Source organism: Gadus morhua, chromosome 16, assembly GCF_902167405.1.
Source record: "Gadus morhua chromosome 16, gadMor3.0, whole genome shotgun sequence".
Lineage (NCBI taxonomy): Eukaryota > Metazoa > Chordata > Actinopteri > Gadiformes > Gadidae > Gadus > Gadus morhua.
Genome location: NC_044063.1, coordinates 29,590,125 through 29,706,917, shown reverse-complemented (window position 1 = coordinate 29,706,917; position 116,793 = coordinate 29,590,125). Strand labels below are relative to the sequence as shown.

Genomic DNA, 116,793 nt, shown 5'->3' with positions numbered 1-116,793 from the left:
TCTATAACCGGTTCATCATGCTGTCTTTAATTCATGCCTACTCTCTCCCCACCATTTGATGTCTTTGGGGTCCTGTTGTTTTCAAAAGGTCAGCAAAGGGCAGCCTACTGTCCCACTGAAGGACTTGGATATAGCAACGTAGAGAATACGCTGCCACCTGTTATTTCAACAGCTCGGGGACGTCGTAGATTCGTCACACACTGCCTTACCTCCACCAAAAAGGCCTGCACACAGCTAGTACCCCCACACCCCCTTACCTCCACCCAAACGGCCTGCAAACACCCCCACCCGCACATTCAGACATACACATCAGGCACACACACACACACACACACACATAGAGGCAAACACTGCTATGCAGCGAGCAGTGTCGGGGGCAGTCTCGGACCCCTACTGTCTTACAATCGTGAAACCCCACTGGTAAAGCCCCCCCCCCCCCTCCCTGTTTTGGTTGGTCCACCCCCTCCCTGTAGGGGGGTGCTGGGCTGAAGGGGAGGCCTGTATCCTGGGGAGACATCTATTACAGGCCTGGGGGTCATGCTGAGAGCCGGGGGGAGAGGTCAAAGTCCCTCTTCAAGATAAAAAAGTGAGCCTTTCAAACACCCATGACAAAGATCAAAACCGGCCACAGAGGAGTCGTGGGTGATAGTTCCTGTTGAGGGGAGATAGTTCCTGGGCATCTCTGAAGTGGCTTTTCTGTGTGTTTGCTTGTTGATTGTAGTATTCTATTGAATTCAGCCTCTGCTTCCTGTTCTCCTGCCCTGAGCGGAAGACCTATAGGATGAGGGCCACGGTGGAGCAGAGGACCAGGCCAGACCCCAGTCCGCATCCCACTCTGCTCCACTCTTTTGATTCAGGGTGGCACAGCCACCAGCCAGTACAATAAGCCCCGCCTCTCTGTCCACCAGCCTATAGAGCTGTCCAATGAGGTCACACCTTAAGGAAGGACAAATATTTGATTACTTTCTGTGCTGCCATTCAAAATAGTATGGTTCTTTACCATCTAACCATACAGTTGTAGTCTTTCGTGTTGCCCTTTGCATCATGGTTGGTGATACGTTATCAATGGGTTTATAACAATGGAGAATCTGTAGGCTATTCATAAAGTTGTACTTCTCTGCGGTAACAAAGGGGTTTGTGAGAGTGTTATAGCTCAACATGCGTTTGTTATTTTTACATAATGTCACTAACAGGTCCACACTTATTTCCGAGGAGACTTCACCCTGGGACCAGAACCTAAATATTATTCACCCAGTGCTTTTGTAAACCAACCCCCTAAAAAAAGGAGGTCAAACATGAAGTGTATTGTATGGCTGAGGCTGCCGAGCAGCAGTCTATGTGGATTCAGATTCTCTACGCTAAAGGCAGCCAAAGTGCCAGCCTAGCTCTGTGTGGAAAAACCCTCCAGCACTCTGGAGAAAACACAACCTTCAACAGCTACTTTTGTTTAATTGTTGTTAGACATTCATATATATATATATATATTTAATAAAAAATCCCTTCTAACGATACCCAGCCTTGTTTTGCACCCTTTTGTCCAACACCGCAGCGTGTGTGACGAGCCAGACATCAGTACTCACCGACGTTTGAGCTATTGCATCCTCCTCCCTGTAGGCCTGTCCCTACACAATAACCAGTCAGGCCCCTTTGTTCCACAGAGACCTGGGGGTCCCAGGATAAGGCGGTCCCCCTGACCACCAGACCCAGATCACTGGGGGCCGCAGCCTGACCGGGGGTCGTCTCACATCATCTAGAGCAAAGCACCAGCCTGTTGTAGTGCAGGAAGAGCAAAAGACAACAAACCATGGCTTATTAGAGTAGAGTAAACACATCTTTGTTGCTCACTTGTTGCTTTGTCTTCATGTTACTGGCCTTCCTGTTTACAATTCTAACATAACGAGCCCCTCAGGGCATTCGATCTGATTCAGGGTTCAGTGTGTTTCTGTTTTTAATGTTGTCCTCATCGGTCTGCATGTGGATTGTCCATGTATTAACTGTAAAATGACCTGTAAAGTGTTTTTGGTACAGACCTGGTTTGTTTTCTAATGCGATTTATTAATAAAGTATACATGAAACTGGTGTGTGTGTATGTATGTGTTTGAACAAGGAATAAGTTCTCATCTAGTGCATCCCATTCCTCTTCCTGCAGCTCAATAGCGCCATCCACTGGATAACTCTTCAGTGGTCCCTGGGCAAAGGAACCCGTGCTCTGTGCTCCGGCCTACACCTAGTAGCCACACAGGGTCGGTGAGCAGGACACCCACAGAGCTACGTCACGGCCATGCTGACAAGACGCAGCCAGACAAGGAGACTATACCTTCATTTGGGTTCCTGTCCTCCTACACCTCCTCCTCTCCTTAAACCGGCTCCTGCTGCCTGTCATTGTCAGTAGGGGTTCGCTCCCGCTGTCTCTCCTGAGCACAAAAGGGCTTTATTGTCGTAATTAGCAGTAAAACAAAGCGTAAAGTAAAGTAAAACAACATTTGAGTCAATGCTTCTTTCTCCCTTCTCATTTCTCTTTTATTGTGACAGAGTCAATAAAACCAAAGTGTGCCCTTCTTTTTCAGGGCTGGTATCCACTATTCCTCAGAGAGAAAGTGATTCATCGACACACCATCCATTCTACGTCCCTGGGCGTATAGCCGTTCTTCAAGGCATCAAACATCAACACTGCAGATTTTCACTAGACAAGCCAAGTAGCTTTGTGTCTTTATGAAGAGGAAGTGGTTTCCTGTAACACCATGTAATACGGGAAGATCATAAATTTCCTTTGCCGTTGGAGCAGAACGAAAATAAAAAGATAGACTGCTGTTCTGTGATCTTCATCTTCAACGGCTCAATATTGTCCGCATCCTGTTCGCTTCTTTTTCATTGCCCATAAGTTATTTATTGCTGTCAGGATGTAAAAACCAATTTCAACAACATATTAAAAAGTGCATATCACTGAAAATCGTACAATATGCCTTTAATTTCAAAACTACATTCAATTATTTTTGTAATACACAAGTTGTGATGCGTACACAGGCACACACATTTCAGCAGCCTTTACTAAGAAGGAGGCCAGTCCCAGGTACTTGGTTCCAAGGAATTACACTCCTCCACACTATTAAACCCAATGTGTATCAATAACAAACATCAGCCAGCACCACAACATCAAGCTACTTTGCACTATTTTATCTTAGGTTATAGAGCTGTCAGTTAAACACGTTATTAACGGCGTTAAAGCAAACCAATTTTAACGGCGTTAAAAAAATTATCGCGCGATTAACGCAATTATTTTATTTAAAAAAAATATATATATATATATATATTTTTTTTTCTTTGGCTCAAAACAAAGAAGCAGTAGCCTGACTGCTATGTTCAAATGACATTTTCTCAAAGCAGTCGTTTAATTGCACTATAGGCTCTTTTTAGTATATTTTTTTCTATACTGTGAAAACACATGTTCAAGTTGAATGATAATAATAATAATAATAATTCTGCCATAGTATTAAGTTAAGCGGGGGGGGGGGGGGGGGGCATACAAGTATTTTGGCCATTCGTAGTTTTGATCAGCAGAGAAATAATTTGTCCGCAAAGACGGTGACGTCGCTTAGCAACGGAAGACGCTGGGGTTGACAAGTCACCTACCCATGCAAGTGAACGGAGCGTTCCGTAGCTTTGAGAAGACCTGTGTAATAAAGGCCTTTAATATTTCTGTTTATGGCATAGATTTCTCCTCAGATTAGGCCAATAAACCAATGATAAAATAAAAATAAAAACGCTCGATCAAAGGCCCGGCCCGAGGATAGTGGTGGGAAATATCGAACAGACACCTACTTAGGCCTACTTAGGCCTACAGACATCTACTTAGCAGGAGTCTGTAGGCCTATATCAGGAGTTAATGCACGCCCTGCAGCCAATCAGACCGTGATTGGCTGTGTCACGTTAAAATTGTACCGGGGGCGAAAATTGTACCGGCCTACGTCATCGTTTGTTTACATCCTGACAACCTGCCCGGCAACAGACGACGCGATGCAAAAAACATGTTTCCAAACGACAAAATAACATAATACAGATAGCGGATCGCTATCTGTATTATGATAAATAGCGATAACACTTGTTTTTACTTTATATTTGTATTGTATTTAATTGTTTAATCGAAACAATAAAAAAATTTGCCCGCGATACGGGCGATCGCGTCAAATGACGCGTCAAATCACGTAGGAAGGTTCTTGAACATTCTAGACTATGAAACCTGCTTAAAACACTCAGTTTACTAGCTAAATTTGATTAAACAATTCAATACAATACAAATATAAAGTAAAAACAAGTGTTATCTAGCGATCCGTTATCTGTATTATGTTTCAAGAACCCTCCTACGTCATTTGACGCGATCGCCCGTTTCGCGGGCAAATTTTTTTATTGTTTCGATTAAACAATTAAATACAATACAAATATAAAGTAAAAACAAGTGTTATCGCTATCTATCATAATACAGATAGCGATCCGCTATCTGTATTATGTTATTTCGTCGTTTGGAAACATGTTTTCTGCATCGCGTCGTCTGTTGCCGGGCAGGTTGTCAGGTTGTCAGGATGTAAACAAACGATGACGTAGGCCGGTACAATTTTCACCCCCGGTAGTCAAAGTCAAAGTCAAAGTGTGTTTATTGTTGCATGTACCAAATTGCTTCAGCACAGCAAAATTCTTACGACTTGGCAAGCATCATTCATCTACGCAGTAGACGTCATACATATAACAAAAATAACATAAAACTCTACAACACTATGACAATAGACCATATAAAATGTAACATTAACATACAACAATTTAAAAAAGAACATATATCTCTGTAGCACTATGACATTATAACAATATAACATATAACATTAACATTCCACAATTAGAGTACAGTAGAAGGGCTAGCAGCAGTTTAAGTGTGAATAGAGAATAAGTTACAAAGAAATGCTAAGGATAAGTTAAAAGTTTTTAAAATTGTGCAAATATATCTATGAAGTGAATTGTATGAGTGGGGGAGCAGGGAGTAGGTGGAGGTGGCAACTGTTCAGAGGTTCAGTGTTTCTGATTCAGAAGCCTTACAGCCAGGGGGAAAAAGCTATTTGTGAGTCTGGTAGTCCATGTTCGGATGCTCCGGTAGCGTCTACCAGACGGCAGCAATGAGAACAGTCCATAGCCTGGGTGGTTGTTGTCCTTTAGAATCTTTTTTGCTTTCCTCAGGCATCTATTGTTGTAGATGCCTTGCACGGAGGGGAGATGGCTGCCGGTGATACGCTCCGCTGTCTTCACCACCCTCTGCAGGGCCTTGCGGTCGGCAGCGGAGCAGCTACCATACCAGGCAGTGATGCAGCCTGAGAGGATGCTCTCAATGGTGCATCTGTAAAAGTTTGTTAAAGTTTTTGAAGACATGCCAAACTTCTTGAGTCTCCTCAAGAAGTATAGCCGCTTCTGTGCAGTTTTGACTGCTGAGCCTGCCTGCATGGACCAGGTTAGGTCATCCTTGATGTACACACCGAGGAATTTGAAGTTGGAGACTCTCTCCACTTCAGCTCCCTCGATGTGTATGGGGTCCTGACCCCCCCTCTGCAGCTTCCTGAAATCCACGATAATTTCCTTGGTTTTGCAGATGTTGAGAGACAGGTTGTTGTCTTGGCACCATTCTGCCAAGACCCTTACCTCATCTCTATAGGCGGTCTCATCGTTGTTAGAGATGAGACCCAGGATGGTAGTGTCGTCTGCAAACTTCAGGATGATGTTGGAACTGTGTGTTGCCACACAGTCATGCGTGTACAGGGAGTACAGGAGGGGACTGAGTACGCAGCCCTGGGGGGCCCCGGTACTCAGGGTAAGTGAGGAGGAGGTGTGGTTGCCCATTCTCACCACCTGGGGTCTGCTCGTCAGGAAGTCCAGGATCCAGTTGCACAGGGGTGTTTTAAGACCCAGGCCCCTGAGCTTCGGGACGAGCTTGGCAGGCACAATAGTGTTGAATGCTGAGCTGTAGTCCACAAACAGCATCCTCACATATGTGTTGCTCTTTTCCAGGTGGGAGAGGGTGGCGTGTGTAGCTAGGGCAATGGCATCGTCTGTTGATCGGTTTGGACGGTATGCAAACTGAAAGGGGTCCAGGGTGTTGGGAAGGGTAGAGCAGATGTGGGTTCTGACCAGCCGCTCAAAGCACTTCATAATTGTGGAGGTCAGTGCTACAGGGCGGTAGTCATTCAAGCAGGTTACTGATGTTTTCTTTGGTATGGGGATGATGGTGGCCTGCTTGAAGCAGGTGGGGACTTCAGACAGATGCAGTGATAAGTTGAATATGGAGGTGAATACCTCCGCAAGCTGGTCAGCGCACCCCCTGAGGACGCGGCCTGGGACTCCATCGGGCCCCGATGACTTCCGGGGGTTCACCCTTTGGAGCTCTCGCCTCACGTCAGCCACGGTCAGGGACAGAGTGTAGTCGTCCTGGTCCTCGGCCAGTCTTGCTGAAGGAAGGGGGTTGGTTGCCTCAAACCTTCCGTAAAAGGTGTTGAGGTCGTCAGGGAGAGAGGCGAGTAGAATTCAGGTACAATTTTAACGTGACACCTGCAGACCGTGGTATAAACAATATTATTCACGAGTTATAATCAACCCCTACACATCAATATTAATGATAACAATCACTCACAGGGATTCATTAATAAAACGACATGGGAAATAAATGACACATATGCACATTTTCAGATATAAGCAGAGATTGTCCGAACACATTGATAAGTTACATGATATGGCACAAATCCCAACAAACAGAAACACTATACGTTTGGAACAAACGATTGATTGCATTTATATAGCGTTTTTCTGGCCACATTTAGGGCATTTAGCAGACGGTTTTATCCAAAGTGACTTACAATAAGTAGGCCTACATTTGTCAGAAGATAGAGAAACGAGAATATATCGCTCTCAGTAGCCTACAGTAAGGATGTTCATAGCACCCCTGAGGTGCTGCTTTCCCCAGTTTCCCTTTCCCCACAGTAACGGGTTCTGTCAGGTCATCTGTTAAAGGTTGGATAGGTGATTTGCTTTTTTGGCCATTTTTGCAAAATTACTTGAAATCCTTATCATAACCCGCTTACAGCCACGGAGTTAGAAGTACTGACATGAAAATTAAACAAGTCAATCATCTGTGGAACGGGCAGGGCTCGAAAAACTCCAGCCAATCATTTCCATTGCCACCGAGTTGCATTGGACAGTAAGTACGTCAATCAAACGGTCGTACTGCACTCCCCCTCCCCCGCGCCCCGCGCGCGACCCCTTCGTGCAGTACTCGTGACCCAGAGCTCGTGACCCAGAGCAAGCTCCTGTTTGTTGTTATCCTGCGGTAGCTACTGGAACTAGTTAATCTACATTTGGACCTAGCAGTAGAAGACAATTTCCATGGCAGACAAGACGCCACCATCCCCACCACCACCACCACCACCACCAGCAAAGAGAAGGAAAACTCTTTTTCAGAGAGTAATTGATAATAAAAACGCTGAAAGAGAAAAACTGAAATCAAGAATAATCCTAGGCGCTGCTTTCGAACGTTGGCGGCAACTGAAGGACGAAAAGGGTCTAAAAACCGATGCTTGTGTGGCGGTTGACCTAGTTTCAAAGTTTATACCGTTTATACTCGGTAATACCGGTGTGGAGACGAGTGTATTACTCGGTGTGAAAATGTCCACACCGCGGCAACCCTAGTGAAAACCAGGACTTCCAATACAATTATATGAAACAAACATAAATTTTCTAAAAATAGTAATGATTTATGTGACCGTTTAATGTTTATAACATCTGGTCCAACCATAGCAGCGAGAACGCATTCTCAGCAGGGGGTGCTGGGAAAAAAAAAAACTCAGCCTGCACTAGACTCGCAACTCGTTACATTGATAAAAAAAAGATGTATAGCAGCGCAGCTCAATTACACCAGTGCATGCGCGCACGGTTGAAAATCGATCGTTCACATCCAGCTGCTCACAGAACAAGTTTAGCGCACCACCGCTACCCTCACACTCATATAATCTTTTTTCAGCACTAGGTCATATGAGCATTAAATAAATGCTGCGTCTCAAAATGCCTTGGACAGCAGCGAGGATGACTCGCTTTGCCACGGGCCGAAACAGTTCGGAGCGACCACAGCCAGAGAGAACACAGCGGGGCAGAGGAGTGTCAGGAATAGTCTTTGGTGTACACATCAGTACGGCCTATTTGCACTACTGTTTAGTGGCAATGCAGTGTTTTATTCGATGCCTTTTTATTTTCGTATATTATTTCAATGAATACAATTTATTTATTCATAAAAAACGGATCTGGTCTTCAAATCTTTTTTCCAAATATAGGTCGTCTTACAATGGGGTTTGTGTTCATATTCGGACCAATCATGTTCGCGCTTACATGACGTTAAGCATTTCCTGGTGCATAATGTGACGCTTCAGAACCTAAAATCCCGTTTCTCCCCGTTGACACGACAACACATAACCGGCGTTTTCAGAAATCTCCACTTTGGCCGGAGTTTTTAGAAATGATCGTTTTCTGTGATAAGACAGGGCCTCGGACAGGGGGTGTTGCAGCACCCCCAGCACTCCTACTTCCCGCGGTACTGGGTGCAACTTACAGCTGAATGTAGTGCCATGTTGTTAAACGAAAACCTACGCTAGCCTGGCTCGCTCTCGCGCATCTCTGTTCGCGCTCGTGCATGATTGCGCGTCCAGGTACTTGGAATGGGTGGAGTCAGAGTCAAGCGTTGAAGGAGATACACAACCATTTGAGTTGTGTATTTTCAAAATCTGCTGGCGTTTCGCAAATCACCTACCCAACCTTTAAATGATTTAGGTAAGTCAAGTATAGGCAGCACTCGAGTTGAGGGGGGATGGCATCCCCCTTTGGGATTAAAAGGATCAAAATCATCCCCCTGCTGAAACAGCCATCCCCCCTTCCTATCCCCTGTTGTTTTATCCATCAATGTGGAAATATTACCGCTATAGCGGTTCCCTTTTTCAATTCGGCGCATTTCCGCAACGTTACTTTTCCCAGGGTCAGATTTGTCAGCGATACTGCAATCTCGGGCAGTATGCTATTGCGCAAGCACGCAGGCGTACTTACGCAATAGTGCCTTCACGAGCTCTCATTCCACACCGTACGAGACAGACGCTGGTAGCGTGAAGCTGTCTCTGCATCTCAGACATCGTTTCCGCAGGCAACTCTGTCCCCTTTTCTCCCTTTCATTCCAAAAAAAGAATAAGATTCAGTTTTTAAAAACATTAAAAGTGATGCATGCCTCCGAATCGTGTGATGCGTCCGATCAGCTGCGTTTCTGGGGATAAAATAAGATTTTATCTTATTTTATCCCCAAAAATATATAATAATAATTATTATTATCACATCGTTGGTCTCCCACCATATGCGCTGTCATCAGCAAAAATTATCTGTCCCTAAAAGTTAAAATCCACCATCCCCCCTGGTTTTATTTTACAACTCGACCACGGAGTATAGGGAAATGTTTTGGTAAGGTCGATATTGATTGAAGCTTACCAGAACAGTCTCCTGGCCATTTCTGTAGTTCTCTAGTTGATCTGGCTGCCTCCTGCTCTTACTGTACGTCCACACCAGGAGCGACGCTCACGAAGTTTCGCTGCGAATTTTTCTGTTCGCTTTGGTCGCTCAAGTCGCTCATGACGTACAATTCAATTATGCAGACGCATTTAAAGGAGCCGTATGCGTTTAGTAGGCCCTACAGACAGCCATATCAAATAGTGAACTCTCCCATACACCTTGGCCATATTGCCGAGACGGTTTTGCTTGTTCGATAAAGTGCTTCGACAACAAGTAGGACAGTGATTCCCCCCAATACAAAAAAAATCCTAAAATGTAGGCTAATTACAACCGAGAACAAAAAACCCTGCGTGCTGTAGTAGTTAAAATATGTTTCACTGATCTGGATCTGCAAATCATGATCTGCACTCATTCGTCGCATTCAAAACAAATAGACATTCACGCACATGGCTAATTTGCATACGCGCACAGGACTGGTTGGCTCCGCAAGGCAAATAATGGAACATATCGATCTATCTAGGCTTTTCTGTCTATCTATCTATCAACGCGTGTCTAGTTTTAATGTGATGTATTGTGTGTATGTCCAGTCAGACTTGTTCTGTGTGGTGTTGTAGGCTACTGTCCTGTGTGGGCCGAACCACCTAAATGGATTCCCGACGATTTGTGTCGTTTGGTATTAATAAAGACTTGACTAGGCTTTCTATCTATCTAGACTAGATATATCCCTTGTCATTTATCCCTCGTCTTGTCGATTAGTTTGTTTATGTGACGATTTCAAAAACTTTTTTGGTTTTGTTTAAAACATGCTACACGCGATTGGTTGGTTAGATTGGTGGCATGGAGAGCAAATTAAAATGATTCCCGCTTAAATACGAACGTTCTAGATGTAGCCTATAAATACTCCCGCTTATCATCACTTGATATCCAAACCACTACGGCGTTTCGATCTCTGAACTGAAAAGGGGTGGGTTCGTACAACACCGGGTGCCCATTTACAGCCGCGATTAATACTTCAGCCGACATTTTGTTCAGTGAGTGAATAAAGGTAGGTAGGAACCAAAGTGCCTGCCGATGTTCCCTGGGATCCACGCAAGCGAAGAGCGTCTACATTCCGATTGGCTGTCAGTGTTTGGCCGCTGAAGCGAATAATAGTCATTTGCATAAAGTTAAAAAGTTTTCAACTTCTTTTTGACGCTCTGGTCGCTCAACTTTGGCCGCTGGTAGCGTTGGTCGCTTTGGTCGCTCTTGCCCATAGAAAGTGAATGACTTCCGGCGATTTGGTCGCTCAATTCGCTTCTGGTGTGGACGGACAGTTAGGAAGAAGACTAGTTGTGGTTTTTAGTACTGCATCTGGACAAGCCTCTGTGGCTCAACGGCACATCGGAATGGAATCTTAACTTGAAATATTTTTCCCCCAAAATGGTATGAGTACGAATCCCGTATTTATTATTAAAAAAACACACATTTTCCATTCATTTTGGCTTAAAATGGTTATACGTGATAAGTTTCCTCCAATTAGACTCCATATATGAATGAGATATGTTCAGGGTATGTTTTTTACATTTTATTGAAAACAAATCAGAGAGGCATTCGCAAGGACAGCTACGTCTTTTCCCGATTTCCAACAGCTGCCGTAGCCACGACAACAAGCGACGCATTCGGCTGATGGTCACCAGTTAACAAGGTCACGAGTTGAACTGAAACACCGGACACCAAAGCAATGTTTCATAACTTACACAACGTTTGGAAATCAAAGAAATGACACACAAAAACACAGGCAGTGCGTTAAACATTACCTAGCTACCATATTGTGGTGACCACTGGTGTGGACGCTCATTCAGATGCACAAGGGATTCTGGGGGTTCATTTATCCTGGGTGTTTGTACCCTTTCGGGGACAGTGTGGTTGCTATGTTGACTGGGGTTAATGGGTTTGGGTAGTTAATTAGTTGTGTGTTGTTACTTGTTCACATGTTGTGTGTGTATCCTTGCCGCCACCGTCACCGAGAAGGTTTGTTTGTTTGGTTCACTGTTTAACATGTTTGATGTTGGTCGTTAATAAAGGCAGTCCATAGTTGTGCCGTGTATGGGGCACGGAACTGCATAATTGGTTGAACCTCGGCTCCCGTCTCGTCCTTCCCGTGCTGCTCGCCACATTGGTGTCAGAAGTGGGATTGGCCTGCGCACGAGGATAGAGGATTGGGATTGACGGTCGAGCCCATGGAAGCCACAACCAATGCCGACGAACCCTGCATTGTGGGACTGCAGCGGCCCACGGACGGAGATACGGCAGCTGTCAACCGCCCCCTGGGGTGAAGCTGCCGAAGTTCTCTGGGGCAATGCAGCTTGAGCCGTACCTTGCCCAGTTCCGGCTTGTTGAGTGGCACAACGGCTGGGTTGCCGGGGAGGCTCGTGGAACTGTCCCCAGAGGACCGACGGGACCTCCGGGTCCTGATCCGGGCGTTGGAGAGGCGTTTCGGGCAGGGGCCGACTGTGAACCACAGCCGGGAGCTGCTAACCAGCCACCGCCGCCGGGAGGAGGAATGATTGGCGGCCTACGCAGCGGACATTCAGTTGTACGCTCGGCGTGGCTGCCCCGACTTCCCTGCTGCGGCTAGGGATGAGCTAGCCCTTCATGCATTCTTTCAGGGACTTTCCCCGCCGCCGCTTTGGCAGTCCGCCTCATCATGCCCCCGACCCTCGATGTGGCCCTCGACGTGGCGGAACGGGCGGAGCCCGGGGGATGTGGTCCCCGACCACACCCAGTCACAGACTGCGCCGCAATTGGACAGCCACCGACCGGCAGTGGCTGAGGCAGCGGCGCTGGCCACCGGAACATTTCGGACAGTGTGATGGGTGTTGGGGTCATCGGGACGTCTGACCCCTAAGGTGGGGGCTGTGTGGCAACCACTGGTGTGGACGCTCATTCAGATGCACAAGGGATTCTGGGGGTTCATTTATCCTGGGGGTTTGGACCCTTTCGGGGACAGTGTAGTTGCTATGTTGAGTGGGGTTAATGGGTTGGGGTAGTTAATTAGTTGTGTGTTGTTACTTGTTAACATGTTGTGTGTGTATCGTTGCCGCCACCATCACCTAGAAGGACATGTTTGTTTGTTTGGTGCACTGTTTAACATGTTTGATGTTGGTTGTTAATAAAGGCGGTCCGTAGTCGTGTGGTGTATGGGGCATGGAACTGCATAATTGGTTGAACCTGGGCAGGGAAGGACGAGAAGGACGAGAGGTGGGAACCTCTCGTCCTTCCCGTGGTGCTCGCCACAATATGCATGGTTCGCATTAGCTGCTAGATGTAATGAAAAGTGTGGTAGAAAATAACCAAATTCTATCACTTCAACTAATTCAGAGAGCATGAGGAATCGAATAGTCCGGAGCAAGCATGACATAAGACTTTATTGTTGAACAAGCAACAACAAGGCAGAGTAGTTTGCAAAGCACTGCTGGATGTATACGATCCCTGCCTTTTTATTCTCACACACCAAGCTATTCCCTATATTGTATGCCCGCCCATAGCATGCATTGATCTCCTTTTATGGTAAGGCCGGTCAGCCATACATTACTTTAATTATGTGGTCAACATCTGTAGCTATTCTAATCTAAACATTAGGTTGACGTCAGTACGCCTTGACCCCAGACTCTGGCGCCGTGTCAAGTCTTTTCTATGAATTCAGAGGTGATTTAGCTGCTCTCCACTATTAATGTATCTATATGATATATAGGCCTGATAATACTCATAGTTAACTTAAAAAGTAATGGTTAATTTCTCCCATAAAAGTAACACTGCAGTGATAGCATCTGTGGTATATTAACGTCTTTTCCACAGTTTTGTCAAAACGGATAGAAGGCCAAGTTGTAGCTCCGAACCGATGGTGACCAAAAAAGCTTGATCAATGTCAACATCTGACACTGATAGGCCTGAGATGACTGTCTGACTGACTTTCGCGCTGAAGTGAAATTATAGTGATCATAATGATTTTCCCCGCAGGACCAGATGGGTCTGGGACATGTTTTCAGTTCCGTGCAAGGAGCCACCATCACACCATGGTAAGTGATAATTGACTTGCCCTCCATTTATTAGTGTCACAATGTAGCCAATGTGTAGCCTATATTATTGTAAGTTATAGTGATATTTTGTAAGCATTTATTTACCAGTGTGAATTTAAGGATTCAGCCTAATCGTACCCCTTTGCATCTCTCCACAGGGATACACAAAGGCTAGGGTTGATGTTTTTGTATCAGAGAAGGGATGACACCTTAGATCTATTTTATGTGGCATTTTCAAAATGGGTTGGCCATGCAGGTTATGTGACGCCTCTTCCGAGACACAGGCTGAGTTACTTGGTTATCTGTTAAATCACAGTCAGTTTTCAAGGGTCAGTCCATTACCATGCATACACCTCTAATGCCTTTGCACATTTCAGTCTGTCAATGCACTGAAAATTCATCTCTCACGATTTCATAGAAAGACAGAGCAAGAGGTTGCATATCAGGAGTGCAAAATGGTAGCATGTCCTTACAAAGGCTGTGGTTATAGGACTAATGTGTACTCTTCATTCAATGCACACAAGAGTAGAGCACATAGACATGAGGTAAATGTACAGTTTGATGATTGCTATACATTGATGACCTAGAAATCGCCAACCCACTAGGTACTTTGTGCAGTTTACTGGGTTTTTGCTGATCTACCAACCAAATGTCGATCTGCTCTAAGTGCGATACAGCTTGCAGTCCTGTGTAAAGTATCTGATGTCGAGAGTTATGGCTATGATCAAGTACTTGGTCCACTAATTAAAGATATTCGTGTATCAGAGAAAGATGGTGTATTCGTAGAGGCTCTTGGGAAATGTATCAAAGGCACCGCTCTTTGTTGCTGCTGATAACCTGGCTGCAAATGCACATGCAGGCTTTTTCAAGTCCTTCAGAGCAGCGAATATAGGTGGTGTGTGGCCACAAAAAATCTGATTCAGTCATGAGGTGGCAGAGGGAACTTTTAATCTGAGAACCATAACTAGCCATGACTTGAATGTCCAGAATGTTTTGTGTGGTGATGGCACACCTGAGTGTGGGGTGAAGGCAGATTGTGTCTTTCGACAAAGCCTGAGACATTTTCACCCCATCACAGGTTTCCCACCTGATATTCTTCACGACCTCCTTGAGGGCATTGTGCCAGTGGAGTTGGCGTTATGCTTGCAGGAGATGATACACCTCAGGTATTTTACACTTGGCTTTTTAAAAACAAAAATACTCACATTTCTGTGCAAAGGCACTGACAAGTCTGACAAACCTGAACCGATACCAAAGACTTTCGTGGCAAAAAAGACTATTGTGGCAATGCACATGAAAATGCTGCTTTGATTCGCCTCTGCCCTTCCTGGTTGGAAGTCTAGTACCAGAAGGTGATTCTGCCTGGGAGGTGTTGATGGATTTGAAAGACATAGTGGAATTGTCCTTGTCGACTACATTCACAGAAGGAACTATTTGCTTCTTACAGAGCAAAATCACTGATCACAGACAGGTGCTCAGTGAGGTCTTTCCACAGTTTACTCTGAAGCCCAAACATCATTACATTGAACACTATCCTGATCAGACGTTTTGGACCACTTGTCAACCTGTGGACAATGCGTATTGAAGGAAAACATTGTTTTTTTTAGCGGGTTTTCCATGATGCTCAAAACTTTAAATATGTTCTTTGGACTCTCCCAAGGAGACATCAGTACATGATGGCCTACCATCTCAGTTCTCCATCCTTTTCTAAACCAAATCAACACACTTCGCTCTTTTCCACTGTATTGGTTTCTGAATTACCCGAAGTTGCCAAGCAGCTTGTTACCGAAAGGACTCACAGCCCTACAGTTGGCAGCACACAACAGATCACAATTGATGGTACTGCTTTCTGCACTAGGTCATATGTTTCAGTTGGCTTTGAAGCAGGACTGCCTCAGTTTTGTAAGATTGCCACAATTATTTTGGTAAACAGTAGGCAGTGTTTCCCCTAGAATTTTTTTTAGGCCCGGTGGTAAGAGCTGATGTGTGATTTGTTATACATTTTTCACGGGATGCTAGAGTATTTGTTGGTTATTTCCATATAAAACAATTGCTTAGCCATCACAAGTTGATAATGATTCAATAAACACGTTATTAACAATAAACTAATTTTATTTACAATACAATTTTTGGTGGTGACATGCTAATGATGATATAACTCAATGCTGTCAGATTGTCCGTTATGATGGGGCATCATCTGCGCACGCGCAACACTGCATTATTATTTTTTTTCATTATTCATTTTTTTTGGCCGGTTGTTGGCCTGGCGGGGGCGCTCGTTGGCCTGGCGGCCCGCCAGGCCTGAACAATGGTAGGGGAAACACTGAGTAGGGCTGGCCCGAATTATTTGAATATTCGAATACTCGTTCGGAAAATTAGTATTCGAAGCTTAAATCAGTATTCGGAGCTTCGTTTTTTTTTTCACGTGCCTGACGTTACCAGAGCGAGGGAGGCAAACTATAAGCGACACCAAGCAGAGAACGAGAGAGGTGGAGGAAGAATAGATATGTTTCCCTTTACTTTACAACACAACATTAGCGGGATCTTGGGAGGAAAAGTAATGCTTAGCGAAATGCTAACCGTAGCTTAGTTATTTGTTTACGTTCGCTGTACAGCGCTGCGCCAATCAATTGTGACTGGCTTGCTGCAGAGCATGAGTGTCTTTGGAATATCCGGTCAATATAATGGATATAATATGGACACATAAGACAATCAATATTCTGTATTTTTTATGGATTTATTGTACAAATTCTGTGAAAAGATGCACGTTCCAGGATGAATTGAAAAGCTCCCCTAACGGCTGAGATGGCAGAGGACAGCTGATTTGGAACGAAACGACAGCTGTTCGCTTCAACGGGGAAAAACTAAGGAACTCCAACTTACTTGGGCCTACTAATTAAAGTTCAAAAGCTATTAAATCTTAAACAAAATATGCAGATACTGTCAAAATCGGTTTGAGTATCGGAGTATTCGAATGTTCGCTCGGAAAAACCGACGAGTATTCGAAGCCTGAAAAATTGTATTCGGGCCAGCCCTAGTAAACATTGAAGTTGTCTTCATTTGCAGGCAGCAGAAGTCTGATTATGTCGAACACTTAAGGGCATATGAGTTATGCCCAGGTAACATCTCTGTGCACACTGTCCATGATTTCAATGACTCATCATGGCCTCTCTCTGCATACAATATTTCAGGAAGATTGTTCTTGACACCAAGAAGATTCATCTCACGTAGAAAGAGATTCACCTAAGCAAGAACAAAGGTACTGCATTTTGCACAAAAATAATACTTGTGTTTTGGTAATTGGGAATTACAAATTAATTTTACTTTTACTTTTTAGATGACACAACCCCCTGGTTGGTTGCTAAGGGTCTATATTAATTCAGACACAGCTCACAAGACCATCCACATTAGAGGAATTTATATAATTTATTCAAGAGAGATTTAACTTTTCTCTTCAATATGAAGACCCTGACTTTGATGGGGAACTCTGCATCTTGACAGCATTGTCAGAGTTGCCCTCAAAGCCTGTGGTCAAGATAATAAGACTGGACAATTTAAATGACTGCCCTCCCCCAGAATTCACTGCCCAGACTCAGTAACGCACCCAGAGACGGCCCAATGAATTCCCATTTCCAAAATGTTCCTATGATGTGGAACACATACTTTAGGCCGGTAACACGGTATATAATACCACACAAACACCCATACAACTCACAAAAGAACAGAAACATGATGTTTTAGAAAAAAGGGCTGAGGTCATTTTTAGTTTCAATGCCTATTTCGGTGATGAGGAGTTGGCAGAATCTGCAGAGGCATTAGTGCACAAGCACCCTTGCCTAAAACAGTGTGGGAGTGATTGTGATTGGTTGACTTTGCAGACCAGCTTATTTTTTAAAATGGGTAACTATTGTCACAAGTTGAGTTGAACTTGGTGTCTAGAGGTAGCAGTTAACTCAGGCAAAAGAAGCCAGTCTAACCCTGATGGAGCGGCATCCCACGCAAACATTAAAAAAAGCGCTGATCTGAGTTGAATTACCTGCCAAACTTCCCCAAAGGAGAAAATGCCACAAGTTCTGAACAGTTCAGACTGCAACTTCTTGAAGAATTTTCAAGGGCCCGAGACAGATCTAGTTTTAGTTGATAGGCTTATGAACACTACCTTTGCACTGCGCAGAAAGCACTCTATTGTGGAGAACCCGTCACATCCTGCAAGTGAAATCCTGGAAAATTGGCCTGCTCTTCGAATGGAGTCACAAGTAATTTGAAGTTATTTACGTATTATATCTGGTGTGCTTAATTGGGGGCCTAGCAGCAAAGCTGGGAATGCCCACTGTGTTTTTGTATGCATTCTACTTCTTTCTATTATTCATTTCTCACTGCACTAGTTAGACAATCGTAAGTTGCACACTAATGGGGGCAATCTTAACCTTCACATTTTCACCAATCATATGACTGATCCCACTGATGGGGGTCAGTCATATGGTTCATCTCACCAAATTTCGTTTTTGCAGCTGAAGAGCTTTAGTGCCATCAAATTTGGCTTTTCACCCATGCACGTATCTTTTGAACTGAGTATCAAATCTTATAAAAACAAGACATTATTGGGATTGTTGACCCCCTATTTTTGCCGTAATGGATTGAAAGTGAAACAAAAGATTCTGTTCTTAAAGAAACAGACTTACCCTCACTAAAGTTACCTGTAGCAGTCATCAAAATCGTACGTGTGCTACGGCCAATAATATTTAGCAATAAAGCCACCTATCAGGAAGTGGTCTAATTTCTTGATTTGATTCAAATCCAAACTTGGCACACCCACCCAGTTGTGAGGAAGCACAATGATTTTTGCGTAATTTGGCCTGTAGGCCTGTAATTTGGCATGCAATGATGCATGCTGAAGCAATAATATGACATCGTGTCCAATTTTTTTTTCATTTTGCATTTTCAGATTTCTGAATTGCTAAGGAACATCTTCAGGACCTATGGTCTCCTTGTATGTAACACTTCCCACCTCATGATAATTTGTACTTTAGTATTATTTAATATATTCATAGGATTAATATCCTGCTAATTGGTCTTCCCATTACCCCACAATCCCTCTTGTCTTTCTAGGAAGACATAGATGTCAACAGCAGACAGAAAATTACTCTGCAGGCCCTTCCCATCTTCCTGCGGGAAGATGCTGCTGGATTTTTTAAGAACAGGAACATACGCATTTAATTCAACTGTGTGTCCTTCTATTTAACCCTCTTTGATACTACCTTGCAACCAAAGAGGAGTGATAACTTAAGAATATCAACTCCATTTCCAGCGTCAATTTTGTTAGTTTTAACAATGGATTCAAAATGATCAAGTTCATTGAACTTATCCAAAATTTAAATAGCGATTACTTCAAATGTTTGTTTGTCAATTTATTATGTTTCAATTCATCAACTTCCTCAAAGAAAATGAGTGTGAATAAGTTGTCTAGTTTAGAGTAGTAAATACTTAAAATGTTTGTTTGTTGAAATTATTTGTTTTGATTGAACATGATCACGTTCTCCTCGCTGTGCTCACTCTGAATCAGTACTTGATCATGCGTGGAATTAAGGATGTTGGTTTTTCCCCAGAGAGAAGACGGTGGTCGAATTAACTAATAAAATCGATATTTTACAAATCATTTTTTAGGATGTCAGAACCAAAACACTAATTGATGATGCAGGCCTAAAACATAATGAGTCCTACACCAATGGTGACCCCAATCTACAGACATTGAAGCTAATTTGATTTACTGATTGCTGTCGGGATGTATAGACATTTAAAAAAAAAGATGACAAAAATGCTTATAAAATAAATTGCTGTGTTCTTTGAAGTGTTTGTGGGTTTCAGTTCTAAATATTAAATGGAGGAGATGTTGTATTCTCCATCTCTTCTCTCCACCTGGTCTCAGCCCGAGGCCCCAGGAAGGACCACTCCGGTACCCACCCCTGGGTCCCCGGCAGAGTGCCCCTCCCACCGGAGCCTTGGGGAGCTCCTGCAGCGATACCAGGGCCTCCTGGGGGGTAAACTGGACCACCTGGCCATCGCCCTTCAGAACACCACCTGTCTCCACCGCTCAACTTCCTCGTCATAAACATGTGTGTAAATGACCTCATCGAGGGTCAGTCAGGAGCGACCACTTCACTCCCCAGGAGAGAAAGAAGAGGAAAATTAATTTAATTGTTGGAGGACTGAAGTGCGTGGAAGTTGTTTGTGTGCACTGTGTTGTTGGACAAAGCTGTTCTCAGGAGGACAGCATTAAGGGTAGATGTTTGGGACATTTCCATAAGAGGAAAATGTGAATAAACATAATCAAACAGCAATCATTTGGGCCAAATGTTTTGCTATAAATAATTACGTTCTGCCTGATTTTAATCAGTATCAGATTTGGCATCCAGCCTCTCCTGCTGTGTGCTGTAACAAATGCAACCCATTCTCATAGAAATACGTGACACTGTCACGTCATATAATCTATTCATTCGTGATCTGGCACACGTCATTTTTTTTTTTTTCCGTTGCGGTTTGCCTCCAGAGCAGCGCACCTGCATTAAATATATCTGTGAATTGCCACAATTTCTCAGAATCAAAAGTGAAAGTAGAAACGGGTGGCCAAAAGCAGTCATATTGTTAGTTATCACAGACAATTTTTCTGTGTTTTGGTTGAAAAATCTTGAAACAAATGAGAAAAAGAAACAATCAATTATCTGTAGGCCTAGGGACATTAGGTACATGAGTTTGACATTTCTGCTTTTTGGCACGAAAAAATTTAAATGACGTGTCCCAGATCACGAATGAATAGATAAATTAAATGACGTGTCAATGTCACGTATTTCCGTGAGACTGGGTTGACAAACAATGATACCAACTTAAGTCCTATAGATCGCAGAAAGAGGTGGGTTGCATGTTTGCAAAGGAATTAAAAACAGATGATTACAGGAACATTATATAAACATTACGTTGTCTATGTGAATCAATTCCTTTGAACCAGGATATATATCTTGGCCGCAATCTGTGTTCTAACTACGGCCGTCCCCTCATTATATATAATGATGCTTACGATGGTACTCCAATGAAGTACACAATAAAAGAAGTGAAGTAACTGCTAATGGAAAATATATATATTACACAGTGGTGGAGCTAGAACATTTTTAGTGGCCAGGTTGAGACCAGAGATTATTTTGGGGTGGCACATAAATCTACATATGGCATATAAGGCTTCTTGAAATTAAAGGAATATTTAAGGCATGTACACGCTGTAACTCTGCATCATAATATTAATTCAGACAGTGGTCTAATTGTCTAATACACTTTTACTCTATCAATTTCTTGCAGTTACCTATTAGCTATTTTTTTTCTTATATCCAAAAACATCATCAGAGACTCAGAGACAGTTTTGTAGTAATTGTTCACTTCTGTCTCATTTTAAATGTCACATTTCTAAAGGCCTCATGTGTATAGATTGAAGACAGATTCTAAGACAGCAAGTGCAGGTCGTCTCAGCTTTTCGGGTCTGTTTAAAAAAAATCCACCAACTTGACCTTCTGATCTAACACAGTAAAAGCAAAAAGTCAAAATGCAGTGCATTTATCAGAAAATAAATTACACAATTGCAAAACATAATTTTTTTTAACTTTTGAATCCCTGCCTCTAATATATACAAAATACATTAACTAGCCATAGGTTCATCCTACAACAGTAGTTAGCAAAGCGATTCACAAAATCACCAAAATCCAGGGCTTTTGCTCGTCTTGACTCTACTCCTTGATTAATGAGTCGAACATCATCCATGGTAGATTTAAGGTAGGTCTTGACCAGTTTGAGTGTGGAAATGCTTCGTTCACAGTCAGCTGTACTCACAGGTATGGCAATGATACCTTTGCAAAACCTGAACAGCTCATGGAATACCTCTTTGAATAGTGATGATCTTTGATCAATCAATCAACCCCCCCCCCCCCCTGCCACCCCCTAGATCCGCCACTGATATTACAGCACTTAAAATAAAGTGTTTGTGTGGAAGAGAGAGAGACTGGGGAGAGAGGGTGTGTGTGAGTGGGTGTGAAAGAGGGAGAGAATGTGAAAAGAGAGGCACATGAATTTTAATCAGATTAGACTGTTGACTTTATATCTGTTAATCTTTGTGTCTGCCTACTTACCACACGTCGTAAAACTAGCATAAAATATATCTTAATTTCAGTGCTACTCGGGATCAGTTTAGATTTGTACCCAAGATGGGCGCCACCAGGGAACACCTTCATAGTTTGCATCAAAACAAAACATGTCAAGTAGTTTGATAAAATGTATGTTTGATTATCTTGTTTGATGTGTTGAGTGAGGGTTGGAGATAGGGATGTCCGATATTGGCTTTTTTGCCGATATCCGATATGCGATATTGTCCAACTCTAAATTTTCGATTCCGATATCAGCCGATACCGATGTCGATATTTGGGTTATTTTTCCTCAAACCTAATTTAGGTAACATTACATATCTCCTGTTGTGGAATTAACCCAACATGCTTAATGTTATTGTGATGCCCCACTGGATGCATTCTTGAATGCAACAAGGCTTTCCAAATGTTAACATTGTCTGTGCAAAATAAGAAAAATACTTCAACTTAATTTAAGGGAAAAGTGCCATGTTTTTTTTTTTTGTTTTTTTTTCAAAAAAAATTCGATACCGATATTGACCGATATTACATTTTTATGCTAATATCGGATCGATAATATCGGTGGGCCGATAATATCGGACATCTCTAGTTGGAGATCTTGTGTGATGAACGTCCAGACCCGTGATTCTCCTTGTGATGCCTCGTGTTATGTGAGCACCGTGTTAACCACTTGGTTGTGGTCTTGAACCCCTAGCTCCTGAAAGATTTATAATGTTTATAAAATTATAAGTTATATTGTATAAAGATTTAGAATTATAACTTGTCTGTGAATATAGTGTTAACTTACAGTGTTATAAATGTAATACATTTTATTTACTAGCAATTAGATGAAACAATGTTGACTAGTTGATGTAGACAACCATTCAATCAGTACACAATGCCTTCTGGTCCAACACAACAACAACACAAAAACTCATCAAACACAAGCTCATCAAACACAAGCTCCATACACCTCCCTCAAATTAGTTTTTACATTCAACAACGGGTTATTTATCGTGTGAATCATATGGAGGACAGGACTGATGCACCACTAACACTAGGTTATTTAAGATGTAAATCCAATGTAGGACAGGATTAATTCAATAACACTGGGTTATTGACTTGTAGGACAGGACTAATGCACTACTAACACTGGGTTATTTAACATGTAGGACAGGACTCATGCACTACTAACACTGGGTTATTTAACATGTAGGACAGGACTAACTCACTAACACTGGGTTATTTAACATGTAGGACAGGACTAATGCACTGTAACACTGGGTTATTTAACATGTAGGACAGGACTAACTCACTAACACTGGGTTTTTTAACATGGTGGGACAGGACTAATGGACTCCTAGCACTGGGTTATTTAATATGTAGGACAGGTCTAACGCACTAACACCGGGTTCAGAGGAATGTTGCAGGGCGGAAAGGAGGCCCGCGTCACGTGACCAGTCAACAGGCTGGAGCCCCGCGGCGTCACATGACCGGACCGTGCGGCTCGGGACGCTTTGACTGACAGTGATGGTCTCGTGGGTTATTGATTCGCTTCCACACGTCGTGGGTTATTGATTCGCTCCCACACGTCGTTGACTTTATCGCGTAAAGTGTGTTCTTTCGCCGAAAAGTGGAAACTATTGCTACTCTTTAAAGATAGGCGGGCAAGGTTGGAGCCGGTAGCCCACATCCTACTGTACTGTTGTAGAGGAGAGACTTTTAAAGATAGATAACAGATAGTTAGACCATCCGCCTATGGGCCGCATTTGAGACGATGGAGCATTTTACGCATTTTTGCCTTTGGTGAGCGCGTTACGCATGGTTACACATGCCCTACAGAGTCCCGTCAGACAGCCAGGGGAACTTGTTCAGCTCTGAAGCGGAGGGTCGTCATGTCGGAGAAGACCCCCCTCCTCCACTACCGTCTCTCCGAGGCCAGCTGCAGCGAGGAACCCGCGGGGGTGCTGCCGGTGCCCCCGTCCCGGGACAGGGGGCAGAGCGCAGCCGGTCCCAGACGGGGGCCGGCGAGCACCAGTCAGCCCAAGAAACTCAACACGTTCTTCGGCGTGGTGGTGCCCACCCTGCTGTCCATGTTCAGCGTGGTGGTCTTCCTCAGGATAGGTAAGTGATGCTGCTGGGATGTGACTTCATCAGTCGCTCATCATCATCATCTCAACATCCTCAAAAGAACAATACATAGTTGTTCTTCGCATTGGAAGTGTTTATTATTTTGGTTGAGCATTAAGAACCAAACTGAGATCAGGCATGTGTTGGTGGAAGCCCTCCTACTGCAGCCTAACCGATGTCTTGATGTGCTTCAACAAACTCAACAAGTCAAGTTAATAGTAGGGACAATTTGTGGTAACCATCAAACTTATGACCAAATGTGTGAGATGTAGCTCCGGATAGAATCACACATACACCCGTGCAGCAGCACACAACATGCCTTGTTTAGCATTCCATTCAGATGTGTGATTGGAAGAGCAGAGCCTGCATGTCTCAGTCGGTAATCAGGTTCGCATGACACCCTTTCCACGGTGCTTCACACTTCATAAAGCTAGTACAGTGTTTAGAGGATTCACAGTAACATCAGATTCATATCCCTCAAACTCACAGAAAACAATTCAGACAAATTAGAACATATTGTTTTGTTGTCGTAAACCGTTAACATCGTTAAGGACTATCCTCTGACTAAACTGTGTGTGCGTGCGTTTGAGAATGTGGTGGTGGTTCAGGAGGAGGGTGAAGGGGGGCTTCTGATCACCCCCGTGCTCGCCCCAGGTCTCGTGAGACTCAGCTGCTGCTTTGGCCCTCACACACGCACAGGCACACACACACACACACACACACACACACACACACACACACACACACACACACACACACACACACACACACACACACACACACACACACACACACACACGCACAAACACACACACATTATTTTACACCGATCAACAGAAATGAAAGTGTGTTTTATAAAGGAAGTACAGTTGTGGGGAATAACAGCTGGTTTCATTGTGGATGTGAAAAATGATTTGCAACCCTCAAACTTCCCCTTTGTGAACGCCTCCTAACTTCTCCGCACCGACACTGTTTGGGCTGAACCACCACTCACATCAGGAGATTAACAAACTCTCTCACATGCAAACAGACCCTATGGAATAACTATATACCATATAATTCTGCAAATTCTGAACAAAGGCTAATGAACAACAGCAATCTTTATCAGTTTGTCTTTAATGGTGGTCCGTAAAACCACCGTGACCGTGTCTGGGCGTGTCTGCCAGTTAGGTCAAAGTCAACTTCTGTATTTTACTATGTTAATTTCCCTCTCTTTCTCTCCCTTTCTTTCTTTCTTTCTTTCTCTCTCTCTCTCTCTCTCTCTCTCTCTCTCTCTCTCTCTCTCTCTCTCTCTCTCTCTCTCTCTCTCTCTCTCTCTCTCTCCCCCTTCCCCTCTGTCCCTCTGTCTGTCTTCCCCTCTCTCTCTCTCTCTCTCTCTCTCTCTCTCTCTCTCTCTCTCTCTCTCTCTCTCTCTCTCTCTCTCTCTCTCTCTCTCTCTCTCTCTCTCTGTCCCACTGTCTGTCTTCCCCTCTCTCTCTCTCTCTCTCTCTCTCTCTCTCTCTCTCTCTCTCTCTCTCTCTGTCCCACTGTCTCCTATCCGTGTTTCTCTCTTCCAGGCTTCATGGTGGGGCAGTGCGGTCTGTACCAGGCCATAGCCATGTATGTGGTGGCCTACTTCATCATCAGCATGACTGTGCTCTCAGTCTGTGCCATCTCTACCAACGGGGCCCTGGACGCCGGGGGGGCTTACTGTATCCTCCAGCTGAGACCCACCTTGTAGAACCACCACCATGCTTAGTACCATGCAGAGATGTTCTGTAAAGGCCTACATTATATAGGATGTATTTGAGCCAACTTGCATGAAAGGAATTATTTCATAGTGACCACTACACAAGAGCCTTGAATGGCTATACTAGAACTGCTCCAGAATAGGACCCGATAGTGGGGGTGTATGTGGGTTCATAAACACAGGGATACCCAATGTGTTGTACATGAAACAGCTGCTGGACTCTAGCACATGTTTTTACTCCAATGGTTGTGAAAAATGAACAACAATAGAAAAAAAACTATTCCAGCACAATTTGATGCATAGAGAAGTATGTCAAGAGATGGTCAATGCAGATGGTATCATTCTTTTTTAAATCAGCCAAATTATATAACACATATATTGTCCCTGGAATCAAAAGGTAATTAATGCAGGTTAAAAGTAGAGCTCATAGAAAAGGTTTTAGGCCTCCACTCTGAGGCGGAGAAAATGGTTGTAAATGTTGTATAGACACCACTGGGTCCACAGGAGCAGGTGTGAGGTGGGTTGTAAAACGTTGTCAAAGCCCACCAGCACACAAAACAATCACTGGAAAAGCGTTTATAGCAGATGGTAGCGATTTAATATAGCATGCATCGCATTTTATATAGAAAATAAGACATCAATGTTCGACCGCACCTGGTCACACCCTAACAGAACAGGGTTTACCTGAAGACGGGTTTTGAGGGTTTTCTAACTATTTAAGGCGCAGAAGTTCCTGATGATGGCAGAATATGAGGGACAGGACATAATGCACATAATAATAATGTGTTTTCTTCACATAAGGAGCATTGTGCAAATGGGGTAATGATCACCATTACATATATCATACAACTTCCTTGTATGACCATTGTTGTTCACAAACAGGTAAGGGATTGTCCGCATCCCAAGAAAAGGGGAACAGTAACTAGCAGTGTAGATATTTTAGCAGGGTTAAATCAAGAAAGAAAGATAAGTGAAGTGACACACACACACAAACATACACATACATTTATATGTTATAAGTTAGGCATCCATACTCCCCACTATCAGCTCTTCACAAACTGCAAAGCATCCTTTTTTCGATATGTTTACCTGTGAAGCTGTTTGTAGCCTTAACCTGACCCAGACATGATAAGTCGAGCCCTTGGCCCGGAGTTCGGGGGCAGCATTGGCCTCATGTTCTTCCTGGGTAACGTGTGTGCCAGTGCCCTCTTCGTGCTGGGGCTGGTGGAGGCCATTGAGTCCACCTTTGGCATGCCTGAAGGTAAGGAGGGCCCACCACCAGGCTGAAGCGGGAGGGGTCCTCAAGGCCATTTGCTAGCTTAGCTCTGAAACTCTCTTGTGTTCTATCAAGCCGCCAATAAGTCACCTACTGCCTCACTTTGTTTAATGACTTGCATAAGGAATATGAATCGATAGATATTGTTTCAAATAATTAAGCCTAATTATGAATCTATAGATATTGTTTCAAATATTTTTGCCTTATTTCAGAGTCATTCTGTTTCCAATAAAAAACGTTATTACAATTATTGCAGAAAAAATCGAACAATGGAGGCATGTGTTTTTTGCAGTGCAGTATCTCTTTCACACACTGTTATCCCCCCCTGTCCACCAGACGGCACCCTGCCCATCTCCCCCCACCAGGTGCTCCCGTCGGGGTACTGGTGGTCCCTGCTGTATGGTACGGCCGTGGCTCTGCTCTGCCTGCTGGTGTGCCTGGTGGGCGCCAACATCTATGCCAGCGCCACCTTCGTCATCTTCCTGGTGGTCATCCTCTCGCTGGGCACCGTGTTCGTCAGCTTCTTCTCCGTCAGGCCGCACAACGTCACGCTTCCCGGCTCCGCCTTCCTGCCCGGCAACACCAGCAGCCCCATGGCTCGTTTCACCGGGTTCAAGCTGGACACGCTGCTCGGAAACCTGGGAGGTGTGTGTGTGTGTGTGTGTGTGTGTGTGTGTGTGTGTGTGTGTGTGTGTGTGTGTGTGTGTGTGTGTGTGTGTGTGTGTGTGTGTGTGTGTGTGTGTGTGTGTGTGTGTGTGTGTGTGTTTAAGGTAATAAGCCTTAGCGTGCTGTATCAAAGAGAGACTTTGTTTTTTTTCTCTATTGGTCCCATTAAATCAAATGCTTGGCTCTTGTTTACAGAAACAGTTGATGCGCCAGATGTTGATTGTTTCACAACACGTGTGTGAAGAAGTATTCTCTTATATTAGCACGAAGCATGAAGTTCCCCCCCCCCCCCAAAACTGGTGTTCCTGGCCATGTTTGACCGCCCTATACTGTCTATGGTTCCATATGCCCTTACATTTTTTGTGTATAATGTGGGTTTTCTTTCTTCCTTCTCTCAGACGGATATGGGGTGGACTACACCACAGGGAGGATGATGAACTTTGCTACTGTCTTCGCTGTCGTGTTTAATGGCTGCACCGGCATTATGACTGGATCCAACATATCAGGTACTGCCAACGGTGTGTGTGTGAATTCGTTTTCGTGAGGCAGTCCCTTAATCATTGATGTGATAAGCCTTTTTGACTCAATGCCTGATCACCAATGTACAACAGCATTTTAGGTTGGAATGAACGGCTTCAGGGAAAATGTAAAGCATGCCAATTGCTTAGCCCACATTCTGGTGATGTCACTCCTGAGTGACTCTTTGCATAATTGTTAGGGAGGGGCAAGGGTGCGTGTGTGGGTGTGTGTGGCGCTTCAGCTTGTGTGTGTGTCTGTTGTGTGTGTTTGTGCGTCTCTGTGACCAGCTTGGATCTGTGGTTGACTTAAGGCCCATTCACACCCTATAGTAAATACGGATAGGAACCCTTTCGTCCGGTCCCGGAGGTGTTTCGTCCGTCAGTGGGACCGTCGCTTCTGAGCTTACGAATCCGGAGTGCTCCGGGAGAAACGGAGCAATACCAACGGAAATCGAGGCGGCAGTAAAGAGTCAGAAGTCAGACCATTCGCGAAAATAGAGAGTAGCATAATATCTAAGATGTATAGATATATTGTATTTAAGGTTTTATACTTGTATTATACACAACCTGGTCTCACAGGAATCCGTGAAATGACTACGGACAAATAACTCGAAATCCGTGGACACATCACGGAAACACGCCGATTTCCGTGATGTGGCCACGGAATTTGCTCCAATGCAAGTTAATGACGCTGATGTTCCGTTGCTCACACACGGATCCCCGTTTCAACGAGCGAGTCGACCACGGGGGATTAACTCAAAACCCGGGGTGGTCTCACTGAAACACTTAAATTGTCCTTGTTGTGTCCACGGAAGTTGCTCCAATGCAAATAAATGACAATGATATTCCGTGGCACACACACAGATTCACGTTTCAATCTGTGTGTGTGCTCCCGTTTCAATCTGTGTGTGTGGCACATTTGACCACAGCGGGGGCTTAACTCAGAATCCGTGGTGGTCTGACGGAATCACTTCAATTGTCCGTGATGTGGCCACGGAATTTGCTCCAATGCAAGTAAATGTTATTCCGTTATTCCGTGGCTCACACACGGATATCGGCGTGTTTCTGTGATTTGGCCACGGATTTCGAGTTAAGAGGTCAGTTAAAAATGGCGCAACATTTTGAGGAGATAATCTGCGGGTTGGTGAGGGGTGTCACATGCCACCGCCGCGTAGGCCTACACTTTATGTGCCGTTTTTTTCGCCGATGTCGGATGAAAATCCGGAAATCGGAAAATAAAAAAAAAATATCGGAAAATAAAATAAAATAAAAATGATGTAAACACACTACGTTACGTAATGTGTTTACATAAATGAACGGGCGAAATTGAAAATAAATAAATAAATCGGGCGTTACGTTATGTGTTTACGTAAATGAACGGGCAAAATCTGAAAATAAAATAAAAATCGGTCGTTACGTAATGTGTTAACGTAAATGAACGTGCATTACGTAATGTGTTTACATACATGAACGGAATAAATTACGGTATAAAATCGGATAAACGCTTCCGGTTTTAGACAGAAGACTTGACACTGGCTGTTGACTTTAAGCTGGAGCTCATGGCTATTCTCTCTGTAAATACACACATCTTTTTTAGAATTCTTAATTCAGAATTCCTTCTGTGTTTACTGCAATCATCTCTATTTAATATTTGATAGGACCCAAACTGATACTCGGTTTGTAAAACTGAAGGGCATTAGAGATTGAGGCTAATAATTATTTAAAATACAGCAACTAAGTAGACAGGAATAGTTAGAACAATTCCTCTAGCTTCTCCTTTCCTGACATATTTATATTAGGTCTAGTTATGTTACATTCTGCTGCCTTAATATCATAAGGTTCGACTGCACTCCAACATATTTATCATATGTTATTTGCACTTTTGCATTCCTACATTCTTACTCTGAACTATCCTTCATTTTATATCTGGCTCTAATTGTCTATAATATTGTCTTACCTTGCTGCTCGACCACCTTATTTGCCCATTTTTAAATACGACAAACTCAAGTCTGCGTTTGAACTTAGCTCTGTGTGTAACTAAAGTAAATAAGTAAAGTCATAATAAAATCAAAACGTTGTAAATGTTTTAACACTTTATTCAGAAGCGCATTATACACTCAACAGATAACCGAACTCGAACCTCAACACACACACACACACACGCACACACGCACACACACACACACACACACACACACACACACACACACACACACACACACACACACACACACACACACACACACACACAGCAATGTCAATGAGTGTCCACCCAGCGACCCAGGAATATGGTGTTGACTTGAAGATCCTCCTCAGCTGTCATGTTATGTCCATGTCTTCCTGAAAATCAAAGGTGACTTCTGGTATTGAAACATCGTCAAAAAACGAGCGATGCACCTACAAAAGACGGAACAAAATGTTACAATTGATGTTGTAATTGTAGAAAAAATTAAGATCAAAGACGATACATTCTCACAGCACAGCAAACTATATAAAGGCCGGTAATTCAGTAGTGGTAGTCTACACGAAACAGGCTGAAAAATGGAAAAACTTAATATTTATTAGGTGGGTGCAGCAATTATTGTCCCTTCAGAGCATCAACTTTATCTATTATTGGCATATAATTAATAATAAGATATATTTCTACCTCATACTGTACTTTACATCTGTTTCTCTCTGTCATATGTTTTGTGAACTGTCCGAGCCCCAGCACCCTATTGACTGGGGGACATTGAACATTTAGAATCTGAGACAGGATAGTAGGCTATAACAGTAATTAATTTACTTTTATCAGTTTTATTGCATTTTTCATCTCTTTTACCCCTTTTAACTGAACTAAGTGTTATGATCTCTTAGTTATAAACAGATTGTATGAACTTAAAAGGCAGATCGAATATTTAAAGATCGATTTTGTCAATTGAATGATATCACACTTCTCAGCCACCGCAGCGGAGATGAACAGCTGATAGGTGCAACTCTAGTTAAAGCGGAACGAGCTCATTATTTTATCACAACTTAACTCTGTTTTGGTCTACAGATGACTGTCAAAAGTCAACATCTTAAAAACGTTTACACTCGCAACACATCTACAAATCTGTAAAATCATTTAATAAGACAGACTATAGGCTACACAACGTTTACAAAAAACATTTGCTTATCTTTCAAAAATGAAACCTAGCTAGCGTTATCCACGTCAGTGTGGATTAAAACAAGAAATGCTTCATGTTGGTGTAACGTTCGGTTATTTGTTTGATGAAAAAATCGAAACTTAATGAAACTAATAGATCGGTAAAGAAATGCAAGTCTCGTGCATTTATAATTGTATTGCTGTTTTGAATAGTCACCTACCATAACCTCCAAGTGCAGCTGAACCGAACGTGTCACATAGCTTCGTGCAGTCCCGTCCCTTTCGCACGTTGGCAATAGAATTTACAACTCGCGCTTGCGCAGTGCAAAACGACATTATTATTTTTTTGCAATTTCCGGTTTGCTGGTGGATGTTTCTGTGGGTGGATGTCTACAGTGGAAGTTCGTGTGGGTGGATGTCTGAAGCGTGTGGGTGGATGTCTGCAGGCCAGACCCCTCTCTCTTTGCGCACGTTCGGAAGGACAGAGTGGGAGGGGGAGGGGTCGCGCTCACAGTCTCCAAGGCAAACACAGACACTTGAGGCGGAAACTGACCATTGTAACGCATATATCGATATCAACGATATTGTCAAATCTTGCAAAATCGTATCTACTGATGCCATGTTTGCGATTGTCGATGCCGGTAATTCGGAGGTATGAATCGGCCTTTAGTGTGATGTATTTGTGTGTGGCGACAGCTTGTAAATGTGGTTTAGTTTAATGTGTGTGTGTGTGTGTGTGTGTGTGTGTGTGTGTGTGTGTGTGTGTGTGTGTGTGTGTGTGTGTGTGTGTGTGTGTGTGTGTGTGTGTGTGTGTGTGTGTGTGTGTGTGTGTGTATGCCCAGGGGACCTGAAGAACCCTAGCTACTCAATCCCTCGTGGGACCATCACCGCCGTCATCTTCACCTTCATCATCTACAACCTGTTGATGGTGATGGCGGCTTGCACCTGTGACCGGTGAGGGACAAGCACACACATGAACAGTCGCACAACTTAAACACACACACACACACACACACACACACACACACACACACACACACACACACACACACACACACACACACACACACACACACACACACGTCAGAGTGTGTCAGGGGGGCCCTCTGCCAGGTCAGCCAGGACTGGCTCCTGATTAGTCATTACCCTCACAGGGCCTTGTCCTGCCTAAGGGCGCACTCACACTAGGCTATCTGTACCGTGTCCAAGTCCGTTTGACATCTGTGCTGTACTCAAGTACGATTGCCCCCCCCCCCCCCCCCCCCTCCGCTGTGCCGCTGGCCTGTGCTCACACTAGGCAATCTCAACTGGGCCTGAGTACGGTTGCCTCTTGTACGTACGTCATCACGTCGTCATACGTCATCACCAAGCGTCTGCTGCTTAGTAGAACAACAATGGAGGACGACACAGCGAACACAATTGACACTTTACTGACTTTGTTGCTTATTTGGAGCCGTTCTACTCAGATACAGCCCTCTCTCACTGAGCGTTTTTTACACTGCCAAATATGCTGTTTTATGCACTCGGTTTTTCTCGGCACGGTCCGCGTGTTTACACTCCCCGAGGTAAATTGCCTGCTTAAGCTAGAACCCCAATTTACCCTCCTGGACCCCGCACACATTGGCGGTTTATTGGGTTTCATTCTGTTCTAAATACGACAGCTCCACGGTTACAGGAGGGGGGCTTGGGTAGAGATGTTGCTGCGCTCTCTCCACAGAGACAACACAGCGCTATGATCATGAGCAGTTCTAACTTGAGGGAAAGTGAAATCTGCGAGCTGCTGATCATGTGAGAAAAGGTGATGCAGTCCTATTAAACAAAGACGTTGAAAGATGGTGCGATCTACGAGAGAGATACACAGGAACTGTCCTTACAAGGCTTTTGTCAGGATAGAAAACAAGTGGTCAGCAAAATAAAGAATATTTTGCTGTTTTTGTACTTAGAAAATAGTTAATCGCGTTTGTAACCTACACTCAGACGTGAACTTATTCTGGCATGTGGGTGTCTTCATTCATAAGAAAAAAACAACATTTGGGATGTTAGTATGCAAAAATTATTCTAAAGAGTTCTAGACTCCATGCGCAGCCCCGCCTTCTTCAGTGAACCAAGAAAGCTCGCGCCGTGACGAACGGGGGATTTTTTATCAAAGAATCAACTTCGCTATCGCACCAACTTCAACCCACTTTTGAACCAGTTGCCACCATGTTTATTGTTTAACTTCGGAGAGCACACCTCTCCGAAGTGTGCTCAGGCCACGGAATTGAACTGTACTTGAGTACGGTTGGCGCGCTCACACTAGCCAAACGATCTAGACTTTAGGGGTGCACTTGGTGTAAAACAGACTTGGGCACGGTACAGATGGCCTAGTGTGAGTGCACCCTAAGACAAGCACTGGCATCAAGGGGTGGACATGAGGCTTGTTGGATACGACACACTTAATTACTTTCACAGGACACAACAAACAGATTTGCAGTTCAGTCCAAAAACACAGTGTGTAAAACAGATACTGTTTTAGGCCGTGTCCACACGGATACGATTTTTCTTGCACGTTTGGGTGAACGTCCAGACGGACCCGGCATTCCCGGTGCCTGCTAACGCACTCTATTGAAACCAGGTCCCAGGGAGAAGGAGATACGCAAACGATGACATTGTTAGATTTCCGTGTAATTTGTTTTTGTTTGATTTGAATTTAATTATTTTTCTAACTTTAAATACAGCCCCTTGGAAAATGTAATTACTACCTTTTCTGCTCTACAAAGTTTAACAACTGCTGTTGTTGTTCTTGGTTTCTCCTCCTTTACTGTATGTTTGTATACAGAGCGCAAGCTTGATGCGCATGCTCCACCATTCTTTTGGTGGAGAAACAGTGTCACATATAGGACTGGAATATATACTCCAATGTTTCTACAGCTAGATGCTTTTGTGCAACGAGTCCATCATTACGGAGAAATTCCTGCAATGCTGAGAAAGATTGTTTTTGTCCATGTGGACAGGGCCTTAAGCTGTGGCGGATTTTGTTTATTATTTTATGAACTTGCTTCACTTGCCTCAATTAGTTTGCACCCAGCGCAAAGCTTTTTTCCCCCGCAGCAAACTCGCGCAACTACACTTGTGCCCTGAGAGGCGTGTCGACGAAAAGCAGAGGCGATCTTACCCGGGGATTCCACCGGACACGTTACGGCAGCGTTACGGCTGCGACTCTGCCCTGGTTGCATTTCCACCGGGCGCGTTACGGCAGCGCAACGTGCGTTGCGAGCCAGCCGTATTCACGCGAGATCACGCGATAATCCTAAACCTAATGTACTCAACTTCCACTCCCAAAACGACTGCAATTAAATGCCACGCTTTGTCCTTCCGGCCATTGCCCTTATAAAAAGGATGATTTGGTACATAAATGACGTTGTGATAGGCTACATGAGCTGAGTATTGTGTTTTATTTTGAAAATTGACCGGATGCTCTATGGCTTTTACTTTTTCACTTCCTGCCCTGCTCGATCTGCTCTGTTGAAATTGACGCGTTTCAGCAACGGCTTGCGGTAAAAATAAAAATGCTACGGAATGATAGCGCTGCGGCACGGCGAGCCGCTCCTGGGACATTGCTAAGACGTTCCGCAGCCGCGCCCGATAGAAATGGTCTCATTGATTAGAGTGGAACCTATCTTCTGCGGTGACCGCGGCCAAGACGTGCCGCAGCCGTAACGCTTCCGGTGGAATCAGGCCTTTACAGATCGATAAAGTAATTGCGCCACTGACTGGCGCAGTTGGTGTTGCTATTTTGACGTGCCTAGGCAGGTCGGAACTGTAACATAAGCTTACACACGTACGCTATACACAGCACAAACATGCAAACAATTAGCCTAATTTAAATATTATCATGTCAAAGATTGTTCATGTGGGAAACTGCGTAGAAATAGCATGTGGATTGTGGATTTTTTTTTTTCATAGTGGGTGCATGAATGAACACTGTAGTAGGCTATGCCATATGTTAAAATAATAATAATAACAATAATAAACTCGAGCAAAGTATATCCCAGCCCTCCAAAACAAAATCTTGTTTGAGGGTAAATGATAACGTTCGTTAAATTATTTGGGAAAGAACAGCTGATACAGCGTTAATAAGTTCTACTTTTAAATCAATGCATCTGCAAACACCGTTCAGCAAACGCATATTTTCTTGACACAGACATCGGGTCCAAGGCCACAACTTTTAGGATTGATGAGTATTTGATCGTGAGAAAACGGGGTGTGCGCAGACAGTACAGTGCAACCCTCTTGTTATATATACACCTCAAAATGAAATGAATTTTTCATGCTCCACAAAACGAAATTCAAGCCATAGCCTTTCAATTGGGATATTTTCTTCGACTACAGAAGGGGTGTGCACAGATAGTACAGGGGCACTCTGTAGTTAAGTATGTGAGTGTACAATAAAAGCAATATTAGCCGGTGACTCTTTGCTGGTTGCCCTGCAAATGCATGGTTGGAGCCACGGATTCGTCCTCCAAGGGCTGCGAATAGTCACGCATGGCTATGTTATGAACGCCGCATACCGGTATTTTCGCCGGTGAGCTCGGCTCACATTAACAACTTTTGTTTCAGTTAATTAAAGGCTCCCTGACGAGTGTTTTCGCTCGTTAAAGTGTGTACTCCATATTTTGGAATTTAAGAGCAGAAGCTCCCCATTACGGTTAAGGCTAGTGGGTAAATAAGAAATAAATTTAATTGTGAAAGAAAAAAACAAAACACTGTTTTAGTTTGAGTTTCTTACGTTGAGCAGTTGCTACCCTTTTGTTGAATTATTACTGTCGGATGTTTTCGCTCAGTAGTAACTATTTCACTCTGGAAAAATACTATTTTGGATAGCTTAATTCCCCCGACATGTTGGGCTCACATGGTTGCCGCACTTGCATGGCTCCACTGCTAGCCCAAGATGGACATGATGAATTCCCCGCATGCCTCGGTGTGGTCCACCTGAGGGAGGGGCTGTCCGACGATCAGTGTATGAATTGCAGTTTCACTCCACATGGGCTGAAAGTGGCAAGACTAGCCGAGGTGGAAGGACCTCAGGTTGAAGGCGAGCTTCCCCCGCCTGAAAGAGAACCAACGGTACGAGTACGCTCCCCACCCAGGGCTGCCCCGCCCAGGAAGAAGGCTAGGAAGGCTGACGGTTATGCTGCCAAAGTAGACAAGCTAGTGTCAGAGTTCGCTGAGATTAAGAGTTTGCTCTTTAACCTTCATACCGTTAGGTTAGCGTCAACCCAGGGGTCAATCCCTGAGGTTGAGGCTCCAACTACACCAGAATCGGACGGAGATGCCCTATCTACGAGGGCTTCCTGTAGCCAGTTCTATGAGGACAGGCAAGGACAGGGCAAGGTAGAGGCTTCTATCCAGGCTTCTGAAGACAGCTCCCAGCATGTAGGGAGTGGGTCTAGGGCAGGCTCAGAAGCTTCCCCGGCCATGGTTAAGCCAGCGGTCCGACTGACACTGGCACGCTTATGGTTGGATGCAGCTCCAGCAGCAATTGCTCCAGCTAGTGCATTCTTCAGGCATGTCCCGCCACAAGATATTATTTCTGTGCCTCCCTGCCAGCCATATATTGAGGAGCTTCACAGATGCTGGCCCGACCGCAGATCTCATCACACCAGTGACAGCAGGGGCTTGGCTTCAATGCAGAATGCCAGCAAGCATGGACTTGACCGAATGCCAGCCGTAGAGCTTACCATTGCCTCCCTCATTGTGGCACCAGAGGAGGTGTTGAGGCCGAATGCTCGCTGTCCCAGGCCACAGTGTCGCATCACTGATGACCTATTAACGAGGTGCTATGACACAGCGGCACGTATGGGCCGTATTGGGAACTCCTTGTCCCATTTGATATTGGCCCTGTCTCAGTCCTTGCAAACATCCAGTGCAGATACTTCAGCACAGAGTCTTAGTGACACGTCTTTGCAGGCGTTTGCCTTCATGACCAGATAGCTTGGTAGGCTGATGTCGTTGCTTACGCTGGCTCACCGCCAGGTATGGCTGGCCCAGTCACCATTATCAGAGCCATGCCGGAGAACCCTCTGCACTCTCCCCGTAGTTCCGGGAGAGCTGTTTGGCCCAGCAGCACAACAGGCCTTGAATCGTGGCATCCAGGCTAACCAGACACGGCAGCAGTTTGCTAGCCTTCGGGGAGCTACATCTCTATCGAGACAGCAGCCTCCACAAGGTTATGGCACCAATCGTCCTCTGCCGCCTGAGGACGTGGGGGCAGGTACTGACGGCTCAGGTCCGGGCACACAGCAAGGTGGGTTTTACTCAGTGTATTTTTCAGTTCCAAAAAAAGAGGGTGGGTTTCACCCTATACTGGACTACTGGACGAGGGCTGAACAGTATTCTGAAAATATTGCCTTTTCAAATGCTAAAGACAGCAGAAGTGCTCCAGGCCGTGGCACGGCAAAGCTGGTTCACATCAATAGGTTTAAAGGATGCTTATTTTCAGAGCCGGATTAACCCAAAGGCAAACTAGGCACGTGCCTAGGGCCTGATGGGCGGGGGGGGGCCCAGACAGAAGTACAAAAAAAAAAAAAAAAAAAAAATTAAATAGCCAATACAAATGTCCTACCTACTATTTATTTCAGTTATAATATATCAATATATATTAATTAACTAAAAAAAGTGACGTTGTTTATCTTAACGTTACGTCACATTAACGCCAATCAGTTAAGTCCGAGGGGAGGTCAGCGGGTCAAGACTAAGCGGAACAATAAAGCTAGACGTTTCTTGAGTAAGCTAACATTCAAGATGCTTTCGGGTGCGGCAAAACGTAAAAAGAAAAAAAATGAAGAGGAACAAAACAAGAAACAGCGGGGGGCTTTACAGAAGTTTCTGTCGGGCAGCCGTCCGACAGCTGTGAACCTGCTCGTGTCAGCAGAGCCAGAGGCCGAGCCAGAGGCCGAGCCAGGCCCGCAGCCAGGCCCGGAGCCAGGCCCGGAGCCAGGCCCGGAGACGCGGCCCGAAGACGCGGCGGAAGACGCTGTGGCGCCGTCAACATCAGCGCCGTCACAGAATGACAAAATGATGGAAGAACAGCAGCCGGCCAGAAAAAGTGAGCCCAATATCATTTTGACGGAGCCTTTAGACCCGGTAAGGGTATTGACCAGCTATCCATCTGATCCTGCAAAGTGGGACCAAATTGACGACAGGATGCGTGAGTACTTTGCACTAAACCATCCCAGTCAAAATATTGGAGATTTCTCTGCATCAAAGAGGAAATATGGAGACATTAACCGAAGCTTAACTAAGGAACATTTCTTTAGAAAAAAGCTAAATGGAGAAACCCTGTCAAGAAAATGGTTAGTGTACTCACCGTCTACTGGTAGTGTATTCTGTTACTGCTGCAAGTTGTTCAGTATAAAAGACAATCAATTTGTCACTGGATTTAATGACTGGAAAAACTGTGCTAATCGCTTGCATGAACATGAGAATTGTATGGATCATCGCACTGCTGTGCTAAGTCTATCATCACTTGGAAATAAAAATGCACGCATAGATTCAAACATAGTACAGCAACAGGAGTCTGAGAGGGCATACTGGCTCAACATTTTGAAACGTATAGTGGCCACTATTCAGTTTCTTTCTTCGCGAGGACTGCCCTTCCGTGGGGACGATGAGTTAGTAGGATCACCCCACAATGGGAACTTTTTGGGATGCTTGGAGTTAGTTAGTCGCTTTGATCCACTACTGTCAGAACATCTAGCCAGATACGGAAACAAGGGCAGGGGAAATACCAGTTACCTGTCCTCTACAGTTTGTGATGAGTTTATTCAGCTGATGGCTGAGAAGGTTCTGCGTGCCATTGTAAAGGAAGTTAAAGATGGCAAGTATTTCTCCATCATTGTGGACTCAACACCTGATGTCACACATGTTGATCAGCTCGCTTTGATAATTCGCTATGTCCTGAAGAAAAGTGGGGAGCCTGTCGAGAGATTTTTGGAGTTCATACCACTACATGGTCATACTGCAGAGCACATGGAGGAAACACTCAAATCTGAGTTAAAAGAACTGGACATTAATTTGATGGACTGTCGTGGGCAGAGCTACGACAATGCAAGTAATATGGCAGGGAAATATTCTGGACTGCAGGCTAGAATAAAAAATATAAATCCTAATGCTGACTTCGTACCATGTTCTGCACATTCTCTTAATTTAGTCGGTGCATGTGCAGCAGAATGTTGCCTAGAAGCAGTTTCATTTTTTGGCTTCATTCAAAATCTTTACAATTTTTTCTCAGCTTCAACTTCGCGGTGGGAGATTTTAACAGCCCACCTCACAAAATGTGGACGAGGTCTGACACTGAAGAGCCTTTCCGGCACAAGGTGGTCTGCGAGAGCTGATGCAACAAAAGCTCTGAGATTTGGCTACAAAGCTATTCAGGATGCTTTGAATGAAATCAAAGTTAACCATGGAACCCCCAGAGCTGCTCAATATGAGGCGAGTCAATTAAGAACAGTGATGGACACCCTTGAAACTGCAGTTATGACGGTACTGTGGGATGCCCTGCTGAGAAGAATCAATTTCACCAGCAAAGCATTGCAGCAGGTACAAATTGATGTATGTACAGTTCCTATTCTGTACAGTTCACTCATAGAGTTCGTAGGACAGGCCAGAAATGATTTCAATGTCTATGAAGCAGAGGCCAAAACTCTCACAGCAACAGAGGGATACAAAGCAGATAGCCAAAGAAGACGATTGAAGAAAATTATGTTCGGTGAGTCTGCAGGTCCAGAGGTGCAGCGCTCAGGCCGTGAAGCATTCCTGATTGACACACATTATGTCATCTGTGACTGCTTGTCACAAGAATTGAAACGACGCAAAGACGCATACAAAAATGTGGAGGAGAAATTTGGTTTCCTCACTAAAACAAAATCAATGGACATTGAACAAATCCGTGCAGCCACAGAAAAACTAAAGAAAATATACCCTCAGGATCTTGAGGAGGACTTTACAGCAGAGTTTTGCCAGTTCATCTCAATGGTGAAAGATGAAGAATCAGTCATGGCCATGTACAAGAAGCTCCTAGAGCTAGGCTTGAGGGATGCTTTCCCTAATGTGGACATTTGCCTTCGCATGTATCTGACATTACCGATTGCAAACTGTTCAGGAGAAAGATCATTTTCTGCGTTGAAACGGGTGAAAACATACCGGAGAGCAACAGTTACAGAAAAAAAACTGAATGCCTTTGCCCTGATGGCAATTGAGAATACATTTACAACCTCCCTGGATTTTGACGACATCATAGAGGACTTTGCCTCATCAAAACTCAGGAGAAAGCATCTGTAAATGTAAGTTTTCCATTTAAAAATCTAAATCTTAATAAGTAAAGTGAAGACATAAATTAAATGTATAATATAGGGCTATACTTTCTACTATAATGAAATGAAATATGAGGAACAAACCAAGTACCGGTATATTCAAATCTCAAACAGCTGTCTTTCAGCTTATATATACATTTTATTATTTCTCCACAAGATCGTGATGATGCTGTGTGTGTTTCTACTGCAATGGAGGCCTGTGGTGCTGGAAGGCTGAAAATTATCCCCCTGAAGATTAACATCTTTACCATTACAGCACACTTTCTCTGACTGCATATTTTATTCGTTTTTGTATATTTGACTACTTATTCGACTATTCAATTTAATCAACACATTTAATTAAGATTTTCTGCATTTTCTGGCATTTAATAGAGCTGTGTAATAACGTATAAATAATAAAAATCAAAAAATAGTGTGATAGACTGTTTAATATACATAACACATGACTTATTTTGGCGTACAAATAACCAACTTGTAACCAAAGACTATGCTATGTAAAATGTGAATTAACTTTTATTAGTAACTTTGGTAAGTGTTAGGGTTAGGTTAGGTTATCGATGGAGGGGGGCCCAAAAAATACAGTCTGCCTAGTGTAGTCCATTTATTTAATCCGGCTCTGCTTATTTTCATGTCCCGATAGCACCACATCACAGGCCATAGCTGCGCTTCGCATTCGAAGGGCGGGCCTACCAGTACAGGGTCCTCCAATTTGTGTTATCACTAGCCCCACGGATCTTCACAAGGTGCAGGTGGCAAGCGCTCGCACCAATGCAAGCCACCGGAATGCAAATCCTCCCTTATCTGGACGATTGGCTTATTTGCGCTCCAACCCGGGAACGGGCAGAGCAGGACACTACAGCCCTCCTAGGCCATGTGGAAAGGTTGGGTCTTACATTCAACTATGGCAAAAGTTGTCTAATTCCCAGCCAACAGGTACTGTTCCTTGGCATAACCCTGGACTCCGTCCAAATGCTGGCCTTCCCTTCTCCGCGGCGGGTAGAGGCCATACTCCAGATTCTCCTGCATTTTCGGGTGGACAGGATGATAAGGTACAGCCTTTTTCTCAGGCTTTTGGGAATGTTGACGTCAGTAACCTCAATAGTGCCACTGGGCCTCCTCCACTTGCGGCCGTTCCAAGTTTGGACCCATGGCCTCCACTTAGATCCGAGGATGCACAGATCCAGGAAAGTCAGGGTGTCCAGTCAATGCCTCCTGGCATTACAACCCTGGAGACGCAGGGCATTTCTTGCCAAAGGTGTCACACTGGGTTCGATCCCCTCACGACGCGAGGTGGTAGTGACCGATGCTTTTCTCTCTGGCTGGGGGGCAGTGTGGCAGCACAGGGCGTTGAGAGGGGTCTGGAGTGTGCAGCACAGGACACGACACATAAATGTGCTCGAGCTCCATGCTTGTTTTCCAACATTAATAAACTCCTCAAACATCTCATCCTCATTCACCCCAGAGAAATGCAACAACTTCCTATAATTTTTCCACTCCAACATATAAATCATCCCCAACCAGCTTGCCACCTCCTCTGCCACAAGCCCTGACTCAGAACCTCCACTTCTTTCATCTCCTGACCACCAGCTTTCCATCTTCTCACCCATAACCACAGCAGACCTCTCCAAAATACCCTCCACCATGAAATCATCCTCCTCCCCCCTCGACCCCATGCCCCATGCCAACTGCCTCACTGACATCAAAACCTAGATGTACCACAACTTCCTGAAACTCAACGTCAATAAATCTGAAATGATCATCTTTGGCCCAAAATCCATCCTCTCCACCTCCCAGAACTTCTCACTTTGCATCGATGGTCACTCTGTCACTCCCTCCCCCCTGGTCAGAAACCTCGGCATCCTCATGGAGCCCACGCTCTCCTTCAAGTGACACATAAACAACATCAGATAAACATCCTTCTTCCACCTTCCATTCTCCACCTATCGATATGGAGTATTGTTGCCACGGTCCAGTGGTGGTGGTGTCATATATATGAAAGAGGGCATTGAAATATACTACAATGATCAATTAAGAGGGCGAAGCCCTGAAGGAAGTGATGCAATAGGTGACTGAGTGAAGGTCATTAACAATAGACCTGGGAAAGAGGGTCTCAAAGGACGCATACGATTATCAACTTTGGGGCTCCAACTTGATAGCAGGCTCACATAGCAGGGTGGCTGTAGGGAGGAGGCATGTGATCAAAGTGTTTTAGTGACTAATGGCTAATGGAAACCTCATGTATCTGATAATAAAACTGATAGCAGCCTCAAGCCCTGGTAGGGGAGTGAAATCCTTTAAATCTCCTGATGTCAAGGTGGCGCAGCAACAAGCAGAGCCCTAAACATGATGAGTTTCCCTCTGCTGGGCGCACACACACACACACACACACACACACACACACACACACACACACACACACACACACACACACACACACACACACACACACACACACACTCATAATAAGATTAATACTGATACTTGTCTTAGTGATACACAGTGTCGGAACGTGAAGGTTTTAAAGTAATGTGATAAAGAAAGGCTTATTTGTGTGTGTGTGTGTGTGTGTGTGTGTGTGTGTGTGTGTGTGTGTGTGTGTGTGTGTGTGTGTGTGTGTGTGTGTGTGTGTGTGTGTGTTGAAGCTCAGCTATTTTGTCTCAACAAAAGGGAACCGATCCGATCAGTAACACAACATGGTTGTAGTTCCCTGTCCTAACTTTCATGGTCCTCTGAGAGGTTCATCACTGCAGAGAGGACCTCTGTTTATCCTCTTATCCCAAAGACCTGGGGCCTCAATTATCAACCGTACTTACGCACAGATTTGTGCGAACGAACATTGCCACGCAAAGTGTGGAATTTACCAAAATGTGCTTATACTTAGGAATGCGTATAAATATAAGCACACCTCTGACCATTCGTACGGACCGAATCTAGTGGTAGAATAGCGATATTACAAGAAAGCAAAGCATTTAAGAGTGTCAACTTATGCATGAAGCAATCAACATCCACATACATCCCTTGTTTCCTTTATTCAGAAAACCTTAAATTGCTCCTTTGTCTAATTTTGAACCGATACATTGGTGTCAAACCCTAAAAAAGGAGTCATTCTTTTATTTGTAATGACTCCTGCATCAAGTTAACCAAAAAGTTACTTTTGGTTTAAATCAACCTCGTTAATGAGCGTTTCCATTTTAGTGTTGGAGAAGCTTATTTTCTTCGCTCTCTTTGCCATTATAGTGGTGAGGGGAAAAACACATTCACATGGTGGATAAAGGGATGCGTCGTGACCTCATCCTCCTCTTCAAACCGCTTATCCGGGGTCGGATTGCGGGGGAATCAGCTCCAGCAGGGGGCCCCAGACTTCCCTTTCCTTACCAAGGAAAGGGAAGTCTGGTTTGTGACCATATATGGTTAATCAGAGGAGTTTCTGAATGCAAATGGTCTGAGCGTGAACGCGCATGGTACTTAAGAACAGGTGGGATTTATCAAGATTCATTACTTACTGATGTGCGTATGATTGCGTTATGCACTTTTGATACTTAAACACATCCTAAATTTCCTTCTTAAGCCTTTTCTACGCACGGTTGATAAATGGCCCCCCTGACCTCTGAGACCCAATCCCATTTCTTATTTTTACCCCACCCCTCTTTATCAAGTGACCCTTTCGACCCTTCATGACTCTGCTGCATCAGTAGTCATTTACGCTGTTGTGTGGGCAATTGGAATCCTTTTGTGGTTGTCAGCAGCAAACCAACTACTTTGATAATCGTTTTATTAAAGCAAGGCAAGGCAACTTTATTTATATAGCACTTTTCATAAATGAGGAAGACTCAAAGTACTTCACATAGAAACATTGTCATACAATAAAATAAAATAAAAGATAAGTAAAAGAAAACATAGGCAAAGTTAAAAAATACATTGCCATGTATTAACAGTCTCTCTGCTATCAGATTGTGTATTAACAGTCTCTCTGCTATCAGATCATGTATTAAAAATAGATAGAAAATAAAGGCAAAGGCATTTTAGAAAGTGCAATGTATTTTAGATTTAGCAGAAAGCTAAAGGAAACATAAGTCTTCAGTCTTGTTTTAAAAGCATTGTTGTATCGTAACTAAAGTAAATTCTGCTTTCCCATGTTTCGTGTTTACTCTGGGGATAATTAACAGATTGGTCTCAGAAGATTTTAGTGGTCTAGAAGGCTTATGTAGTGGAAGCATATCAGTTAAATATTTTGGCCCCAAACCATGTAGGGATTAATAGGTTAGCAATATGATTTTAAATAAATTTTCTGACATACAGGCAGCCAATGTAACGATTTAAGAATTGGTTTAATATGTTCAAATTCTTTGGTCTTTGTTAGAACTCTAGCAGCAGCATTCTGAACAAGCTGTTGTTGCCTTGGGCCCCGTTTACACAAAGGGAAAACGCAGATATTTCTATGCGGTTTGGCCTCTCATTTACACGAAAACCCAGTTTTTATCACAGAAAACTATTATTTCTAAAGATTCCGGCCAAAGTGGAGATATCTGATAACGCAGATTATGTGTTGTGGTGTCAACTGGGAGAAACAGGGTTTTAGGCAAGCGTCACATTATGTGCCAGAAAATGCTTAACGTCATGTGAGCTGCCTTGTTTTGAAAGGAACAGGAAGTCGCTCGTGTTATTCGTTGTTGTTGATTCTGAGGATTCTGATTGGCTTGCATGGCTTTATCCTTCTCCCTACACTGCCGCCCATAGGTTTGACATAGTTATAATGGCGCTCAACAGCGTATTTATGCGGGTTGATGTAAATGACAACTTTTTTGAAAACAATGTTGTGTACACAATGTTTGGGGGGGAAAATACCCTGGTATGTATAAACGTGGCCGTTTTTTTGGGGAGACCTGTAAGGAGACCAGTGCAGTAATCAAGCTTACTAGTGATAAAGGCATGTACAAGCAAGGCATGTGAAGCAGGCAGGGGCGATTCGAAATTAATAATACCTTGACGTTATTTTAATAACTTGCCAAAAAAGTTTAAAACATGACACAATATCTTAAAACAGCACGATAAAAATATGTTATTTAGTCTCAAATTAAGGCACCAGAAGCATCTTGGTTTTAGCATTTCTTTCTTTATTAAGCAATTTTTTAATCAACGTTCTTCATTCAACGCCCCAGCCGTTGTACCACTCAACGAGCCGGAACTCGTTGAGTAGTACATTTTCTTATTCGTATTGCATGCTTATTAAATGTATGCTCTGTTTAAGTTCATCTCCCTCGAAAAGTAGTTCCCTTTAGAACTACGGTGAATAACGTTAGCTCAGCTGACCGTAACTCATTTCTATAGGAACCACACAAGGCTGGATCTGATCACTAGTTTAATAACGTAGTTGCTACATTCGTATCAAGTCAGCTTTAATGACGATCGATCAAACATGCACTCCTTGGTTTATTTTTACAATGGACCTCATGTTTGAAATGTATGTGATAGAAAATGATACAAGCGGCGTATTGATCTACTGTGCTCAGTCAGCAGCAAGTAGAACCGACAATTCAGCGGGCAATATGCCGGATTAATGCACCCCTCCCAGCCAATCAGAATCGAGCATTCTTAAATGAAGTAGAATAAACAAAAATAATTGACAGTTGAACGTTAGGAAGGCCCATGCAAGTGAATGGAGCAGTCTACAGCATTGAGAAGAGCCATGTAATAAGTAAGGGATAATGTATATAACGCCTGTCATTATAAATAAGCCCAGACAGGGCGAACAGGACACCGACGCGCAGCGAACGTGTCTTGCTTCGCCCTGAAGGGGCTTATTTTCGATAATGACCGGCGACGTTCTATACATTATCCCGCTTATTACACGGCTACTTGCCAAAACGCAAAAATAACTTCACATGGTGTGCCTTTTTACAATTTATTTGTTACCAGCATTCGTAGTGTTGATCAGCTGAGAAATTGTCCGCCAAAGACGTTGACGTCGCTTAGCAACCTTGACGAAATCTGGTGGGGACGCGTCCCTAGCGTCCCCGGCGTAATCAACGCCTATGGAAAAAGGGCACAGCTGACCAACACGCACAGCACTCTCACTAATGGTCGCGAACACACTAAGCATAACACAACAATGGAACAACACACAATCACCTCCCCCCCCCCCACAACAACAAACCACAAAGTAACCCAGGGGGCCACATACAGGTCCAAACCCCCATGAGAGTTGAATCCCCCAGAATCACTTGCGGCTCCGGGACCAGCGTCCACACCCGTAGTCGCTACAATATGTACCAGCATTTGAAATCCGTCGCGCAAACACAGTTGGAGCATACAAATTTCAGGGTGGGGTCGGGGGTGCGGTCAGTGGGCCGAAGTAACTAAGGTTTGCCTTGATTTTTTTATTCATTTGAAATTCCTTTAGATAATTTTACTAACCTATAATATATAAATTCGGCTCATAGTCGTAGTCCAGATTTCCGTTTTGTTTGTGGTTGTACGAAAGAATTTTGCGTCTGCAACTCACTTTGGTATCATATTTGAGCGTTTTGGTGCTCTGTCAAATGTTATGAAATTAATTTAGTGGCACACAGAACTGTTTAATAACTTTTTCCAAATAAGTCAAACTGTATTGTCATGTTTATCTTGTTTATAGACAAACATCTAACAAAGTTTGATATATTTTCTCAAAATAAGATTATTTTTCTTATGTGAAAAATGCTTGGCAAGATTGTTCTTATTTTTGGACTACAAAAATTACATATTTTCTAGAAAAACAGCCTTTTGTGCTTTCTTAAAAATCTGTTTTTGCAGTTTGTGTGTTCATGTAAGGACGGACCATCATACTCTGGACTTAGCTCAGTAGGAATGGGCCTTTGGCCCTGACTTTCAGAGATATTCTCTCCTGCTTGGGCTTTCAATTAATTGGTGGTTTTGCTATTGTGACAGACTGCTTTGGGGTTGACCCTGGGAACTTTGGATTGCACCTGGTTGCCTAGTGGTAGTAACAACTGTAGCAAGTCTAGAATGTTGCATGATTGTTTGCAGTGGTGTTTTAGCAAGTGTAGATATTCTAGCAAACTCCACAGATGACTGCCGTTATCTTGATGGGGGACAATATGATCTATGGCTTTTTAAGTATGAGTTCATGCCATCTTTAGACTGAGAGGCAGATAATCCTGACTGCATATCAAAGCTTTCCAGGACTTTTATCTTGGCATCTTATGCAGCAATGTCGGCTTCGAGTTGTGCTTGTTCAATCTTTGAATCGAAGATCACTCTCTGTGCCTCCTACGTGCCAACAGTGCAGCTTGCTCAGCAAGAGCCTTCCTATGTGTAGATGTCACTGAAGATGATTTGGATTTACTGAAATTGGAAATGCTATCATTTGGATTGAACAAGTTTTGCAGATCTAACTCTGGTGGTTGCAATTCACCCTGTTGCTGCTCTGATGCAGCTAGTGGTTCAACAGACTCCTCATTTTCCTCTGCAGGCAACTCCTGTTGATCTAATATACTTTGCGGTGCCATGGATTCCTCCCAATCCATGACCACATCTAGGAATTCTTGAAATGGTTTAATTCTAGGTTTGTAGCATTCAGCTGTGTCTGTTTCCTTTTCCTTCCTTTCGGGGAAAACATTTATCACAGCTTTATGAACATTCTTAAAGACTAAATGTTGTTGCACAGTATTGAGATCCTTTTTTGCGTCATCCTTTTTAGTTCTATAATTTTGCGTGTACACGCTCCTAATTTGCCTTTCTGAACTTTCTCAAGTATTGAATGTGATAATGCATTTCAGCAGATCTATCCATAATAGTGGCCATTATTATAACCTTGAAGGACACAATATACTACGCCTTTAAATACAGCGTGATTCATGCAAACTCCAAGTTCTAACTTTTCAATTAAGCATTACACTGCATCAAACTTTTCTCCCAGACGTTTATCAAGCAGTCGCTTAAAGCATCAACGTTATGCTTGTCACAATAAAAACAATCAAGATTTTGGGTGGATTAACGAGTTACTCACGACCCGACAAAAGTGTTCACCATCAGCAGCCTTCTCCGAAGCCACAGGTATCCTGATAACAATTTTGAATCCGTATGGTTTATCCTCCGATGTCGATAATCCACGACATAATATTTTTTGACTATGTTTCGGCAGCTTCTCCTACCTTCTTTCAAGATGCCGCTCAAGCCAAGGCGAGGGGTTATTAAGACGCACGATCAAGTTAAATTAAACTAAATCTAATTGCAACAAAAATAGGATCTGTTGCCCTTCTAATTATAACAAAATATATTCCTAAGGTGTATGCGTGTTTCAGTGTAAATGTAAACAAAAAGTTTACATTCAAGCTTCTATCTTTATAATTCGTATAGGCATAGACATAGCTTAGTGTGTGTGCGTAGGGAACGACGACTCATTCAACACCAGTGTGTAGAACCCACCTGGGTGATGCGAGGCTGGGAGGCAATCTCAGTGAGGAGAAAACGGTCCGGAGACCAGGGGATGAGGAGGTGGTCATGTTGGCACGGAGCTAGGTCACCGGGGTCAGCCCCCCTCATCTAAGGACGAGGGCCATTTGATCTTTAGTGACCAGGACACCGTTTATCCCCTAAAGACAGAGAGCCAATCCCATTTTTATTTTAACCCCTCACCTCTTTTTCAAGTGGCCCTTGCTTTTCGACTTGCCCTTCGAAGTGAAGTTACAAGCAGTAGTGGTTGGTCCCTTCCCCTATGAAGTGGGACGACCCTTCAAGACCCTGCTATGATCAGTAGTCATCGAGTGTGTAAGACACAGCATTAGCATGCGATGTGACGTCCATTCAGCTACTTCTGATTGTGAAAATGAATGGAGTCCGTTCTCTTCTGATCTGATCTCAGCTCTGCTTTAGGGCCGTGTTGCCCAGCCAGTATGTGACTAGTAAACTCTGAGCTGCATCATGCATTCCACACCCTACTCGCTGAACTGAATCACATGCTTTATACACCCACACACACCCACACACACACACACACACACACTTACACTCTCACCCTCATTCGCACACACACATGCACACAGACATTTATAGAAACATGTGACTCCCTCGTAAATATCAACGTTTCTTCTGGAAACTCAACCGATACGGTCGAGTACATATTTTGGTACGGACTACAATACCCCTAAAGGTGACCAACCTTTTTTCAGAGTCATGTGTTACAACCGGGCCCTTTAATTGCAGAAGGGGAATGGTAGGACCTTACTTTGAAGAAACATAACTGTGGCGGCATATCACTGCCAAATGTCGCCAGCAATAAGGGCTTTGAGAAATAGATTTTTCTATTTAGTTTTTACTATTAGATATAAATACAGATACACAAATACCGCAACACAACAGCGCCAAGACTTCATTAGAAGATCGCTGTCCTATCATCACCAAATAACTACGTTAACAAGCGAGGCAATGCAGTATTTAACATTAATATGTCCTGGTCTGTTGATATTCTATATCCTCAAGTAACACCAATCTTCATGGCTGGCTATGATTCACCGTGATGATCCTAAGTATGAATATGTTTTGATAACCGTCTGAGGTGTTGCGCTGTGCTGGAGCAGCAAAACATGTTAGTGCGCGGGGGCGTCAGTTATAGCATTGCTTTTTTTTGGCAGTGATATGCCGCTGTACAGAAGTTCAAGGACGTATTTCTAACCCAAAGATAACCATTGAGTGTCAAGTCAGGATATATAAAACAAAAACAAACCAATTCAACCGTTTTCCTATCAAAGAATGAGGCTCTCTATATATCATAGACAAATAAATATGTAACTTGTTTTTTGACAACAAGTCAAATAAAATTGCAGCTTGTGTCCAATTTTAAGAAACAAAACTGTTGCTACGGCTTATTTTTTTGTGATGCAGCTTATAGGTTGATTTCGCCACCAAAAATATGTAAATCCCTTGTAACTCATTTACATTAGAGGTTTGCGAGTAAACGATAAGGGGTTGACACTAACGGTTGCCCGCTAGATTGATTTCTAGTTTCTGGATTTTGGGTAGATGTTAATATAAAGGCTATTTATTATAAAGGCAGTTTTTTTAAAAACTGCAGAACAACCTTATGTTCCGCAAAATCACACAAAATATATGTATTTGCAATTGATCAGCGCGCTGACTTCTTTTCTCTCGGACAGCGAGTTAACAGACACGCATCGCTTGAGCGCGAATATAGGCCCGCCTTCTGTCACTCACTCGCAGTGCAGTCTCTGGCAGTGATTCAACGGTGTTAGCTAAAGGTTAGCCAACACAGCTAGCATCACGAATGGAGCGCCTCCACGACCGGTTTAGGTAGAGAAGGAAATTAGAGTAGTGATGGAGGAGTGCGGTTTGGAAGTCCTTTTGATTGAGGTAAATTACCAAGGAAAGGCATATGCAAGAACACGGTTTTGGGTTTCATAACTTTGCACATGCACAGCAATAGCGATCTTTCTCACGAAATTGGACCTGCAAAAACGATATATTATATGTAAGCTGAGCCTCAACTTATTCCGACAGTCCAAACCATATCATTCTGTGACTAAAACTCGCAAATAACAACTTAAGAAGAAACATCCCCTTTTCTTTTATCAGCCAAAAATGAAGTTTTACCTTTGTGCCTTTTGTCCACAAAGTTGATTCTGATCGCATAGAACCACCATGAACAGATAATCCAGTGTCTGGGCCAAATTATGCCACTAAACATGGTGTTTACAATCAATGACTAAAGGTACGGCCACACTGAACGCGTTACGCGCGTTAGAGGCGTTGAAAATCAGCATATTTGCATAGGGAGCCATTGGTTTAGGCGCGTAGATGCGTTACACGCTTGACCCGATGTCACTGGCAGAGAGAGAGACGGAGAACGCTCAGAAGCAGAAAGAACATGGGTGACCAAGTCATCGATTCAGTGTGTGCTGAAACGATGAGGAGGTGGTGAAACTCACCCAGCTGAGAGCGCCTACGGAGGATGTCATGCACTAGAGTTTAGATTCTCTGCCCGAGCACGAGCCCGAGCCGTCCCGTGGGCAGGGTCGGGCCGATATTTCCCACCACCATCTTCGGGCCGGGTCGGGCCGGGCCTTTGATCGAGCGTTTGTGTTTTCTTTTTTAAATCATTGCTTTATTGGCCTAATCTGAGGAGAAATCTATACCATAAACAGAAATATTACACAGGTCCTTACAATTCCGTGGAACGCTCCGTTCACTTACATGGGTAGTAGAATATTGAATATTTCACTTGCACAACAATCTTTCTATTGGCACCAAGATTATAGCCCTTGCAGTTGTGGAGATATACTCTATTTACTTTGGGTACGTTCTTTTCTGAAAGTAACTGTTTTCCCCTGATATCGAAAATGGTATAGAACAGGGGCACCCAATTAGAATTCAAAGAGGTCCAGTGACTCAAATTTCCGCCCAGCAAAGGTCCGGACCATTCAAATGTCTAACTTGTGCTATGATTCAGGGGTATGTGTAGTTATTGTATATGTACACTCACATTATGTCATTTCAGTCTAATGAAATAGCCGCAAGTAACCTAACGTTAACTTACTTAGCATTGGATGAGTTGGCTACCCAAACAGCTTCAGGAATGGTTTTGTAGTGGTGGATTTATTGATTTGTTTCCATCATTCAGTTTGCGTCGGTCAGTTCACCAAGAGGAGTCGTTCGTGAATCGTTCGTTCGTTCAGTCGAGTTTCCGGTAGCGGTGAATTAATTCATTTAATGCACGGTTCTCAGCTCAGTCAGTCAGACTCAGCTCCTCCCTCGTTCGTTCAGTCGAGTTTCTGGTAGTGGTGAATCGAATCATGGAATGCACGGTTCTCTGACTCAGCTCCTCCCTCGTTCTCATTCACAAATGTCAACATTACAACTTGAACCAAACGCAGCGGGATGGGGAGTGTAGTTGATTATTGGTTGTTTAATATATCAGCAAGATAATAGACTTGATTTAGCAATGTTGGTGGGAGTGCCGGGTGTTTAAGGCTCTCATAAACAGAACCCTGTGCAGCCCTAGACTAAATCTAAAATAGCTGCCAAAATTAACACTGCCTTCAAAACGACAGCTGGTAAATTGTGAAAAATGAATTAAACTAATCAGACAACGCGGTTATCTGCTATTGCCCTGTTTACACCTACCCGATTGTGGGCCCCGATGGTGCCCGATGGCTAAATCAGCAGCTATCGTTATAACATCGGCAAATAGCGTGGTTGCATCGGGAAACACCGTTACTCTTCCCGGGAACATCGTTAGACAACGGGAAGAAACGGGAAGAAATGCTCAATGATCGGGCAACATCGGCAAAGAACGAACATGTTTGTTAATTTTGGGTCTATCGGGGTAGAATCGGTTACCAGGTGTTGCTATGGGCTAATCGGCTATAATCGGGAATAGAACGGGAGTATAACGTAAGACATCGCAAATCGTTCGGGAATTTTCCCGGGCACATCGGCTATATTCGTTAATCTTCCGCGCTTTATCGTGTTTTATCATCTTTATATCGGCAAACTCAACACACGAAAGACCCTCGAGAACCCTAGACAAATAACGATTGTGAGTGACCAGATTGTGTTAAGGAAGACCCTCAATCTGCCATAAAAGTAGGACATCCATGATGGATGGATGTCCTACTTTTATAATTACAGGGTACTTCGCCCATTTAGAACCGGCGTTATATTATTATAAAATCGCTATTGTAATATAAATAAATATATAAATAAATATCAGTCTAAACCAGTCTCCCCTTTGCCTTCTCCCGAAATGACGCCAAATGACGCCAAACGCGTCATTTGACGTGTTTGGCGTCATTCGAAATGACGTCAAATGACGCCAAACGCACTTCGGGTGTCTTCCCTGGCATAAATCGTTATGTTATCGTTATAACATCGGGTATGTGTAAATGCTACCCCGATAAATTTACCCGATCATACATTTTTAGCCCGATGTCACCCGAATCACCCCGACTTCCACATCGGTGGTCCATCGGCCATTAGCGGCCATTAGCGGGATGGTGTAAACGGGGCATAAAGACCCTAGGGTGTCTGTGGTATAAAGGCTGGGACGAATTTCAAATTATAAATAAGTAAACGTTGAAGGGATGGGCCGTCGCGATTCCCATTGAAACGAATGGCGCGGTGACTTGTCTTCACAACGAGAGCTGGTGGGTTGTAAAAAATGAATTAAACTGTAATCAGACAACGCCGTTAAATGCTTTATACCCCATAGTAGCTGTGGTATAAAGGCTGGGCCGAATTTCGAATTACAAATATGTACACTTTATGTTGAATGTATAGACCGTTGCGATTCCCATTGAAACGAATGGCGCGGTGACTAGTCTTCACAACGAGAGCTGGTACGTTGTGAAAATGAATTAAACTGTAATCAGACAACGCGGTTATATGCTATAGAGTATCTGTAGTATAAAGGCTGGGACGAATTTCGAATTATAAATATGTACAATGTATCCTTTAAATTCGTCCATGCAACAGATGGCCAATAATAGATAGCCTACGTGTGGGCCGATGAAAAGGTACAACTTTCCTTGCTCTCATTGAAGAAAAAAACATTACAGCTATTTTAGAAGGAAAACAACAACGCAATTCCTCAGTCGGTCCCTTTTCACCACTCACATAGTGAGTGAACGAACTGTCAGCGAGTCAGCGAGTCAGCGAGTCAGCGACTAGTGGGTCTGGGAGGAGTCGAGTTGCAGAAGGAGAGAACGAACGAGATGAGCGAGAGAGAGGAACCAGTTCGGTTTGTTCGTCTTAAAGATTCGTTCATTCAAACTGATTCGTGGGCGACCAAGCCACCTCTATTGTTTTGTGGGGTTGCCCACCGTGTATTGTGGGATGGTGCAGGTTAAGTGTATGTTCTGATAGCAATAGCTCTGGTTAGCATGAAGTCACGGTAGGCAACATATGGGATTCTCCTCGCGGTACTTGGATGATACACATTGACCATACCAAGCCAGGTCTCAACGGCACTAATCTATTATGCATACATACGTTCTAGAACAAAGTCTGAGATTCCTGCCTACAACAACTCATTACAAAATAAAAGATATAAAAAGGGAGACTTCACTCGTAGACTGCAGTTACTCCTAGCAGAGCGGAGGAGCACACGCACTTCTTCAAGTTCAATATTAAATTGCACAACAAACAAATGGGAGGCTCCACCTAGGGGATTTTCCATCAAAGTTGCTAACGAAGCGGCACTTAGTTGATTAAGCCCGGTTAGAACTAACGCAAGCTTCCACTTGAGGCTGAAGCCGTTCCATCAACCCAGTTCAGCCGCGCCTTGCTCAGGTTAGTTTAAGCCAGGCTTACGTTATCGTGGATTACGCACGCTCACAAGATATGTAACCAGCCCAGAACGGTGAATGTCGAATCATGGATCAAATGTCCGAAAAGGCCCGAGCGTGATCTTTTCCAGCGGCAAACAGAGGCTGCTTGTGGAGGTCTATGAGGAGTACAAGCATATAATAACTCAAAAAGGGAAAACCTTAACCATGAATAAAAACAGGGAGGCCGCCTGGCAATAAAATCGCTGATCTTTTGAATGAATAAGTAGTATTAAGCTCTCTGTATTAGTCTCGAGGTAACGTGTCGGGCTTGCACCCAGACGTCCGGGGTTCAATCCCCACCTCATTAGTGGTTTAGGAAGGATTACTGGAGGAATCCGAAAACGTTTCATGCCATTTATTTTCCATTTCTTTGAATATTCGAAATAGTTTTTCTTGGTTGCCTGCCGAGAAATTCACCTGAATGAAATTTAATTGACTGCAATTTCCCATGCAGCAGTGTCTTTGTCATTGTGACAAAGGCTTATCAGTAACCATGGGTTTGTGCAATTATATTTGGGTTCTAGGGATATTGTCAAGGCATATTTATTGTAGGAAAAGTCAATTGCTAGGCCTAATTTCTCTGATATAAAGGAAATTACAAAAATAAGCCAACGGCAAGAATTCAAAAACGTGCCCAGGACGCAAACTCGGGTCGCCCGTACTACAGGGAAGATGCTAGACCGCTTACCAAACTGCTGGTTCTCGATTTTGATAGAATACATACATTTGTCTTAAAATGTGTTTAGAAAATAGCCACGATAACAATGGACGGCAATTCATTCAATTATTTTATTTGCATCATTTCATCTTAGACCCTTAATGAAAACATAGGCTTTTTGTACTTCATATATTTACATTTATGACAAAATAGTGAGGACTAGACTTGGCGGAACCTTCTGATGGTAGGCTACACTTGTTTCCGACAGATGGGACTCATCTGAAACACCGCTCAAGTAAGCCTGACAGTTAGCCTGGTAACGACCAGGGGCCTCTACGAATAGTCATATCTCCTAACCTTTATGCTTCCTTTCCTTAACCTTTGAGGAAAACCTCATCGGGTCAAGGAGAGATGAAAAGGTGTTTCGAACATATGGAAAGACAGCACCCTTTAAAATGAATTTGACTCCACTCTTCCTCATTGCGCGACGGCGGGTAATGGCGACCTCTAGTGTCTCTAGTGTGAAACTACAGTTTTGTGAAGATTGACTAAAACAAGCGCTCTTTGATCCATGCATTCTTGTCGTATTGATTTCAATCAGGTTATCGCCAACAGGGAGAACCACTTAGGTCGGACTTGGCCAACGGGAATATTTATGTGAAAAAAAAGAGGCTCAACTTATGTTGATGTTGAAATGAACTGCCCCCAGTAGTGTTTCTTAAATGTGAAGTTGGCATTTTCTTTTCTTATGGTGTGTTTTATATGCTTACTAACCAGCAATAAATTAATCAATTCATATTCAAATAATTATGTTTCTGGAATTGGTATCCATTATTATCAATTATATTTTCTTTTCTTCAATTCTTCTGCTTTACTGCGTCTCTCATGCGTCTTCGCGTAGAGTCGGTAAAGTTCGTCGGTGGCATGTTGCTTTAAATATTGCCGCCGTAAAGGATTATGGGATACCACCTTTCCTTTCGCAAAGCTCAGGAGTAACGTATGCTAAAGGAGGGTTAGAGGAAGCATCAAGGCTCCTTTCCTAAGCATTTTAAGAAAACCACCTTTCCTCCAAGCACTTCCGGGTCATCTCCATAGGAAAGGACATTTCCTATGCAGAAAAGAGAATTTGTAGAGGCCCCAGGTTCATTTAGTCTGATAAATTGCCATGGTTAATTAGCAGAGATTACCGTAAATCACATTGATGGAACGCAACTCTAGCTTAAATAATCCCAGCTTTGCCTTTAGCTTGGTTGAAGGTATACCCCCTAGATAATATTAGTATTCGACTCAAGCTGTTTTGGTCAACATCAACACTACTTACATCAATGTATGTTTACGAACTCCCCACAAGGTGGCAGCAACACTCTGTGTGTGTGTGTGTGTGTGTGTGTGTGTGTGTGTGTGTGTGTGTGCGTGTGTGTGAGTGTGAGTGTGTGCGTGTGTGTGCAGTGGCGGTTTTAGGATTTCTCTGAAACGGGCCATTAAGGGGCCACATGTTACATTCAGGGGCGAAGTACAGGGTACATCCAAGCACACAAATAATTTATTCAGTACGGTGCAAATACATTTTGACAGTCATACCTTTTTCAAACACGCTACTAAAAAATTATGAGACATTTAAGTTCTTACTGATTTTCTCGTTTATTTATATTGTGCATAAAGGACACAATGCATACAACTCAATACATACAATACATAACACACAACGAATTCAGAACCCAAAATAGGTATTTTAACAACCATGTACAACACTGTTTCCAAATACAATACAATTTACTGTGTGGACATATAAATACCCTCCAGCTTAATCATTTCTCTCTCTCTCTCTCTCTCTCGCTCTCTCACCTAAAAAAATAGTGTTATGCTTCCAAATCTAATGACCTGGCCCCCCCCCCCACACACACACACACCAAGTACAGCACAGCAAATTCAGAACAAACGCAAAGGTAAAACAAGTTTACTGACTTACAAGTTTAGTAGTTTACTTTAGTGCTCACAATTTAGTTAAGAAACCTAAAATCTGTGAGAGCAGCAGCTAAAAACTTTTTCATATATTAATGACTACCAACACGAGGATTTGTGACTAACCAAGAATTGTCTTCAGGTTAGATGGATTGATTGATTATTTCTCCCGCCAAGCATAACGTCCGAGAATGTCAGGCTCTGGTAACGTTCAGCCATCAACAGTCAAAGTTTCCAGCAAAAATAGGCTGTGTCTCAATTCAGGGGACGCATCCTTCGAAGGCTGCATTCGAAGGCTGATTGCGTCCCTGCGACGCGTCAAGGCTGTCCCATTTAGAAGGCTCCTTCAAATGCAGCCTTCTTTTCCCGGATTTGAAGGATCCACCGGCTGGATCCTTCACGGCCCAACGTATCCCAAGATTCATTGCGCTTTGGATTTTTTAAAAAATGGCGTCGGAGAGAGCGGAAGCGGCAGTTGCAGCAAATTACATATTTAATGACAAAACAATGTAAAAACATTTTTTTATATTAAAAGTAAAGTTGGGACTATTTCAAATTTGTAACTTTATTGTCGAAGTTCAATGACATTAACACGAGCCATATAACGTTAAACTAATTCACGTTATATTTTATATAATTATTATATAACGGCTCCATATTTCTTCTTTGCAGTCCGGTTTGAACCGCAGCTGTCAGGGTTGCTAGGAGACAAGAGCGACGAGTCTTCACTGAAGGTAAAGGGTGTTAACGGCTTGTTACGCAAACTTGAAATGCTCCGTAGGCCAGACCGTCTCATTTAAAAACGTTCGTTCGGCCTTCAGTCCGGCCTTCACGATCTACAAAGAACACACCTTCATAGACCGCGTCCTTCGAAGGATGCATCCCCTGAATTGAGACACAGCCATAATATAAAGCCAAGACCTCCGCAGGTCTAGCCTGGCACCGCCACCTACCTACTTCCGCTCAATTTTCATTTCTCTTCAGTACTAGTGCTGCGTTTGAGTATTCTCTGCGAACCGACTCGGATCTCGGATCTGACGCCACGCACACACTTCAAGCGTTTTATTATTTCTCTCGGTCGTTGGAGAAAAACATGGACGTCACCCGGAAAGCTGTTGTCGCGGTAGCATTGGCAGAGGACCAGGCGCTCCAAAATAAGTAGGCTATAGGCCATAGGCAGAGTTACGGACGCAGTAAGGTATTGCAGTAATACGATTGATTGAAGTTGCCATTGAAACCACCAAGTGGTCCAAGCACAATGAAAACAGTTCATACTTCAAGTCACAATGGGCGCAGCCATCTTGAATTCTGTCTCGGAATTTTGCTCGGTCACCACTGAGTTCAACCGAGATGGCGTGGTCGCCGTCCGAGGAAAAGTGGCGTGTTTGTGCGTGTCGCTAGGCAACGTCCTCGGACCTCCGAGACGGATGGATAATAAAACGCAGCATAGGTCTGGGTCTGCTTAATGTGAATACGTTCCTTGGAAGACAGATTTTTTGGCGGCCCAATCAGCGAACAGAGGGAGTGGCTGAGAACGATGACGTCTAGGTCGCGCGCCAGTATCAGTCGTAGTCAGAGGAAGACAATGGAGAAGGATACGAGAGAAGCTATTCGGTCTGTTGTGGGATCGCTGCCGAAAATCAATCATTTATAGCCGGAGCAAGAACAAGCTTTGCTGAGTTTTGTTGGTGGCCATGATGTTGTGGCGCTTCTCCCCACCGGGATCGGGAAAAGTTAGATTTTCCAGCTGGCTCCGTTAGTGGTGAATGAGCCGGTCCCGTCGCATGACATACGTCACGACCAAGCTCTATGCGATTGGTTATGGCAGATCCAGAGTGACACTGGGCAGATCCAATACTTCAACAGACACCCGCCTCCAACTGAGTGAACGTTTGTCAATTGAGCAGTTCCAGTCCTTCTGTACAAATGAAATGAAGTACGATGGTCTGGTAGGACCAGGCTACCGCAGGTCTGCTTCTTCTCCTAAGTTGCATTGACACATTACTGCCGCCAATAGTTTGGGTTTGGAATTGCATCTGTGATCGTCGAATTCTCCGGTATTTCTTCTCGTCAATTGGTTGAAGGAACAGGGGCAGGGGCCAATCAGATATCAGCAGGGGCCAATCAGATATCAGCAGGGGCCAGTGCCCCTGTGGCCCCGCCCCTAGAACCGCCACTGTGTGTGTGTGTGTGTGTGTGTGTGTGTGTGTGTGTGTGTGTGTGTGTGTGTGTGTGTGTGTGTGTGTGTGTGTGTGTGTTAGCGTGTTAGTGTGTGTACGCGTGTGGTAGTGGGCGGCTCAAAATCAAGGGCTTGGTTTTAAATAACAAGGTAACCTTTTACGTAGGACTTCTAAATTACCACCTTCCTCAAATTGTAGTTCTACAGAGAATCCTAAAAGGCAAAGTCGTTAAAGCTGTGATTAAAAGAGAATGTCAGGTAGGTGTGTGTGTATATGTCTGTGTGTGTGTGTGTGTGTGTGTGTGTGTGTGTGTGTGTGTGTGTGTGTGTGTGTGTGTGTGTGTGTGTGTGTGTGTCTGTGTGTGTCTGTGTCTGTGTGTGTGACACGTTATCAGAATGCTTGGTCTAGTTCAGGGGAATTTCAAAGTGTGAGAGAGTGAGCCCCCCCTCAGAGAAAAATTTTCAGCTGAGCCCCCCCCCCCCCCCCCTCCCCCCCAAAAAAAAGTTCTAAATACCTGTGTTTTGAAAGCTATCTTAATTATTTTACACATTTTGAACATCTCTGATCATAATTTTAAAACATTTGAAACATATTTTTGAAACATATTTTAAACATATTTCTGAAACATTACAACATGCGTTTTTAAACATATTTCTTAACACAATTTAACAACTTTATCTAAGCATGTTTTAGCTTACCTTTTTTAAATAAATTTGAACATCTTAATCTGTGTAAACTGTAAACCAGTTTACACAGATTCATTCAGGGTCCCCGACTCTGAATTTTCAGAGTCGAATCAGATCTGCCTTTTCAGTCCAGAGATGCCGGTTTGAAACTAAAACTGTGATTCTGAAAAAAATATTAATGCTATAAAAATTCCGTTTAGATAGTATTGAAGATACAAGTGTGTAGATTTGTTTAATGGTTTGAACGATGGTAAAGGGTTGAAAAATGAATGAGTTACGATGTCTAGAAGTAGGTGTATCAGAATGGGCTGACGTCTTCAATGAAAACAGCTGAAAACGTAGCGATATGAAACTAAAACTGTGATTCTGAAGAAATGTTAAATGATATCGAAATTCTGTTTAAATATTATTGAAGATACAAGTGTGTAGATTTGTTAAATGGTTTGCACGAAGATAAACGGTTGAAAATTGATTTAGTTATGTTACTTCTACAGTTGAAATACGACTGATGATTTGAATCATCGACTTTCAGGTTTTTTTTCGGGTTTATTTTTTTCTCACGTCGCGCCCCCCCTGAAGAACTCTGGCGCCCCCCAGGGCCCACAGTTTGAAAAACACTGGTCTAGTTTAAAGAACAGATCAGCAATATTGGAAAAGCCACTTTCAAGGAATACCTCCAAACCCCAAAATGGGATAATTAGTTGATCAATTGCCCGCAGCCTGAAATGGGGCAAGAAAAACAGTTTAGTTCAGTGAGTGGAGAGGTGAACTCTTTTAGCCATTTCTGATATACTGTAGCGTAGTCGATTACAGGTCAACCTCATCAACCACTTCATTAAGAGGTCCATCTGCTGGACTGTGTGTGTGTGTGTGTGTGTATGAGTCATCTGATTATATTAGTTGTTTAGTTGTTAGTTGTTATTACCTTTTTTCTTGTGTCAGCATTCCCTCTTTGGGAATTCCCTCTTTTGGAAGTTTCCCGTAGCTGATTCCATCGTGGAGTTATTCATGAGAAGGAATCGAACTGGGTCTATTGGCCAAACCATGCAGAGATGTCCACTATCGGTGAGTCCACTCTCTGCGGACCGGGCCGGTCCGGGGCCATACACAATGTCACGTACTTGTGTAAATAAATACTTAAAAAGTGAGAGACTAAATCAACCTCAAATAAGAGCACTGAGATAATGCAGAGGAGTGAAAGCAGCCCAGTGGCCAACGTGCCGTTGGGCCTGGGGAGACATCCCACTATCTGTCTTCCTCCCTTCTAACCGGCTATCAGTGGGCTCAGCTCGCTGGCGTCCGCAACGCCGTCCAGCCGTGGTGGAGGGGGAGAGGCTCTGTTGGTCTCCGCCCCATCCCGAATGCTGTGCTAGTGTGATATGTTTGGAGGAGGAGGAGGCTGGACGTGGGGGGTGTGCTGTATGGCTGTTAGATAGGACCAGTCTATTAACCCTGTGTGACCACCTCCAAGCCGTGATGGATGGCCCTGTGGAAACTCTTACCACCCCAAGTCCACTTCAAAAGTAGGGGTTCCAATGGAGTTTGTTTGAGTGTGGGTTTCTCTTTGTGTGCATGCGTGCGTCTGTATTTGGGGAAGAGGGGGGGGGGGGGGGGGAGCTGGCTGTCATGTGACTGATTTGGAACAGCATGGTAGCAACACTGACCCATTGCTCGATTCCCTGCTGTGGAATAAACAGTGTCCCTTTACGACAGCAACACTTAATTAGTCAACCATAAGTGACACACACACACACACACACACACACACACACACACACACACACACACACACACACACACACACACACACACACACACACACACACACACACACAGAGAGAGGGTGTACGACAGGGTGTTTGTCTGTCTGTGGTTGGTTCTATAGCTGATGTTGCCTTAATTAGGATATATTAACGTTTGGCAAATTGCCTCACAATGTGCCTCTTCATCATTTTCATCATTGTAGGAACCAGTGATATACTAAGTAAAGAGAACAGGACCTCTCTGTCATCCTCATGGGGAGGGAAAGGGACATAGAGATATAATAAATAGATAGAGCAGGATATGTACTTCATGGGGAGGGGTAGAGTAAGTCAGGGACATAGAACAGTGTTGCCGCTCTCTCCTAATACTGACTAATATAAATGTTACATTAAACATTATATAAGCCTTTTTATATTGATGTAATATATCTTTTAAACCTAACTTTATATTTAAAGACACAAAGTTCCCAAGTCGGTCTCTTTTGCAGCCACTCCCCCTCCCAAACTGGCTCCCATGGCTGGGCCCATTAAAGGGGCCTCTCGGATGCTCCAGGGGCCGTTTTAAACAGGCTCAAAGTGGACCGGGTTTCACATACACACTCCCTCTCCTTTTATAATACCTCCATGTTCAGAACACCAAACTGGAGTACCTCTGAGGGGCCGCGCCTGAATAGCTTGTGTGTGTGTGTGTGTGTGTGTGTGTGTGTGTGTGTGTGTGTGTGTGTGTGTGTGTGTGTGTGTGTGTGTGTGTGTGTGATCGTGTGTGCGTGTGTGTGTGTGTGTGTGTGTGTGTGTGTGTGCGGGTCCCCCCTCAGTGTACTGTGCCTTAGTGACCTGTGGGCTAATCCGTCTCCTTTGCATTCATTACCAACTTGATAATTATATGAATTAAAATCTGCTTCTTTTGTTGCGCTATCTCTCACATGCAGCTTGCCTTGCGTGTGTGTTTGTGTGTGTGTGTGTGTGTGTGTGTGTGTGTGTGTGTGTGTGTGTGTGTGTGTGTGTGTCTCTGTCTGTATGTGTTATTTACACCCCACCCCGAAGTTCTCTCGAGTCCACATAAGCTTTTAATTAAAGCACCCCCACCACCCCAAAACTTTCCCCTAATTTACATTCCTAGTTTTTATCAAGTTGCGATGCATGATGGTGAATGTTTTCCTCCCGTTCCCGGCCTTCCACTGGATGAGTGTTCCCACTCCAGAGGAACACACCTACCTGTAACCCAACTCTGGGAGACTGCTCTGTGTCCTAATGCTCCTCTGGAGTCCAGTCCTGTCATCTGCCCCCATCCTCCATCAAATATCTATCTATGTACAATAGGGGTGTGACGATACACTCAGCTCACGAGACGAGACGAGACACGATATTGGGTTCACGAGAACGAGACGAGACGAGATTTTAAGAATACTCCAATGACAAATTATATGACTGGACCAACAGACTTTTATTTAACCAGGTCGCGCATGCATTTTGAAATGTTTTATTATAACTCTTTACATGCATGAAATTGAAACTAAAACATTGCATTGCATTGTGGTATCCGGGAGTAACATGTAGGCTACATCGTATGTACACTCAAATTTTGGGTATTTTAAGTGCACTATATAGTGCATGAAATTAACCACTGAGAATTTGAACACCACTACAAAAGCGAGCACCCTATATAGTACACTATATCCGTGATAGGGAACAATTTTGAACACAGCTTATGGCTGCTTTCGATGCTTCCCGTGCTTTCCCTCCTTCTCCTCCTCTTCTTTTCCTTCTCCTTCTTTAGGTTCTGGCATCCTAGATGTAGCAAAGGCGCATTACTGCCCCCACAGGCGACAAATAGAAGTTTGGTTAAATCACAAATCTCGCGAGAGAGATTTTTAACGCGACGGGTAATATCGTTGAGTTTAATCTCGCGAGATCTCGTGGCACGAGATCTCGTCACACCCCTAATGTACAAGGATGTTTGTGTGTGTATGTGTGTTTGTGTGTGTCAGGGTATGTGTGTGTGTGGGTGTGTGTGTGGGTGCATGTGTGTGAGTGTGAGTTTGTGTGTGTCTGTGTGTTTGTAATAATCAAATAATCCTAAATGAAGACAATAGAGGTGACATGCAAGGGAACTCCAAGTGATCCCATTCTCATCAATCATTCACAGCACTGCAAACGGAGTAACAGAACGGCACTAAAATCTTATCAGACGGTTCTCTGAGTTAACCTGGTGCACCTCACACTGGTGCTTCTGTTACCCCCCCCCCCCCCCCCCCCCCCAACTCCTTCATACATCTCTTCTGCTTGAAGCTCTCTCTCTCTCACTCTCTCTCTCTCTCTCTCTCTCTCTCTCTCTCTCTCTCTCTCTCTCTCTCTCTCTCTCTCTCTCCCTCTCTCTCTCCCCCACAGTACCAGCACCACAGCCCCATCTCCCTCCCTTCCTCCTTCCCTGTCTTCCTCTTCTCCTCTCTTCTCTCATGCACTGTCCATCATCTTGCCAGCCAATGATTGCTTCTGTTGGTCACTCCCTATCTCTCCTCTGCAGAGATCCCACTTTCCCTTTTCTGCCCACCCCCTGGTGTGTGTGGGTGTGTGTGCTGTGTGTGTGTGTGTGTGTGTGTGTGTGTGTGTGTGTGTGTGTGTGTGTGTGTGTGTGTGTGTGTGTGTGTGTGTGTGTGTGTGTGTGTGTGTGTGTGTGTAATGGTGCGTTTGTGGACGGAGGGTTACAAGTGTGGCGCCAATGGCCAAGTCACCATGGCCCTCATGAGTAGAATCTATTCTAGGGTGAGGGGCGAAGGGAGGGAGGAAGGGAGAGAGGTATTGAGGGAGGGTTTGAGGCTGGGAGGGAGGGGGAGGGATGGAGGTATGGAGGGAGGGATGGATGAAGGGATGGATGGGGGGATGGATGGACGGATTGATGGAGAAAAGGAGGGATGGATGGAGGGATGAAGAGAGGGATGGATGGACGGATTGATGGAGAAAAGGAGGGATGGATGGAGGGATGAAGAGAGGGATGGGAAGAGAAGTCGTGGCACGCAGGAGAGTGCACACTCACAGGGGACTTGTTAGCTATTGATCCCATTTAATAACCCTTAGCCATGGTCTAACCGCTTAGCCCCCCCGCCTCCCCTGAGAGCACTTAATATGCTGTCTCTGTCTCCATCCCTCCCACTCTGTCACTCGGTCCCTCACTCCGTCTCCCTCCCACTCCCTCCAGCTCCCTCTCTCCCCCTCTCTCTCTCCCGCTCCCTCGCTCTCCCTCTCGCTCCCTCTCTCTACCTCCTGCTTTGTCTCTCTCAATCAATTCCAGCTCCTCTGCCAGTATTTGGTTGTATTTGGTGGGTGAGGGTGGAGGTGGGGGTGGGTGGAGGGTGGATGTGGGTGCAGAAGTGAAAGTGGGGTTGGGGTTGGAGGTGAGACTAGTGGAGGTGGGTGAGGGTGGAGGTGGGGCTAGAGGTGAGGGTGGAGGTGGGTGCAGAGGTGAGTCTGGAGGTGGGAGTAGAGGTGAGGATGGAGGTGAGGGTGGAGGTGGGGTTGGAGGTGAGGGTGGGGGTGGGTGTGGAGGTGAGACTTCAGGGCTCCTGTTTAGCAGTCCTATGGAGCGGTCTCCGTACCGCCTGGGTTTATTCTCACCTGCACCCAGAATCCATCTCCAGCCTCCGGGAAGAGGAACCCAGGGATGGTCTCAGGTGACCCAGACCTCCCAGTGGCCCACTGGGGACCCAGTACTGTCCCAGTCCACCTCTGTGAGGGTGAACTCACGCCATTACAGTTGACAGTAGAACAGCGATTAACATTGTCTTGAAATGACAACAAAGGCAGCAAGAGGTTTTCTTTATAAACACAAACACACGCACACACACAGTTCTATTGTTCTTTTCTACACTCAAGAACTGCAAAACACGGCAAATTAAAACAAATGAATCAAAAAATATGTAATGTAAAAAATATACATTATTACAGCGGTGATGATTCATCAGAACCACAAACAAGTGAAATGATGGATTGAAACATGAATATGAGTGAAGACACAGAATGAGGACATAAATAATATGATAATATATAAATAAGGCGGCTCAACAGTGACTGGGACAACAGTCCTTCATGTGCTCTAAACTCACCACACACTACCCTGGATTACACAATCTCTCTCTCTCTCCCTCTCCCTCTCTCTCTCTCTCTCTCTCTCTCTCTCTCTCTCTCTCTCTCTCTCTCTCTCTCTCTCTCTCTCTCTCTCTCTCTCTCTCTCTCTCTCTCCCTCTCTCTCTCATATACATTTGCATTGCCAAAGCAGGTGAACAATAAAATAAATAGCATTATAAAATAAAAAGTAAAAAGGTCAGGTATATAGTATAATATCTAATATAATAAGTATAGAACGTTAAATACAAAATATCTATGCATATCAAATGTTATACTATAAAAGTACTATAAAAAGTAAAATGTGCAATATTACAAAAATTACTTTATCGCATATAAACATATAAATTAAAGATACACTCTAAATACACAGTATTTACATTATGGAGGATGTGTGCAATAGTGCAATTATTTTGTGAAAAGTGAGTCCAGGGGGATGAGTCTATGGGGAGTTTGAAGTCCTTCTCTAATCACAACAGGTGAAGAATCTTGCTGCCGCGTTTGCAAATTGTTGTATTTCTCCCAACAGATATGGCAGTTTGTGTGCATCTGGAGTGTCTTTGAAGTCCTTGCATTACTTTGTAATCCGTGGGAAGTGTGTATTCCTGATGTCTTCGTATGACTTGCAGGAAGTTAGGAAGAGCAGTTCTATTTCTACTTGGTTGTGTGTGCAGTGGAAGCACAGTCTGTCTTCTCTTGAGAGCCAGGTCTGTCTGTGGCGTCCCTTCTCAATGGCCAGGCTGTGTTTGCTGAGTCTGTCACTGGTAAAAGATTTCCTCCGTTTTGGGTCGGTAGCGGTGGTCAAGTATTCAGCCACGGTGAAGTCGCTGTTAAGGGACAAATAGCAGGCCAATTTACCCTGGTTTTTGGTGGACTCTTTCCAATGTGCCAAATACATTTTGTTTTCTTATAATTTGGTTTTGCCTGATGTGTTGGTTGTTGTGTGTTGGACAGAGTCCCAGGACAAGCTGGGGACACTTTTCTGGGTGTAACTCTCTGTGGGTAAGAGCCTTGTTGTGGAGTGTGTTGTTAAGGTGGTTAAAACTTCTGAATTTTTATAACGATTGGATTTCGTCCTAATTCTGCTCTGCATGCATTATTTGGTGTCTTTCTTTGAACTTTTAGTATTGATTTGCAGAATTCTGCATGAAAGTTTCAATTAGTTGGTTGTCCCATTTTACAAAATCTTGGTTTGTGAGTGGGCCCCAGACTTCACAGCTGTAGAGTGCAATGGGCCCTATCACTGCATCAAATATAATTGGCTCCAGGGTGTGTGAGTGTGGATGGACGGCCCGTGGTGATGCGGTCTGGGGGGAAGGGGCCTTTTTGGAGTGAGGGATCCTCTGGGGCGAGGGGGCGGTCTGTATGCAGGGGGGCGTCTGGACGTGGGTCTGGGTAGGATGCCCATGGCTCTGCTAGTCCTGTGCGATGTGTTGGGCTGGCGGTTGAGCGCAACGTCCTTTAGTGTCTTTGCAAAGGTTTGGACCTCTGACCTGTAGATGTGTACCTGGTCGTAGAGGCTGTGCTGCTCCTGGGTGGGGTGGTGTGCAAGGAAAACGTTGGGTCTCAAGGCACAGTCTTTTGATATTGAGGCATTCACCCTTTGGATAAGAACAGGGTGGAAGTATTGTCTGGGCAGCAGGGTAGAGATGAACACTTTTGCGTCAGGAAATGTGGAGGCAGCTTTCTCCATCACCCTCTTAAGGGCTGTGGACACACCTTCCTTGCTTCGAAGGTCGTTTGTGCCTGCGTGGATTATCATATGGCTGGGCGACCCAAGCTTGTCCTCGGTCAGCAACTCCAGTACATGTTGGGTGTTCCTTCATCTGAGTTTAGCCACTCTGTGTTTGAGTTTCTTCTCCTTTATGTACCTCCCATTTGAGTCTATGAGGAGCACAATCTGTGGGTTTTGTGTCTCCTCATTGGATGTGGGGGTATCTTCGGGGCATCGGGCAGTAGTGATGTTTGGGGGAGGTGGGTTGGAAGGCAGCTGGTCTGTTTCTGCTGATGTGTTGGGGCTGTCATCAACCTGTTGCTGGGGCAGGGTCTCCTCAGGGGAGGTGGAGGGCACACTTGCAGGTTGCTCGCTGCAGCTCAGCTTCCTGACTTCCTCCATAAGCTTCTGAACCACCTCATTCAGCTGGCTCATCTCTGCTCTCCTTGTCTCCGCTTTGTCTTGGAGTTCTCTCAGTAGGGTCCAGAGAGCAGACATGTCTCTTTCTCCATTCTTGCTGTGCGGTAGGATGGACTTGGGTCTGTGCTGATTGGAGGGTGTTAAGCTGTTGCTCAAGCTCAACTTGCCTTATCTCCATCTGGGTGAAGCGATCCCTCTTTTCCATGAGTGAGTGGTCCATCAGGTGAGGCTTGTCTGTTGCATCGTTCTGAGGGGCTGTGTCCAGTCGGCTTGTGGTTGGGGGCTCGTCACCAGGTTGGGCTTTCTCCTCCTGTGCTCTTTCTTTGATCTTTGAAAAGTCTTGTTCTAGGAGACTGAGGTTTCCCTGAATCAAAACTGTGCCTTTCTTGTACAGTTGAACAGTGGTTGGCTCATCATCTGGGTTTATTTTAAGGGTCCATCTTCCACTGAAGCCCTCTTTCTTAGCGGAGGGGTAGTGTGCCCTTATGGCCGAGTGCCATGCCTTGGGATTGTCCGTATGTTAAATTAAGTTGTTTGTATTTCCATTCTTAGGGCATTCTGCATACATTGTCTCTGGGTTGCTTTTGATGAGCTCTTCTTTACATTTTTTGCGTGCCCCTCTGTCTGTCTGTCTGTCTGTCTGTCTGTCTGTCTGTCTGTCTGTCTGTCTGTCTGTCTGTCTGTCTGTCTGTCTGTCTGTCTGTCTGTCTGTCTGTCACTCATCTTGCTACTGAGATGTATGCTGTGACTATACTCTCTCTGCCTCCTCCTCCACCTCCTCCTCCTCCCCTTCCTTCTCCCCCTCCCTGCTTCCTCCTCCTCCTCCTCCTCCTCCCCCTCCCCCTCCTCCTCCTCCTCTTTAAATGAAAAGCGGTGTCCTCCTGTTCTAAAATCCATTGCCACACGGAGTACAGCAGGCAAAGGCAACTTCATTTGCGGCTAAAGCGTATTATTGCTCCTGTGATTAAAGCATGCACAAATCCACACCCACACAGGCGCGTGTGCTCACACACACAGCCTCGCAACCATGTACTATACAATTCTTCATTTCTGTCAGCGCTTACGACGGCTTTGTTTTGGAGGGGCTGTTTTGAAATGTCAAGGTTTTTTTCGAGATTTATTCTGCACCTGCCACACGCCAGAGAAATGAATAAGCAGTGCAAAAGTTTGACCCGAATCATCATTCACACACACACACACACACACACACACACACACACACACACACACACACACACACACACACACACACACACACACACACACACACTTAAACTGGTATTCCCAGAAATTCCCATTATTCTTTATGTGATTCAAAAATCTCCCATAGCAACAGTTCACATGCACACACATTCCGTGTGTATATACTTGCACACAAAATGAAATGGAAATGTATGTTTATTAGAGCATTAAACGTTATTTGGTATTATGAATGTGTGAGAAGCTCTGATTAAAGCAATGGTTCATAAACTTTTGACTGCAGTGCCCACTCTGTAAACACACACACACACACACACACACACACACACACACACACACACACACACACACACACACACACACACACACACATAGAATGTGCACATAGAAAACAAATGGAGTCTCTGGCATTTTGTAATTTCAAGGGTTATCTTAACTTCATCCCTGAACATTTGTCTTTTAGTGAGTGTATGTGTTTGCGGGTGTTTATTTGTGTGTATGTATAATTATGTGCACATCTATTTATATATCACAGTCTTTATAACCTCATAAACATCAGTGTGTGTCTAATAACATTTAAAAACCGGTGTGTGTTCTTGCATGTGTGTGCGTGTGTGTGTATTGGTGTGCGAGCATGTCAGCGTGAGAGTGTTCTATGCCCAAGTCTCTCTTAGTTCTCAAAGGAACAATAGTGCGCTCAGATATTTGGACGGAGCGAACAATTCTTAATAGGGCCATGATGATAAGCATTAAAACCACTGGACCTGAAAGAAAAGCTGATGAGACTGTTAATTACAATGGAGAGAGAGAGAGAGAGAGAGAGAGAGAGAGAGAGAGAGAGAGAGAGAGAGAGAGAGAGAGAGAGAGAGAGAGAGAGAGAGAGAGAGAGAGAGAGAGAGAGAGAGAGAGAGAGAGAGAGAGAGAGAGAGAGAGAGAGAGAGAGAGAGAGAGAGAGAGAGAGAGAGAGAGAGAAAATAAGAGACAAATCTGAATGGCCTTGTGCAGCTGTATACGCGTGGGTATGTAAATAAATGTCTAGATTAATCGATGGGTGGTGGCTATAGATGATGGAGGAAGTTAGTTTGGAGTGTGCACTGAGAACTAAATCTCATAATTATTCCATCATCATCCACACCATCAAACCCTTCTTTTTTGTAAGATTATCTGTCTATCTCTTCTTGGCTTCTTTGCTTCTTCAGGGTTTTCAACACACACACATGTACAAGCAGAAACACACACACATGCGCAGACACACACACACACACACACACACACACACACACACACACACACACACACACACACACACACACACACGCAGACACACATAATGCAGAGCCAGAACCAGCACTAGAAGCAGGACTATTTCTTTAAATGCTGGAATAGTCTGCATCTCCTCCTCCATGTTCCTGTATTTGGAGTGACAGGACCCTTTAGAATGGCTGAGTGACAGGACAATGGAGCGCCTGAGCCGACCTCTTCAGTTTTCTACCTGTTGTAACATAGCGTGTCCTGCCTCTGAGGCGTGTCTATACATCATAACATTAAGCTGCACTCAGCGCTACCGTGAGACAGTGCAGAGCCAATCACTTGATCTATTTGCTAATCCTTCGATATTTATTGTAACTTTCATCCCAAGTGCTTCCATGTTTGAATGGATGTCCAAGCAGTCAGTCAAGTGTTGTTTGTTGTGTCCTGTTGTGTGTGTAGTGTGCTTCTCCAGAGGGACTACAACTACCTGAGTGAGATCAACGTGTGGCACCCCTTCGTCACCGTGGGGGTCTACTGCTCCACGCTGTCGGCCGCCATGAGCAGCCTGATTGGGGCCTCGCGCATCCTCTATGCCCTGGCCAAGGACCACCTGTTCGGTACACCCCCCTGCCCCGCTGCTCTCACCGATTGATTTAAGTTCATCCATATATCTATATATATATACATATATCCCTGTCTCTTTCCCCCTGTCTCTCTCCCCGTCTCTTTCACCCTTTCTCTCTCCCTGTCTCTCTCCCTCTCTCTCCCCTTCAGGTAGGGTGTTGTCTCCGGCTAAGCGGACGTCCTGCGGGGGGAACCCCTGGGTGGCAGTGCTGCTCTCGTGGTTCCTCGTCCAGGTGAGGGAGAGATCCTACCACCTGCACAAGTTAACCTGTGGTTAACTTGTGTGTGGGGAACAAAGTCACAAATCCACCTGTAAACAATTGTAATTACATGAGTATTTGACTACGTAGGCAGAGTAGCGGGTGTTACGTGTGGTCAGACGAACACCAGAGGGAAGGTCAAGTCGATTGCCAGAGTCCTGAAGTCCCACCACACATCAGTCAGATGATGCCCTTTGGTCCTCCAGAGTTGGATGTAGAACCTGATAGCGGAATGAGAAGGCTGAGAGACATAATTTCCTAGGAGTTAGGAGGCATCACACTCATGTTCATTGATTGGATCTGCTCTGTACGTTGCATTACAAAGAGCAGTCCAGCTGCATAAGTAAAAAGAGGGAATGTAAAACCGATTTGCCCCATCATCTCCCCGAGCAGCTGCTCTTGAAGGGCTTTGAGATATAAAGGATAGTGAGTGAGAGTGTGTGCCTTTGAGTTACAAAGAAACTGCTAAATAGCGTGGTAAAAACCTATGGGAGTCTTCAATCAGGAACAGATACATTATAATAATTTGCATGCAATCAGCTAACCAGAGAGGCAATGGCCATCTTTAAAACCATTAAGCCGCATGTTGCGTACTTCACAGCGAGGGTGTGTGTTTCACACAAAAGCAGGTGGGTGTTTCGTATTTCCCCTGAGTGAGTCTGATGGCACATATATACCAATTAAGTGTTCGTTCATTTACATGGTGAATGTTTTATGCAGCAAAATGAAAATGAAATATATGTTTTTTACCATAGAAACCACAGATGATCTTTGGTCTCTGGTCCTGTATGGGCAGGTCAAATGGTCCAACCACAAATGCATTTGTGGAAAATGATAAACACGGGAGTTGGTGTTGCTTGATTAAAAGTACCGCTCTACTCAGTTGAAAGCGTGAAATGGGGCTGTCTGTGCTATTGTGTCTTCAAGTGTACTAGAGGAGGCCAATTTGTTCAAGTGGTGCAAGGAGAGCTGTTTACTGGGCTGTGCAAGGGAAGGTATGAATGAATGCAACGAGAGCGAGAGCGTCTGTCACACCAACTATTCCGTCCTTATCGATGCAAACTATTTCAGACTAAATGCCTGTCCAGGGTAATCTTTGACCCTACTTTCTCGCTCTCCGTACCTCCCTCTCTCCATCCTGAGCTCCACTAGAGGAGTGGAGGAGGAGTAATTAGAGGGGAAACTGTTAGCCGTGCCGCCGCCGCCGGAGATCAATGGGTCTATATCGCACCTCGCTCTCCGAACTCTCATTCTTCAGCTCTCTCTCTCTCTCCTAGTGCCATTTAAATGATTCACGGATGACAAAAGCCTGATTGTAATCTCACCCCGTGTTCCAACAATCTCACCCACTGCAGGATTGAATAGAAAAAAAACATATTGGGCTGTCATGGGGCCTTCGGGTCAAAGCAATGTGTATGTGTCTGTGTGTCTGTGTTTGTGTGTGCCTTTGTGTGTGTTTGTGTGTGTGTGTTTGTGTGTTTGTATGTGTCTGTGCATGTGTGTCTGTATGTGCATGTGTACGTGTGTGTGTGATGTGTGTGTGTGTGTGTGCATGTATGTGTGTGTGTTTGTGTGTGTTTTTTTGTGCATGCCTGTGTGTGTGTGTGTGTGTGTATATACATATGTGAGTGTGAATGCCATTGATTAATCATAAACACACACACAGACACATTGCATAATGCAGGTGTGAAGTAACCAGGGTGTATGGGGAGGGAGCGTGTCAGTGATGGGGACAAGGGGAAGGAGGAGGGCAGGCTTTGATGGCGGCTCACCTCTTCCTCACCAGAGGAAAGCGTCACACACATCTCAATGTGGGATTCAACCTCTGTCCTGCTTCCACCACCAGAAGTCAGCAGTCTGAAGCCCGTCTCTCTCTCCGTTTAAGTTGAGCGACTGGGTGAGCCCACGTTTTCATAAAAAATAGGAAAATGAGTGCAGTGTTGCTCTCCATATATACTCTCATATCCTGACAAAATAAGAGACTCAGCACAGGCTGAGATCTAGAGCGTAGAGGAAGAGAGAAATACATTCACATCCACACAGACACACACACATATGCACCAAAGGCACACACACACACACACACACACGCACACACACACATAGGAACGGGCAGGAACGCACACACAGACACACGCACACAAACACACACAGGCACACAAACAGATTAACACAAATGCACAGACATTCAGGAACATGCACAGACACACACAACATGCGGCGTAACTGTGTCTGACGCTGGCCTGTCTGAGTTAATGGCTAATTGATGCTCTGGTAGAGCAACGGTCTCATGGGACCGCCGAGAGCTCACTGACTTTGACTGCCAGAGGACGTATGTCTCTCTCTCTCTCTCTCTCTCTCTCTCTCTCTCTCTCTCTCTCTCTCTCTCTCTCTCTCTCTCTCTCTCTCTCTCTCTCTCTTTCTCCATCTCTTTCTCTGTCTCTCTCTCTCTATCTCTCTCCCTCTCTGTCTCTTTCTGCCCTTTCTCTCCCTCTCTCTCTATCTCCCTCTCTCTATCTCTCTCCCTTACTCTCCCCTCTCTCTATCCCTCCCTCTCTTTCTCTCTCTCTTTCTCCCTGTCCTTCTGTCTTTCTCTCTCTCTCTCTCGCTCTCTCTCTCTCTGTTGTTCCTCGCACTGACTGCTGTTTAGTGCATCCAGCCCCTCAGTGACAGGCTGTTTCTCTCCCTTCCTGACCATGTGTCCCCTCAGTGACAGACTGTTTCTCTCCCTCCCTGACCGTGTCTCCCCCCCTCCCTGACCGTGTGTCCCCCCCTAGTTGGTGCTGTTCGCGGGGAAGGTGAACACCATCGCGGGCATCTCCACCATCTTCTTCCTCCTGGTGTACGCGGCCGTGGACCTGGCCTGTCTCGCCCTGGAATGGGCCTCCGCGCCCAACTTCAGGTAAGGACATCACACACACACACACAGGCAGATACACACACTCACAGCAGGGGGCGTGACGAGGTGCACCGACAGTGGTGTTAGGACACACCCTGTGCTTCTGCTTTTTTATGATCTGAGTATTTTGTGTTGACAGCTGGCAGGTTTTGCCGGTGCAACGGTGAGCTAATCAAAAGACACAAAACTAACCGCTGCCCTCGGCCCCCACAATGGAGGAGGGGCCAAAGAAAAAATATGTTTTTTCATTTGTGTTTTATGCACATAAGTGGATTATGCCTGCTGGTTGTGTGTGCAGTGCGCAGTGTGTAAAGGTGCTGAAAGCCAATTGAAACTCAATCATCGCAATTCAATGTTAACTATGGCAAACAAGTATAGCCGCAGATTGCAGTGTAGAAATGTAACTTTATGCGACAGGATTAGCAATCGAGCTTATCCAGAAATCTATAAAAAAGTGAACCTATTTTCAACAGTGTTTCAGCGCAAACAAAAGTGTATCTATAAAGGTCCGTAGGGGAGAATTGGCCATGGAGTCAGGGTGTTGATAAGGTAACAATGATACAATCTGCTCCTCTGTGTTTCCACTTTTAAATCTGCTGTGTAACAAAAAGCTGAAAAAAGGATGTTCAGAGCTGCTGTTGTAGTTCTGCAGGAACCCAGCGCCAGCAGCCACTCACCACCGGATCGACGTGCGCATGTACGTTCCAAGGGTTAGCTCATTCCTCAGTTTGCCTGCCACTTAGTTTGTTAGTAGCCTGCCTGAAACAATATACCTGTTCTCCTTGTCTTACTGGATGACCAGCCTGCCTGTCCACCACGCAGCCATCCAGCTCTGCCCAGTTTGACAGGAACAGCTGTTTATAATGTGACTTTCTTGCTGCCTGTTGCCCGTAAAATGAGCGGCCTTGTCAGAAGAGGGGAGGATCCTAACAGGCTGTGCGGCCCGAACGTTGGCTTTCCATCCTTGGACCAAACTGCAATCAACACTCAGCTAGTGCATAGCTCTGTTAGCATTAATTGAGGATTAAATTAACTTAAAGGATGCTGATTAGAATCATCTGAATGCTGTGGTTGTGGAGCAGTTGGGTCTTGAGGATTTGCCTCAGCCATTGGAAGCCAATGCTCTTGATGGACGGCTCCTAGACATAATAACATCTAGAAACACACCAGTACACCTTATGTTGTCAGGTAACCATCAAGAGGACATACATGTCTATGTAATAAATTCCCATTGTGTTCCTGTTGTTCTTGGTTATCCGTGGCTGATGAAACATAACAGATAGATAGATTGGGCTTCTGCCAAGGTACTTGGTTGTTGGAGCACATTTTGCCATGCCATGTGTCCTCACCCTGCTCTGCCTCCGTCTGGCCCTAGTCAGGTTCGTTATCAAGGACTTTTAGGCAGCATGCCTCTGTCTTCTTTGTATCTCGGGCCAGTTTCTCCTATGTGTACAAGAAGACCAAAGTCTCCATCTGGGCATAGACTTCAGAGGACTCAATAACATAACAGTAAAGAACAAGTATACTTTGCCTCTCATGAACTCAGCTTTGGATTCTCTCCAGGGGGCCAAGTGTTCACAAAGCTTGACCTCCGCAACGTGTACCATCTAGTCCGGATCCTGATAGGCTGGTAACTTTCTAAAGTTACCAGCCAATCAGAATTTCCACTAGCCACATTTTTTCCAGTGAAAATAAGAGATGAGTGCCGCTGAATGAATTATTTTTACATTTTGTTAACACAATCCAAGTACAATACATACACATACAGTACATGTATACAACAAAAATATAATTTATTTTTCATTTTGATAATTTCAGAACTCTACCGCATCACATTTCTTCAGCACTCTCTGAACTCATTTGTTCTTCTGAATCTGAGGTATCCTCAGTTCTGTTTGTTCCATGTTTGTGCACAAACTCACAGGTGAGCAGTCAGTCACTCTTTACCTGATTCATCACACTGAACCCTCTTTCGCAATCAGCTGTAGTTGCAGGGATGGCGAGGAGAGCAAAAAAGAGATCAAGGACGTCAGGACACCAATGGCGGAGCATTCTGTTCACAGTAGGCCAGGTCTTCTCAAAGGTTCCTGTAGCAGGGTCAGACAACATTATGTACATGCAAACAATTATTTTCAAATGCAACTTTAGTTATTAAAAGATAGCATCATATTTGGATTGTGCCTTTAACAAGTACCTTGGCTGAATCCTGCTGTGTACAGTTCAGTCTTGAGATTTGTCCATTGATCAGGGATCAACTCCACATCCACTGCAGCAGAAGAGGTCGTAAGTGACTGATGAGTTTGTTTATCTCTCCATCTCCAAAATCTGAGAACAAAGGGGAAACATTCATCTAAAGTTAAGCAGTTGCCTTAAAACATAAAATGTGTAAAGATGTGTCCATTACATTTGAATTGCTAACCTGAACTCATGTCTGCTTATGACCAGCACTTGAAACTGGTCAGCCGCATAGCCTGCAGGACACCACTGTTCACATCACTAAATCTAGCAGTGATGCACCGACACAGAGAGTCAATGAGCTCGTTCTTTGCCTTGTCATGCTGGTCAGCATCAGTAGGCTTCAGGAGGACTCCCTCAAAGGTGTCTGTGTCCAGCACTGCTCTCAGCTTAGGCCCAGATCTACGCTTGTGCAGATAGATGGATGGATGTCTCAATTATTTATGTATTTATATATTTATTTATTTATACTGAGGTGAAAACACACCAACCCAACCTAAAATCAAATCATAAATTGTTGGATATATGATACATACCTTGACCTGTACTTTTCTATGACAGCCTGAGTGGAGGACAAGGACCTCTGAGCTTCAGCCAGGATTGACACTGATCTCTGCAGTGACTTGGAGAGGTTGCTCAGTTGATAGATGGTGGCATGGAGAAGACCGCAAAACCTGAGCACTCCACCATCCTTGGCAATGTTGCGGAACCCCTTGGCCTTTGCCCTCAGAAGAGCATTGATGTCCGTGGCCTCCTGGGACTACAAACAAAACAACTGCATTATATCACAGACAACATTTAGAACTGATGAAGAGAAAAATAAAGCAAACATTACATTATCCATCTACAGTGCTGGTTTTAGTAAGCTATAAATTAACATACCTTCTCCTGTAAGTGGCGTACAATGCCAGCATATCCCCTGAGAAAATGGTCAAGTGCTTTGAAGAGATTCCGGGTTCCACCTACTCTGGTTGGCATCAAAGCCTTCATGTGGAGCTCCCTGAAGTGTTGCTTTAGGCTGGCCCTGTTCACTCCACTCTTGTGGTATAGAGTGTAGAGTCCACTCAACAGGTCCTCAGCTTCCTTGATCATCACATTTTTCCTTATTCCATCTGTAAAGGCGGGCTCAAGCTTATGGGCCATGCAGTGGATCCCTAGCACATTTGGTCTGTCTGCACGCAGTTTTGTGACTACAACATTGTTTACTCCTGTTATTACAGATGCTCCATCTGTAGTGAGGGCCACCAGCTTGTTCTCCCAATCAGTGCTGACTTCACTGTCCATTATACTGCACACAGCTTCGGCTATATTTGTAGCATCTAGCTTTGAGACAGCTTTTACTCCAACAAAATCAACTTTAACCTTCCCCTCACTGGCACTTCTGACGTAGACTATTTCCTCTTCCATCACTGCACTGTCCAGGGATCCATCTGACATGATCAAGATGAACTTGCCCTCTGATAAGCTTGGCTTCATCTTTCTTCTCTCAATCTCCGCTATGTAGTGTATGAACTCTTTTGCCTGGTATTAATTTGTTTATGTCTCTCCTATCTTCAAGCCCTTCTTCCTTTTCCACCCTGAAATTATTCATCATATCATAATATTATCTTTTTGTAAAGTTTCATCTGTGTCTGTGGAAGCATGTATGTCACTCTGTTTCGTGTTAAATGCACAGATTCTGAAACATGTAAATAGTAACGAAACTATCTATTCACTTACTCACACCTCCATACAAAGTCGGTGAAAGGCCTGCCCTTTTTTACGATGGCGTGGGCATTTCGAAAAAGTAGCTGCATCTTCTCCAGCTCCGACGTTTTTAATAAAGAAAGGCTTCTCCCAGCAAGGCTCTCTTCAATACGACCTGTTTTGGTAGATTTAATCCTGAAGCTCTCCTGATGACTCCGGGCACGCTCATGGTCCTTTACAGCCTCGACTTTAAAATGATTAATTCCCACCATGAAATTGTTTGTTTTCTTTTTTTCTTATGTGTACATGCGGCAGTCCCTACAAAACATGACGACATTTTCTTGATCAAACACAAGCCATTCACGACACGTCAGCAATTTGGCATTGAACTTTATTTTTTTCTTTTTGCACGCATTGTTGTTTATATTCTCAATCTCATCCCCTGCCTACTTCCTCTTCTCGCCTCCAGACGTCTGTCCGACCAACCGTCGCCGCATTTAATTTAAGTTTAGGCTACTTTTTAATTAACTTTAGCTAGCTCCCTCCCTTCATTTGATAGTTTCTGCTCCGTTCATTAATTATTTTTCTTCTACTTCTTCTTTGTGTTTTCTGTTTCAATGGTTTCTCGCGCTGGTTGGTTGCACTGCCTGCGCGCAGCCAATGGGCGTCTTATGCGTCATCACGTAGCATCACAACAGTGTTCATGGGAAATAAAGTCAGTACTGCCCAGGGAGCTAGCCTAGGGAGCGAGAACAGTAGAGCGGCTCTGACTGACATGACTTCCTCATGCATCACCGGCCAAACTGGCTAGTAGGGGTGACTTAGGGGTGTGGTGTAGCCTACACCACACCCCTAGGTCACTTTGAGTGTTCAGTGGTGCCAGGGTCCCTAATGCTCCACCGTCTTCCAAAACGTAGTTAATGATGTCCTTAGGGAGTTGTCCAGTCTTTTTCCTTGGTTACATCGTCGCCAAGGGACTGGTAAAGATTGGCCCAGGCCTGGTCACCCCTTGGCAGTGAAGCAGGAGGAACGGCGTCCTTGGCGGGAGAGATCTGAGCAGCCCTCCTTGCCCCGGACAGATCTTAAGAACCTGGCAGCGGAACCTCAGCGGAACGACTTACCTGACTCTTTTTGGTCCTTTCTCTTTCACCTTGACCCACAACCCGGCACCAGGAAAGCCAAACCCGATGCCCTTTCCCGCCAGTAGGGGAAGGAGAGCCAGCCCATTGTTCCACCTACTACGTGTGTAGTTCCGGCGGTTAATTGGAGTATCGTTATCGAGGTGAGGGCCACCCAGCAGGCTCGACCCGACCCAGGGAACCGCCCTGTGGGTCGCTTTTGTTCTGCATATGGTCAGGTCTTGTGTGCTTCAACGGGCCCACTCAACAAAACTCACGCTTCAGCCTGGCCTCCTGCTCAACCAGACTATGGCCGTCCACCGTATACGTTTTTGAGGTTTTTAAGAAGTAAATATTATATATATTTATATTTAGAACTGTAATATTAAGGTTAAATAACATTAAGAAGGATTAACAGTGGGAGAATTTATTTTGCACTTTGATTAATTTAATAAAACAATGTTTATTTTTCTGTTTGCATTTAATTTCACATTGTAAAACAACCTTTTTCTGGTTTTATTATTCAAATGTTTCTCACCTGGCGAACAACTGAATAACCTACAATTTACCATAAATCGAGAATTCAATAAAAGAAGATAAATCAGTTTGTTTATTGAGTGAAACCCAGTAGGAACTCTGAGTGGATGCACCGATCTCTTTCAGTTGGAGATTGCACAAAAAAGGGAGAGAACTTGACACTGCTATGCCTGTCTAATAAGACCTCCAATCAGCCCGGTCTGCTGCACCTTCTGCCTGTTCTGGTCTTATTTGGGTCTGGCCCAAAGGTTTTCCATGTCTGCGGACATTGTTTCAGATCGGGGTCCCCAAGCTTTCTGAAAAGCCTTCTGCTTCGCCATTGATGCCATCCCCGGTGTCTCTTCGGAGTATCACCGAAACAAACGGCCAAGCTGAGAGGGCTAACCAGCAATTTGACCCAACCCTCTGCTGTCTGGTGTCCCCCCACCCATCCCCCTGGGCTTCCCAGCTCACCTGGGGGGCATTTGTCCATAACATCCTGCCCACCTCAGGTACAGGAATGTCACCATTTCAGAGAGAAGCCAAACGTGGTGGAACTCCAGCTCCTAACTTGTCCCGGGGTGAGGAGGTAGCCCTCTCAACCAAGGATCTGCACTTTAAGACGGATGCAAGGAAAACCGTCGCCTAGATTCATTGGACCGTTTGTCGTGGATAAAGTCATCAACCCGAAAGTAGTCCGCTAGAAACATCCCTGTACCCATTTTTCAGTTTGTCCCCGCTTGAAACCCATCTCCACCAGTCGGTTGATTCCTCCTACTCCTTCTCCTGCGCCACCTAAAATACTTGCCAACACGGTTGGTTGTCTGTTGGACTGTTGTTACTGCGGCCGCTTGCTGCAGTAATTTGTTAATTGGGAGAGTTGAGGTCCCGAAGAGAAGTGTTGGATATCTCGCCAACAGCCAGCCACCGCTGGATCACCATACGTGTGTTGTCTAGGGTCCAAGCGTCCATCTGTCCATCGGCTGCCTGCCAGTAAGTTTGTTAGTTGCCTGCCTGCCTGTAACAATATACCTGTACTCCCTTTCTTCTGGATGACCAGCCTGCCTGTCCACCATGCAGCCAGCCAGCACTCACACAGGATTTACCCTGCCCAGCCACCACCTGGAGTCACTCACTATTCCCCCAGCCCTAACTCCAGCCTGCTGCCATCTCAAACCCCTGCCTGGTTTCACTCAATTATTATTGTTAAGCTTACCTTGTTCGTCTCCGTCTGCAATTGGGTTCTGCCTAGATCTGTGACAATGCCCACTGCTATGTGTAGGCCGTTTGTTTAATGATGCACGGTTAGATGAGATGAATCTCATGGTATTGTTGGCAGTGGTGTGATGGGGGGAGATATGTATGTTGGTGGTGACGTGGAGGCAGGAAACTAAATGGGGGCTGACCATGGAAAGCGTGCTGAAGGCTTGACTTTGGTTATGTTGATGCAGAAGATTAGTAGAAACAAAATGCCTCTATTGAATACGTCTACCTTTCCCTACAAGACGGGTCATGAAACTGAATGTCTGTCTCAGAGCTGCGATGTGGGGATGGGGAAGACCATTTAAACAACACGACTGTATTGCCTTTAGAGTAGTAAAAAAGAAGAGGGTTGACAGCGTGGACAGATTACATGGCCGCTGTTATAGATTCTCTCGCTACAGCTGTTCAGATTGTACCTCCTGGTAATCGCTAATAGATGTTATCAAATACATAGCATGTCAACATATATTTAAAACAAATGAATTACTGATGCAATCTGCAAAACTGAAGTAGCCGAGGAATAGTTGTGGATCCACAAGGCTACATCAAACAAATCTTAGTAAATTTGGCTTTTGCTCACCTTTTTAATAGCTGTGGAGTGTAGCAAGGTGTGGTTCTGTAACTCACCGCCTGCCTGGCTTATCTCAATCGAACCTTACGCCTCACACCGCGTCGCACCCTCAGAAAACACAGCCAGACAGAGCATACACAGAGACAATTCCATTGATACATGTCAAAGGAATTGGTGCTGTCAAATTATTAAATAGGTAGAAAGAATTACAAAAAAGCGGAAAATGGCCCTAATGATGGAGTGGCTTGTTTACTGGTTTAATTCTGATTTAGAACTGAGCCAAATGTGTGGAAGAATAACAATTAAAACACTGCTCCAGAGCTTTGGGTTTTTGGTGCTGTGTTTCTCATTGTACTTTAGTGTTTCAGCCTCCTCCCGCCGCTATTAGCCCTTGACAGTCAGCAGAGGAAATAGGCCGCAAAGTGTGTGCTCAAACTTTCTAATGCCCCCCCTCACTGCCCCTCCAACCAAAGCAAATAACATTCTCTCTCTCTCTCTCTCTCTGTCTCTCTCTCTCTCTCTCTCTCTCTCTCTCTCTCTCTCTCTCTCTCTCTCTCTCTCTCTCTCTCTCTCTCTCTCAGCTGGGGCACTGAGCTGATAAGGACTGCCTGTTTGGTTGCTTTGTGAACCGCCTCCCTGCCCTCCCCCTCAAAGCCCCTTAACCCCCCCCCCCCCCCCCCCCATTCGGGGGCTGCTAATTCCATTAGCCAGTTGTCACTCCGTCGGCGGGCAATTCTTACAGGCGCACGCTTGTTTTTTTTGTTTTTTCACCTCCCTGCCCAAACTCCACACCAGCCCTCCAACACCCCCCCTCCCCCCTGTCCCCCACGTCTCTTTCCACGCAAGAGGAATTGAAAGCTATTTAGCGGCGCCTCCCCCCATGAGAGCAGCTCTGTAATTAGCATAACTAATTTAGCAGAAATATTTCCCTTTCCCCTGAATTTGGCACATCAGTCAGTTTCTCTTTTCTGTGTGTTTGGGAAGGGCGGGGGGGAGGCGGCTGATAGTCAAAATTATGATGTAGCTGAAAAGATGTCTGGTTGTTAAATTTGTTTGTGTGTGTGTGTGTGTGTGTGTGTGTGTGTGTGTGTGTGTGTGTGTGTGTGTGTGTGTGTGTGTGTGTGTGTGTGTGTGTGTGTGTGTGTGTGATGTGCATGTGGTTTCGGTGACATGCCTTTTATGTTTCATTTGATGGTGTTGGTAGGACTGTGTGTGTGTGTGTGTGTGTGTGTGTGTGTGTCTGTCCATGGGTTTGCCCATCCATGCAGTTAAACGTGTATTTTAACAAAAATATGGGTTGCGCCGATCACTGTGTGTGTGTGTGTGTGTGTGTGTGTGTGTGTGTGTGTGTGTGTGTGTGTGTGTGTGTGTGTGTGTGTGTGTGTGTGTGTGGGGGGGTGGGGGTGTGGTTGTGTGTGTGTGTGTGTGTGTGTGTGTGTGTGTGTGTGTTTGCGTTTGTGTGTGTGTGTGCATGGGGAGTTGTGTGTGTGTGTGTGTGTGTGTGCGTATGTGTGTGTGTGTGTGTGTGCGTGTGTGTGTGTGTTGTTTCAGGAGGTTGCTATTTGCTCCAGCTTTAGCACTGACTGCTCCAGTTGCCAAGATTGTCCCTTAAGGGGCGCTGTGGGACCAACCACCGCTGCAGCAACTGACCAATGGCTTAGAAACACACACACACACACACACACACACACACACACACACACACACACACACACACACACACACACACACACACACACACACACAGACACACGCTCATATCACAGGGTCATGGGGAAGGATTCGGGACACAAATCGTGGTCCTCGCTCCGCGGATGTTTGTGTACTAAATGAAACATTGCTGCATGCTGTACTCCTGGATGTACCCCTAGCAATGAATGGGTGAAATGAAACAAAAAATGAAGAAACAAAGAGGCCTGTGTTTGTACAAAGCAGCAGTATGTATAACCTCTTGTTGTATATGGTTATAGCATAATATTTTAATATAGTATGTTATGATAACATAATAAGAGCCTGACCGATATATCGGATGGCCCATTTTGTCGAAGATATATCGGTTTTGTCATATATTTTGTTTGCGGATATGCGCCGATATGAAAACGTAAGAATCGTTGTCGATTCTCTCTATAAATCCTTTACTACGTGGCTGAACCTCTGAATGCTTTAGCCGAGCACATTCAAGTAAAGACACTAATAGTTTACTTCATGTTCTGTGGGAAGGTTAGTAGCTCCCCTCCATAGCTAATTGGTTCCTTTAGCTCATAGTTTTACTGCAATGTTTCTGTGGCCCGAAGCATGCTGCAGGGTGAGCTGCCAATTCCTAAGAGCTGCTCCACACTCCGGGTACCACAATACATATCAAATAACTGGCGATATATCTATATTCTATATATCCGCAGATGAATTGTTATCTTATATCTGAGTAAATCCAGTATCAGTCATTTTCTAAACATAGTATGCGTCTTACTCTGAAGACCTTAACATCTTGTTATGTATCCATATAGCATGATATATAAATGTCTTATTCTGTCGACTGCCATTCCTATTACATCTTGTTATTATTTCTGGTAACTTTCAATTCTAGACAAGAGCCCAATTGAGAGAAGTAAAACAAATCCAAACATTTTAAATTGGACCCAAAAGATGATTTTACAATTCTGCGATTAAAGAGCTGATAAGCTTTGAGTTTTCCATGTTGTAGGACTGAGCCCTATAGCTCTAATCAGGTCCATGTGGACCACTGGGATATGTCCTCTCTCGCCCTCGAGAGGGACACCACTGGACAACACACTGTCCTCTTCAGTCCTTCTTTCACCTGAAAGTTGTCCTGCTTTTGCAGTTCACAGAAGGAAAACATGTTTTCTGCATTTGTTGTTTTATAGGGTAGCTAGGACTCTGTGTTTGTGTGTGTGTGTCCATGGGTTTGTCCATCCATGCAGTTAAACGTGTATTCAAACAAAAATGGGTTAAAATACAATAAAATAAATGCAACAAAAGTGTAACAAACCAATCTTAGCAGAGATGCAGTTGGTTTTCTGGACGTTCGTCGGGTGACATATGTCCAGCTCCCATTGATCACTGCCTGGCTGATGCACTCAGACACACAGCGGCTCCACCAGTATCACCACAAACAGCCCATAATATACTGTAAAAAGGAAACAAAACTAAGGACTGACATCTTGTACACTCGTCCTGACGGGGACGTGACCCAGCAGCCATGGCCACGATGTGGCCGAGTCGTACCGCCTGTCTGTCTTGGTGCCCAAAGTCCCGATTGTAATGCTTATTTTGGCTGGGGGCCTGGTCTACTATCTATCCTGCCCCTCCTCAGTACTTCTGCTGTGTCAGCTTAATGACATCACCGGTGGGGGGACTGGCCGCTTTAAGGTGATTGTACAAAGAGAACACGGAGGGGGAGGGGGAGGGGGAGGGGGAGGGGGAGGGGAGCACTTAGGGACAGAAGAGGAGGGGGGAGTGTAGGAGGGCAGGGTGGGCTTTTATCCTAATTAGTCCCTGCATGGCGACAGCCGCGCAGGGAGAGGGAGGCAGGGAGGGAGTTGGCGCGTTGGGCGATGGAAGAAGGCACAAGAGAAGGGAGAAACTTTTTCTTCTGAACAAACTTCGCCTCCTATTAGTATTATTTGATCTATTGCTTGCACTGAGTAGCTTTTAGACTAACAGTAAACAGTCATTTGGTAATTGTTTAAGATAATTGAATCTGACGGAGAAGGAGACATGGTCCACAAATCAAAAGAAAACCAATGTATAGCTTTTTTTAGCAACAAAAGAAAATGCATCTTTTAGTATTAGAGCGCCGATGACGTCACTGGCATGGTAGGACTAGGTCGTTGCTGCAGACACGCGAACGTCTTCTACACTCCACGGCGGAAAACAGTGATTTTAATATGGCTGGTTCCGCCATTGAGCCTGTGAGGGACATGCCTGTAGTGTTCCACTGCAACCCGGTGGAGAGGGATCAATTTCAGGCTCCAGCTCCACCTTCGGATCGTGTGGGTGTGACTGGTGTGCGTGTGGGTGCTGCGGAGCATGGACAGTGCCATTGAATCGGTCTGCTGCCGAGAGGTCCCGGTCAACCTTGACCATCTAATGGTGGGATTAGGTTGCATAACCATGCATAGGGCATTTCGGATGCTGTGCGGTGAGAGATAGGTTTTGGAAGTGGCCATGCTCTCGTCCGAGCGGAGACACTGGAGCGCCCCATAAATAGCAACCAAGTTACAAGGCGAAAACGATCTTTCCCCCTCCGTTTTCCTTTCATGCGTTTCAGGAATATCTCCGTAAAGACGGACTCATTGCAGAAACGCAACGAGCTGTACAAACGCTGTAGTACCTACATATTCAAGGCGCTGGTTCTCCACAAAAAAAGTGGAGCGCATCAAACCTGCGCGCATCCAGCCTGCACGCTGTATAAAAACATTCAAGTCGAGGAGGAGATAGTAGTTGTATAACCTTTTAGATTGAGTAGAAATACCTTTTAATGTACAGTTAGTAATTAAATTGACAAAAGGGGCTGTATTTAAAGCTACAAAAATAATGCAAAGAAAAACTTACTTTCTGTAACTTTCAACGCAACTCTAACGTCGCTTCAGGCGTCCACACAAATCCTAACACGAAACCGCATAGGTTCGGTTTAATTTGAAACCACCCTGGGACCATGGACCTATTAAAGAACATGGTTTCTTATCTACCTTATAACATGGTTATTAAAGACATGGTTTCACAAAAAAATCGGCTCCGGGTGGACAGGACCTGAAAGATATGTTCGATGCACTTTTAATTAGCAGCTTGGAGTTTATACACTTTATGGTCAGAGTGCTAGCTTGTGGAGATTGACATGACAGGGGCTATCGGAGGGTTAGTCAGTTTTAAGGCTGCCAGACATTTATTAAAGGCTGGTTTCCTATTCAAAGGTAGCCTGTGGAAATGTATGATTACCCCAGCTGCCTTGGCCCTATATAATTCATCATTGCAGCTAGGGGCAATGCAATAAGATGATCCTCCTGTAGACCTGGTTGTTTGCTTTTCCATTCACAACCTGCTATGGGTGCTAGAGCCAGAGAGTAGGAGTAGGTTACCATGCCAGTGGCGTACCTGATTGTTGGAATCCAACATGGCGGCGCCCTGTAACACTTTCCCCGTACAATTTAATCCTTAGTTATTGTACCAATGAGAAGGTAGACAATACATCTGTTATATCAACTAAACCTCAAATTTCAGTTCAGTTCATCTATGAAGGGGTCCTATTATGCTTTTTCGACTTTTATGACCTATAAACGTTGTCATAATGATTGATAGTCATGTTTAACCATAAGTGTCAAATAATGACGTACATGCATTTCGAAGTATTCCCTGCTGACAGTCTGGAGTTGCTGTGCAGAGCGCTAAACACTCGGGATAACGTTTGCGATTCACTTGTTCACATTTCCGGGAAATCATCTACGTAGAGGCACTCCTGCCACGCCCCCAGATGCCTGGTCAAAACTGCCCGCGCACGCGCTTCAAGGAAGGTAACCAAATACAACAGAGTTGGGTTGGCAGGAGGGGGGCGAGGGGGCGGAGAAGGACGAAACCGAGCGTTGACAGAGAATGCTGAAAGCGCCCAGATGACAGGAAGAGTTTCCCGAATATCTACATCGTTTTTTGTGCTGTGATTCGTGTCAGGCTGCGCTATAGGAGTCATTAATAAGAAATTAAGACCAGAAAAGCAGTATAATAGGTCCTCTTTAAGTTCTCGTCATGTATCAGTCCTTGAGGCGAACAGCGGTCTTGATGTGTCGACGTTCTAGTGTGTGGGCGGTTCTACATCCTAGTGTGGGGCCGGTTCTACTTCCTAGTGTGTGGGCGGTTCCACGTCCTAGGTCCTAGTGTGGGGGCGGTTTGACTTCCTGGTGTGTGGGCGGTTCTGCTTCTTAGTGTATGGGCATTTCTAGGTCAGAGTGTGTGGGCAGTTCTACGTCCTAGAGTTTGGCGGTCCCACGTCCTAGTGTGTGGGCAGTTCTACATCCTAGTGTGTGGGCGGTTCTATATTAGACTACTGTAGAGATACCAAGCTGGGACATTTCAGACTGGGTGGGTGTCGGGGGGGGGGGGGGGGACACTTAGGTTGTGCCATGATCTACATCACAAACATATACATGTTAAAATAATTTCCCCCTGGGATTATTATAGTATTAATCAATCAATCAATCAATCTACACACATACACACACCCACAAACAAACACTTAAACGTACACACACCATCTTTTGACAGGTAGTGGTGTGTGCAGTCACTCTTGCACAGATATGGCTCATTATCTGTATAATTGCACTCCCCAACATGTCACTGGCCTCTCTGATGTGTCTGCTGCTCAGCCTTCAAGCCCTGTGGGGAGAGAGTGCTTGTTATGGATTGCTTGTGCATGTGTGTTTTGTGTCTTTTCTCGTCAAGGTACAGTTGAATATTCAAGTTGGTCTTTAAGTTAACAAAGCGTAGACATGGTTTAATTTGTGTGAAACCGGCTCATCAGAAGGTAATGATTGGATTCGCAATCAGTGGCCATCTAGAATGTTTTATTTATAACATTTTAAATTATTATTAAACGTATTTAGCCTGATTTAGGTAATATAAATATTAAAATCCAGGCAAGCATTTAGATTTGGCAGTTCAATAACTTTTTCCAATCAGTCCCGAATGAAATTTCCATGTTAATTAAGTCAACAGCTTACAATGAATGCAATTATACTGTACACTATTTTATTTACATCCCTGTTCCACCTCATTCTGGTGCTGTCGATGCATGTGTGTTTCTTTATATGGTATTGTTTTATTTTCCTTTGAAACAAAACAAACTTTAACAAAAATAAAGTCTGAAACTTGTATCTGATTATCCTGACACTGCTTATGAAACATAAACCATAAATGGTAACTTCAGCAAACCAATAACATCAGCTTACAGGAAGGTGCACTAAGTAGTAAGCTAGACTAGAGACCACAACGGGGTGGCATTTGGCTCAGGAGGTAGAGTGGGTTGACTGGTAACCGGAAGGTTACATGGGTGAATGTCAAGCAATATTGTAAAGCGCTTGAGAGGCCACTGATTAGAAAAGCGCTGTATAATGCAGTCCATTCACCAATTACTTAGAGCTTGTGTCTGACCCCCCCACCCCAGGCCCACCTTCCGTTACTTCACGTGGCACACCTGCTTGCTGGGCATCATGGGCTGTGCCATCATGATGTTCCTCATCAACGCCATCTACGCCTCGGCCAGCATCGCCTTCATGCTGCTGCTCCTGCTGCTCATCCACTACCTTAGCCCCACCTCCAGCTGGGGCTACATCAGCCAGGCACTCATCTTCCACCAGGTACAACTCCACCTCCAGCTGGGGCTACATCAGCCACGCACTCATATTCCAGCAGGTACACCTTCACCATCGACCTCACCTACACCAACCTTCACCATCTTGATCACCAACCATACCTTCAAAACCTAAACCTATACCTCCACCGACACCACCATCTTCAACACCTACACCACTTACACAACCTATACCCCAACGACAGCACCATCTTCAACACCTACACCACTTACACCAACAATACCTCCACCGACACCACCATCTTCAACACCTACACCACTTACAACACCTCTACCCCCTAGGACACCACCATCTTCAACACCTACACCACTTACAACACCTCTACCCCCTAGGACACCACCATCTTCAACACCTACACCACTTACACCACAACCTACGCCAACTTCAACACCAATGCCACGGACACAACCTTTAACACTTTGAGCAAAAACACCACCTACACAACTTACATCATCTTCACCACCAGCTTCAACACATTGCATGTGTTACTTCATACCATTCAGCCCATCTGGCTACTTTTGTTTTCAATACGATTTTTCTCAATAAGACTATACCCACCATGGCGGAAAAAGCACACATGAGACTTGAGGAAGTTTTTTACACTGGTTAATAAACCACATTGAGCGTGCATCAGCCAGGGGGATGTATTGTTTGACAAATTAAGATCACTGATTAAGGATACTTGATTGAGAATTGATTATAGGGAATTATTAGCATTCCAATTGAATGTAATTAAATAAGCCTCATCACCAAAAGCAAGGCGTCTCTATGCATCTGTGCATTGCTTCAGCCCCCAGTTCCGAGGTAAAGGAAAGACCCACTCTGCTCAACCACAGTGGGAAGGATCCTAAACTAAAGCACTCCTTATACTCTGCTCAATGGGAGGTGGTGCACAGACACACGCACACACACGCGCACACACACGCAATGAATAAAAACATTAACGCGTAGCACTGACGCATTTACACAAATGCACATATGTCACCCTGCAGGCACACGCAGGCACACACACACACACACACAAACACACAGAGACACAGACGAACGCACAAGCAAACACACACACACACACGCAAACACACACACACACCCACTCACATACACCAACACACACACATGCAAATAAAGAGCATGGATGTGTGCATCCCCAGTCTCAGCCAAGTACTTCACCTGTAGTGATGAAGTGGAAGAAGGGGGGGATGGCTTTACATCATCCCCTCCCTGTGTCCTCTATCCTCGAGCCCGCTCGTCTTCAAGGTGACGAGCAAGTTGCCGTGCCAACTGGATCCATTGCTATGGGGGATCGGCGCCAAGTCTGTAGGCAGGGCTAGGCTAGGTGTGACGTGAGCAGTGTGTGTTTGTATGTGCGTGCACGCACGTGTGTGTGTATCCATGTGTGTGTGTATGTTTGTGCGCATATGCGTTTGTGTTGGCGCATGTGCCTGCGTGCGTGTGTATGTGCATACATGCCTGTGTGTGTGTGTGTGTGTGTGTGTGTGTGTGTGTGTATGTGTGTGTGTGTGTGTGTGTGTGTGTGTGTGTGTGTGTGTGTGTGTGTGTGTGTGTGTGTGTGTGTGTGTGTGTGAATAAAGGTATAGAGAGAGGTGGTGCCAGCAGCCACAGGATGGCGGAGCGTTATTACAGCCACTTAACTTATTGGACCTTTTACTCCTCCTGCTCCTCTCCTCCTCCTCCTCACCTCCTCCTGCTTCTCCTCATCTCCTTTTCCCTCTGCCCCTCCTGCTCCTCATCCTCTCGTCCTCCTCTTCCTCCTGCTCCTCTTCCTCTCCTCTTCCTCCTCCTCCTGCTCCTCTTTCTCTCCTCCTCCACCTGCTCCTCTTCCTCTCCTCCTCATCCTCCTCCTACGCCTCGTCCTTACCTCCTCCTCCTCATCCTGCCCCTCCTCCTGCTCCTCCACTTCCTCCTGCTCCTCTTCCTCCTCTCCTCCTCTCCTCTTCCTGCCCCTCCTTCTGCTCCTCCTCCTCCTGCTGCCCGTCCTCCTCCTGCTCCTCCTCGTCTCAGACCCCCCCCGCCTGGAGGGGATGTGATCCAGTCAGATCACACCGTTTTGAACAGTCAACCTGCCAGCGTGCGTGATGCATGTTTGTATCTTGAGTTTCAGCCTGGAAGGATATGTGTGTGTGTGTGTGTGTGTGTGTGTGTGTGTGTGTGTGTGTGTGTGTGTGTGTGTGTGTGTCTGTGTGTCTGTGTCTGTGTGTGTGTGTGTGTGTGTGTGTTTGCTTGCGTACATATATAGAGATACCAAATAATGAGAGGTGAATGTGATCAAATCAAGCAACAGTTGAAGACACACATGTTGTGCACTGCTCTACGTTGATTGGTGTCGTGGCTGCCAGCTTCTGACTGGTCTGCCGTGGCGGTATCCCTGGTAACGGGTCAATCCCCGCCTGGACCAACATGGTTGCTCGCCAACTGGAGGGCTCTGAAATGGGGACTAATGACAGGAAACTGATGACACAGCCATTGTTGGCTGTTAAGGACTTTTTATGATACAGTTTTTGCATCTGCAATTTTTCATGCAGTAGTCTTTTGGGGTTACGGGTTTCCTGAGAGGGACAGGAAGAGACACAATAATCTGGTGGGAAGGGCTGGCTCTGTCCTGGGCTGTACACTGGAGCAGAGGCGGAGTGGCCGTCGGGACGATCGGGAGATTTCCCGGTCGGCCGGCCGGCCAGCGAGGTCAGGTGGACCGGCCCGCAATTGTGTAGCGACCTGCGAAGTCAGTTGAACTGGCCCATAGTTGTGAGCGGCCGCGAGGCGTCTGCAAGCCGGCCCTGAGCATAATTCATTCCATGTCAAGTAACGTGAAAATCCCCGAAATAAACAATTCAAGTCTCGAGAACATCGAACCAATATTTATACCACTTGCTTACTCTCTGTCTCATTCATGGTTGTTTTTTTGTATTATTTTTTTACTTCATTTAATTCTTCATTATTCAGGCGTTACAGAACTTTCATAGCCATAAATAAATAATACGAACTACAGTTTACTTTAATTTGTTTGTTCTTGAATTGACGTTGAATGGAGCAAAGACTCCTGGGATTGGGAAATGCGTTTATCCAATAAACAGCTTGCAGGCCAAGTCCATTTTCAGAAATGCAGGGGGATACATGAGCGGCCCCACGTCTAATGGCATGACCCTATAGACGCGTCAGACAGAGAAGGCGAGCAAGTTCGTGGTTGCTTGCTTTTGCTTGTTGTGGCTCTCATGGAAGGCAAGAAGAGAAAAGAGAAAGGAGGAGCTGAAAAGGCCAGAATAAAGAAGAAGCGGATGCTGGAGGGGGATGCATCTAACTGCTCAAAAATAACGGATTTATTCCGAAGTCGGGCGTTAACGAGTTGTGCAGATGAATTGGCAGAAAAACAGTTAGCCAGAGCTCCACCATTGACGTTATTGCTAGGCGGGAGCCAATCTGCTAGTCAAATGTGTATGTGCTGGCTGGTATATTTCAGACGAATTAATGACTTAACTGATCTTTCTCTTTTGTTAACAATATGTTAACAGATTTGGAACATGTAGTAGTAGTCGTGTCAACACGTTACACCGGTATTACCGAGTATAAACGGTATAAACTTTGAAACTAGGTCAACCGCCATCTTCTCATCAACTCGCCTCTCACACTCGGTGATAGCGTCTTATAACGTTCTATATATAATAGTATAATATAATTTTATAGATAATATCACGGCCAAAAGCTCTGTGCGCCTCCGGATGGCTGTAGTGCGGGGAGCACTACTGCCATCCGGAGTGCTTTTGTTTACCGGCATTGCTATGGTTACCGGTCTTGTAAGGAAGTGCGCCAATTCTCGGAGCGCCAATTCTCTTCCGCTCAGAGCAGAACTGTGGCCTATTTTACACATTTTTATTTTCTTAATTATAATTATATCATTCATTTTTACCGTTTTTTTTTTTTATTACTGAAAAATAAAACGTTGTTGGCGGGGGGGGGGGGGGGGGGGGGGGGGGGGGGAGGGCCGGACCGGGGAGGATTCTCCCGGTGGCTATTAGTGCCCCACTCCGCCCCTGCACTGGAGCCTGTTGAGGTGGTAGGGGAGACGAGGATGTTGGACAAATTGGCATCCATCATGTCCAATACCTCTCACCCTCTCCATGGGACAGTGGCAGTGAAAAACAGTTCCTTTAGTAAGACATCATTGCACCCAGCATTTAAGAAGGAACGCCTCTGCAGGTCTTTTATTTCATCTGCCATCAGTCTTATTATAACAGTTGTGTTATAGAGTCTCTATGACACAACTGTTATGAAACATAACGTGCTATCACTAATCACTTCAACTAATACTTCAATGTAAATAATGTGCACTTTCCACTGTACATGTCAAAGGAAGTATTAATTCTGTATTGAAGGACCTTTTAGCCTCAACTGTTGAGTAACCCTTAGGCGTGTACATCTATGCCCCATGGCATGGCATTGTAATTTCTGTGGGATTTTCTTTATATGTATGCTGGATATACTATAACTTTCTTTATTTTATTATTGCATCTTTTTAATATTTAATTGGCTGCTGTAACAAGTGTATGGGATGAAATAAAAATCTTATCGTATCTTAACACAGGCACAGACACACAGACACACATACACACAGGCACACTGACACACTGACACACTGACACAGACAGACGGACACACAGACACACTGAGACACTGACACACAGACACGGACACACAGACACACAGCCAAACACATATAAAGACTGTTAAGTCAAACTATTGGGATAGAGAGGCAGAGGAAGACCCATGGAGGGAGGGAGAAAAGGAAGAGGGAAGATGTTTGAAGACAAGCAGTAGGGTGAGAATGGAGGAGAGAGAGAGTCAGAGAGAGGCCTCAAATAAAGGAGGTGATGAATGAGGAGTCGGACACAGAGATAGGCTGATGGATGGGTGGGGGGAGATAGAGTGGACGACTGGGAGACGCAACGTGTCAAAGAGACCTTTTCTCCCTCAGCTCTTTCTCTCTTGTTTGTCTTCTCTTTTCCGACTGCATAATGGTAACGATTTTAGAAATGTGACTTAATCCACCCTGGTACCGATGTCATTAAACATTCCACACACACACAAACGCACTTAAAAACACACACATACACACACACACCCTATCTCACTGAAAAAAACACACACACTGTCACACTCACAGACGGAACCTTACTTAAAACACACACACACACACACACACACACACACACACACACACACACACACACACACACACACACACACACACACACACAAACTCAATTAAAAAAACAGACACACACACACACACACAGTCGCACTCACAGACAAAACCTAACTTAAAACATACACACAGATAAAAAAAACACATACTCACTTTAAACACACACAAAAAGACACTTAAAACACACACAAAGCACACACTGAAAACACACACACACTTTAAAAACACACGCACACTGTTCTGTAGCCGTGCTAATGTCCTCATTAACATGAGCGACATCACTTGACGATCAAAGTGTAAACGGTGTAATCCCCGCCGCTGGCTGCTAGGTGTTGATGTGTGGCTGCGTTCCGCGCGGTAACGTCTCCCTAATGCTGTCCTCTGTGGCTGCTCATCAGCACTGGATCAGGCAGCACTGCCTGCCTTGTAATGGAGCCCCACCATGCCCCAACCATGCATTGTGCGCACACACTCACACACACAATCACAGGCAGGAACCTTAACGCATAATGAAAACTTAAATGCGATAGTCCGACGCCAACACACACAGAAACACACACACACACATTAACACACACACAGTCCTACTCCCATAAGTCTCTATTCTCCGGCCCACTGCAGCTGTCTCATATCCTAATGCCGTTTTGATTAGTTGTGTGATTTTCTTCAGCTCACACACACTCATACACCACACACACACACACACACACACACACACACACACACACACACACACACACACACACACACACACACACACACACACACACACAATCATACACCTCAACCAGGGAGTGAAAGAAAAGCAACGAGAGGCATGGGGTAAAGAAGAACACCCAGCAAATCTCACTTCCATATCCTCTGAACCCCCCATCAGTCACCCAGCCTGTCTTCTTGTCTCACTGCTCGTGTCCCCCGCCCCAAGTGAGGAACTTGTCTCACTGCCCTGCTTGTGTCCCCCACCCCAGGTGAGGAAGTACCTGCTGATGCTGGACGTTCGTAAGGACCACGTCAAGTTCTGGCGTCCCCAGGTGCTGCTGATGGTGTCCAACCCCCGCACCGCCGTGGGCCTGATATCCTTCATCAATGACATCAAGAAGAGCGGCCTCTACGTCCTGGGACACGTGCAGCTGGGGGAGCTGAGTGAGTTGTGGAGCAGGGGTCCCAACACTGCCTGGAACAGTGGTCTGCATTAGATGACTAGGTCTAGATTGCAGGATGAAACAGAAAATGGGCCTATTGTACCTTTAAGCACATGCTATTGAATGCATAACGTCTTAATGGCTGATCTGGTAAGTTGCTGATTTATTGCTGATGCGATTCAAGCAAGGGCAACAAAAAAATCTTAAAGCAGTTCTTAAAGGGGTCATGGGTTTGGTTTTCATTTTAAAAAGTTTGTTTAAAGTTATTTTTATAAAAATACTGATCATTCCATCTCTATAAACATATCTGCACAATATAAACCCTCTAGATTGAGCAATATCTACAAATCATCTTGTTTGCCTGTGAGGCAACAAACTAGATGATGGCTGGCAGTGTCAATCTTGCTAATTTTAGAGGTTAAGACTAACTTTGTTTATATCGTTAACCGCAATGACATAATTTCCCATCCAATAGTTAGAAGAGGATGCCAACCTGCAGGTTGTCCTTTGAGCATTGCTTCCAGGGAGCGTCTCTCTAAGATTGTTGGAATGACGCAGTGGTAAAGTGTCCAGCATGCCTGGGTTTGTCCCTGTGTGAACCCGAGGGTTTAGGGTCCTCCTTCTGCTTACCAATTAAAAGCCACAATTCACAATTGAATAACTACAAAAGTCAAGGGACAAGGTGTGCCGATTTATTTATTTATTATTATTCGGTGAGGGTCACAAAAATACATCCTCTGCCTGGATATATTCACATCAGCCACATTTAGCAAACTGCCCTTCAATTCATCATCGGGTTTCTCAGGGTTGAATATGGGGGTTAAAAACACGTGACATTCTTGTTCAGCATTTCATTAAATCAGCGAGATACAGAAAGATACAATTACTGCCTCTACACCGAGGGATAAAGAAATGAGGTGTAAGGGAGACCAGATGCCCTCATCTGAAAGAAACAGGTCTGCATCACGCTGCTGTGAAGAGTTCTCTGATGGAGATCACATACAGGCACAGGGCTCGCACCTTTTCTTCTTCTGAACAAGGATTTATTCCTATGAGTCAGGCTAGTGCCAGCACATCACCCAACAAAAAGGGCCATGTGTGCTTTGCTCAGTTGTTTGAGTCTAGTTTGAACATGCAGTGGTTTGGATATTCAACCTCATCTTAACCTGACCGCCCCAAACTCCAACCCTTAGAGAATATACACACACACACGTGCTGTTCATGTTTATTAGATATTGAAGAGACAGAGCCCTCTCATGAGCAGCGTATGCCATTCATGTACACAAAATCACATTGTTGTAGTCTAACTGAGTGTGTATGTTTTATGTGTGTGTGAGTGTGTGTGTATGTCTTCCCCAGTGGCCATTTTATTTTGATTCAGCAGGTCCTATATCTATATTGAATTTTGTTTGTTCATTTCCAAAATACAACTTAAAAGTCCCCCATTGCTGCAGAGCTATGGCATGATTATTATTTTTCAGGCTTTGGACGTCCCGCGAGGACTAAAATGCATATTGTTGTTAATGTTGTTTTGTTTCTTTATGTGCGTTGTTTCTTTGTTTTGTTTAGTGATGATTGATGGCCTGCCTCCTTCCTTTATCTCTTCCCAACCATCTCCCTTCCCTATCCCGCACTCGCCCTTCTAACTCTACACCGCTCTCGCTCTCTCTCTCTCTCACTCTCACTCTCTCTCTCGCTCTTTCTTAAACCTCCCCTCCCTCCCTTCAACTTTCACACTAATCTCAATTACTGCTCCCACATCTCTTATGTTTCTCATTCTCCATCTCCCTTTCTCGTCTTCCTCCCCTCTTGGTCCCTCCTCCCTGTCTTTGTTGTCTCCCCTGCCTTTGTTTTATCCCCCATTGCCTCACCACGGGTCTCTCTTCTCCGGTGCAGACACCCTGCCGTCCGACCCCCTGCAGTCCCAGTACGACTCCTGGCTCTCCCTGGTGGACCACCTCAACATCAAGGCCTTTGTCAACCTGACGCTGGCCACCTCGGTGCGCCACGGGGTGCAGCACCTGCTCTTCATCTCCGGGCTGGGTCAGTACTGGGTCATTGCCCGCTGCTGAGCAAAACATCACTGTTTCAGAGCAGTGGAACACGAACCTTTGACATAAGAGCGTTTCTTTAGTGTGGAGGGGGGAATACCTAAGGGCTAATGGGTGATTTGATGTTTTTATTATTTTTATTATTTATTAAATTTGTCAATATTTTATATTTTATATGTATATATACACATATATATATTAGTGCTGTCAAGCGATTAAAATATTTAATCCCGATTAATCGCATTAATGTCATAGTTAACTCACGATTAATCGCGAGCAATTTTTTTTCTATGCTAAATATCCCTTGATTTCTTTCTCCCATGAATTTTTCTCATTTTAATGCTCTTATCAACATGGAGAAGTGCATCGGCTTGCCTTGTGCAAATGTTTTTTTATTGATAACAACATTGGCATATACTGATCAAAACAGGACGATACAAAAAAAAAGCCTATCGTACAATTAAACGATGAACATACAAACATACTGCCTTGAACATAGCAGTCAGGCTACTGCTTCTTTGTTTTGAGCCAAAGGAAAAAAAATCAAAAATCGATATCTATATTTTTTTAAATTAAAATAATTGCGTTAATCGCGCGATAAAAAGATTAACGCCGTTAAAATTGGTTTGCGTTAACGCCGTTAATAACATGTTTAACTGACAGCACTAATAAATATATATACGCCTTCTTGCCTTGGTAGGTGGGATGCGTCCCAACACCCTGGTCCTTGGTTTCTATGACAACAACCCCCCGGAGGACAAGCTGCTGGGCCTGGTGCTCTCCTCCTCTGGCCCCCGGGACCCCGAAGACCAGCAGCAGCAGAAGCCCTTCCACTTCCCGTCTCTGCGGGGAGACGCAGCAACTGGAAAGAGCATGGACCCACAGGAGTACGTGGCGGTGATCGCGGATGCCATCAAGATGCTGAAGAACGTGGCGCTGGCACGGTACTTTCACGACTTCCAGCGGACGCGCGCCCTGTCGCCCGCGGAGAAAGGCGCGGGGGTGTATGTGGACGTGTGGCCCGTCAACCTGCTGCGGCCCGACAGCAGCAGCTACGTGGACACCTGCTCCCTCTTCCTGCTGCAGCTCGCCTGCATCCTCAACATGGTGCGCGCCTGGCGCCGGGCACGGCTCCGCCTCTTCCTGTGCGTGGAGGAAGGGCGCAGCCTGCGGGGCACCAAGGAGAAGCTGGGCCAGCTGCTGAAGGAGCTGCGAATCAAGGCCACGGTGTACACGGTGCCCTGGGACAGCCAGGTTGCGCTGCACTGGCAGCGGCAGAGCCGGGCAGAGAAGAGGCCCCTGGACCCCACCCAGGAGCTACCAGAGCAGGAGGAGGATAACCAGGAGGAGCCGGAGGTGGAAGAGGAGGAGGAAGAGTACGTCAACAGCTTCCCCAGTAACGGGGCGCGCCTCAGCGACGACTACCTGCTGGCCGTCAACAGGCTGATCCTGGACCAGCCCTGCCTGTCTCCTGCCGTGCGATTCCTGTACTTGCCCCGCCCCCCGGCCGACACGCGCCGCTACACCACCTACCTGCGCCAGCTGGACCTGCTCACCCTCAACCTGGGGCCCACGCTGCTCATCCACGGGGTCACGCCCGTCCTCACCACCGACCTCTGATCTCGCCGCCGCCTTCTGCACTGGCAACCAGAGAAGAGGCCCCGGCTCATTTAAGTTACTGAAAATAGCCGATGTGCATCGAAGGGGGGTGAGGTCTTAATATCCGGAGGTCAAAAGTCTCGCCAGTACTTCTCTAATTCCATCTCAAACCCAACCCTTAAGATAAGGCTAAATTCAGTTAATAAATCCAATGTTATTTTTTTTGGCTCCAATTTTTTTGTGGGAAATTTTAATTTGTTCTTGTGACCAAAAACCGTCAAATGAACTTTCAATGTATGTGAGGCAGCACTGCACTAAATTATCAGTAGATAAAGGTTTTCAGTTGAAACATTATTTTTTTTTACAGGAGGTCTTTTTTACACTTTCCCTGTAATTCATTTTAGGACCATTGCTTGGCAAATTACACGTTTGAAATGCTTAGTGAACACTGTTTCACAACATGTAATACCCACTGAATTAGGATGGTGAATATCAAGGTTGTTTCAATCCCTATTCAGAGCTATTTGATACATTTTGTAAAATTTTCCGAGTACTCTCCAGGCATAACGCTTAAAAAACACTTTTAGAATTATCATTTTTACTATATCTTCGACCAGAAGTGGAAGATTCCAGTCAGGACTTTTCTCCCTTCTGAACCTGAGGTCCTGCTCTGCCTGAGGATTTCATACCTGGCTGATTTGCACAGCGGTTTGAACTTGAGCCAAATGCAGCCTCGACTATGAGGTTTCTCTCCTCCTGACAGACACTTGAACTTAAATGACTTGGCCCAGCATACATCCCATCATATTCTAAACATTTCTTTGTACGATCTAAAAAAATAAGGTATCTTTGTTCTTTCTTTGTACTTCCAGTCCTCTCGTTATTATTAGCTTATGTTCTATTGTGGTACAATTAGCCAGAATATTAGTTGAAAACCAAGTGCAGAACATTACAAAATGGTAATATTATATTTAACTTGCCACAGCAATTCCCCAAAATATATTTTTTACATATATATATATATATATATATATATATATATATATATATATATATATATATATATATATCTGAGTGAACAAAGACAACCATAACGGACGTGCATGACAATGCCGTGAGTGAGTAGATCGAAGGAGAATAGTTGTAATTATGTTCATAATAATGATAATCCTTCTTGAAGTCATTCTTTATTTCTGAGACTCATGGCTTCACTGTAACTTTCTGACTTAGAACCCCTTGCCTTTATTGAGACGGCGCTGTTTGTATAACTAACTACTAAACTTTGACTGTGGACCTTGACCGGTCGACCAATCTGCCAAAGTGCCAGTTGGAAAATGATGTGGCATCCTAAATCTAACAAGGCCTGAAATCAATACACTCTGCCCAAGGATATATGAAATATCAATGAATTAATGTCATCATGTTGGGCTCCTCAAAAGATATGACCCTCATTTGGTATACTTTGTAGCTGGTTGTAGCATTTGATTATATATCTAATCCAAGGTCTGTAATACATTCCGCTGTTATTTAAAACGAATGCTTATTATGTATTAGATGTATTATTAATTTAATTTGATTCGCCAGAACAACTAATGTAAAGTTACATTCACCTGCGAGGCCTCAATCCTGGATTAGATAGATATTTAACCAATTGTTAACATGACATAGGCATGTTCAGAGAGTAGATATATCAGATCTAGAACTACATCAAAAAGTTTTCAAAATCTCATTAAAACCAACGTATTGGATATTCATACTATTCAGAATGGTCTCAAAGGGTTGGTACTTAACTATTGTTGTTTTGGTGACACTATAAAACAACTATATCTTCAAATAAAAAACATATTTTCTTTCAGAAAATGTAAAGATTTAGAATGACAACATGCACTCCTATATAAATATACGTAAACCTCTATAATTATATATATTAAAGTGTGTTTCCTCATTAGGAACCCCTGTGTTTGTACCAATTTATTTATATATTTACTTATGCGATCAGTCAATTTCCCATGAGCTGATTTATGCTAGAGATGTGAAACTTGGCAGCCACAATGAAGTTGGACACGGCTACTCAGAAAATACATATTCTGCTGCCATGGCAACACAGCAAAGCATACATCTTCCACCCATTCCGCTCGCTGTTTTAGAACTACCAAACTTGTTACAGAGGGAAACCCATCATGCTGAACATGATACTATCTTTGATTGCCAAGTCTTTGAAGTATAACAACTCCTAGACAATTTGACTAACAACACCAGACTTATGAGGAAGAACATACTACGAAGAACAGTCTAAACAAAGAAAACTGTTGACAGATAGAGCCAATGAACAATATGACCATCATTGACCATCATTGATTGTAGGGTTGGCCTAGCTCAGGAGGTAGAGTTGTCTTGTAACCGAAAGGTATCTAGTTCGATCCCCAGCTCCTCCTAGCTGAGCGTTGATGTGTCCCTGAGCAAGACACTTAACCCTAACTGCTCCTGATGAGTTGAGGGGTATTCCACAAAGCCGGTTTTATCACATAACCGGGTAAGTTAACCCAGGGTTTGCAGTAACTCTAGGTTTTCCGTTCCAAAATGAACACGGTATGTTAGTTACTATAGAAAAATATGCTCTGAATCAGACCTGGTCAGAGCAGGTTTTGCGCAGGTTAAGGTTGGAACATAAATCAATTTTTGGGTATTTAAACCAGCGTTCGCCGCATATTTCATGTGTTCACAATGGCATGCCCTTTTGATGAGAGGCCTGTTGATATCGGAGCGCAAATTATTTGTGCAATCCGCCTAAAATACAAGAAAAACAGAAAAACCTAAATTCAACCAGTGGGGTACCCGCACATGGCCCCTGACTCTCTGAGGAGGTACCGCGAGGTACCCCCTCCATGCCAGGGCGCCCTGAATTTATTGCTATTGCCAGCTCCTCCACCGTTGTCAAGACAATTTGAGGGCCAGATCCAGTCTGCCGATTGTCGGCCTTTATATGATTGGCTTAAAAAAAAGGGCTTATTTAAATTCAGGAGTGATAAATATGGTATGACAATTTAAATGCTGGACTGACAAAATATAGCCTATGTAGGCCAATACGATGGTGGGAAAAGCATACCAGTTTGTATGATGTTTTTATACTTCATTTTTATTTGATTCGCTGACCGCTTGGGAGCCATCAGAGTAGGCCTACATATTTTTTTAGAAGAAAAGGGTTATGTGGTAGGAACGCTAAGAATGCTTAACTGGGATATTAATAGATTCATGGCTCAAATATTAATCATCATGCTTTTGACATGTAACTTACGCATTTACGCGGTCAGCGATCCGCTGCCAGGCTTTGGTTCTCTGGGTTGCAGAAGCTTTAGCGTTCCCTTTTCTTGTGATAATGTCCTTCTCCTCGTCATAGCTCTCCAGGAGTACCTGGAGTTCCATGTCATTGAAATAAGCGGCCCGTTTCGCCATTTCGATCAGGGTTTCCATTATCCATACATCACGTCTTTATAAGTTTACATGGACACGCACAACCCTGTGTTAACCAACCCCATGTTGATTGAACTAATGCATAACCCGTGCGGTGGAACCGACAGCTCTGGTTTAGTTGGCACAGGGTCATCAACCTAGAGTTCAACTCTGTGTTTGTTAAACCTCCGATCGTGGAATACCCCTCTGGCTGTCGCCTTGCATGGTTGACTCTGCTGTCGGTGTGTCAATCCGCCCTATGTTAACGGTCTGAAACGCAAGTGAGAAGCGCCAAGCGCAAGTAGCTTTGTGGGCGGTTCTATGGCGATGTTGCTATTTTACCGGTGCAAAAATGACTCTTGCCCCCGGCGCAAATCTAAAATGGGTTGGTCTGAAGTAGCCTAATTACCAGTAGGTGTGGTTTGGGCGTAACATGCAATCAACCAATGAGAGTGCCAGCTCCCATCCCCTTTAAGAGCCATGAGCGCATTTGAATCTGACGACTTGTTTTTGACACCGCGTCTGCAGTCTCCGATGAGACAGATGCACATGAATTTCAAACTTCAAATGGCTCAGTTTATGGCCAAATAATATGGCCTAATTCACACATGGAATAAGGTTTTCTTCCACAACTTCAGAAATACTGTATACGCCTGCATTCATTAATTATTTTACACATACACACACGCGAGCCCGCATTCATTCATTCTCACTCGCGGTAAAACAATGTTTTCTCATGATCAAATAATCATCAATCCTAAAAGTTATGGGCATGTACACAATGTCTGTGTCAACAAAATATGTGTTTGCTGTACGGTGTTTGCAAATGCATTGATTTAAAAGTACAACTTATTACCGCTGTATCAGCTGTTCTTTTCCAAATAATTTACCAAGAATGTGTGGCTAGGTAGATGAGAGAAGCAAAGTCAATGCGCGAGGTGCACAAGCAACATTATGCATGCGCCCTTAAAATAGCATCTGAACAACACGCCACTGACTTTAAAGCAGGTATTTCCTGGTTTGTGGCGCAAGTGATTTCTGAAACTGCAAAATAGCACCAGGGAACGTTTGCGCCAGAACACGCCTCCTCCCTTCGCCGAACCACCCCTTGGGGCGCAAGATCATTCCCTCATTTATCGACGCGTTGTGCGGGAGGGAAAAGAACGCTCTGCGCCAGTTGCAAACTAGCAACCACACATGCGCCAGTGAGAAAGTTAATTGTGCCGGATGCAAGATAGGGCCCAATGTGTGTATTAACCAATGTAAGTCGCTTTGGATAAAAAAATCTGCTAAATGCCCTAATTGTAATTGTAATTGACCAATCCCAATTAATCAGCAGAGGTTATAGCTCCACAATATATGACCATGTCATGATGTGTGAGGTGTCAGGTGTAGGCGAAATCTGAACCCAAAAGCACAATAAAGTTCCAAAATATAAAGCAGAGCAAAGCGTCAGCACAAACATTAACAAAAATCAACTCCTGCTCTCAGCAGGAAATAAAAAAAGAAAAAGGCAAAAGGCCAAAACCGAACAAAGAAAGAAAAGCCAGGTCACCTTTCAGGAGAGTAGTCCAGGAGCAGGCAAAAGGTCAAACCGTTGGTAAACCTGGAATGAGGCGGACAAGCAGGCAGGCAGAAGCAGGGAAGAAAGAACTGACTAGCCGAGCTAGTGACAGGTATTAAACAATCTGACAAGGTGAAACTAACAACACTGGTTACAAATAGTCTGGGTATTAACAACACAATTTGGAACAGGTGAGCAGGGAACAAAAGGCGGGGAACAAAACAAAGGCAGGATGTTGAGAGGCGGAGTCAGAGGCAGAATGGACTAGTGAGAGACGGAGTCAGAGGCAGTATGCTGAAGAAAGATGAGAGGCGGAGTCAGAGGCAGGATTGACAGGTGAGAGGCGGAGTCACAGGCAGGATGGACAGGTGAGAGGCGGAGTCAGTGGCACAACAAACAGACACAGAATATCCAGCTGGAAGCCACAGAGTCAATGAGTCCAAGAGGGTCTGATAATTGAATCCAGATCATCGAGGAATTCTTGTTGAGATATAGAAGGGTCTGAGTTCATCGGGACACGTCCTTCCAAATGTCAAGGAACGATCGAAATGTCCTTAGGGTTAGTAACTTCTTTATGCCCGTTGGCCGAGCATAGGCCATTGGCGACGACTCTCCACTCAGCACGGCTCTGGGCTCTCTTCTCCCCCCCCCCCCCCCCCCCAGCTGGATCCAAGCCTCTTCAGCTCCGCCTCCGTGTCCCGTCTCCAGGTGTTCCTGGGGCGTCCTCTCTTCCGCTTCCCCTGGGGGTTCCAGGTCAGGGCCTGCCGTGTGATGCTATCTGCGGGTTTTCTCAGTGTGTGGCCTATCCATCCCCATTTTCTTCTCAGGATCTGTTCTGCTACTGGCTCCTGGCTTCCTCTCTCCCACAGCTCTTTGTTGTTGATTTTGTCTGGCCACCGGATTCTAAAGATGCGGCTCAGACAGGTGTTTATAAAGGTCTGGATCTTCTGTAACGTCTTCTTCGTCATTCTCCACGTCTCTGAACCATAGAGAAGGATGCTTTTGACATTAGTGTTGAAGATGCGCACTTTAGTTGATGTTGCTATTACTTTGGAGGCCCAGATGTTCTTCAGGATAATGAAAGCTACTCTGGCTTTGCCTACCCTGGCCAAGACGTCGCTGTCTGTGCCCCCCTGATGGTCTATGGTGCTGCCAAGGTAGGTGAAGGAGTCAACTTCCTGAATGGGTCTGTCATCTATATTGACAGGGTTGGTGGTAGGGGTGTTAATCCTCATCAGTTTAGTCTTCTCCATGTTTATCCTGAGGCCTGTTCCAAGGGATGTTGTTGCCAGTTTTGTAGTCTTGTTTTGCATCTGCTTGTGATTATGGGACAGACTAGCCAGGACATCAGCGAAGTCGAGGTCTTCAAGTTGTTTCCAGAGGGTCCACTGTATGCCGGTCTTGCTTCCTGTTGTGATGGTCTTCATAATCCAGTCAATGACTAGAAGAAACAGGAAAGGTGACAGTAGACATCCCCAGAGATGGGGGGACTCGAGTCGCCAGTTTTGCGACTTGTGACTTGCTTGACCAACACTAACGAAAGACTTGACTTGACTTTGACTTGCCCCTTCCTGACTTGTGACTTGACTTGAGTCATGTGACTTGCCAAGTCATTGCAGTCTTGTTAAATATTTTAAATAATAATAATAAAAAAAATATCAGATGAACATTTTATTGTGCGCGAATGCTCCTGACCTGCAACCTGGCAACCCGCCCTCTTCCACGCAACGTGACATTCCTGCATGAGTCTAGTGAGTGATCATCAGCAGAGATGGAAGGCGCTCCGACCAACATCCCGAAAATAATCAATTTTGGCTATAAAGATTACACAACAACACAAAATAAAAGAGGAGCGACATGCAAAATCTGCAATGTCAAAATTACGGATTTGCCAAGCACCACGTCGAATTTCATCCGACATTTCAGGACAGCACATAAAGAAAGGTGAGTAACATGTTGCAAACCTAGATGGATTAACGTCCTTGATTGTCATTTTGCTACTTGGCTGCTGACATTAGTGAGAGTACTAGTAGGCTAGTTGTTATTGATTTTACTTAAGCTAAAAAATATATATCTGAAATTGCAAATCTGGTGAAAAGTAGCTGCTATTCTCGAAGCGCTAGCTAGCTGTAACACCAGAACTGACTAGCTAGTTGCTAAATATCAATGCATGCACGCCTCTAATGAGGTTATACGGAATCAAAACTTTTTTTGCGTTTGCATCCCTGAGCTTGAACACTAAAACTGCATGCCTAGAATATAATGAGGCTATACGGAATAAAAACTTCATTTTCAAATGTTATGACTACTTTGTAGGCAGTGATGGCAAGCTCCCAAATCATCCTCTGGTTTGCTCTCTTGCTTCGCCAGGCATGCATGCATAGATAGATACTTAGCAGGCGGTGTTCAAGCTTATGGATGCAGACATGTGTAGAGAGAAAGGCAGAGGACGAGGGAGCACATTTAAGGAGGCACTAAATCATGACTTCACATATCAGGGGTGCAAACCTGTCACCGTTTTTAAGCCAAAATAGGTAATTTGTGTGATTCATATAGATCTGTAATAGATCGGGGGGGGAGGCATTTTCAAAAAACTTTAAGGTCATGTGGAACGTTGGTACGCTGCAAGAACGTTTGGCTATGTAACGTTGGCTATCCTGCTAATGTCAGACAGTTCTCTGACAGGCGCCTCGCAAATCATATTAACCATTTTTGCTGGTTAGTGGTTACAATAACGGTGTTAACGGACAGTGCAGTGTCTATTTCTCGGTCACTCTGGAAAAATCTTAGGCGCATTGGTCGCCCATTATGTATTTATCACTTCACTGGATTGGAAGTCCACTTTCCAGGCTCTCGCACGCCCCCTTCAGTGAGGCAGAGGTTACGTTTGCCTTCCCTATGTGCTTTTTCACTGCGGTTTTATGACAGATCAGCAAGACTAAATACCATACATGCATTTGCATACCTGAGCTTAAACACCAAGACTGACTAGTGTGCCTTCTAAATATCTATGCATGCATGCATGCAATGAGGCTATTGGGAATTAAAACCTTACTTTCAGATGTTATGACTACTTTGTAGGCAGTAATGGCAAGCTGTGGAGTGAATACATGAGTTTAAAATGTTTCTTTTCTCCCCCCTCTGTCCCAAATGTTTAGATATGAAGAATACCTGCACTCTAAAGCAGCTCCAACGCAAGACTCAAGCCAGCCGCAGATATCCCAGTTTGTCACAAGCAGCAAGCAACAGTATACGTCAAGCCATCCCCAGCAGAACGCCATCACATGTTCAGTACTTTCAGACCTGGTAATTGATTGCAACTTGCCCTTGTCCATCATAGAGCACCCAAGTTTTCGGCGCTTCTTGTCTGTTGTTGACACAAGGTACAGCCCTGTAAGCCGAAGAACTCTTACATCAAAATCAGATGGCGCAGTGCTGGAAAAGCAAACAAAATTAAAGAATAGTCTTGCAAATGTTGAAGATATATCAGTTACAGTTGACATATGGTCAGATCGCAAGATGCGGGGCTTCTTAGGAATTACTGCTCACTGGTTGGATGATGGAGAAGGTGGAATAGTCCTGAAATCCGCTTTGCTGGCTTGTAATAGGTTCAGCGGTTCCCATACAGGGGAAATAATTTGTGAGGAATTCGAGCAAATATGTGAGGAGTACCAGATCAAGAGAAAGCTATTGCACATTATATGTGATAATGCTGCAAATATGAGAAAAGCATTCAGCACTTGTTTTCCACAACATGGAGGCAAAGAGGATGAAGAGGAGGAAGGAGTTGAGGGCGATGACATGTGGACAGACTTGCCAGTTGAAGACCAAGAGAGGGTGGATCTTTTTCTCCAAACTAAAGCTCAGACAAGACAGCAGTGTTTTGCCCACACGCTGCAGTTAGTTGTGGGGGACGGCTTAAAAGACACCAAAATAGCTAATGCAGCTCTTGCAAAGGCCTGCAAATTGAGCAGCTTACTCCACAGCAGTACTTCTTTCAAGGACATTTTTGAGAGAGTTTGGGCAATCTGGCATTCCCTCTTCAGTTGTCACACGTTGGAACTCAACGCTTAGGCATTTGAAAGCAGTACTGAAATGTGACGCCATGAAGCTCACAGCCATTCTTCAAGAGTCTGGACACAAAGAGACAGCATTCACATCAAGAGAATGAGAGAAGAGAAGTCAAATTCAAGAGTTGGTGCGTGTCCTTGAGCCTTTTGCCGAGGCCACCGACCTCACTCAAGGTGAAAAAATGGTAACTATAAGTGCAGTGGCCCCCTGTGTCCTCTCCCTCAACCACCACCTGGAAAACTTAAAAGGCACTTTGTGCTACTTGGGGGGCTTCATCAAAACCTTACAGACATCTCTTCAAAGGAGGTTCAAGGGGATCTTCGTAAATGTGAAGATGGCAGAAAACTCATCATCTGATAGCCAGCCATTGCCCTTCTCTGACCCACTGTATCTGAAGGCAGCCATGCTGGATCCTTCTTTTGGCAGCATGTGGGTGACACATGATGTTTTGGTCGATGACAACACTAAGGAGGAGGTGTCAAAGATGATCAAAGGTATGTTATAGCTTTACAGTAAATACATGTCAAGTTAACCCATGTATGTTATAGACATCATGATTTGGTGATCAAGCAATATTGTTTTTGCTTTTGCTCAAGACTTCATTCTGAAAGATGCAGTGAAAGTCGGCCCAACAACCCCACGCGTAGAAGAGGAGGAAGAGGTCCAGGAGACAGAGCCTCAGTCAAGCCTCTTTGCGTCCTACCATAGCAAGAGACAAAAGAAGGATTCAGCTTCAACGCCTCATATGCAGCTCACACACTTCTTGGAGATTTGTAGTGGACAGGACTGCCTCCACTTCTGGACACTAAACAAGCACACCCTTCCGTCTCTCTTCATGGTTGTGGTAAGACTGTTGCATGTACCTGCATCCAGTGCCCCGGTTGAACGTGTGTTCAGCCATGGCGGGGTGATCATGAGACCCCATCGGTCACGACTCAGTGCAAAAGTTTTGACAAATTTGATTTTTTGCAAGTGTAATGGCCATTTGTAATGGCTCACAACTGTCAGTTCTTCTGATGAACATGTTCTGATGTTCACCCCCCTCTCTTACATTTAAAAAAAATGACTCTGAAAAACAGGTTTGATGAAATACAGACATTTGAAAAAAACGAATTTGATAATGACTTGACTTGACTTGACTTGATGATGAGACTTGACTTGACTTGCTTGACTAAGAGTGCTTGGACTTGACTTGCTTGATCCTCCTTACTAACGACTTGGACTTACTTGAGACTTGAGGGCTAAGACTTGCGACTGACTTGAGACTTGCATGTATGGGACTTACTCCCATCTCCTTTCTTGACCTAACAACTGTGTGACAGTTGGCCTGAGTGTAGGACCTTGCAAGACATTCCCTGGTAGGTGTTTTGAACCAGGGAAATAATCTTCTCTGGGATGCCATAGTGCCTCAGTAGTTTCCACAAGGTCTCTCTGTCCACACTGTCAAATACTTTCTCGTAGTCGATGAAGTTTATGTAAAGGGGGGAGTTCCATTCTATTGACTGTTCTATAATGATGCGTAGGGTGGCGATCTGGTCTGTACAGGATCGATTGCTCCGGAAGCCTGCCTGTTGGTCTCGTAACAGGGGATCAACAGCAGCCTTTATTTTATCTAATAGAATTCTGTTCAGGACTTTGCCTGGTGCAGACAAGAACATGATTCCCCTGTAGTTGTTGCAGTTGGTGAGGTCTCCCTTTTTTGGTATCTTTATGATAACTCCCTCCTTCCAGTCTTCTGGTATTGTCTCTTCTTCCCAGACTTTGGTGAAGAGGCTGTGGAGCACGTCGGTGGTAGTCTTCAGGTCCGCCTTGATTGCCTCAGCTGGTATTCCGTCTGGTCCTGCCGCTTTTCCTAGTTTCAGAGCTTTGATAGCTTTCCTAATCTCTGCCCTGCTGGGTTTGAGGTCTATTGGTAGCTCCGTCTCTGCTGGTGGGATGTCCGGTGGTTCTTCTGGAGCCGATCGATTCAGTACTTCTGTGAAGTGTTCGCCCCATCTTCTCCTCTGGTCTTCTGTTGTTGTCAGTTTGTTTCCTTCTTTGTCTTTCACTGGCTTGTCTGTCTGTTGGAACCTTCCTGCTAACTTCTTGGTGATCATGTAGAGGTCTTTCAGGTTTCCTTGTCCGGCGGCTTTTTCTGCTTGTTGGGCCAGGTTTTCTATGTGGGCCCTTTTGTCCTTCCGAAAACTCTTCTTCACCTCTTTGTTGACCTGTGTGTATTCTTCCTGAGCCTTTGCCTTTGATGATCTTGTTTTGCTTGTGTTTAGTTTCTCCTTCTTCTCCTTCCTCTCCTTCAGTCGCTGGAGTGTGTCAACAGAGACCCAGTCTTTATGTTTTGTAGTCTTCTTTCCCAGTACTTCTTCACAGGTGTCCAGATACATCTTCCTTGTCTGTTGCCAATGAGTCTCGGTATCTCCATCTTCAGACTGCTTCTGTAGGATCTGGTATCGGTTCCTCAGGCTGATTTGATAACTTTTCTCTATTTCTTGGCTCCTGAGCAGTCCAACGTTGTATCGTGTTCTTGTACTGGTGGTTGTGGTGTGCTTTATTAGCCGAAGCTTAACAGTCATCAGCAGGAGGTGGTGGTCGGACGCTGCATCAGCCCCTCTCTTGGCTCGCACATCTTGACATGACCTCCTGAACTTACTGCTGATGCACATGTGGTCGATTCTCTGTGAAGTGGTCTGGAGATCTCCATGTGGCCTTATGGATTTGTTTGTGAGGGAAGATGCTGCCTCCTATGACCAGCTGGTTGTGGGAGCACAGGTCGGCAAAACGTTCTCCGTTCTCGTTCATCTGGCCCAGGCCGTGTGCTCCCATGATGTCTTCATAGCCTGTGCTGTCAGAACCGATCTTGGCATTGAAATCCCCCGTTAGAATGGTGATGTCTTTTGCTTTCTGTCCATCCAGCACGGCTTGCAGCTGGTCATAGAATGCATCTTTCTTGTCCTCTTCGGCATCATTGGTTGGGGCGTAGCAGTGAATGATGTTTATTTTAATACTGTCTTTCTTGGTTGCAAATTGAGCTGTGATGATTCTTGAGTTCACTGGTTCCCACCCGATGAGAGAGCGCTGTGCTTCTGGAGCCAGCATCAGGGCCACCCCTTCTGTGTGGTAGGGTAGGCACCATCTTCAGTGTGCCCGGAGAAAAGCAACGTCTCCCCTGAGCTTAGTCTCATCTGCCCTGCTAGTAGCCACCGGGTCTCGCACAGTCCCAGGAGAGAGATGTTGTAGTTTCTCATCACCTGAGCTACCTGGGCTATCTTCCCTGTGTCAAACATGGTTCTAATGTTCCATGTGCCCATTTTTGTGGTGGTCCTGGGGGTCAGAAGGGGGGTCGGCCTTGCAGCTTCCTTACGGGTTTGACTTTATTGCTTCATGAACCTCCTCTGTGGAGGCCCCTCCTCTCCCAGGCCATGTTGGTTTAGAATAGTCGTTGATGCTTCAGTAACTTGTTAAGTTTTCTAGGTGGGGTTGTTGGCCCTACGTTAACCCCCAACTTGGAGGACCAGTTGCTTTTCTGTTAGGGTGTGCTCCCTTAGCCTTTTGTCTCCATAGACTCACCCGTAGGCAGCAGGGCTATTCCCCCATAGCTGGTGGGTTCGATCCCGTACAACTTAGCCTGGAACCTCAAGGAACCAGTTGACGTGTGTGGCCGCGGGGAGGCGTTGTACAAGTCTTGGCAATGGAGGGGCTATGTACCGGCGGAGAAGGCTTACGCACCTCTGCTCCTCTTTTCACCCCCGGGAACAGGGGGCTAGCCGGCGGCAGTAGCTGAAAGCAAAGTATCAAGCAGAGGTGACATGTACCATGCACTAACTACATGCACTACTACATGCACTACTACTCCAACACCACTGCACTAGACGCATCACATGCCCTGTGTGTAAACACACACGTTAGTAACTTGATATGTATCGATTTATTAACTGTGCTTAAACTGTCTCCCAAGAGAAAACAAATGAAGATAAGGACATATGTGTGCGGACCTGAAAGTAGACTAATACCACATTCATTGATAACACAGTGTCAACAAATATAGGAAACATATTTTCAAAGACATTATCGTCATAGCTATATTGGACATGTTGGGATAGTACGTCTTTTATTACAGGAATAGCATTTAGCGGCCATACCACCCTGAACACGCCCAATCTCGTCTGATCTCGGAAGCTAAGCAGGGTCAGGCCTGGTTAGTACTTGGATGGGAGACTGCCTGGGAATACAAGGTGCTCTAAGTGGTGTCCGGTGGTGGCTAATAGCTGGAACTCTTCCCTCTGGCCCCTTCCCTCATCAATCCCGATGCCTCAGTGCAGTGACGGGGACACGGTGCTGTGGAAGGTGCCATCCTTCACAGGAGACGTAAAACCGAGGTCCTGACTCAATGTCGTCATAAAATATCCCAGGACTCTTATCGCAAAGAGTAGGAGTTTTCCCAGTGTCCTTGCCCAACCAGGCTAATTCAATCTGGCCCCCCTAATAATCCTCCTGTCCAATTGGCTGACTCATTAGTTCCCTCATTCTCCACCTCAAGCTGGTGTGGGGTGAGCGTTCTGGCGCAGATTGGCTGCCGTGCATTAGCCAAGTGGGTGCTACACACTTGTGGTGGGGAGTTAGATCCCCCCCTTCACTGTAAGCGACTTTGGGTCATTGAAAAGCGCTATATAAATTTAATGAATTATTATTATTATTATTATTATTATTACTACTCTAAACTCTACTCTATATTTTCTCTTTATGCCTCAATACATATTTTTATTAGGAGATGAAGGTGTAGCAGGACAGGGGGAGCAGCAGGGTATGGTAGGTATGGTCCAACAATGGTTTAGTAGTTATAACAGAGTAGTACACTACGTTTTGAGTTCTTATTCTTTAAGTTATATTGTTTTAGTGAAACATTTGGGGTCAAATAAAGGAAGTCAAAAGCCATTGACTTCTTCGATCAAGTGATATTGCAGCTTTTTGAAGCAAAACTGCGTATTTTTAGTCCAATAAAAGGTATTTTAACCAACTGAACTGTTTCACAAATTAAATGTCTTTGTTGCGAGATGCCTATTTAAAAATGGTGGCATATCGTCATTATTATATTGTTTGGGAGATTATTTTCTACCCTACAAAGCCTTGTCCTCTTTTGCAAGAGCAAAAAGACAACAGCAAGAGCAGAGCCGTGCTTAAACACAGTTCAACCTTTGAGTTGCTTTTGAAAGATGCCATATGAGCTGGTTTATAACTTGCAAACAATAAAAAAAATTAAAAGGTATACATTACCTGATCAATTTACAGAGTAGGACTCTTCGTTGCCCGTCGATCTTAAGATATAATTACTGCATTCGTATCACATTATAATACTGCGCTTGGCTCGTTTTGCTCTCGTGTTTATTCTCAACCTGGCAACACACATGAGCTTGAGTCTGGGGCAGGCAGCGACAAACAACTCACCAGTATTGTGAATTTGGACTTCAGTACCTATTTAGTACAATCAATATGACATATTGTACCTTGCTCTTATGGATAGAAATAACCTCATCTTCATTATGACTTGATCCCTAATGCTGCTTGTAAATCACATCTTTATGAAAGTTGTTTGAAAGTTGTTCATCATTGTCAACCAAACCGTTTCCTGGTACGTCCAAACTCAGCTGCGTTATCAGTAGAGAGCGGGGAGGGGAATGGGAGGCCTGATAGCAGGAGAGCTCCGAGATCGAGAGGAGGACATGGGTTTTGTGGCGGGGGTGTGTGTGTGTGTGTGTGTCTGTGGGGGGGGGGGGGTTGGGGGTGTGTAGCTGCCAGTCAGCTAAATTACATTGTCCCACAGTCAGCCTCCACTGCCAGCTTGGACAGGGAAGGCTTCTCAGTGTGTTCTCCATGAGGGGGGGGGGGGGGGGGGGGGATTGGGTGAAGACACTAAGCACAAAAATAACTGAAGTCCATTCACTGACAGTTGACACTGTGTGTGTCAACTGTCAGTGACATCCGCCGACATCCGCCGAGCGAGGACCACGATTTGTGTCCCGAATCCTTCCCCCATGACCCTGTGATATGAGCGTGTGTCTGTGTGTGTGTGTGTGTGTGTGTGTGTGTGTGTGTGTGTGTGTGTGTGTGTGTGTGTGTGTGTGTGTGTGTGTGTGTGTGTGTGTGTGTGTGTGTGTGTCTGTGTGTGTGTGTGTGTCTGTCTGTCTCTCATGGCAAAAATTTGAGTTTTGCTAATTAGTAGGAGGATGAGTTTGTCTGTCCAGGCTGAAGATGTTTTTAACTGCAGAACTCTGTCTTGTATAATAGTCTGCCTATAAGGTGATGGGTACTAAACCGTTCATTAGGACCAGGAGCTTCTAATGCCAGTTCTGAGATGGTGGTTCTAAGTATTCCCATAGGGTGGTTCTAAATGGTTCAATAGGGTGGTTCTAAGTGTTTCTCTCGGGCTGTTCCTAGTGTTTTTATAAGGCTTTTCTGAGTGTTGTCATAGGGCTGTTTTAAGCGTTCTTGTAGTGCTGTTCTAAGTGTTCCTATAGGGCTGTTCTAACTGTTGTTATAGGGCTGTGCTAAGTGTTCCGATAGGGCTGTTCTAACTGTTGTAATAGGGCTATTCTAAGTGTTCCTATAGGGCTGTTCTAAGTTTTCCTATTAGGCTGGTCTAAGTGTTGTTATAGGGCTGATCTGACTGTTGTTATAGGGCTGTTTTTAGTGTTCCTAAAGGTCTGTTGTAACTGTTGTTATCAGGCTGTTCTATGTGTTGTTAGACGGCTGTTCTACGTGTTTGTATTGGGCTGTTCTAAGTGTTCCTATAGGGCTTTTCTAAGTGTTGTTATAGGGCTGTTCTAACTGTTGTTATGGGGCTGGTCTAAGTGTTCCCTTCGGGCTGTTCTAAGTGTTCCTTTCAGGCTGTTGTAAGTGTTGTTATAGGGCTGTTCTGAGTGTTGTTATAGGGCTGTTATTAGTGTTCCTATAGGTCTATTGTAAATGTTGTAAGGCTGTTCTAAGTGTTGTTATAGGGCTGTTCTACGTGTTGTTATAGGGCTGTTCTAACTGTTGTTATAGGGCCGTTCAAACCATTGTTATAGGGCTGTCCTGAGTGTTCGTATAGGGCTGTTCTAAGTGTTCCTATAGGGCTGTTCTTAGTGTTGTTATAGGGTTGGTCTAAATGTTCCTATAGGGCTGTCGAAAGTGTTCCTATAGGGCTGTTCTAGGTGTTGTTATAGGGCTGTTCTGAGTGTTGTTATAGGGCTCTTTTTAGTGTTCCTATAGGTCTATTATGAATGTTGTTATAGGGCTGTTCTAAATGTTCCCATAGGGCTGTCCTAAGTGTTCCTATAGGGCTGTCCTAAGGGCTGTTATAGGGCTGTTATAACTGTTGTTGTAGGGCTGTTCTAAATGTTGTTGTAGGGGTGGTCTAAGTGTTCCTATAGAGCTGTTCTAAGTGTTCCTATAGGGCTGTTCTAAGTGTTGTCAGAGTGCTGTTCTAAATGTTGTTAGAGGGTTGGTCTAGGTGTTTGTATAGGGCTGTTCTAAGTGTTGTTATAGGGCTGTTATTACTGTTGTTATAGGGCTGTTCTAAATGTTGTTATAGGGCTGGTCTGAGTGTTGTTATAGGGCTGTTAAAAGTGTTCCTATATGGCTGTTCTAAGTGTTGTTATAGGGCTGCTCTAAGCGTTCCTATAGGGCTGTTCTAAGTGTTGTTATAGGGCTGTTCTAAATGTTGTTATATGGCTGTTTTTAGTGCTCCTATAGGGCTGTTCTGAATGTTGTTATAGGGCCCTTTTTAGTATTCCTATAGGTCTGCTATGAATGTTGTTATAGGGCCGTTCTAAGTGGTGTTATAAGGCTGTTCTAACTGTTGTTATAGGGCTGTTCAAACCGTTGTTATAGGGCTGTCCTGAGTGTTCGTATAGTGCTGTTCTAAGTGTTCCTATAGGGCTGTTCTTAGTGTTGTTATAGTGTTGGTCTAAATGTTCCTATAGGGCTGTCCTTATTGTTCCTATAGGGCTGTTCTAGGTGTTCCTATAGGGCTGTTCTAAGTGTTGTTGTAGGGCTGTTCTAACTGTTGTTATAGGGCTGGTCTAAGTGTTCCCTTCGGGCTGTTCTAAGTGTTCCTTAGGGCTGTTTTTAGTGTTCCTATAGGGCTGTTCCAAGTGTTATTATAGGGCTGTTCTGAATGTTGTTATAGGTGCCTTTTTAGTATTCCTATAGGTCTGTTATGAATGTTGTCATAGGGCTGTTCTAAGTGGTGTTATAGGGCTGTTCTAACTGTTGTTATAGGGCTGTTCAAACCGTTGTTATAGGG

The 116,793-nt window shown here is 44.6% G+C and overlaps 1 protein-coding gene, 1 long non-coding RNA gene and 2 pseudogenes across 2 annotated transcripts; 2 read left to right on the top strand and 2 right to left on the bottom strand.

The window, feature by feature from the left end:
- Window positions 1-23,252: 23,252 nt before the first annotated feature.
- Window positions 23,253-101,385, top strand: zgc:153039. Its single transcript, XM_030381228.1, has 13 exons — window positions 23,253-23,905; window positions 25,468-25,602; window positions 26,764-26,901; window positions 27,253-27,561; window positions 27,981-28,088; window positions 32,070-32,181; window positions 71,332-71,489; window positions 71,647-71,729; window positions 74,534-74,658; window positions 89,216-89,408; window positions 95,610-95,784; window positions 97,680-97,826; window positions 98,535-101,385. The coding sequence occupies exons 1-13, from the start codon at window positions 23,677-23,679 to the stop codon at window positions 99,452-99,454; spliced, it is 2,832 nt and encodes a 943-aa protein (XP_030237088.1). The 5' UTR covers window positions 23,253-23,676; the 3' UTR covers window positions 99,455-101,385.
- LOC115561291 (uncharacterized) lies at window positions 76,462-77,641 on the bottom strand. The gene is made up of 4 exons (XR_003979890.1): window positions 77,427-77,641; window positions 77,075-77,292; window positions 76,850-76,980; window positions 76,462-76,742 (listed from the first exon to the last, which is right to left on the bottom strand). It is a non-coding gene; the product is annotated as an uncharacterized LOC115561291 (long non-coding RNA).
- A 3,679-nt stretch (window positions 101,386-105,064) lies between the features above and the next one.
- Window positions 105,065-111,820, bottom strand: LOC115561602 (uncharacterized; annotated as a pseudogene).
- An 817-nt stretch (window positions 111,821-112,637) lies between these two features.
- Window positions 112,638-112,755, top strand: LOC115528984 (uncharacterized; annotated as a pseudogene).
- The last annotated feature ends 4,038 nt before the right edge of the window (window positions 112,756-116,793 follow it).

Coding starts and splice junctions, on each gene's coding strand:
- zgc:153039 (XM_030381228.1), top strand. CDS start 23,677: ATGTCGGAGAAGACCCCCCTCCTCCACTACCGTCTCTCCGAGGCCAGC. Junction 74,659..89,215: donor GCCTCCGCGCCCAACTTCAG/GTAAGGACATCA, acceptor CCCCCACCCCAG/GCCCACCTTCCGTTACTTCA. Junction 95,785..97,679: donor CGTGCAGCTGGGGGAGCTGA/GTGAGTTGTGGA, acceptor TCTCCGGTGCAG/ACACCCTGCCGTCCGACCCC.